The sequence below is a fragment of the Canis lupus genome, chromosome 15 (genome assembly GCF_011100685.1).
Source record: "Canis lupus familiaris isolate Mischka breed German Shepherd chromosome 15, alternate assembly UU_Cfam_GSD_1.0, whole genome shotgun sequence".
Lineage (NCBI taxonomy): Eukaryota > Metazoa > Chordata > Mammalia > Carnivora > Canidae > Canis > Canis lupus.
The window spans coordinates 62,589,840-62,734,018 of NC_049236.1; the positions used below are offsets into that span (position 1 = coordinate 62,589,840).

The 144,179-nt window shown below is 34.7% G+C and overlaps 1 long non-coding RNA gene across 3 annotated transcripts; it reads right to left on the minus strand.

Moving 5' to 3' along the window:
• Positions 1-886: 886 nt before the first annotated feature.
• Positions 887-76,992, minus strand: LOC102152603. 3 transcript variants are annotated; one of them, XR_005370032.1, is made up of 9 exons: positions 76,960-76,992; positions 56,804-56,887; positions 55,862-56,146; positions 52,767-52,896; positions 12,374-12,510; positions 8,720-8,994; positions 4,470-4,592; positions 3,768-3,908; positions 887-1,177 (listed from the first exon to the last, which is right to left on the minus strand). It is a non-coding gene; the product is annotated as an uncharacterized LOC102152603 (long non-coding RNA). The 3 variants fall into 3 exon arrangements; XR_005370034.1 differs by having other exon boundaries at positions 55,862-55,989; positions 76,960-76,985; XR_005370033.1 differs by lacking the exon at positions 3,768-3,908.
• Between the last annotated feature and the right edge of the window lie 67,187 nt (positions 76,993-144,179).

Genomic DNA, 144,179 nt, shown 5'->3' on the forward strand with positions numbered 1-144,179 from the left:
ATATTACATGTAGATTAACTAACTGGAATTTAAATTTAAAAAAAGGAAAATTCTCTCTTTCAAAGTTTGTATTTAATGGACAGATGTAAGAGTTGGGGCTAAACTATAGACTACTATTTTACAATGATTTCAGAATATGGATATTATTAGGTTAACAAGAAGTTTCTGAACTCATTTATTCATATACATTTATTTAAAAATCAGTATTAAATGTCGATTGTGTCACCTTGAGGGTACAGTAATGAACAAGAGACAAAACACGTTAGCCCTAAAAAGTTTACATTATAGTGGGATGAGGGAGACAAAAATCTAGTAACAGATAAATACTGTAAGAAGTATATGATAAAATCTTCAAGCAATGATAGGTAATTAATATTACAGATTCAAAGTTAAATTATAGGGATGCCTGGGTAGCTCAGTGTTTGAGAGTCTGCCTTCAGCTCAGGGCATGATCCCGGGTCTTGGGATTGAGTCCCATATCGGGCTCCCCTCAGGGAGCCTGCTTCTCCCTCTGCCTGTGTCTCTGCCTCTCTCTCTCTCTGTGTCTCTCATGAATAAATAAATTAAATCTTAAAAAATATATTAATTATACTATGACAAGTGTATTAACTTGTTATTTGCTGTATATTTTAATATGTTACCATATCTTAAACAATTTCATATTATATATTATACATCAATCTACAACCAATATGTGGCTTTCAAGTTTCCCATTATGTGGAATTATTTACTCAATCTCTATTTAACATTTTCAAATATAAACAATATTATAATGAGTTTTCTACATAAATAAAAGTGTGCAAAACTGTGATCTTTTTCAATAACATTTTCTTTTTATTGGAAAACAAATTTTTAGATCAAAAGACATATATTAAGTGATGTGGATGTGAATTTCCCTGTTTAAATGATTCCCTAATTTATCCTGCCACCATAGTATGAGTCCATTCTTAAGTCCAACAGAGAAAGACAATACCATATGACATCACACATATGGGGAATTGAGAAACAAACAAAACAAACAAACAAAAAAAGACAAACAACACCCACAAACTCTTAAATACCGAAGACAAACTGGAAGTAGGTGGGGGTGGGGATGTGAAATAGATAAAGGTGCTTGAGTCCATTTGTCTTGAGCACTGAGTGATGTAAAGAAAGGTCGAATGATTTCATTGTACACCTGAAAGTAATATAACACTGCATATTAATTATACTTAAATTAAAAAATAAATAAAGCCACATCAAACAATTAGAAAAGACGGGCACACTTTTCCAGCACTTTCGATAGTAGTATTCAAATGGCAACAACCAAAGATATTTTTCTTCCTCCTCACATAAAGAACGGCTGATTCTCTTTGTGGGTTATAGAGACAGACCAAAGCAAACAAACACTGAAAAAACTAACAATATTTAGAATGCCCCAGTGTTATCATATGCTAAGGACATATGGGCATTGGAAAAGGTCAACAACATCATGATACTCAATATTCTAAATATAACTTTTTCTGTACAGGTTTGGTTACAGGAAGATGATTGATAGGAACATATAGCTTACTGCAAAAAACAAAAAAAAAAAACAAGTCCTGTTTTGTTTTGTGTGTTTTTGTTTTTATTTTCATTTACACATTTAAGATGCAGGACACTAAGGTCACTGGACTTCTAACATGTTTTACAGAAGTTTATTGCATGCTTTATTTATTCCAAGCAGTCCCTCAGAGAATTAGAATATTCAACTCTGGCCACTTCAGATTCTGATCCTTTCACAATTTGAAGGCAAAAAACATTTACATACATATTACAGTCAAGACTCAGTTAAGCTGATTTACTTGTGTTTCATCAAGTCAATTGGAATTATTAAATTTAAAAGTCATAGAAGGAAAGCTAATACTCAGCCCTCTATTTTTATTAATATACTTTAATATTTTCAGAAAATTACATCAATATTTCAAGAACTCATATTTATTGCATGCTACAAGAAAGAATAATAGAGGAAAAAGTAATGACTAGTAAAAACAATTTTTTCAAAACAAACGTGTTTCTGAAATGGTATGTTAAAATAGATGAATTAGTAGGGAATTGAATTTGATTAATTCTCTCTATTGTAAGCTTTCTATCTTTATTTTATCCTCTTTTTTCTTTTTTCTACTTTTCTTTTTAGCATCTGACATTTGCTATAGGATGATGATTTAGTTAAATATTCCTTTGAATAAAGAGTAGCTCCTCTCCATTACACTGTGAGTTCTTAACAAATATGTTTAGTCAAGTCATGAAAAATGAAATAGCTATTTCCTTTATTTTATTTAATTTCATGCCATTTGTGATATTCAGTTGACAGACAGCGCTTGCATCAAATGAGAGTACACAGAATATCAGTTTAATATAAAACAGTAAAGAATTTGTAACCCCAAGTGATAGGGACATGGCTCCCAAATTTTTGCCTTATAAACAGTCTCTCATTCCATAGAGTTACTAGGAATTTGTGTCTAGACACTATGACAGAAATTTTCTCGGAAGTTAATCAAAGTAAAAGGAAGTGTCAGGAAAGCAATTATCACAGCTTAAAAAAAAAAGAAGAAAAAGAATGAAAAATGATTGGAAAGCAGTAAAACTTAGAAACTGCTTATGTAAAATTTGCAAATAAGTAATCTTTAAAGAATATAAGACAACTTCATTTCTCATGTTCAGATAAAAAGGACAGAAATTTTACTAAAGTGTCACTAATGTCTAGATGGAATTTCAGATGAATTTTAAAATTAAACATCTATCATTTAAAAACGTATTAACTAGAGCACATCGTGTCTGGTTTACAGAATAAAGATCTTTTATAGATGCAAGCGTATGTTTGTAAAATAGTTTGAGCGCACAACTACTTACCTTCTATATCCTCTTACTTAGTATTTAATGACATCTCTATATTTTATGATGTTAGATTGAATAGTCTTTTTTATTATATGAAAAAAATCATGGATGAAAAATAGTGGCAGAAGCCACTTTTCCCTATCAGTGTAGCCAAAGTCAAAGGATATAGTAGTAGAGTGTTAGAATGCTTTAGAAATCTCGCCATGTGACATCTGAGTCTGGGTCATAAGAGGCAAAACAGCACCTGCCGGGTTCCTCCGGGCCATGGGCCGCTTGCCTTAGAGCCCAGTAACCATGTTCCATGTTGTGGGGGAGACAAGCAGCCACACGAAAAAGGTGTTTTGGCCACACTCACAAGTGTGTTGGCCACAGTCCCAGTTGTGGTCTCAGCCGGGGCCTATTAGTCACTGCCAGACATCTGAGTGAAAGAGCCTTCATTAAACTGTAGCCTTCACTTGAGGCCAGTGGAGTAGAGAGGAGTTGGGGTAGAGAGAAGCTGACCCTTCGAGCCCCGTCCAGACGGTAACCTTGTAAGCGTAATGTAAGTCACTAAGTTTTGTGACAGATTTTTATAGAACAATAGAGGGCTGAAAACATGAGAAAGAATGAAGTCTACGCATTGCACATTGTTAGTTTTATGCAAAAGTGATACAGAGAGGATGAAAGAGCATCATGATAGGGGGAAGAGCTATCAGGGAAAAAAGGGGCCGTGCAAAACAAGGAAGAATCATTCCAAACCAGGGGAAAGCTAAGAAAGAATGTGGCAGCATCCAGGATGGTGGCTGTTTTATGACTGTGCAGATGACAAGTAATATTCAAAGCAGCGCAGTCAGACTTTTACTAAGTCCAAGAACTAAAACAACAGAGATTTTTTAAAAAAATGTTTCTTTTTGGTATTTTTGAATACTAACGCTTTAGCAGAGATGTCATCCGCAAGTATCTTCTCCCATTTAGTAGATCGTCTTTTAGTTTTGCTGGTTGTTTCCTTTGCTTATAGAAGCTCTTCATTTTGAAGTAGTCCCGACAGTCTGTTTTTCCTTTTGTTTCCCTTGCTTCAGGAGACATATTTAGAAAAATATTGGCACAGCCAATGTCAGAGAATTACTGTCTGTTCTCTTCTAGAATTTTTAGCTTTAGGTCTCACATTTAGGTCTTGAATCCATTTTGAATATGCCTTTCTGTGTTTTTGTCTCCATTTATGGGGTAGCTCATTGAGATGGAAAAATAAAAAAATAAATTTGGCTTAAATAAAAACAAAACTAAATTCCTTGATTGACTAGTAAGTGACAAACCCTCAGACACTGAAGCAAACTAGAAGCAACCAAAGAATTTACATGCAAAATGAAACCATTTTTCAAATTTTGGAAGATAGTTACTGCAATGGGTAAGGGTACTTCTGGGTTATCATACTTTTAAAACAAATTTTAGAATGGTATGTAAACCATCTAATTTTAACCCCAAATCTGAATATATAGGTATAAGTTCACATCTTTTCTAGGTTAGAAGTTTGTACTAAGTATTATTATCAGAACTATTAATAATGAGAAGAAAAAATAGTCTTACTGAGCCTGTCACTCGGACATCTTTAAAAAAAATATTATGCAAGCTCTCACCTGATGTATTTTCTCTTAGTTTCCATCGTCCATATTGCACTTCCTCACTTTTTTTTGACACTCAATCAGCCATATATTGGAATACTTAATAACGAGGATGTGCCTTAGACAAACCAATTATTTCTGTAACAAATTTACGAGATTTGCAGCATAAGCAATGGTAATTGGGTTATTGTTAAGCTCCAAATATGTCAATTGCTTCATTTTTCACTGAATGATTATTCACTGATTGATTTTTTTCATGCAGAAAAAGACACCAGACTACTGTAGCTTTCCTGAAATCGTTTCCCTACTATAGCTCTTCTTTATAAGAAAGGCACCTAAGCACCATAGGTAAATATTATTTAACAATGCAGGACACATTGGCCTTTATTATTATTTTTTTAATTTTTAAATTTTTTAAAAAACATTGGCCTTTAAATAATTTTTTTTTTCATGAGAGACACACAGAGACAGAGAGAGAGGCAGAGACACAGGCAGAGGGAGAAGCAGGCTCCATGCAGGAAGCCTGATGTAAGACTCGATCCCAGGACTCCAGGATCAGGCCCTGGACTGAAGGCGGCCCTAAACCGCTGAGCCACCCAGGCTGCCCCTTTTAAATAAATTTAAAATACATTATCATATAATGAATCATCAACCCTCCATAAAATTAAATCGCAACAAAATTTTGACTAGATGCCTTTAACTTTTTGTGAGGTATATGCATTGAATTAACATTGGAGTTTTTCTGTAACATAGTTTTGTTGTCATAAGTGCTGGCAATTTGCCTTAATTATAAGCATAAGAGTTATTTTTCATTCACATATTTCTAACAGTCATATGACTTTCAGTAATAAAGTAACCCAAACCTTGGTTGAAAATATGAAGGTTCTTGAGGGAAAGTGATATAGTTCTGGGTGTTATGCTGTATGTTGGCAAATCGAACTTCAATAGAAACAAAAAAATAAATAGAAAATAGATAATACTGGGATGCCTGGGTGGCTCAGTGGTTGAGCATCTGCCTTTGGCTCAGGTAGTAATCCCAGGGTCTTGGGATCGAATCCCGCATCAGGTCCTTGAGACGAACCTGCTTCTCCCTCTGCCTGTCTCTGCCCCTCTCTGTGTCTCTCATGAACAAATAAATAAAATCTTTAAAAAAAACCCCAAAATATATAATACTGCTGTTCTTACAGGATTGTACTCTTGCATGTAAGAAATAGTAAATAAACAAGTAAACAAATGAGTTGCTCTAAACACAATATGTACCATGAAGAACATAAAACAGTAATTGCGCAAAGATTGATGGAACAGAATCTTCAGATACATTACATAGAAACTGATGAATGTGAAGGAGGCAGCTTTGCAAAGGTTGGGGAGGAATCATTCCAAGCAAAGAGGAAACACAATCCTGTCATTTAAGAATCAAAAAGAAGGCCGATGTCCTAAAGAGAGTCAATAAACTGTGTGTGTGGTGGGAGGAACGTCTCTACTTATTTCTTCAAATTGATTTTAAGTATAGGTTTTGCTAATGGCTGTTAAAGATAGGAGTTTTATTTTTTCATTATTCTGTAGACTACCAGCTGAGGAGGAAACATTAGTGAATATTATTGAGACAAGACTGAACTCTAGTAAACAATGTTGAGCTAAATAATAGAAAAGGAAAATCTTACTGAAATAATAGGAAATAAACTTTATTGTCAAATTATACTTCAGTTTTATAAGCTCCCAATATCATGAGTGTGTACATTTACAACAGTTTTAACTGTTTTCTCACTGGCAACTATTCCAGCCCAATATTTACTCATTCACACGTGCTTCCTTTTCCTACATCCTCATTCTCTTTCTCTGCTGCATTATCTTTGTTTCTTCCCAAATATCAATACCCTGAAGACAAAGGGAGGTCCTAAAGAGCTCTGATTTTCTTATTGAACAATTATTCCTTATTAATTTTTAGCAGATTACGCCCAATAAACCAAGCTGCTTTTTTCATCTTAATGTTACCAACTTAGTAAAATATTTAACATCTTTCCCAACTGAATAATGAAACCTGATGCTAATATTGAAAAAAAAAAAGAATGGCTCCCTTTTATCTCATTCTACTTAATAAACACAAACTATTACAAAAAAAATAATGGAAAGCAAATGATAGGAATAGCAATAATTGGCCACATTAATACTGTAATTGTTTTTCATAGTGTAGCTCCATGTTTTAATTTGTCATGTATTTTTGTTTCATTATTTTCTATGTAGCCTGCACTATTTAAATACTAAAGGAAATAAAATCAAATATAAAAAAATTATTCTAGGGGCACCCAGGTGGCTCAATTGGTTAAGTGACTGGCTTCAGCTCAGGTCATTATCCCAGGGTCCTGGGTTCCAGAGGGAGCCTGCTTCTCTCTCTCTCTCTCTCTCTGCCCTCCACTGCTTATGTTCTCTTGTGCTCTCTCTCTCAAATAAATAAGCAAAACCTTAAAAAAGAAATGTGGAACAACAGATATTAGCTTTTGACTCTGTGCTAATATTAGTGTTATTTTACGTGCCTGAAGACAGTTGTTTAAATTAATGAATATAAGCAAAGTCTAAGATATGTTTCCCAGGGAAATGTAGTTGGTGTAAGTTCCTTTGGCTGCAAAGTGCTATGGGGATGGGACCAAGACAGAGCCGTCAGGGATAGTTAGGGTATGTTATAATGATCATAGTTGCATGGAGGGACTCTCAGTCAGTCAAGGGAAAAGCTGTGGGTAGTTGAAACTCATCCAGAAGACAGCTGCTTGGACATGTCAGGAAGCTAATTAAAAAGTTCCAGGATGAGTGCAAAGCTGAGAGGCCAAGCTGAACATGTGAGAACCACGCTGCGTTGGGGGTGGCACGATGGCTGGCAGCTGGTCCTCTAGTAGGCAGCGTTGGCCTTCGCACCGGGGCAGTGACAGCACGTGGAAGAGCCCCGGCCACAGGGCATCTCAAGGCTTCCTTAGATGAAAGTGCCCTGGAGAAATATGCTGCGGCGAGATGTTGAGCTAAACATACCATAGATCATCATCACGCCAGATGAACCTTCTGGAACTGTCTGGTGGCAGATTGCTTGTTAATAAATAGCCTGTTAATAAGTAGGACAGCTGAGACGTAGCTGTAGACGCCGAGTCAAAGGTCAAATCTGTCAATCTGCTTACCCTGAACGCTTGTCCTTTGTAGTTACTACAGGTTTTTTAAAATAAAAGGTGAAAGAAATGTATAGTTTACAGTTGAGACAGATATTAACATAGGATTTGTCTTTTCAGTAAATCCTAAGATTAGGAAGTCCCACAGAAGCTCTAAAGTGCCCAAACGCATGTGTTATCGGCCAGTGCATGTGGTACATACATAGGAAAAAAATGTCCTTTAAAATGCTTTATCTAAAAAAAATTAAAAATGAAATAAATATAAAATAAAATAAAATAAAATAAAATGCTTTATCTTCTTTAGCCTATCGACACTATAATCACCACGGACACTTCCACTAAGTGGGCTGAGACTGACAGTGTTCCCAGCCAGGAGGGGGGTAACGGAAGGAGGATTTTGGATGAGCTTCGATTGGTTGTTGAGCTTGAGGAGTTGTATGAACTGAAGTTAAATAAGTGATTTCACATATTTTTTAAGCTCAAAATGACCATCAGCCTCCACAAGGTCATCGAGTGAATTCAAACTCTACACTCTGGGGAAATGTGTGTGGCTGTAAATACACCAGGCTGTCGAAGAGACTGTTCATGACCCTCACAAAGTTGAATGTGTTCAGCTACAGAAACGCACTGACACTTGCTGGTCCCTGTCAGAAAACCAGGCTTTGTTCGACTGTGCATTTGGCTAGATTGAAGAAGATATGTGCAGGAGCAAGCTGCATAAAGGAGTGCAGAAGAAAAAGAAAGAAATCACGTTTAGAGAAGTCTAGAAAGGAGCTACCAACTGATAACATGAGGACCTTGGTGTAAAAGCAGCATTAGACATGACAACACACTGTGGAGCTCCTTTAGCCCAAACTTGCTCCTTCTAGTATATTTACATACACTAATTTTCAGCAACATCACATATATATATACATCTGCTCTAAAAACCTGTACATCTGTCACTATACAAATGTGACCTCTTATGTAATCAACAGATCATGATAATTTACTTTAAATTAATGTGAAACAATAAGGTGATGTACGTTTTATTTTCAAGTATAAAATAAGAGTAAATCTCAAACCCCCAAATTTTATTATATCTACTCATAAAAGTGGACTCTTTGTACCTACCGTGGCTATTGATTAAAGTGTTTTCAGAGATAATGATCTCTTCTTCCTTCTGTAGTATATTTCAGAAATCACTTGTTGGCAACTGTCTTTTGTTGGTCTTCACTGCTGCATGAAGTAGACACAATAGCTGGTAAGCAGAGCTGGATATATGATTATTCTGTGACATAAAGCTAATGCCAATCAGGATGGTTTTGTGCTCATATTCGGAAAATTGTGGGTAGTCTTGAAAATAGCTTGAAAGTACACATCTCAAATTACTGCCACTGACTTCCGACCTGCAAGCAATGAGGATAGAGATGCCGAAAACAACACAAGCAAGGGAAGAGGCGAAATTTTGATTACCTGGAAGGAGGATGCACAATGCATATTTTTGTGGTTGGATATGACTGAAATATCTATTGATTATCTGTGATCAGTGTCTATTGAACCCAAACCTGTGAGAGCATCCAAGACCAGAAATTTGAAGATATGTAAGAAGCACCTTTCTGAAGAATGATGAAAATTGCCAACAGCTCATAGTCATCAGTCAGATGATAATATATTCAGTTAAACAGCAATGTGTAAAGAATCTTAACTTGGGGTTTCCCATTTTTTTCTCCAACAAAATATTAATAAAGACCTATAAACGGATCTCTTCTAACAAATCATGCATACACACTTGCACACGCACCCACACACTACTGAGAACAGCTAAATTACTGATATGTCAGAACTAAGATCGATTCCAATTGTGACAAGGCTCTAAAATCCTTGTCCCTAGCCACCTGGGTGGCTCAGTCAGTTAAGCATCCAACTCTTGATTTTGGCTCAGGACGTGATTTCAGGGACGTGAGACCTAGCCTTGCAATGGGCTCCACACTGCGAGTGGAGCCTGCTTAAGGTTCTTCTGTCTCTCTCTCTCCCTTTGTCCCTCTGCTCCCGCTTGTGCACACACACTCTCTCTCTCAACCTTAAGTCAATCAATCAAATCAAATCAAACCAAATCCTTGTCCCTTATTTCTACTCCACTATTATATTTTTTAAATCATTGTAATCATATCTGCCAGTTATTTAGCGTCTACAGTGGCCACTACCCGTCTATTTATGATCTGTAATCTACCCAGCAGTTCTATAAGATTGTGGTGGTTGATTTTATGTCTTAACTTGACTGGGCTGAGAGATGCCTAGAGAGCTATTAAAACATTTCTAGGTGTATCTGTGAAGGTGTTTCTGGAAGAGATTAACATTTGAAATGGTCGACTAAGTAAAAAAGAGCAACCTCACCAATATAAGTGGGCATCATTCAATCCTTCAGGGCCTGAATAATGATACAAAAAGGTGAGGAAAGGGCAAATTTTATCACTGCTTGAATTGGGACCTTCATCTTTTTCTGTCCTCAGACATCGGATTGAATTGCTTGAATTGCCTGAATTCATTGCTTGAATTGGAACTTCTACTTCTTAGGCATTTGGATTGTGACTGGGATTTTACACCATTAGCTTCTCTGGTTCATAGGCCAGGAACCAGAACTGCACCACTGGCTTTCCCGGGGATCCAGCTTGCATATGGCAGATCATGCAGCTTCTCAGCCTCCATAATTATGCAAATCAATCCCTCATAATAGATCTCTTTCAATATATCTTTCTTTGCATTTCATTGATTTTGTTTTCTAGAGAATCTAACTAATAAAAGGTGGCTAGTATTATTATTATTTTATAAGGAGAGAGTTGATGTTAAAGAGTTTAAGTAACTTGAATGATGTTTTATAACTAGAAACAGCAGCACTAAACCCCAGCTCAGGTGTCCCATTGACTATGTGTTGCTTCTCAGGGAAATTAAAACAGAGAATCTAGTGAGGAGTTCTCTTGAATTTTTCTAAGAAATTAAAAATGATAACATCTGTAAAAAGCAGAGTATAATTTATATTTTTTCTTTAAATTAATTTACAATAAAACTGTAAATGAAATCTTTTTTTTTTTTTTTTTGGTAAATGAAATCTGTGTCAGTGAAATTATTTGTGAAATCTGTTGTTCTTTTGAAAGGAAATTTCAGTTAACATTTTCAAAATGAATTTAAAACAAAGAATAACTAGAATAACTGAGGAAGTGGAAGCTCATTAATACTTGGCTTAGTAAGTGTTGAGTAGTTGCATAAAGACCAGAGTCTGCAACAATGCAAGGATTATTCATGCTCTACGACATCCTGCCAAGGATGAAATAGTTCAAGGGTCATCAGGAGGATATACACATCATTACAGGATCATTTGAATGAGAAAGTTTCACCTTCAAAGTGGTGACACAATCCATAATCAATAGAGACAGGGAGTTAGAGCATAATCTACAATGAGAGCCACTTAACCTGAGTGATTACCTCTTAATTTCTGAGATAATAATAGAATGGAAGAAAGGAAGCTAGATCTGCATCAGCAATTTCACTTAGAGAAGTGTTAACAATTGGGGAAAGGTTTCAGGGTGTAAATTTAGTTGATTTCTTTTTCAAAATAAGATCTGATCTTTTGCATTAGTGTATTTTTGTCGACATAGTTATTTAAACTTAATTAGTATGCAATACTCTGGATGTCAAAACCTCAACATTTATCGGGCTGGCCAGGAACATCTGAAATAGTGTTTGTGTGCAACAGGAATTTGTTCAGTCAGTGGTGACTCTGGAACAAGACCTACAAGAGCACCAGAGGCCAGGTATTAAGGAAGTAGGTAGGTCTTTCCAGTGCTCCTTCTTCCCCTTTTCTGAATCATTCAACGAAGTTATAACAGGAAATGAGTATCAACCCACGATACAGGTAATCCTATAGTTCTCACCATAAGGGTGACAAGACCCTTATTCAAATAAACGCCATTTATGATGCCTCCTTATTTTCATTGCCATTTAATTGTAACCTTTAAGAGAAGAGTAGATTGAACAAATGAAAATCTGTATTATTGTTTTTGGGTAAGAAAGCTGCATCATAGTGTTAATGCTACTAGTGGAAATTCATAAATTTGCTGCAATACCAATAAAAATAACCACAGATTTTTTTTTCCTGGAATAAGCCAAGATTATTATCTTCTATTTAACTGTATATTTTGTTTGTTTTGTTTATTGAAGAATGGGAAGTTCTAAAATGTATGTATTTTTTATGCAAATGTGATTTACTTGGATATTGCATTCTTCACTTTACTTATGAAACTAAGCACTATGTTTCTATGATCCAATGATCCATCCAAGTTGTGATTTAATACATTTAATCTGCTGTTTAATAACTAATATTCCATGTGTGCATACACCACACTTTTCTGCTCCTCTCTGCCACTCATAGACAACAACAGTGACTAAGATGCCAGCCTGCCAGATAAAACACTGTGACAATATCCTGGTACATCTGCACTTACGCAACTGAGCATTTCTATGTGATATATACCCAGGAGCATTAATTATCATTCACTTATAAGTGTGCCAGAATGTTTTCCAGAATGACTCCATCAGTCTATATTCCTATTACTTAAATATTTCTGGAATCCTACCCTTATTTCCATCTCATTATTTTTTTATTCTGTTTGGGTCTTGAGTTATAGATGCAATGACCTCCAATAGGTTTTCCAGCATTCTAGCTTATTTTTTCTAATTAATGTCCTACCATCCATACCAGTGCCAGAGTGATCATTCCAAAAGACATACCTGATTATGATACCTTCTCTTGCCTTCCCTCTTTCTGTGGGTCATCTTTGTCTTCAGAATGGAGTCAAAATCTTTATGTGTATAACTTGTTTCAAACTTCCTGTGTCCCCACTGCCTATGCCTCACCCTTATGGCCTCTGCCAAACACAAAGAGACACAGTAAAGGACTTTTAACAGAGTCACTGGAAATGTATTGTATTCATAGTTCAGTAAATATTTATTTATATTATATTTACTGACAGTGATATCATGTGCAAGGCAATATGTTAATCAGAGTTTATAATAGAGAGCTAGTTCGAGATAGTCTGTTTTCTCATAGAATTTACATTTTAGTTTGGGATATTGACAATAAACAAGCAAACCACCAAATAAAAGAAGATGATAAGGAGTAGCAGAGTGCAAGGCTATATGTATTTTCTGTATTCCTTTCTTGATATTTTGTACATGCAAGACCATCTTCCTGGAAATTCCATTTCTCTTTATTTTTTTATATTCCCACTGTAAATTGTGTGTATTTTCCTCCTACTCTATTGAAATTGTATTTGTTTTCCTATTGCAAAGTGCTTAAGTAGGAGACTATGAAAGGGTCTCCTATTTTTGTCGTATATTCAATGTTAGCAGATATGTCAATGAGAAGTTAATATTTGCTGAAGTAATTAGTATATAAAATTATCTATCAATGAACAATTGCATAATTTATTGATTATGTATTATAAGCTTAGCACTCTGGTAGATGTTATAGTGAATGCATCAAACAATGAGAATGTGTCCTCTTTAGGGAGGTTGTAATACACTTGTATAAACAGCTAAAGCTCACAGTGAAATATTCCAAATGGAAAAATATTGTGAATAAAGAAGATATAGTGGTGTATAACCATATAGGAATGTGTCTAGATCAGCTGGAAATTAGTGGGCTTTAAAGACTGAGTGGAATGTACAGATGTAGGATATAGAAGGAATGTATCCCAAGGGTGAGAATGTGCATGTCTAAGCATGGCATGTGAGAAACACACCAAGCTCCATTAAATAAACTTGTAGTGAATACACATTATGTTCTAAACTGGTATGTACGGTCTCTGTGAATATAGTGATACACCCAAAATGGTGTGACCACTTTGATTTAAGTGAACAATTCAACTTGTAGTGTGAGAAGATATAAACTTAATCTGATTAAGGATAATACTGATGGTGGATGTTTTAAAGGCCAATAAATAAGCACAGAACTAAATATGTAGGCAATAGACTTGAAGTTGAGACATTTTATATGATAAAAACATGCAAGAAAAAGTTAACTTGATCACAGTGTGCATTATTATTATTAAAAATGGACTGTTAAAATGGGAGCTAGCACCTCACATCTGTTAGAGTGGCTATGATCAAGAAAACAAGACATGACCAAGTTTGGTAAGGATGCAGAGAAAAGGAAACCCTTGTGCCTTGTTAGTGAGAATCTAAATGGATAGAGCTACTATAGAAAACAGTATGGGGATTCCTCAAGAAAATAAAAATATAACTACCATATGATACAGCAATTTCACTTCTGGAATATTTGAAAGAAAGGAATTATTATCTTGAATAGATATATGTACTCCCGTGTTCATTGTATCATCATACACAATAGCCAAGATAGGGAAACCACCTGAATATTCATCAACAGATGAATGGATGTATATAAAAATATAAATAAAAAAATATAATCTGACTTTAAAAAGAAGTATATCCTGCTATTTGTGACAACTAAAATGAAATTCAACTTCTTTATACTAAGTGAAACAAGTCGGATAGAGAATGACAAATACTGTATCATCTGGCTTGTATGTGGAATCTATAAAAACAGAACTCATAGAAGCAGAAAAGACACTGGCTGCAGGGGAAACTGGAGAGGGGTCTGGGGAGATGTTAGTCAAAGGGTATAAACCTCCAGTTAGAAGTATATCTTGGGTTTGTAATGTACAACGTGGTGAGTATAGTTAACAATTATGTGTTGTATATTTGAAGTACTTAAGAGAGTAGATTTTGAAAGCTCTTCCCACAGGCACAAAAATTATAACTATGTGAGGTGATGGGTGTGTTAACTAACATTGTGGCAATCAATTTGCAAAATATACATATGCCAAGCCATCACGTTGTACACCTTAAACTGGCAAAATGTTATTTGTCAATTATATGCCAATAAACTGGAAGAATAAAAAGAAGTGCCAGTTAGAAAACTCTGTTCAGTGATAGGAACTTTTAATATAATAGTGGCAGTGGAAAAATAAAGGAAGATACAGATGTTACTAATATATATATATATATATATATATATATATATATATATATATTTTTTTTTTTTTTTAATAACAATTTAGGGCCACCTGTGTGGCTCAGTCAGTTAAGCATCTGACTCTCGATTTCGGCTCAGGTCATGACCTCCGGGTACTAAGATTTAGTCTAGCTTTGGGCTTTGTGTTCGATTCAGAGTCTGCTTGAGATTATCTGTTTCCCTCTCCTTCTACCCCTCCCCACACTGTTTTTTTTTTCCCTCTCTCTCTCTCAATAAATAAATAAAATCTTTAAAAAAAGAAGTAACAATTCATGCTTGATTATTAGGACTCAAGTAAAGAGATGAGCCAAAAAGGTCTCAAGATTTGTAGTTTTAGTCTAGGAATAGGTACCCAAAATGTATATACAGAGAGAACTTTTTCCCCAGGACAAAATGGTGTGTTTATTTTTATACTTACTGAATTGAAATAGAAAAAAAAAACATTATAGTTAATTGAAGATATATGTAAAGTAAGAGAAGCATACAATAAAAGCAAAATGACAATAAAATTAAAAAGATAGAAGGATACCAGTATTTTTTTGCATCACTGGATTAATTATATTTGCTATTGCACCGGGGCCTCTTCATCTAATTTTGTACTATCTATTATGTTTCATCTCAATTTATTTAATTTATGTATACTACATACAAAACTTGTTCAAATAAAAACTATGTGACAACACTGATCACAAATTAACTCATTAAATTCTCTTAAAATTTCAATATATAATAACACATTTATTTTGTCTGATTTTTAAAATTTCCCCAATATTTTAAATAATAATAAAACCTATAAAAATACTTAAATGTAAGTCTATTCTGAACTACAACACCAGTGGTTTAATCCATGTCATCATTTTTCTGTTTTGAATTTTATACCTTCTAGGAACTATAACGATATTTACACAACATTTCCCAGGGTTATAGTAATCTTAAGGCACCACTCCTCCCCATTCCATCTCAGCCACCAAAAAAAAAATACTCTCAGGCCAGATCAGGTTATGAGTCAGTTTATTCTCACTGACCCTAAATATTTCACATTTAATGTTAAACTTCATGTTATCAAGTTTAGCTTCCCTTTCTTTTTTTTTTTTTTTTAGTAAACTTCACTGGTTAGATGAGTAAGACTCTTAAATCTTATCCCTTCATTTAAGCTTTAAGTTATCACATCATTTTGTTCACTCCCCCACTCATTAAATGTTGTATTTTTTAAAGTCTCCTTTGACCATTGTTGTATAACCGATTTATTTATCATAATGATGTAGCTACCTGATTTATTACCATTATTTCAAAAATTACAAGTCTCTTATTAATCTTATGCACAGAAATCATGTCCTGGGGGATGGGGATGTACCTGTGCCTTAAGTTCCACTTGTTAGGGCACTTAGCTAATGCATCACTTTGCAACATACTATTGAATACTTTTCATTACATGCATGAGTGCTAATTTCTGACTCAAGATATGGAAAGAGCTGCCTTGCAAAAGATCTAATTGGCTTAGGTTAAGTAATAGTTTAAGCCATTAACCTTGGTACTGGTTGAGCACTGGTGATGGGTAAAAGTGCTGCTACTTCTGGGCCACTTCTAGAAGTCATAGAGGGGAGAACCTATCCAATTTAAGATGATCAATTCATATTTTTTCCAATTTTATATATATAATGCTGATTCCATCTTTAAGGGTTTCATTTACCAGTAAGGCCTCATTCCTATAATGGCAACCTCAAAATAAATGGGACAAATAAGTAAAATCTGACAACAGAGTCAAAGAAAAAAGACACTGAACAGAAAGAACTGATTACTGCATTTATTAATTAGTCAATGTTAAACAGAAGGACACCAACAATACTATAGGATTATTGTTATGGACAAAATAAAGCGAGGAAGGAAGGATTAGATTGTAAACTAATGGAAAAGGTTGAAACACACCTTATGTTGTCAAAGGCAAAGAAGAGAAATGCTTAGGATATTCTGTGCATATGTAAAGGAAGAAAGGAAATAGCCAGTAGAGAGACCATGTTGTAAGATCTTGGAGGGGGAGTGATCAAGCTTAAGAAATGTGGATATAATGAATTCAGAGAAAAATAAACAATAATTGGCTTTATAGAATAGGGTAGACAAGTGTTATTGTATAGAGTCGTATGTATAGAGATAGAGAAATATGAAACAAAGATGGAGATAATGTACCTTTCCCTTTGAAGAATCTGATGCAATTATGAAAAAAAGGAAGTTGAGGAAAACTGGAAAAAAAATCTTTTGCTTGCTAATTTGTTTAATAGCAAATAAACAAAAATGTTGTTAAGGAACAGGGTCTGGTTTAAGACAAAAAGAAGGCGTTGTTTAAAAGGTGAAGTTTACATGAATTTGCCTCTTTAATCAACAGTTTTTGTGGTCCAAAATAATTACAGAAAAAAGGTTCAAGATGGAGCAGATCTGTAACCGGAGTTAGGCACAGAATGTATCACTGAAGCCCAGAGGATTACAGATCCTAGATGTCTCTCCAGCTGCTTGGTCGTGTGAAGTTGAAATCCAGGAAATGTGGCTTTGTCTTAATGTATTAGGCATATTAATTATTACATGTATTAATGTATTAATAATAATTTCAGTGTGTCAATTCACTTTTAATCAATTCTTCCTCAGCTTAGTATTAAGAGATAAGCCAGGTACATCGTGGCTGGAGCCATTCAGATCCCCGAAGGACCTGTTTAGGAAATACTTGTTAATGTGTTAATTACGTTGGAATTGCATTGGATTTAGATGTAAATTTTAGTGGACAAATCCCAAAGAACATTTGAACTCTCTTTCAACAGTCTGATTCTAAGAAAAGTTGAATAGATCAAAACTGGGAACTTGCTTTCCAAGTTTGTTCCATGGGGTTGGTTAATTACTGGAGGGATTGGATCATCAAATGATTTATAGCTGCCAGTGATACGTCTAAAACAAAAAAATAAAATAAAATAATTCTGTCCACATAGTTTAGTCAGGAGAACTCCTTTGTATCCTTTAATTGAAATTTTTTTTGAAATGTTGCTTGGCACATTGTAAGTACTCATCAATATTTGTTAAAGAAATAAATGCCTCCATGCCAAATTCTTTCTGTGGGCCTTCTGTAACACACAATAGCCTTATAGTTTCCAGTTTCTCATTTCCCTGTCTCTTTTGCAGTGCAGTTTATAAATAATAGAGGAGCAATTAAGGTGTACAGGAGTTTCTGGCAATGACATTTTAAATTAATTTGTACATTCTGTGATAGCTAAATTAATAATAGCATTTTCCTGGACAAGGAAAGAGTAACCTCTTACCAGAACTTTTCTTGGGTGTTGTCATATATTATTGGAAGCTAAGACAATGAAAATAATTAATTTCCCTATCTTTATGTTTCACAAAAACAGTTCTGCTTCAGCCGAATTAGCAAGTTGTAAGTAACTTTCAAGGCCTAAAATTGAAGCTATAGTAATCTTGTCTAATATACTTGCTTTTCAAACTGACTTGTCTTAAGAAAAAGGTCTAGAAATGCATATCACCTTCAAGGGCATGATGGTTATCTTGTTTATCTCTATTTTACAGAATTTCTTACATATAAGACTGAACTTGAATATTTGTAGAAGAAAAATATCAAAGTACTTTGGCAGCTTTATGCAATCTAACTTTTTTATCTTCAGGTTTAGTGACTACTTTCTTTTCATGGTATTAACAAGACAGATGGTTATTTAGATGAAAGAAATATCATGGTTAAATATTCACTTATTTACCCGATGTTTATGAGTACCTAACAGGTAATTCTAATAACTGCTATATCTTTTTTTCCTATTGGCCCTTTATATAACTAAAAATAATAAATTTGATTAAGATTTTTAAATATATGAACTCCTGATCTCTCTAACCAGCTCCTTCCTCAGTGCTTCCATCTCGTTTAGAGGCAACCCTATCCCTCCCAGTGTCGGGCTAAAAACATTGGAGTCATCTTTGATTCCTTCCCTACTTCTCAGGCTGGTCATCCAAAATGTCAACCAATTCTGTTGGCTCTAATGTGAAAATAATCTAATATTATACCATATCTCACCACCTGGAGAAAATACTTTTGAAAGTCACAAATGCGCTAAGAGCTGACTGAAATACTGGCATTCTATCAGAAGCTTATAGGACACTTCACCATCATGCCAACAGCGTTCTAGTACAATAACAGTGGATTTTAGCTCAAAGTGCTACAGGGGCAAACCACAAATCAAAAACCATGGGACAGATGGAAAATGCTTCCGACTGGCTCATCAGTAGACTGCTTACAGATGAGGAAAGAATCAATAAATCTGAGAATATGCCAATAGAAAATTCCTTAACTGAAATGCAGAAAGGAAAAAAAAAACAGAATATCCGGGACTCATAGGTCAGTTTTAACAAATATAACATATGTGTGACAGAAGACAAAAAAAAGAAAGAGAATCAAACGTAAAAGATATTTGGAACAATATGGTTATAAATTTCATAAAAGTAATGACAGAAACCATTTACAGATGCAGGAACCTCAGCAATTACCAAGTAGGGAAACATCAAAGAATCTACTTGTACGAATCTAATATTCAACCTCCAGAAAACTAAAAACAGAGGGATAATATTGAAAGAATTCAGAGGGGGAAAAAACTAAAAAAACAAAACAAAGCAAAACACCAAAAAAACCAACAACAGAAACAAAACATCTTGTCTGTAATTATGAACAAGGATAAAAATTGCATCAGACTTATCAAAAACCATGCCAGTAAGAAAGTCAAGTGAAATATTTAAAGTGTTGAAAGGGAAAAGCCTAGAATTCTACATCCGTCAAAATTTTCCTTCGAGGTGGCAGAGAAATAAAGATGTTGTAGGACGAATATACTGAAGGAAATTATCACTAGGAAACCTGAGTTGAAATAAATGTTAAAAGAAGTACATTATTAGGGAGAAAAGAATGATGAAGTATAACGAGCTGAATATCTGTGTTCTCTCCACATTTATATGTGAAGCCTTATCCCCAACGTTATAGCATGTGGAATTGGGGCCTTTGGTAGGTAATTAGGTTTATTTATTTTTTTAAAAAAGATTTTATTTATTTATTCATGAGAGACACACAGAGAGAGGCAGAGACACAGGCAGAGGGAGAAGCAGGCTCCATGCAGGGAGCCTGACAGGGGACTCGATCCCAGGACCCGAGGATCACACCTTGAGACAAAGGTAGATGCTCAACCACTGAGCCACCCAGGTGTCCTGGTAATTAGGTTTAACTATTGTCACAAGGGGAGTCCCTTTAGGATGGCATCAGTGCCTTTGTAAGAAGAGGACAGACATCGAGATCTTTCTCTCTCTCCATTAGAACAGATCAGAGAAAGGCCATGTGAGCACAACAGGAAGCAGGTGGTCATGCACCAGCCCGAGGAGTGGACCTTCACCAGAACCTGAACTACTAGCACCTTCATCTTGGACTTCCTAGCTTCCAGAGCTGTGAAAAATACATTTCTGTTGCTTAAATTACCCAGCCTCTGGTACCTTGTTACGGCAGCCCAAGCAGATTAGGAAGGTCAGAGACTCCGATCTGAAAGACAAGGAAGGAAGGAATGCTGGAGAAGAAATAAATGAAAGTATATAAAATCTGTTTTTCTTATTGTTAACTGATCCAAAAGCTCACTTATTACTTAATATTGGGGACGATGTACCGGGTGATGGCAGCTATGTGTAGGTGAAAGGAGTTAACAGCGATGTTACAAGGGATGGGAGGGAAGAATGGGGAGCAGTCTGTTTTAAGACAACTGTGCTACCGGTGGAGCAGAACAGGGCTATTTGAGAGTGGGTGAGTTAAAAATATATATTGCAAACTTTTAAAAAGAAGCATAACTGGTATTTTAAGAGAAAAGGGAAATGGAATCATGTAAAACCAAAAAAAAAAAAAAAAAAAAACCAGCAACAACAAGACTTGAGTTTAAACCAAAGAAGGTAGAAAAAAAAGAGATGGAAATAATAACAGTGCGATAGATTCAAAATAGTTTTTTTTTTAATTTTTATTTTTTCAAAATAGTTATAAGAAAAACAGATATCATGATAATAGGGACCATAACCATATCAGTAACCCGTTTAAATGTGTGGCCTTAGCCGCACCAGTAAAAACCACAGAATGTAGGTGAGGGCTGCAAGGCCATGAAACTTTTGGGGACAGTCTTTTGGGCTTTCTTGGGTCCAGCTTTCCAACAAACTCTTCGTTTATAGTCCTTTTCAGATTCTTGTCCTCTGGTCTTTTGTTGATTTTGTGATTCCCTCAGCAAAATGATCCCAATGCATCCCCCATTTGTTCATTCAACCTGAGGTCTGTTTTTAGATCTTCCATGACCATTCCCACCTGAAATAATATTTTTAACCATCCTGGTCTTTGAGAAACGTTAAGTCCACACCTTAGAAAAAGAAAAACAAAATGGAATTTTCCCCAGGAGTAAAATTCTGACTTTAACAATGCGTGTTAAGCACCTGCTTTACTTTGGTTGTGTTGAAATGTAGCCTCGTATTTGGGGATCAAATTAACATCAGCACCAGCAATCGCTTGTTGATCCAACCTGACCTTTCAGTTTACACTGGCATTTTTTTTTCTTTAAGTTTACAGTAAAACTCACTTTCTTGGTAGTAGAAGATGCCGCTTCCGAGAATAAAAATTAGATAGGAAAAAGAAAATAAGCTGCTTCAAGGGGTGAGGTAGCAATTAACCTGTGACAATGGCAGCAACAAACTCACAAAGACCTTTATTGTTGGGATCTAGTCATTAACTACTCCCGGAAGGATGTTGGCCAAGCAACCCAAGAACTCTTTCACAGAAAGCAACAAAACCACACAATAAGTTAAAATACAAATCAAGGCAATCTAAAAAATATATAAAACATTTCACAACAGGGCTTCTGGGAAGACAGATTTAATAAAATGACGTTCATAAGACTTGCTCGTTTTAATCACAGATACGTTGCTGTCTATGGTTTAGACTAAGCCAAGCTTAAATACTGGTAATTGGATATGTTATGGTGAAACCTACTGAAACTTTAAAATAATTATAATCTGATGGGTTTTCAGTTTGTTGAAACTATTAGCCATTTGAAGCAAGTTAACACATTCTTTTTCTCATTAAGATCTTGTTGACCCGTGTTCACAGCTCAGTACAAAACAGGCAGTTTGAATCAGTTTGACTGATTGTTGTTGTTACAAAAGTAAGGACATAATTTTATAGCTGCTCTTATTCGTGACTTACAATCAAAGCAAGAGTTCCCTTTAAGACTATGGGGCAACAGTTTTGTTCTCTAATTAAAATTCCAGACTTACAAGGTCGTAGATTTTAAATGAAGCTATTTACATTCTTAAAGAAGGATATTTTTCCAAACCAAATTAACATTAGTGCAAGCAGGGGAGGGTTAATTCAGCACAGGGATTTGACGGTGTTAAGAGAATTGTTAATATTGCTTTTCTTTAAAGTTACCTTAAAGGGATCAGATTGCAAGAAGCAATATATATTGTTAGGTAGAAGCTAGACGGGAGCCATGGAAGGAGAACCCGGAGGCAGAGTCCCAAGGGCTTGAGGGGGAATGAGGGACACAGGAGCGGAGGCAAGGATGGTGATAGATGAGTCACACACTAAAAGCCCAGGCGCTCGCCATCCGGACCTTCTGGCTTCCAAGACCTTGGGGCTGAGTCATCGAGCACTTGATGGGATGAGCACTGGGTGTTATTCTATATGTTGGCAAATTGAACACCAATAAAAAATAAATTTATAAAAAAAAAAAAGCCACAGGGAGGGACATAACACTCTCCTCTTCCTCGACTCATTCATTACAATTCATTTGCATTGCAGGTGCACTCCCCGCACCTAAGAGAAAGCCTGAGGGATGGTTCAGGTACAAACTTCGTAGGGTTCCAAACAGCCCCCCAAACTGTGGAGGAGTTTCCCAGAGGATTAGAAGCAGCGTCCACTAGAGACCACCTCAGGATACCTTACAGCTCCTCCCAGCCTACATAGAGGCCACAGGGACCCAATCCCCAAACAGCCTAGACACCCTGTTCAGCCCCCAGAATCTGCCCACTTTCTCACCTTGAGGATGTACTTTCTTTCACTTTTAAAACATTTTTAAAATATTTTATTTATTTATTCATGAGAGACGCAGAGACACAGGCAGAGGGAGAAGCAGGATCCCCATGGGGACCCCAAGGTGGAATTTGATCCCAAGACCACAGATGCTCAACGACTGAGCCCCCCCAGGCGTCCCTTCTCTCACTTTAACAAGCTGCTTTGTTCTTACTACTTTCCTTCCGGCTACCTTTATTCAAGGGCGGGTCCCGTGGAAGGGTTTTTTGTGGGGAATCCAAGGATGGAGACGGCCCTTTTCACAATGCAGAGTCTCTCCCCCAGGAACAGTATCACGTTGTCCTGGAGAACCTGAGTTCCTGAGAACTGTTCTTTGATAATTTAATATTGGTGCACTATGTAGGAAGAGTCTCATGACCTATATATATAATTAATATAATTATTAATATTATATATTAATATATATTAATGTAATTTGTACATAATTTAATTAAAATAGTAACTAGGAGAGCTATTTAGTAAAACTTACGAGAAGAGACGTTTTTAAAGATTTATTTCTATCTTTATACAGAAATTGAAATAGGGGTTTCTTTATTTTCAGGGGCTGCATAATGGAAGTGCTTATCATTCAATGACTATAACCTTTGTTTACAGCTATATGGAAAGCACATTACAGGAAGCTCAAGGCTCCCAGGCTTTTGTGCACAAAAAAGAATAGAGAATTTAGAGCATAATTCAATTATTTCCAGCCCTTATTTCATTTCCTAAGGCTTCTGAACAAATTAGAGCGTTGGACAGGTTTATCGCCTATGACTTTCTTTTCCAGGTTAAAAATGGCTTGGACATTTGATAAGTTATTGTGCTCTACAATTCCAATTATTTTCTCTAGTGATTTTTTCTCACTATAATATGATATGTGTATATATAAGATGTGACACTATATATAATATGATTTATAATATATGATAAATAATAAGAATACACAGTATGAATTACATATAATAATATATAATATAAACATAAAATAATATATATAGATATGCACACACACATTGTAGACTACAAAGCTCATTTTCTTTTCACTTTATTGCATTCTTAATTTCATTTTGCTATTTAAATATATTTTCATATCGGGTCACCTGGGTGGCTCAGTGGTTGGGCATCTTCCTTCCACTCAGGGAGGGATTCCTGGATCTGAGGATCGAATCCCGCACTGGGCTCCCCATGGGGAGCCTGCTTCTCCCTCTGCCTGTGTCTCTGCCTCTCTGTGTCTCTCATGAATAAATAAATAAAATCTTAAAAATAAATAAATAAATAGAGATAAATATATTTTCATATCACTTACTATTTATCCTATATTTTGTTTTGACATTTACTAATAACTTCCGTTTCCTCTCTTTTACTATTGGGTTAACATTTCATTAACATTCTGTCATCAAGCTACCTTAGTCCAAATCACTCAATTTATACTATATATGAATCAAGTTTTGTTTTATCTGAGTAAATTTGATACCACTGACAAGTATCACAAAGTCACTCTCCAATTTACTTTTTGGTGGGAGCAACCTCAGAATTCCTTCTGTTTTTTTTCTTTTATGTTTGATCTTTACAGAGGCCATGAAAATTCACACTTCATTAAGTTGGTATAAATTAGGGAAGAGAACATTCCATCTGTATGGATTTTCTAGTTCTTGAATTCTAACAGCATACATCTTTTCTGAATCATGAAATGTTTCCAATCTTCGAACATGACTTAAACGTTTATTACCTACCTAGCTCAACTACAAACTTTATATTTTCGTTTTGAAAGCAAACAGATCTAGTGAACTTCTGTGAAGAATGAAGAGAGGGAAAGTGCCTTGGAAAATAACCACTGGAGACTTCTGTGTTATTTATTTAATATAAAATTGCATGTATTAAAAAAATTATTTAATAATAATATTCTGTCCCTGTTATGAAGAAAACTTTGAAAGAAGCAACAGATCTCTCCAGAAAGCAATTTGTTAACAGGGTTAAAAAAAAAAAAAGAAGACTATTTCTTCTGTTATTCATTAGTTCCACCTGCATTCAGTATTAATAGGAAGATTTTTTTTTTTTTTTAGCCATTCTTTTAGGAGGATCACGTTTTCTTCAAATTTTACAGTGAATTGAAAGAAAGAAAAGGAAGAATGGAAATGAGGGGGAGAGAGAGAGGGATGGAAGAGAAGAGGGGAGACGGGAGGGAGGAAGAAAAGAAGGACAAAAGGAAGAAAAGGAAGGAAGAAGAGGAAGAAAAGGAGGAAGGAAGGAATGGACAATAAGAAAAGGAGCTTCTACTGGTAAATTTTTAGAAAATTCTGGGTCATTTATCCCACTTGAAATTTAACAATGCCTGATTTTATCAGAAAGATCTGAGATGAAAGGAAACTGTCATTTCTTATTTAATTCCATCTATTTTTTGGACTAAAGGAACTATCACTCTTTATTTAATTCTACATAGTTTTTGAGTGATATACCAGTAAAGAGGACTGACAAAAGCAAAGACTTACAAACTAGTGAAGGCAGGAGAAACAAAAGTAAGCAATAAAAGTAGGATCAATTAATTGTATTGCATGGTAGAACCTGAGAAGTACCACGAAGAAAAGAGTAAAGTGAGAAAAGTGAGGAGAGAAGGCAGGGAGGGGACACTTCACTTACTAATTGTGAAGCTGAAATGTAAACAAAGATCTCGGATTGGTGAAGGCGTTGGTCAGACACTGGGGAAGAGTGGCCCAGCCAGAGGAAACAGATTGTAATGACCCTAAAAGAGAATCGTAAATGGTAAGTTTGACAAAGCGCAAGGTGACCTACGTGACCTTGAAGGACAGAGTAAGTGACTTGTGGGAGGAGCTATGGAGGCGTTTTGACCAAAATGTGAAAATAATTCACTTAGATTTCTCTACTGCTGGTTTGAGAAGTATGTTTGTGCGTATGAATAAGTGTGCATAGAATTATCTATTTTAAGGTAAAGTGTGGATATAGATTAAGGCACAGATCTCAAGTGTATAATTTGATAAGTTAAGTGTTTTTGTTTGTTGGTTAGTTTGTTTTTTGTTTTTTGTTTTTGTTTTTGTTTTTGTTTTTTTGCATTTATTTTTCGCAGAATTTACTCCTGGGCCATACATTTTTGTTTCTTCAGTTTCTCCTGGGATATTGTTTCCTTCTATGCAACCTCTTCTTCTGGTTTAGGAACAATCTGCTCTCTCTCAGTAAGGATCATCTTGATGTGACAGGGAGAGCTTATATATGGGCTAATCTGACAGGAGCCCTGTAAGTTCTGTGGGGCATCCTGGGGCTTTGTTCACCTGGATGTGCTCAATGACCCAGGAATCTACATCTAAACCCTCACACTCAGGATCACTCTCTGCATTTTTAAGCATGTGCAGTACAAATTCAGCACTCTTTTTGGGCCCCTTGCCCTGTGTGCCGTCCCACTGTTTGGCCTGGGCACACCTACCTCCTCCACCATTGTAGTGATGGAAGGGCACACAATGCTTCTGCAAAATGACATCCTTCAGATATTTGGTGGCTTTTCAGACATGTACACCCTTGATGGCCCGAGCAGTTTCACGGGTGTTTTTAAAGTGACCATGAAGATTTGAACATCTTGATTTGCATGATTTTGTAGGGTTTTCTGGGTCAACTGAAGAGCAAACCATTTTCAGAGATCATGTCAGACCACTTATGGGTAGAGCCAATTTGATAAAGTTCTACAAATATATAAGCTGATATAAATAAACAAACCAAAATCAAAACCCAGGAAGAACAGTGCTACCATCTCAGGTATTTCCTTAGTGCTTCCTTCTAACAATTCCTGCTCCTCAGGAAGCCAGTGTTCTGACTTCCATCACCATAGTATAATCTTATGCTTCTATGCTTCAAATGAAAAAAAATCATACAGAATGTATTCATATACTCTTTTCTGTTTCTGACTTCTTTCTGTCAACAGAATATTTTCTAGTTTTGACCATATTGTTCTATATGACAGTAGATATATATACATATTTTATTTTTGGTGTAGTATTTCACTACATGGATCTACTATAATTTAAATACATATTTGCAAATGGTAAATATTCAACCGTTAGACAATTGTGTTGTTTATAGTTTTCAGCTATTATGAATATAGTTGCTAAAAATATTCTTATATAAAACTTTTTTATGGACATGCAGACATATCTTGTTTTTTAGTAAGTTTTTAATTTTAATTCCAGTATAGGTAACATGGTGTTGTGAGTTTTAGGTCTATAAATAGGACATGTCTTGTTTTATCACACCTCATTTTATTCACTTCCTGGAAATTTTTTTTAAGACTTTATTTATTCATTCATGAGAGACATAGAGAAAGAGAGGCAGACACAGGCGGAGAGAGAAGCAGGCTCCATGAGGGGAGCCCGATGCGGGACTGGATCCTGGGTCTCCAGGATCCCACCCTGGGCTGAAGGTGACACTAAACCACTGATCCACCCAGGCAGCTGGAAATTTCTTTTGTCAACAGATTATGTGGTAACTCTACGTTGAGCTAATTCATCAGTTTTTTTGTTTTTCCAACAGCATTGGCTTCCTTTATGTCTCTGTGTCACATTTCAGTAATTCATGCAATATTTATTTATTTTCATTATCATTATATTTGTTATGGTTTTTTGTGATCAATGACCTTGGATGTTATTATTATAATTATTGTGGGGAACATTAGATAGTGCCCAGATATGACAGCAAGATTAATCAATAAATGTTGTGTGTGTTGACTACTCCACCGACTGGCTAGTCTCCTGTCCTTTTCCCTCTCTGGGTTTTCCTGTTCCCTTAGACATAATATCGAAATTAGGCCAATTAAAAACCCTATAGTCGCCTCAGTATGTTCACATGAAAGAAAGAGCTACATGTCTCTCTCACTTTCAATCAAAAGCTAAAAATAATTCAGCTTAGGTAGGAAGGCATGTCAAAAGGTAAACCTCTTGTGCCAGTTAACCAAATGGTAACTGCAAACAGACAGTTCTTGAAGGAAATTTAAAAATGCTACTCCAATGAGCACATGAATGATGAGAAAGTGAAACAGCCTTATTGCTGAACTGAATGAAGGTGGCTACACTAAACAAGAGATTTCCAGTGTACACAAAGCAAACTTCTATTGAAAGATGTCATCTGAGACTTCTCCAGCTGGAGAGGAGTCAATGCCTGGATTGAAAGCTTCAAAGGATGGGCTGACTCTCATTAGAAGCTAATGCAGCTGGTGACTGTAGGTTGAAGCCAATGCTCATTTACCAGTACAGAAATCCTAAGGCCCGTAGGAATTACACCAAATCTAAATTTTTATACAATGTGAGCCAGGGATTGGGTTTTTGTGTTTATTTTTGTTCCTGTTGTTTTGTTTTTTCCTATAGAGATATCTAGTTGTTCTTCTTTTCCTCCCAAAACTTCTTACCCTTATCGGTTGATGTCATCAGCTTTATAAAACAAGCTGATCAAACTTTGGCTAGTCAATTTCTTGATTTTCAGTTTTGTTCTTTTGATCTTTATGCTTTGGCTAGAACAAAGCCATACTATATTGTCATGATCAACTTTGGCTATTCTGGGCCTTTTATATTTCCACATCCATTTTAGATTTAGTGTCACCGTTTATTAAGCTTTTGGTGCTAGGATTTTGTTAATGATTTTAATGAATCTACAGATCATTTCTGGGAACTTTTACCTCTTAGTAATATTCAGTCTGTCAGTCCATTTTCAAACTAGGGATTACACAAAACATCCTCTGATTAATAAAGAACATGCACACAAAAAACCTAGAGCTAACAGCTTGCTTAATAGTCAATAAAGCTATAAAACAAAACAAAACATATGTCTTGAAATAGACTTTGGGTTCTTGCCAATATAGAGTACTAAATTTACCTTCCTGGCAAAAGCAATTATAAAGATGGACAAAGAATATGAGATAACCATTTAGGGCCTAAAAATAGGCAGTGCATTATTGTAATCTTTATGACAATAAAAAATTAGGAATTGGATGCTATGATTGCCTTGGTTTCCTACTTGGGGTCCCTTTCTTGTCATAACACAGGGAGACACAGCCTGAGTGGAGTGGATGACTCACTAAGGAAGTGCAGATAATCCATTCTGGGCATGAGGACAACTGAAATTTATGGAGCAATTTATCAGAGAAAAGGATTCTGGGAGGAAGTTGGGAAGAGGTCACAGAAGTCTTCGTGAGATTTACCCAGGGACTTTGGAAAATGTAAAAGGCTGAGATGCCACAAGACACTTACTGCTGGAAATGTTGAACTCTTGGCCACCCAGAAGGGAGACATCTCACTCAGCAGCTTAAGTACTGAGTGGAGACCCATGGAAATAAAATCTATACCCAAAAACAAGGCTAAAGCCCTGGAAAGAGAGCCATGCTCATACAAGTAAAAATGATAAAAACCAAAGTTAAAAAGGAAATTCTTTAAAAATCCAGATAGAAAGAACATTTTCATCTAGAAATTAATATAAATGGTGATTAATTTCCTATCAGAAATAATGGATGTTCAAAACTTATGGATATTATTTCAGTGCTAGAGGAAAAAGGATCTGTTGAGACATAATTCTATATTCAGTGAAAAAAAAAAAAAGCCATGAAGAATGAAAGTAAAACCAAGAAAGTTTCAGATAAATGAAAGCTGAATGAATCATCAGCAAGACATGTACAAGACAAGAACCTAATATAGAAGGTTCTTTAGTCTGCTGGGAAATGGCATTACATGTTAACCTGAGTACAGAGGAAAAAATGAAGACTATTGGAAATGATAAATACGCATAAACCTACTAGGATAAATATAACAACATTGCAACATATGGTCAATATTAAAAAAAATTCTATGCACTAATACATAGGTGCATTGGTTTTTATACTGGAAACTTGTAAACATTGAAAAACCAAATGAAACCTACAGAATTGTATTCAAATCCTGTGTTCATAATTTGGAAGATTCAATATTGTTAAGGCATCACTTCTTCCCAGGCTGATCTATAGGATCAATATGATCCCAGTTAAATCTCAACAAAAAGTTTTGGGGGCAATAATAGACAAAATTATTCTAAAATTTATTTCAAATAGCAAATTAGCCAGAATGCCCAGAACTATTCTGAGAGTAGAAAAAATTGGAGAAGTCATACCATCTGATCTCAAAACTTACTATCAAGTCACAGGAATCAAGATAGCTGAGTATTGGCAAAATGAATACATAAACATTACTAAAATGAATAGAGTTTGGAAACAAGTTATAAAGGGTCATAAGGAAATACGAGTTGAAGGAAACGTTCCAGATCTCAACTGTGGGAGTGGTTCTCGTACTGAAAGCATTTGCCAAATTCATAAAACTACATATCTAAAAAGAGTGAATTTTGCCCTCTGTAAGTTTTATCTCAATCAATATCATTTTAAAAAATATAGAGGTTAGATTTGAGAACTTTTTGTTCCCCCTGACATTTGCCTCTTAATCTACAAAATCTAAAGTTGGTATAAACACTGACTCCAAGTCCTCAAAAAATGGTAAAAATATAAACTACAGAACAAATTACTTTTCAATATTGTGGTTGATGTTGCATCAGTATTAATGTTGAATTTATTGACTTAAATACAGAATTTGAAACTCAAAATACCAATTTTTTATAAATAATCAAAATAAAAGACTTAATTAGAAACAGCAGGTAAATTGTTATAAGAATAATGTAATTTCAATAAGCAGCATTTATCTATTACAATACTAATTTTTTTCAGACACTACATTTTTTATCACATATTGAGTTTGAAAGTATTGCTTGTTTTTATGGAAAATATGGTGGGCTGTATCAATCAAAAGCCTCAGAAGTCTATGTGGTCTCTGCCATTGTTATCAGCATATTGCACAGACTGTTTGAAGAGGTAAATGAAGTTAGTTTTTCAAAAGACTTTATCCTAAAGGAAAAGAATCATAGGTGAACATTGTAGATTCGTGTTCTTTTCATAAGGATAAACTTTTATTCATCTTTCTGTACTTGGGATTGAAAAGTACCTTAGATTTACTCTAAAGTGAATCTCTGTTCAAAATGAATCACTTCCAAAATTCTCATATCTCATTTTCTTAGTGTTTTTCAACTAGACTTGGATTATTTAATGTCTAATCATATGAATAAAAATTTATGACAAAGTTTAGGGATAATTATTCTTTGGAGGTAAAAGTCAGTTTGTTTTTCTTATTCTAAACTATTACCTTTTGGTTAACGAAGCATGCGTCATTTTCCCCATATATTTTGTGTATTCCTTCTTATCTATATAATTTTGAGTTGAACAACTCAGTGAATGTCATGTAATTAAATACGAACTTTGTAGCTAATACTGTATCTCTCAATTAGAACTGAAAAGGGGTATTGGAAGATATTTTTTTTTTCATAACACAAAAGCTCGTCCTAATTTAGCAAGGAGTCTATTAAGTTGTTAAAAGGATTTTCTCCAAAGAAATCCATTTCATGTGCTTCAGTTATTACGGGGGAGGCAGCAGAAGTCACCGAGATGTTTATCATGATGAATAATGTTTATTACTAATTAGCATATTCACCTTATATGTTGCTTTCTGGCAGTGTGCCCGTCCGAAGTGTAAGGGGCACAAACTAGGAAACTGCATCGTGAATGTTGCTAGTTCTTCTTTGATGTGCTCCGCTTCAGTACTATTTGATTAAGAGCTGGAGAAGGGGTAGTAGAGAGGAGGCAAGTGTGCGTGTGTGTGTGTGTGTGTGTGTGTGTGTGTGCAGGGGGGGGGGTGTACTGTGGCACGTTCTTTTCTTCTGGGTGACTATTTGAGATGGGTAGTGCTCTAGGACAAATGTTTTCATGCCTCCACACTGATAAACGGAGGAGCAGGACAAAAATCTAACCCTTTCTGCACGAGGCAGTGTAACTTTGAGTAGAACTGATGTGTAGGAGTATTTATCTGCTAAATGGCCCCAAGTGTGCCACCTCGGTCATTTGATATACTGAGTAGGGAGGTATATAGGGGACAAAGCGGGCAGGACTTCGGCGCTTAAGTCGCTTCTAGCTGGTCAGAGAGACATAGTGTTCAATAGACAAACTCACTTCTACTTAGCAAGTGCTACTTGTTTTCTAATGTGTCCATTTATTTAATTAATAATTAATAATTAAATTGATTAATAATTACATTTTAATTAATAATTAGAAATTATTATTTCTAACGTGTTCATTTATTTAATTGATATGTATTAGCAATACCCGGGATTTAACAGCTTTGATCATTTACTCGTCTGACTTGCTGTGGTTCAGTGGCCAGAGGGGATAGGAAGGATCAAGAACTTTGGTCTGGTGTGTTTGAGTGAGCAAATAAATACACACACATACACACACACACACACACAGGTATGTGTGTATAAATACATGAATGAACATAAAATTAATGGCTCTAAAGACCAGTGTGCAGGATCTGCACACTGTGGCAGCTGTGCCAGGAGCTGCATCGGAGGGCAGGTACTCCAGGTGACAGGCTCAGCTGTGCCAGTGCAGTCAGGAGGATGGGCCAGCGGCAGTTCTGGTTTTGCTTGCCATGGAAGGGGGTAGCAGGCGGCATAAAATCTGAGTATACGGCCTCTGGGGTCAGACTGACCCGGGCCCGAGTTTTAGCACCGTCTACGAGCTGCATCCACCGAGGCCCTATGCATCCTACATCTGAATTTTCTTATTTGTAAAGCAGGGACACAAGTAGTAGCTCTTTAGCCACAAATCTGCAAATTGTGTTCCTTTTTATTTCATGATACTATTTAGTTCTCATTTTTTATTGAATCAAAGATTTTATTTTATTTTTTTTATTTTTATTTATTTATGATAGTCACACAGAGAGAGAGAGAGAGAGGCAGAGACACAGGCAGAGGGAGAAGCAGGCTCCATGCACCGGGAGCCCGATGTGGGATTCGATCCCGGGTCTCCAGGATCACGCCCTGGGCCAAAAGCAGGCGCTAAACCACTGCGCCACCCAGGGATCCCTCATTTTTTTATTGAATCAATCTGGTCATAGCTTTGTTTTATCAGTATTTGGAAAAACTCTCCTGTTTTTTTGATCTTTGTCACCTCTTTCCCATTTTTCCATTGATATCCATGCCTATCATTATTACTCCCTCCGACAAATTTGCCTGAATTGATTCTGCTCATCTTTGCCCAACATCTTAAGTTGAATATTATATTCAATTTTCCATATTTTTAAAATAAACATGAAAGTTTGCATAGTTTTTTTCTGAATATTTTTATTATTTATTTATTTATTTATTCTTTTTTTTTCTTTTTAAAAATTTTTTTCCTTTTTTTTTCTAAATATTTTTAGCTGATCCCTAAATTACCGCATGTAATATTTTGCTTATTCACTCCTAAGGATTTTAATTCATTTTATATCTTTTAAGCATTTTAAATTTCTATTTCAATTTCATTTATGCCTTATCAGTTAATTTGAGCTGATTTAAAATTCACAAACATATAGATCGTTTTAAGTCATATTTGACATTTCCGACTTACCTTTAAGCTGCTCATAGAACACTATTTATTTATTGTCGATTATTTGTTGCGATTTAATTATGGCCTAGAGAAGTGGGTCTTCAGGGTTACCCTTGTTAAGATAAAGATTCTGATGTATGTATAGGTCTGGAGGTGAGCCAGAGAATGTACCTGTAGGCACAGATATGTTAGCCCACAAAATTATCACGAAAATATATATTCAATATTGAGAAGAAGTGTTTTCAATCCTAAGCAGTATAGAATTAAAAACCTGTGTATCAAATTGGCCTAGAAGACCAAGAGGACTCTCCCATGTTGATAAATATATGTTCTCGAAAGAACCGACCCCATGTTTTCAGATAATTTTGTTTGTGAATACAAGACAGTGAGCAGATGCTCTTGAATCAGACGACCTGGCGAAGTATGTCTCTTTTAACATGTCTACGTTGTGGGGTTGGATCTGGGAGGTCAAGACAGCATGAAAAAGAACGTTCTCGGAAACAGAGAGTAATATACTTAAAAGCTGTGAAGAAAGCATCCTTACAGTAATTTTATACAGGAAATAGTTGTATCCCCATAATCACATTCATTAGGGCTAAACCCCACCCCAGCAGCCCCAGAAATGCTACCTGTCTACTGGTCCCTGACGAGGAGGGCTATGACCATCTTAAAATTTCTTCTTCTGATAGACGCCTCCCTACAGTCCCTATTTTCCTAGAGATACTAAGGGCCTGCCTTTGCTTTCAGCAGTAAGAGTTCTGAGAAAAGGGTCAACATAGATTTTCGGTATGTACTTCACTCTAAGCGATCTGGCTTTTCCCCCAAAGTGGAATCATAACCCAAAAGCCATCAGATTACTAAACCAAACATAAAGTGTATACGGCACTTAATTCATTTGACTTTCAGAGTCAATACCTGACTATGGTTAAAGCTTTCTCACTTTGGGGGCGGGGAGGGGGGACACTGTTACTGGACGCTTTTTTCGAACTACTGTTTTTTAGTGTCTGTGAGACATCCTTTAATGATGCTGGGGTTTCTGTTGTTTGTTTGTTGTTTTGTGAGTCTTCATCTTTGGACTGAACAACATACACCACAAACTACCTTTGGGCATCCCTCCCAAGTCTTTGGACTCAGGTATTACCTGAATCCGATGACATGGAAATGCTTGTCTCCAACTCAAATCTCTTTCCTGAGCTTCAGATTGATATTTTTAACTTTTCTCCTGGGCATCTTTCCCAAAGTATTCGATACACATCTCAAATTCAACAAATCCACATCCAAATGCATTGTTTGTTTAATCTCCTGTTCTCTGAAAAATGATGTTTTGCCCTTTTCTCTTTAGAATCCCTCTCCAAAAATGCCATCCCCTTTCATGTAGTCACTCTAACCATTTAGGGGTTTCTTTATCTTTTCCACCCTTCCATATCAAACTGGTGCCAGAACTTTTCATTTATATTTACTTAATATCTTGTAAATACTATTGCTACTCTCTATGTTCATTTTCTTTAGCTAAAAACCCCATATTGCCTATTCAATCCTGTCCTTATATTCTTATTTAAATTTCTAGTCAGTTAATCAGTCTAAAATTAAAAAAAAATGATCATGCCAGTTGCATTCTTAATTTTTTTTTTTTAAGAGGCAAAGAGAGCTCAAGAGCACACACGAGGTCCTGAGAGAAGCAGAGGAAGAGAGTGAGAATCCCAAGCAGACCCTATGTTGGGTGTGGAGACTGACACAGGGCTCAAGCTCATGACCCTGAGATCATAATGTGAGCTGAAATCTAGAGACGGATGCTTAACTGATTAGGCCACCCAGGTATCCCGACTTTCTTAATGTTTTTTAATGGGTTAAAAGAGACTTTTGTAATCAGACAAACTTATGCTGTTCATGCTCAGCCCTCTCCTTCTTCTGCCATTTAGGAAACAGAGTAGTGGAATACTCAGTAGTTTCCCATTTCTCAATTTGGGGACTCATCTCTAATATTTCAGTTTTACGATGGACTATGAAGCAACTTTTAGGGTTCGGTCTACTGGCTGGAGAATTCTGTTGTTTATATTATTTCCTCCTACTTTATTGGAAGCACATCTTCCACTTGGTTGCTCAGACAGTAGGGAGCAATGGAACATATTTGTCATAGTCTCACTTTTCATTTCAAATCTGTGAGTATCTCTTCAGACCAATGGTCTAAGCTGTAATGACTCAATTTTAGAAAGCTTTTATACTAATTCAAAGTAATTGGAATTGAAATGCTTTACATTCTTTTAAATGAAAATAAGTGATTAGACCAGTTCATATAAAATAGTCTCAACTATTGCTTTTAGAGTAAAGCTAGCACATTCTGTTTCATATTCATGACTTTTCTACAGTTATGTATTTTTTTTCATTTGCCTTTTTTTTTTAATTTATTTTTTATTGGTGTTCAATTTACTAACATACAGAATAACCCCCAGTGCCCGTCACCCATTCACTCCCACCCCCCTGCCCTCCTCCCCTTCTACCACCCCTAGTTCGTTTGCCTTTATTAGCTTGAATAAAGGTTGTTTTGATTATACTTATTTTAAAATATAGCAATAATACATTCAATATCAATAATTGTATTATGATTTAAAATAAAAGTCTGGATTTCCTGGTGTATATTTGAAATCTTCATGTTGTGTCTCTCAAACTATAGACCAGGTTTTCCTGCGAGGGCTTTTTACACATGGCATATTGTATAAACATTCTTCTAAAACATCAATTCTACTCAAAAGGTTTTGAGAAACCTATATAACATGTTTAACAATGTTCTTCTATTAGAATAAAACATCCAAATGCATTTTAAAGGCCCACAATGAATCTTCAAAGAAATTTGAATTGGGAATTTCAAGACTTAGGGTACATACTGACTTGTCTCTGATAATTGAGTGTTTTTCAAGTGAAAGTATTTGAGAAAGCCTGTTTACTATAAAGAAGTTCTTTTAGTCTTTGCTCAGGCATATTGTTAAGTTGAATTTCATATTTTTGATGGAAGTATATGTAGCTATAAGAAGAAGAAGGGAATAGTTTTTTAATATTTGATTCCAATTTCAGGTTTGGTTTTGAATTTAGGGAAAAGGATCACATATATTAATTTGTAACTTCCTATAAAAAGATAAGACTAGATATAAAACTACTAAAGCAGGAGAAAGGAAATTGAATTTCTGGCTTCTGAATCTCCATTTATGTTTCTTATACCAGACAAGTTATAACTTTGTAACGTATCTAATATAACATTCTGCTTTGATGCATATATCCTCCTTATTATTTCTGTAAAATTTAACCTGCTAGGCTTTACAAGTGTAAATTTGGTGATGGAGACCTCTAATTTTAACCACATTTGTCTAAATTTAATTAATAAAAAAATGTTTTCAAATTAATTATAAATGCATCCACCCTATGGTCATATTCAGTTTTTGATTCCAGGTTTATCCAGTTTTTCCTCAGAAATTGACAAGCATCCCAATTGCACATTGTAGTTATTTAAGAACTTTTAAAACAGTTGCAATTTCCTGGTCTTCTCTTTTCTTAACTAAATAGCGCCAATCATATCAGTTTCTTTAACATAGAAAGCATTTTGAATCTCTTTAATGATCGATCTTATTCTTCTCTTTATGTGCTTTTGATTGACACTCTCTTAAATTATAACACCTATAAATGAACATGATTTTCAGAGTATGGCTTTACTAAGAATGGATTAGAGTTTACATAAGATTTTTCTCCTTCTGTATCATATGATAAAAAAACGTGACTCTGTCCATGCTCCCAGTCCAGAATAGTTATACTCTAATAGTCTTCTATATCCATTTTTATTTATTTTAATGGCCTTTTCCTCATCTATGATTCTTAAAATGTTCCATTTGTAAATTGGCTTAATGTAATTTAGATTGCCATAGTGGAGAATTACTTGACACAGTTCCAAGTTAAAGTGCTGGAAACAAAATGGAAGCTCTAGTAATTTTAAATTGCTTTGCCCTGAACCTGGCAATTAAAAATAATTGCCACATTTTCAATTTTTTAAAGATTCTCAGTCTGGATCTGGCTGAGCTTCTGGTCTGTTAAAATAAAATAGCAAAAAAAAAAAAAAAAAAAAAGAATACTTCTAATTATTACAGTGATCTAGTAATAAAAGTTGCCTAGCTTGTATAAAACGAGGTTTCTAGTGATTTTAGTTTAGTTTAACATATTCTTTTAAATGCCTTCAAAGGGCCTTCATTTAACTAATTTAGTTTTGACTATAAATCAGTGGTGATTTATTCATTGCTCAAAATGTCCAAAAAGAAAGAGAATGCCTGTCAGCCATGCTGTGGAGGGATTGCAGCATTGAGTTATAGGAAATACAAGAGCTCTCAGAGTCTTGGATAATCAGCTTCTTAAATAATTATTATTTACCTTGGTAGGTCCATATCCTAATACAAAATAGCCACCAAAAAAACCCAGTTAATTTCCTTTAATGAACAAACTGGAGAAGGCTCTCATTTTGAAGTCATCAAGAAAAGTAAACAAAAAATAAATTATTTGGGCATAACGTGGTCCCGCTATTTTCTTCAGTCCTGGAATTTCCCTTAAGGTATAAAATTTACTGGATACTCCTCGTATAGGAGAATTATATTTTCCTTTAAAACACAAGCAGCTTCAGTAGAAAAGGACCACGATAGCTAGTGTATAATCTTTTATATAATCTTTAGTAATAAGTACAAATTATAACTATTCACCTGGCTGGTGAATGCATAATTCCATTTCTTTTAAAATCTTCATTTCATAGGAAAAACCGGTTGTGAATGTTCTGCATACTTTAGTTTCACCCATATGGCTTGCGAGCCTTTTTCATGTGTTGCAATTCTCTCTTTGTATCTGGATTTTCTTAAAAGAGTTTTGATAATACCATTCATGAAGTACCTACTGCCAATTCCTGCATTTTTGAGACTTAATATGTATGCAGAGGGTAGAAATAAGTGCCTGTAGCTGAAACGAAAGAACACAAAGTTCTAGAAATAAATGTTTGAAATGCAAAATAGTCTGGCCTTTTAATCAAACATTTATTAAGTGCCAACATGGGTCTGGTACTCAGTGGGACATTAGATCAGAGTGCTTACAATAAGCTTCCGTGCCAGGAAATGTGTGTGACTCGAGTGTCGTCGGTCCATTCACCTTGGTTTGAAATCCTTTCTTATTGATTGATTGATTGATTGATTGATTGAAGTTCTTTTTTAAAAAAGGTGATCCTGACTTGGCTTTTCATTCCAGTCAAACTCATGATTATTATTCTATTCATACCCATTTTTGGAGCTGAAGACAAGATTGAAGAAGTATTATCTTAACTAATTTTTAAAGGGACAGAAGTCTCTTAGGGAAATGAATAGGAGTATTTTAACAGGTTTATTATAATAATAATGGCAAATAGCTACAACAACACATGTATGACTTCCTTTAATCTCCTCAACAAATCCATAAATTTGCTACTCTTGTTATCCTAGTTTTGTACACGAGGAAGAGGGGCACAGAAAATGTAGAAGCATACTCAGTATCTTACAGCTAGTAAATGGTAGAAAAGGCTTTGAATCAGTCCCTCTCCCCTATAGAATCTGAACATTTAATCACTATGCTCACACCTATATTTTAATAAATGCGTTGAGGTATTTATTATTGTTAGTGACAGTTATCTTTATTTTTATATATGCTTCTTCACTTGTCTTTTATTAAACAGACGCTCAAGAATACCTTGAAAGTGAATGACAAATTTAACAGCTGTGGGAAAATAATAATTTTAAGTTCAGAATATATAATTATTATGTATATTATTTTCGTTTCAGCAAACTATTTCCTGTCTTTGATAGTTTTTGAATTATAGTTACAAAGCAACTCCAATTTGATAGTCCCTCAGGTAGGTCTTTCAGATTTTAGGTGGAGCTTCTCATTTTCTAGTTTTATTCCACAATCATGTCTTGCTCTGAATTTCTTTTATGTTGCATTTTTAAGAATTAACTTAATATACAGAGCATGGAGAATGCCTGCAGGTACTGCAAGTAGCATTCAAGTTGAAGCCTTAAATTTGAATTTTGTTTTTTTACAGGTTGAGGTAACTTGGAGGATATGAACTCAATCCTTTTGCTATAAAACAAGAACTTAGATTAAATATAGACATTTCTAAAATAACCTCTCTGCTGGAAATGTCATTATTATTCTTAATCTAAGTTGTTATTTGTCATTAATTAAAAAGATATTGAATCTTTTTATATATTTTTATATGTTGTTATAAAGTTATAAAAATAAATGAAAAAAATTGTTAGGGAACATGATGGAGGGAGTGTAGATAAATTATGATAGTAAAAGAGAAAGAGTGTATCATGTGTGAGACAGAACCTGGAAATGACAACTGGAGGAGGGTCACATTAAATACAAGTTTTTTTCCAATTGCTGGGTGATAGTGGAGAGAAGTAAGGTGACACAGAATGTAAAATGTTTAGGAACTTCTTTTCTCTTATATTATTGGTATTTACTATATTCAATTGATATCTATTATTGCCTTTTGCATAAAAACAGGGTAGTTTATATGTATTATTATTGTAATTGTCATTATGTGTTTAAAATTTTATTTTTTTATTACAAATCTAGGTCTGTAACACCTAAGATTTTAATCTAATTAATTTTGGGGATTTGAATTTAAACTATTTCTAGGGCCACAGTAAGTTATAAATGTGGAAAAATTTATGCAGCATCAAAATATTCTTCTATAAAAACAACAGTATTGTCAAAGAATAGTAACCCATTAATGTCCATTTCACCTTGATGGACAGCTTTCCACCATATTGTGGAAAGGATATGAAAAAGATGATAAAAATACAATTTTAGGTAGTAGATTGTTTTACAAATAGGTCTTGAGGTAAGGGAAAAGTAGACTGAATAATATAATGTGTTATGTTATATGTGTTAGGTTAGGTCTGCATATGTATCCTTCAAAATGGTTAAGTGGTGGCTCAAAATTACATACGTTTGCTATCTTTATATGTTCATTCATAGTAGTTTTTTCAATTCTTATTTTATATATATTTTTAAATATTTATTTATTATTTGGGCAAGAGGAAGAGAGAGCATGAGCAGGGGAGAGGGGCAGAGGGACAAGCAGACTCTCTGCCTGGGTGAGGAAGCTAATGTGAGGCTTGATTCCAGCACCCTGATATCATGACCTGAGCTGAAGTCAGATGCTTAACCGACTGAGTAACCCAAACACATCTCCATTCTTATTTTATGTTTTATAATATCTTTAACATATTAAGTTTATTTTATAAGCATTTCATGGAAAAAAGTCTTTTCTAACAAAATTTGAATCACTTTTGTCTCATAAAGAAGAATCTAATAACCATGAATTTTAATATAATTAAATATCATATAATTTTAATAAAAATATAGTTTTTAATAAACATATAGTTTTTTAACAATTATAATTATGCATTAGAAAAAAATATTCTTAAATAGAAAAACTTCTGAAGCAGAATTAGTTTAGAATATAAGGATGCCAGAGCCAAATTAAAATACAATATATTGAACCACTTTTTTTTTTTCCAATTACAAATAGAGGTTTACAGAAATGCAGTGTATTTGCCTGTTTTCATTCACAAAGAATATAAAGGTAATGATCAGAAGAGGAAAAAAGAGAGAAGAAAAATAGAATAGTAGAGAAGTTAGGATTTGAAATTATAGACTCCATGAAATTTTGGAAATACAAATCCAAGATGGCCTGATAACTATGAATCTCCCCCAAACACATAATGTTCCAGGAATTTTCCCTTAAGGCAGATATTATTAATAATATGAGTGTGCAGTTCATGAAAGAATAAATAAAACTATGAAGAACACACATACAATTATTCAAACTTATTTGCAATAAGTATAATTCTCAAAACATGGTGGAGGCGGGGCCCCTGGGTGACTCAGTAGTTGAACATCTGCCTTTGGTTCAGGTCTGATCCTGGGATCGAGTCCCGCATCGGGCTCCCTGCATGAGAGCCTGCTTCTCCCTCCTCCTGTGTCTCTGCCTCTATCTCTGTGTCTCTCATGAATAAATAAATGAATAAAATCTTTAAAAAAGAACCCAAAACATAGTGGGGACATGTCAAAACCATGTAGGAAACAGATTGAAGATGCTCCCAATGGCCAAATCTGGGGAGGGAAAAGGACAGAGAGTAATAATAATGGTAATGGTAAAGGATTATAACCCCAAGGGAATATATCCTTGAATTTATACTGATATAAAGAAGAATAATTAAATGAATAAATAAAAGGGAGTGAAAGGACAATTCCTCATTGCAGTAGAATTCCAATTAATAAATGGAGAGGAACAATGGAACTAAAAAAACAACTTTGGTGAACACCACTTGCTGAAGGCCAGAATTATTATTGGATGCTAAAATTAATGAATGAAGCATGATAAGAAATAGGTTAATTATGGTCTCAAACTCTCTTTCAAGAAAATATTTATTAATTACAAAGGAAAAAGTCATCTAGAGAAACCCATCCCGACTCCCCCCTTAAGCAAGTGATCAAGGTTAATCTCACCGATAGTGAGAAATGACAGTATAATCCACAGGTTGATACTGTGTCCTGAGGAGGATAAAATGTCACACCTGTGGTACCTCATAGAAACTTGATTCATAAAAATACACTAGTCAAATCCAAATTCAGGAATATCTACAAAATAAGTGACCAGTACTCTTCAAACATGTCAAGATCAAGAGAGACAAATCTCTTCCTGATTGGAAGGAGACACGAAACTAAACGCAGTGTGAGATCCTGAACCTGAAAAAGAACATTAGGGGAACAATTGGTGTTGGTTCAACGAAGTCTGCAGATTAGTTCATAGCATTGTATCAATGTTAATTTCCTAATTTTGATGATTTCATTATGGTCATATAAGATACGAACATTGGAGGAAACTGTGAAATATATGAGGAGCTCTTTTCTGAGTTTTGAGACTTTTCATTATTCTGTAATTATTTTAAAATGGAAAGTTAAAAAAATAAAAATAATTTAAATACAGTAATTTCTTGGTAACTTTGGCTTTGGGATTCTCATATGTTTAATCTTGTGTTTTGAAAGGTTACCTATACTAGTTTTTCTTTCTATGCTTCCTCAAAAAATTGCTAATTCATCTTTCTAACTATCCAATACTGGATCAATAATTTAAAAACCCAACATTTCGAACAGCTGTTATTAAACATTTAAGCAGGTGCTATGAAAGTAAAGTAATAGAGGCCAGTTCCCTGTCTAGAAGAGGCCACAGTTAAGTGAGGAATATGTCGGGTCTATATACTTGGAAAGCTAAGTTACTATAATGATGCCAAAATTCAGTATATTGACGAGCACTTCCGATGTATGGGAGAGGGCGGTACACTGAGAGGTGAGGAGGATCGAAGTCAACTTGCATGTGGAGGCAGGATCAGCCAGTTCACAGTACAGCATTAGGTACTCAGGCATGTTCAGAACATTTTGAGTAGCTAATTGGAGTAGGAGTGAATATTCTTTTGGTTGGGAAAATTAAGCTCACATATAATTTATTACAAAATTTCTCTGTGCTTATCCATAAAAGGTTAGAAAATAATTTATTCATCACATTAACTTTATGAGGTTTTTAAAAAAATTAAAGATTTTATTTATCTATTCATGAGAGACATAGAGAGAGAGAGAGGCAGAGACACAGGCAGAGGGAGAAGCAGGCCCCATGCAAGGAGCCCGATGTGGGACTCGATCCTGGGTCTCCAGGATCCCACCCTGGGCTGAAGGCAGGTGCTAAAACCACTGAGCCACAGGGGCTGCCCTTTATGAGATATTTTATATGATTTAATTCAGTTTCACAAAGGAGAAGCAGACCTGTAAAGATGATGTAAATTGCCCAAGATCACAATGGTAGATCAAACCGTGTGACTCTAGAGCCACATTTCCCTAACTTACAGAGGCTCTACGCTAGAGAATAAACTTGTTTCTTTATCTGATCCAAGGAGATGTGGCCCGGAGAGGTTGCGTCCCCTCAGAGGCATGGAAGGACTTGAGGTTGCGAACACTTTATAAGTTGTTTTGCCCGACACGGATGGGAATCACTGCTCTCCTGTTTGCGGGTCAAGTGGAAAGAGGTAACAGACCACTCCGTGCAAAAGAATGTCCTTTGCTGCAGTGACCTGGGTGGACTTGGATGGAATCAATGACTTGGAAGCAATCAGTCTAGACAGACAAGTGATTAAGCTGCCCTGTGATTTTTGGGGACCCAGAATGAGGTTGTGCCAAGACCTGGAGAGTGGATGGAGGGTTACAGGTGGTTGGGTCTCTGGGTGTCATTCTCAAAGATCCCTGGGCCTTCTAGACACTCCTTGTAGGCGACATTCCAGATAGTTACAGCCGTGTATAATCAAGGGGGAGTTTTGGGAATCGAGTTTTAGACACACTGAATGTGAGATTCACAAAGGACATCCGAGTGAAGGTGTTCAGTAAACCATCCTATCAAAAGGAAAGGATTTGTGTTCTGCATGTAGATTTGGCAGTCAGCAGAACACTAGCAAGACTTGCAGTCGCGAGCGTAGTGCGACTATTGGCAGATGCAGCCCAACCTGTGCAACCTGCTCCGTAGACTCCGTGAAACCCCAGCATCTGCTCAGTCATGTCCTACATGGACGTTTATGTAGCAATACTACGAGGTCAGAGAACCGCAGGACTCACAAGTCTCTGAAAGACAACTCACAGGACTCCATAGACAATTATTATTATTATTTTTGAAGAGATTATTTATTTACTCATGAGAGACACAGAGAGAGGCAGAGACCCAGGCCGAGGGAGAAGCAGGCTCCCTGTGGGGACCCTGATGCAGGACTCGATCCCAGGCCCCAGTGGTCATGACCTGAGCCCAAGGCAGCCGCCCAACAACCGAGCCCCCGGGCGGCCCTCTGCAGAGGCCACCCTAAAGCTGTAGGAAAGGTGAAGATCCAGCAAGCCGTAGGAAGAGATGTCTCTTCCAGGCAGAGACAGCCACAAACGTTCAGGTGCACATCACGGGGTCTTCACTTGGTCGCATGGGATGACTTCGTCTTCAGCTTGTCACACATCGAGATGTACAGGATATTTGGTCTTGGGGAAACCAAAGCTTAAGTCAACTGAGGACTTATCTCCCAAAGGTCAGCTCTCACCTTCAGTGCTCTATTTTGCAGGCACTTTCTCAGCTCTACTTCCTCCGAAACCATCTCTTCCGACGATCTGATCCTTCTTTCTCCATGTTGTCTCCCTTCCACCCCTGAGCAGCCTCCATTCACCTGCAAGGTGAGCCGTGACAATTGCTGGAGGGATCTGAAGTCCTCCAGAGTGTGTGCCACCCCGGACACCTCCACGTCTTCGAGGCCCCTGGTCACGCCCCATGCCATTCACCTGTGCGTGTGTTGGCATTCCCACTCCATTTTGAGCCCGTGAGGAATGCTCTCACTTCTCCAGCACCCACTTTGACTGCTTGATAATTGTCAATCTCTTTAGCATTTTTAGGATAGGACTCTAATATTTTATAATGACATTTTATGATCTTTATTTCTATTTCTGATATCTGTGCCTGATAGGACCCATCATTCCCTTAGCGCTATATTTGCCCCACTGATTTTAAATCCCTCTGCTCGTGTTGTCTTCTAGGTGATTCGCTGCTCCTGACACATGTTTTCAGAAGGGATTTCCCATCACAATTTTCCGGTTTGGATGTCATCCAAGTCTGCTTATTTGTTTTATTTTATTATCCTAGTTGTTCTTTCTGGTATCTGGTAGAAAAGGGAAAGTTTGAAAACCCAGTTTCTGCCATTCTCCTGCCAGAACTTGAAGCATCAATTGGGTCAAATTTGGTAATACACATTGTCCTAGGAAGTTACAGTTTTCCCTGAAGTGTTCAAATTAATTTGATGAACTTTTACATCATTAGAAGGGATTTTAAGTATACAATTACATTTTATTTCTAAAGGACTTTATTTATCTGTTTATTAAGATTTGTATTTATTTATTCATAAGATACACATAGAGAGAGGCAGAGAGACAGGCAGACGGAAAAGCAGGCTCCAGTCAGGAAGCCCGATGTGGGACTCGAACCCGGGACTCCAGGATCACACCCTGGGCTGAAGGCAGGTGCCAAACCACTGAGCCACCCACGTGTCCCTAAAGGACTTTATTTTAACTTATATAAATCAGACAAACATTATTTAATGAATAATTTTTGAAAAAAAAATAGCCCTTCTCTATAAATACGTAGATGATGGACATTCATTTATTTATGCATGCTTCCATGTGTACTTGTTTCTAGGCATGTGAACATATAAATAATAGCAAACAGGGGCCCCTGGGTGGCCCTGTGGTTGAGCGCCTGCCTTCGGCTCAGGGCATGACCCCGGGGTCCTGGGATCAAGTCCCACGTTGGGCTCCCTGCATGGAGCCTGCTTCTCCCCCTGCTTGTGTTTCTCCCTCTTTCTCTGTGTCTCGTGAATAAGTAAGTAAAATCTTTAAAAAAAAAAAAAAAAGCAGACAAACAGGTAATCACATACCAATTCAGTCTTCTACAAATAAGGTTTTGTTTACCACATTTAAAAATTTACCTTATTAAATAGAGCTCTAAGGTCAAAAGAGAAAAAAAAAATGCTTTCATGGAGTGATGAAGATGTATTGCTCTAGCTTTGCTAACAGGCTGACATTACCTAACTAGATATTAAAAGCATACACATGCTTAGAAAAATCTGTATTTTTATCATAGTAAGTATTCCATTTTTTAAAGGAATATCATAGTTAAGCTTCACAAGTTCTCTAAAAATAAATGCAAGTGGGCAAAAATTACACTTCAGCATGAAAAACACTGCAAAAAAAAAAAAAAAAACAATATCTTTTATCTCCTGTCAGAAAGCATTTCTGAAAACAAATCTTCCGACCCTACGCAACTTCAAAGAAGTAATCATTTCAGTAAGAAAAATCTGAAAGCATATAGTATAACTATTTATCATTACAGAAATGGCTGCATATAAAATGAGCATTTCAAACCCACTTACATATTACATTTTTTTAACCGGGCAATTAAGCTTTGTCAAAAAACACTCTTTTGTACTTGGTTTTGAGAAATGTTACCATATGTTAAAATGTATCGGGGGTCCCATACCGTCATTTGGAAACACTTTGCCTCCATTATGAAAATAAATCTAAAGTATTCACACTTTGTGTGTGTTTCTAAATCTCCCAAGATGCGGAACACATATAATTCTACAAAGTGAAGAACTGTACTACATTATCAGGAGTTGTACGGTGGCCGGTTTCGAGTGAATTGGTATTTATGTTTGCTCTTGTTTTCCTTAAATCACATGTTTGCTAGAGGGTCATAGTGAGATGTATTAGGTTGGAAGAATAAATGCAATTTGAAACTGTACGAGAGCACATTAGTCAGGGAACACATTTTCTTCTGCCTATTGCAAGGAACAGATATTGTGGCAAAGTCGGAGGCAATCAATCAAGAAATGGGTAATTGCCATGCTTCAAGGATTAGGGCTGTGTCATTGCGGATAGATGTCAGTATTGATGCCTGTGGATGCAACACCTGAAAATAACAAGCGCCACCATGAATTGGCCCAGCGAGCATATTCTTCTTCTAGACCTCCTTCAGGTCACAAGGAAAGTTCTGGATTATCGGGGAGGTATTACAGAAATGAGATTAAACTCGAGGAAAGCTGAAGAAATCCGATTTAAATATTAGACCAAGACATTTCTCCAGGTCCTAACCAACATTTTATTTGTATAGCACAGCTGTAATATCATGTATATCATTTATAAATAATGTTATTCGACACAGTGTCTAAGTTATTCCTTTTCCAGGGTCCACGGAAAGGGTTGGAACATGCTTCCGTCACATAAATACCCTTCTCTGAATGCCAGCCTCACCCTCCTCTGGTTGAGCAGGGTCCCGAGAGGAGCGAATGCACAATGGCTGGCACACAGCAGACCCTTAAAGTAAGTTTTTTTATTTTTTATTTTTTTAATATCTGTTGTAAAGGGATAGATTTTCATTATGATGTTTTGTGGGTTTTTTTTTTTTTTGATAGATTGCCAATAATCCTGTAAAATGCAATAATTGCACATTGCTATCACATCCATTGGTGGTTCTTTCCTGGGGGGGGTAATGTCCTTTTGTTCGCACACGTAGTAAGGCTCAAAGACTCCAAGATCTCTGCAGATTCTCAGAGCATTCTCCAACTCCTCTCTGCTTCTCTTCAGTGCAAATTCTAGCCACTTTGGTCTCCCTAAACCCTGATCTCTTCCTTTCCAAACCAGCACAATAATTAGGCTTTGTTTTTTTTGTTTTTTGTTTTCCCTCCTGTACCATGTCCTAGAAAGTGCCTTCCTGCAGCAAGCTGGGATGAGCAAGGGCTTTCCTGGTTTCTTTCCCTTCTCCGAGATCATAGCTCGGCTCCACCTGTTTTGCAATGTCTGGAAATACTGTTTCATACATAATATCTGGTTTTCTAATTCTTTAATGAGAGACGTAAATTTGGTTTCTGATAATCCATATCAGGGAACAGTAGCAGATGTTATGAATAACTTATGCCAACGGATCTGACAGTTTGGATGAAACAAATTCTTTGAAAATGCAAATGACTGAGAAAGAAATAGAAAATTTGAATAGTTTTATATCCATTAAAGAAAAAAAGAACACATTAGTAAAATTTGCCTAAAAAGGAAAACCCAGGACAATTAGTGATTTTTCTTATTTAAGGAAGAGATACCTCCATTCTTCTTCTTCTTTTTTTTTTTTTTTTAGGAAATTTTTATTTATTTATTTGAGAGAGGGAGAGAGAGTGGTGGGGGGAGCAATCGGGGAGGGGCAGAGGGAGAGGGGGCAGCAGAGAGAGGGGCAGAGGGGGATGTGGGTCTCATCCCGGGATCCTCAGATCATGGCCTGAGCCAAAGAGAGAGCCTTTTTTTTTTTTTTTTTTCCAAAGAGAGATCCTTAACCAACCAAGCCACCCAGGTGCCCTGAGATTCTTCGCCCTCCATTCTTAAATAAAATCTGCTAAAGAATAAAAACAGAGAAGACACTTCCCGAGTCTTTGTTTTAGGAGTCCAGTATAATATTGCTACCAACACTGAAAAAGACAGGATTAACATATTAAATTACAGAAAAACTGCTTTTATAAAAATGCATAGAACCCCCCAAAAAATATTAGCACCTCTACTACAGTGATATATAAAAAGAATAATACCTGGCAACCAAATGAGATTTACTTCAGGAATGCACAGGTGATTTAACTTCAAAAATCTGTTAATGCACTTCACTTTTTAACAGAAAAAAAAAAGGTGCAGGAAAGGAATTGGACAAAAGGAAAGCTATTAGCATACAAAATGTGCTTTCTTTTTCTGGTACTATTTTGAATTTTTTAATCAGGAGTTGGTCTTGAAGTATGATAAAAAGTTTCATTGTTATTTATTTCTTGACCAATCAAAATGGATTTCATCATTGTCTGTAGCTGCAGAAAAATGCATGAATGATATGCATGATATCCCTGATAAATCAAATATTGAAGATTTTTTAAAATTTTGCATGCAGAGAAATATTTTTATTTACTTTACACTTTAAAAAATTCATTGTCTTTAGTAAATTGTTGCACTTCCTTCAGGTGAGACCTCACTGAATTATTTGATAATATCAAATCCTCATCTATAACTCTACAAAATCATGGATCTTTTTCTTCATGTATAGTAGATATAACTTACATTTATTTATGTGATAACTCGATCAATGTCTTTATTCTCTACTAAAAGTAGAGTCTATGAAAACGTTATTTCTTATTTTTGATCAGCAACGTATCTCTTCTTAGCAGAATGTCTGGTAAACAATAGGTGTTTGGAATGAGCATATAAGGGAGTGGAACAAAATTATTTTCCCTGTCTGTGATAAAATTAACATTATGATATTTATGAAATAATATTAAGATATAGTTCATGTATAAAGCAGTGATTTACTCAGAAAGAGGTTGATATGTGCACTATGCTCATGGAAGTACGAAGATAAAGCATTCAATAAGCACCTATTTTTTTGTTCTGTTTTATTTATTTATTTAATTTTTAATTTTTATTTATTTTTTGTTCTGTTTTTAATGTTATGTTTTGAACTAAGTTTACACTTTCAGAAAAATATAAAAATAGCATTGAGAGTTCCTGTTTACCTTTTACTCAGCTTCCCCTAGTGTTGAAAATGCCATATATCCATAGTACAATTACCAAGACGGGGGGAATTACAGTGATAAGTATTAATATTATTGATAAGTAAATATTAACAATAGTAAAATCATATTAACTAAGCCATAAATCTTACTCAAAATTTGCCAATATTTTCACCATTTTCCTTTTTCTAGTCCAGAATCCTATCTGGGATCCCATGTTGCTTTTTCTGGTTACTTCCCTGAGCATCCCCTGATCTGTGAGAATTCCTCAATTTTTCCTTTTTGTTTTTGTAACACTGACACTTTTAGAGTGTTGACTAGTTATTTTTCAGAATGCATTCCATTTAGGTTTGTCTGATGTATTCTCAGTGTTGTGAAATTACACATTTTTGTCAAAGATACCATAAAAATTATATGGGTGCCCCTCTCAGTACATTGTATGAAAGGTACATTTCAAGATGATGGTATTTCAGTACATTTCAGGATGTGGGATATCTATGACCCTCCATCATTTGTCAAAGATTGATGTCTGTTGGGCTTCTCTGCTGTTCAATTCTATATTTTCCTTTATACTTATTGCATATCTTGGGGCAAAATGCTTCAAGCCAGGTGAATACTATTTTTCCTCATATATTTACCAACTAATTTTTTTTTTTTAAGTAGACTCCATGCTGGACTTGAACTCACAACTTTGAGATCAACACCCGAGCTGAGATCCAGTCCGGTGCATAACTGACTGAGCCACCCAAATGCCCCTTCATCAACACACTTTAACATCCATCTTGCCTGCAACACTGATAGTCATGGTGTTTGCCTAATGGAGATTTTATATTATTCTCTTGTCTCTACACTTATTAATTGGGATTCACAATTAATTGGGATTCTCAATTATAATTCTATAATTCTATTCTATTCTATAATAAAGGAGAGATGCTCTAGTTAATTCATTAATTCATTATATTTATTTCAACATGAATCCACAGGTATACATTCTATTGTAGGAATTTTTATAAATTTTACTGTTATTATTATTATTTTTTTAATGTGTGTGCAATTCATCCCGGAATTGGCCACTGGAAACATCAAGTTTGGCTTCTGTATCATGTGCGTAATGACTTGGGCATTTTCTGGCAAATAGAAAATTTCATGGTCATCTTGCATTTTCCCTGCCTCAGCTCTCTTCAAAGAATCCGGTTCTTTTTATTAGAGAATTATATTTAAAAATGGAGATCAGAGAGCTAATGTGCTCCTTGCTACTGAAGCGTCATTGCTTCTGGCCATCTCCGTCCACAAAAGTAGGACACATAAGACGTACACGAGCTCTGCCTTTATACACGTGTATGTGCATCTCTCCGTGTGCACGTGTGCATTTGCACGTACGTGTGTATCCCATCATGAATTTATGCGGATATCTCCGATTCCAATTTAATACCACAGCATTCATTTTACCTTTTCCTCTTTCCTTACTTGTATTTTTTTGCCTCCAACAGAGAAAAGCTCAACTCTTATTATCAACAATATTTATTTGTTCAATTGTATGGTATACATAATGTAGATTTACCGCTGCTAGCAATTCACACTTAACAATTACCTATTCCCTTTTCAATGATACATTTATTAATTTGATTGCAGCATTTATGTGCAATTATTTTGTTTCTAGCCTTATGGTATTATGGAGGTCAATTTTTTTTTTACTTTCCTATCACCTTCAGTATGATTAGGTTATTCTTTCTTTTTTTTTTTAAGATTTTATTTATTTATTCATGAGAGACATAGAGAGGGACAGGGAGAGACACAGGCAGAGGGAGAGACAGGCTCCATGCAAGGAGCCTGACCTAGGACTCGATCCTAGAAACCCAGGGTCATGCCCTGGGCCAAAGGCAGATATATTTTCTTTACATTCTGATTGGTTTTAATGTTAGCATATGGGGCAGGGGGGAGTATGTGAAATGCTGCTATGGTTTTGAAAATTAAAACAATACAAATTATGTTCTCAAAGAAGTGATGTTTTCACTGCTACCCTGATACCATTTCACCCTTTCCTCCACCCTCTGCCCACATCATCCCCATAGGCAACCAGTTTCTTTAGTTTCTAATTTCTTCTGTAACTTTAATGTACTAATGAGCAGAAACGTGTGGTTTTATTTTTTTACATCCCATTTTTCTTAGATGGAGACAAGTATATACTGTAGATATTGTGTTGTTCTTTGTTCTCTTCACTGAATAGTATGGCCTAGAAATCATTCCATATCAAATTGTAGAGATCTTCTCCTTTGGTTTTATAGTTGCATAGTATTCTAGTATATAGACCCCCACTAGGTATATATTTCTTTAAGATTTTGTTTATTTATTCATGAGAGACACACAGAGAGAGGCAGAGACACAGATCGAGGGAGAAGCAAGCTCTATGCAGGGAGACTGATGCAGGACTCGACCCCAGGACCCCGGGATCAGGGCCTGAACCAAAGGCAGATGCTCAACCACTGAGCCCTCCAGACATCCCTCCAGTAGGTATTTAACCATTCTTCTATGTATGGGCATTAAACATATTTCCAATGGTTTACAATGGCAAACAGTGCTGCAGTAGAGTAACTTGTCCATGTACATTTTCGTATTGTGTAGGTCTATCTCTAAGATACGTTCCTAGAAGTGAAATACAAGTACTAAGCTGTGTACTTCTGTTATTGTCAAATTTCCCTCCAGAGGAATGCATCACCTTGAATTCCCACCAGTAACATATGAGAGGGCTACTTCCCCATGATCTTGATGAAAGAACATATTATCTAATTTTTAAATTTTTGCCAGTCTGATTAGAAAAGGTATCTCAAGTGTCCATTTGCATTTCTCTGATTATGAGTGAGTACGAACATATTTTTTATATTTGGCAGCCATTTTTAGACTTCTCTTGTGGTTTGCCTTTTAATGTATTTTGCCATTTTTCTCCTGGAGTTTTAGTGCTCTGACACTCAATTCTACTGATATCCTTAGGTATAGTCCCGTCTTATCCACAGGGGACACTTTAGATAACCCCCATTGATTCCTGAAACTGCAGATAGTAATGAGCTCTACATACACCATATTTTTCCTATATGTACGTATATGATAAAGTTGAATTTATAAATTAGGGAGAGTAAGAGATTAATCGTAACTCATAATAAAATAGAAAAAGTACAATAGCATACCATAACCAAAGTTATGTGAATGTAGTCTCTCTCCGAGTTTCCTACAGTACTTACAGTGAAGTTCTTACAGTACTTTCCACTCACCCTTTCTGTGATGCTGTGAGATGACAGGAGGCCTAGGTGGTGAGATGAAGTGAGGTGGACGGTGCTGGCAGGTGGCTGTTGGTGGCTGCAGGAGCCCTTGTGCTCCAGGACTGGGGTTGACCGCAGGTAACTGCAACGGCAGAAAATTTAAGCACGACTGAGAGGGGCTACTGTGGATTATATTATTAGCGCCTGTGTTCGATGTTGCAAATACTTGCTACCAGTTTTGTCGGTTGTCTTTTGACTTTTTGACGATGGTCTTCATCAAATTTAGAAAAAATATTATGCAGTCAAATTTATAAACTTTTTTTTCCTGCCTTCCGATTTGAGTCAGAGTTTGAAAGCCTTTCCCTAACTCTTGCTTAAAGAGACATTGATTCTTAACCTCTGCTAGCGTGAATAAGTTTTCATTTTTGACGTTTAGATCCTGAATTTCTTTGAAATGTTTTCTCATGCAAGATACAAGATGGTTTTGATTTGATATTTTTCCAACCAATCATCCAGTTGTCCCATAACAGTTTCTTAAAATGTCCGTCTTTACCTTAATGATTTAAGATGACTTCTTGGTCATATGTTAAATTTTGGTGTGTATTTAGGTCTAATTTTGGATTTCCTCTTTTGTTCCACGGTGTATCGATGCATGCATCACCAGCTGCATACGGGTTCAACAACAGTTTCTACACTATGTTTTAGTAACTCGTAGGGCTTGTCTTACCTTGTAGGTCTTTCTTTGTCCAGTTTTCTTTATTCTAGCCTTTTTTTTTTTTTTTTTTTTTGCCTATTTTTCCCCACATGAACTTCTGTATCAAACATATTTTAAAAATAGCTTTTTGGAAATTATCAGAATTGGATTGCATTTATGAACTGAGCAAGAAAGAATTCACTTCTTTATAATGTTGAGTTTTTCTATCCAGGAGTAAAGGATATATCTCTACCTGTTTAAGTTGACTTTGCTGTCTTTCAGGGATGTTTTAAAATGTTCCCTTGTATTGGAAAACAAAATACAAAAATATATTTGCATATTTCTTGTTAAATCTCTCCCCAAGTAGTAAATCTTTTCAGGTGCTATTATATAGATGGTTTTCTTGATCACTATGTCCTCTAGGTGTTTATTTTTTCTGTGTATGAATGCAATTGACCTATGTACAACAAACTTTCATTCTACTACTTCACTGAATTATTGTTTGACTTTATTTTACCACCAATTGTCTGCAATTTTCCAGATATGTGATCATACTATCTGCAAGTAGAGATTGTTTTATGCTCTTTTTACACATTGATTTCTAATTAATTTTACCTTCTAATTGTATTGGTTAATACTTCTAGTAAAATATTTAATAATAATAACAATATTAATGTTGAATAATAATAGTGGGCATCCGTGCCTTGTTTCTGATCTTGGTGGAAATGCCTATAGGGGTTTCCTCTCTGGTTTAACCTTCATTTAATTACTTTCAGTTAAATTCTGATAAATTTGTTTTTGTGTTATTCATTTGATATTGCTTTATTTCTCCTCCTTGTTCTAAAAATGTGTTCAGGGTAGTGATGAGTCTTTGTTTTTCATAATTTGGCTGCACTCAAAAGATAAAGAGTCCTTTGTCATATAATCATACATACTAGAAAAGCACTGTAGTGAAGGCTTATATGCTTTCCTAAAATTATTATTATCTGTAAATGATGTCTTTCCACAGTGTTCCCTCTATCAGCATTTTTCCCCATCACAAAAGAAAATCAGTTCTTCCAGGAATGTCAGACCTTAATGCAATTTATTTGAAAGGACAGTATTTTAGTATTAAATTGAATATCGTGCAACATGTCTTATTATATTCTTGTTCTTGTTTTATTTTTATTGGACTTAATTAAGATAGAAGATGGACTTTTCTGATGACCAGAAGGAGGCATTTGTTATTTAAATAAAATGATTTTCAAGTAAAGGCAAAGTAAGGAGATGTGAAAACCAAAGTGGCTTGTTTCATACACACTCAACTAAATTTAATCTCTGCCGACATCAGCCAAATTTAGTCATTAGTCACTTGATTTGTTTCGATGTACGTGAAAGACAGTTTTAAGTTCTTCATGTGTGTTGTTTCAGCAATATTTTGGCTAGAATTACTACATTCTACAAATAATTATACTTAAAAAAGATGATTTGTGTTGGCTTGGATTTATCTTGGTTTGTAAGTGCTTTCTTGGATTCTTCGAAAAAAGGTACTTACTCTTTTGAGGTCCTTTTGGTTATCTTTCTAGTATTTTCTCGATCACATGTCTTCTGGCCTTGGTATCACACAGTTTACTTAATTGACAATAATATCTAGGTATACAGGCTAACTCTATCAAGATATTTATTAGAATGAATAGTGTGTTTTATGATGGAAGCAATGCCTTTTTATAAGCATTTCATTTCTATGAAACCAAAGGTGTAAAGAAAGAAATACATAAAAATAACTACTGTTGGAAATTATTTTTATAATTATTCTCTGTGAATTTATGAAAATCATACAATTTTACAATCTTTTGATACCTGACTTTTCTTATGTAGAAGCTAACTTTTTTGTTTTTAGGAGAATATGTACCCCCATCACACTCGATCATTTTTAAAAAGTGGCCCAGTTAGTGGCAGACACTACCGATTAAAAATACGAACTGCAGACAGGTAGAAAACATAGTTATTTTCCTGTCTGAGCAGAATTGTTTTTTATTTTATTTTTTTAGTCATCAGCTAAAGTTATTTACATAAAATGAATATTTAACATTTGCAACCAGCCGTTTGTTATTTTTTCTAAGATTTGGAAAAGTACATTTTTGAAAATATCCATTTTAGATGGTGCTTTGTTGTTCTTTTTTTAGAGATGTTGTGTAGGTTTTCTTTCCGGAAGGTATCCTGGTGATATATTTCATCTTGTGAACATATTCAAGAGGCTGGGATATAGTCTGTGGTCTGTGTTGCTGCTAAAAATACTGTAGCTTCTCCATGAAAGAGGTCACAATTTGTATGCATGCGTAAAGAGGCAAACTGTAACTCTGGGAACCTTTTTGCTGTGCTCCAAATACCCAACTTTCTAGAAGACCCTGACACCTGTGTGTCCCTGACATACCTCAAGCTCAGCGTGCGGAAGCTGAGCCTTCCCTTCTTTCATCATCACTCCTCTCCAACCTTGAGGCCACCCTTCCTCCTCTTCTACGTCCAATCAGACTTCACTGTACTACGCCGCAGGCCTGAAACCTGGGGATTAATTTTGATGTTGATCAAGCTCAAATTTTGGATCATTCCGACTCTTCAATCTCTCTCTGATGGACTCTCTTGCTGATTTCTTTCTTTCTGACTCCAGTTTTACCAACTCCTTTATATTTCTATCTTTCTTTGCCTGTATGTTTAATCTCTAAAACAAAAAAACAAAAACAAGATAGAATAAGCCACTCATCTTGCCACATCAGTCCTGGGCTTAAAGTAGTACATTGTCTTCCCAAAGCCCGCAGGATGTGAGCCATACTTTGTAGTATTGACAAAAGGCTGCTCGTGTTTGTTTATCATCAGCCTGGCTAATATCCTGCTGCTGCTTTTATGCACACTGGCTGAGTTCGGTTTCTTTCAAGTATCAGGAAACAGAAACACAATCGGATTACGTTTGATAATAGAAGTTTATTCTCGGTGAAAGTCAGGACGACAGAAAATGGTCTGAGCTACCAAATAACCAGGGCTCAGAGCTAATGCAACCTGTTTCAGGATTGTGTGCACCTCTGGCCTCCCCCAAGCAGCCCACCCCCGCTGGGCTACCTGGGTCCTCCGCCCTTACACTGATGCTGCTAACGGTTTCTGCTGTTTCCATCTCGGGAACTGACTTCTTTTTAAATGCCTTCTCTTTAATATATCATCTTTCTCCCTCTTTCTCTTTTTTTAAAGATGCATTTATTTTAGACAGAGTGCAAGTGTGGGGGAGTGACAGAGGGAGAGGCTCCTAGAGGAGCCCCGGGCCCTTTGCAGAGGCTCCACCTACAGCCCTGAGGTCAGGACCTGAGCCCAAGAGCCAGTCGCTTACCCCAATGAGCCACGCAGGTGCCCCTCTTTTTCTCATAGCTTCTACTTTTTAATTTCTCTCCATGCTTCTTGTCAAAGGAACATTCTAGATAAAAGAATTTAAAAAGAAAAAAATTTACTTGCAAAACGTTACAATAAACACTGACTTGAAAAAATGTACCATGCATTTAAAAAAAGAAAACAACAAAATCACAGAATTTAGCAACACCCCCAATAGCTGTAAAAACTGTTCTGCCTTTGGAGCTCGTAATATCAAATGCAAGGATTTGTTACTTGGATGTAATAACAGATAAGAAAAAATCCATATGCTGATAATAACACTATTAACTACAAAATAACATTTGTTGAGCGTTTACTACGTACCAAACACTGCGATAACATCATCCTATGTGTTCTCATTTGAACAGCACACAAACTGTATAATACTGTAATTTTCCATATTTTGCAAATGTCAGAACTGAGACGAAAAAAATATAATTAGCAAATCATCATTTTGTGTGTGTAAACGGTGATAACTATTTCAAAGAAGTAAACTTAAAAATCTGCATACTTCACACTAAATAAGAAATAGAGCAACAGTATGTATTGTACTTACAATTTTGAAAAAAATCTCAGTGTCTAAAAAAATGTAATAATTGAATAAAACATAAATAATTAAATATTTACATAGGTAAATATGCAGAGAGCCAGCTTGCTTGATAAATATACCTCATTCCATTATATATGTTCTCTCTGAACATGTACAGTATTACCGATGTCTGTGCAGTATGATTTCCCGAAAGCATAATACCAAAATATGTCTATGCCACTATGTCTACGTGACAGACTGAGTTACAGACCGAATTGTTAACTGTGGTTATTTTTGAGTCATAGCATCATACATACTTTTGGTTTTCTACGTGCAGAAAATTCTTTATACATGAAAACACCTGTACATGTATTATGTCTACAACACGGTGTTTCACTAAGATTTAAATATCCTGTTGTGGATGTGCGGATGTGTGTATGGTGTGTGTTTATGTGCGTCTTCAAGGGACACATTCTATAGAAATCACATTTAGCATCCGCATCGAAACGGACGTGATGAACTGCAAAAGCTCTTACTAGATTAGTTTGTAAGTTGTCAGGAGAAAGTCTTAATATAAACATCCTTTTGGGTTGTTTTTTGGGTAGAATATTTAAAAATAGCGAGCCTAGTGGAGCTGTTGCATAGAATATAAACACTTCCATTCATATAGTAAACAGCAGCAGGTGCTATATGTACTGGTGACAACATTTCCTACGCAACGTATGTCCCATCATCACAGGTGAGAACAAGGTGCCGACTAATGATGCTGGTTTCATGTTCCCAAACAGTGGAACATCGACATGTGAGGGCATCCAGAAGATATTTGGCAACTCTAAGGTGATTTTCTGAGGCCTCCATAAGGGAATATCTTCAAGAATTTTGCTTTATGGCTTTGAACAGTGTCTACAGTATTGCTATGAAGTCCTATTCTTTTCAGGTTGCCATCGTAATGCAGACTACAAGGCCAGGCTGGCGAGCACCCTGTATCACGAAGGAAGGGAAGCCATGAAGGACTACTGAACATTTAGGAGCCGGAACACGCCCTTCATAAGTTCCAACCCTGAGACTTCTTAATTTAAACCTCAGGAGAGATAAGTGTAAATGAACAATTATTATTACAGCTACACCTGAAAAAAAAAAAAAAAAAAGAGGATGTCAAATCAGCTTCCCTGGGATGGAAATTCTCAGTGTGATTAGGTACAAATCCCTAGCTCCTGAACTATTGAAGAAAATAGTTCTAAAAAAAAAAAAAAAAAAAAGAAAATAGTTCTACTGTCAAGTATAAACCTTTCCAAGACAGAGATTATTTATAGCTTCAATCTTTTTAGTTGTTTCTTTTCATTGAACTTTTTCAAATTTTTCATGTAGGCCGTATTTGTGTATAGAACTTAGGTGGTCTATTTCACCAAAACTCTGATGGGGCTAAGATAATAATCGGCTTGTTGATTCTTTCACCTCCTACAACAGCCTGTAATTTACTAAAGCTGTAAGTTTTCAATACTGAACTCCCATAGGGGCCCCTGGGTGACCCAGTCGGGTGGGTGGTTGATGTCTGATTTTGGCTTGGGTCGTGATCTCAGGGCTGTGAGATGGAGCCCCGGGTAGCCGGAGTCTCAGTTCAGCAGGTGCTCTGCTTGAGGATTCTCTCCCCCTCCCTCCCTGCCCTCCCTGCTCATGCTCTCTCTCTTTCTCAAGTACATAAATACATCTTTAATGTTGAAATCACACAGCTCCTGCGTTTCTCAGCATCTCCCATGTGTAAGGACAGCAGGTCTCTTGTGTCTTTCCCTGCATCAGCTTCTGCCCCAGAGATTCATATGAAGACATGGGAGTTCAGGAATGACGTGCATTTTCTTATTGTTGTCACTGCAGCTGCTTTGGATGTTCTATTTGTGGCTCAAAGGTGATTTTGATATATCACCTTGGTTCAGAAGTATTTGGAGATATAAACAAGTTTGCTTTTTTTTTTTTGAATACTAGATACATACTAGGAGTGACATTATTTCTCACTTACCTTTTTGTTCTTTCTCCAGCCGCACCGGCCTGTTTGCTTGTTACAGCAGGTTCCTCCTCATGTCAGTGCCTTTGCACACATTGCTTTTTCTAGAGATGCTATTCCCTACACTGGCGTTGCAGCCAGCTCTCCCTTATCCCTAAGGCTTTCAACTTAAAAGCTGAAACCTCAAATGGATCTTTCTTAACTTTCCTACCTAATGCAGTATTCTATTTCATTCTGGAGCTCATCTCCTTTATGGCATTCATAGGACTTTTATAATTTCTAATTAGATATCTGTTACTTTTTATAAAAATGTCTTTTCAACTGCACTTGAAGACTTAGGTAAGCAGGGATTGTGTTTGTCTGGTTTTTGTATGTGCCGTAGCCAGAATAGTGACTGACAAAGGAAGTACAGGATCTTTGATTTATTGAAACAGCATATGAAAAACACATAATTGATTTAAAAGAATTTTAAAATATAGAGTGGTGTGGTGAGATCAATAAATATACTAATATACGATTACATACTATGCATTTTATTTTTATTTTCTTTGTCCTATTTTCTCTTTCTTCTTCTTCTTCTTCTTCTTCTTCTTCTTCTTCTTCTTCTTCTTCTTCTTCTTCTTCTTCTTCTTCTTCTTCTTCTTCTTCTTCTTCTTCTTCTTCTTCTTCTTCTTCTTCTTCTTCTTCTTCTTCTTCTTCTTCTTCTTCTTCTTCTTCTTCTTTCTTCTTTTTTTTTTGCCAAAGCCTTTGTCATAGTTATATCTGAATTTATCAACTTATTCACAACTGTAAGGTATTAAATTGAAGTGTTTAAGGACACTTGGGTGGCTCAGCTGTTGAGTGTGTGCTCAGGTCGTCAACCTGGGGTCCTGGGATCAGGTCCCACATCAGGTTCCCTGAAGGGAGCCTGCTTCTCCCTCTGCCTGTGTCTCTGCTCTTTGTGTCTCTTCTCATGAATAAATAAAAATTTAAAAATCTTTAAAAAATTTAAGTATTTAATGTTGCTCTAATACATTTTATCCAACTTAATAGTAACACTATTGTGCATGCCTGTCAAAACTCTAAGCTTCTGAAAGTCTTAAGTACACTAGTACAGAGCTTTTACAGATTCTAAAAAGAATGTTAAAAGGGAGCACAGTAAGGAAAAGTTTAGAAGTTATATACTCCAAAATTGGTGGGGGTCATGCATACTTGAGTATTTTCTACTGGAACAATGGAGAAAGAATGGAGGTTAACCAATTCTTGCTAGAAACTCTGCCCAATGACTTGATTTATCCAGATTCTGACTTTTTAAAGTGAATGACAAAACAAACTCAGATAAAGTAACTATCTTATATGGAAATAATTGATTATGGTCAAGATTTTAACTCAAAGTTCTATTTAATTATGTAACAACCTTTCTATAAGTGAAATAATATCACATTCTATTTATTATCCAATTTCTTTTATTATGGAGTTGTCTGAGAATATCACAACGATGATAAGCTTCAGAGATTTGCTGTATGACATTGTAATACAGTAAAAAATAATGTATTGTATACTTAAAAATTTGTCAAGTAGGTAGATCTCAGGTTAAATGATCTTACCACAATAAAATACAATTTTTAAATTCTTAAAAATATTAAAACAGTATTAAACATAAGGTACATATCTGATAGGGCAAGGCTACCCAGGCTAATATTCTTTTTGATTAGTTTAAACTTTTGATTAGTGGCCTTCATTATATCTGCAAATCTCTTTGTTTTTTTCCATATAACCTAAACTATCATGGGAAAGAAACTCCATCAATTCTGTCAACACTCAAGGAGACAGTATTATATAGGATGTGAATACCAGGGACATGACCCTTGGTGCCATCTTAAGAATTCTGTGTGGCACAAATGAGTTGTTAAGAAATGTATTTATTGCATGTAAATAGTATTTTATATTCTTATAGGATGTGGTTTCTATTCTTAAGAAAAAGCAATCACTTTGATGTAGACTTGTCTTTAGACCATTATGGTCTATCATCCAAAAAACTGTTCTGTGCTATCCTAATATTTCAACCTGGAAAGAAAATCCAACATCTTTGGCTGTAAACTAATAGAATGAAAGTACTCCAAAGTTTTCTTATTTTGTCAGATGAGAGTCCGCGATTTAGGATTGATAGAGGCAAGTAATAAAAAGGATATGTATGTATATTACCTTAACATGCATTGTTACACATACCAAAAAGACCGCAACATTTTAAAGAGAAGAAAATTGTGCCTAAATCATTCTTATTAAAAAGAAAAAATTATATATAAACTATTTTTTCATTTTCCATCCATTCTTACAAATGTTTAGTCTCTTCAGAAAAAAGAATAGTTTTCCTCTCTCTTATCTTCATTGAATAATTAAATGCTTATAATATAAAATAAGATAAAAGATTTCTGGGTGAATATATGAATGCAAGATTATATTGGTTGATATCAAATTTTATTGATGTATCAGTGAGCTAAACTCTGCCATGTGGGTGTTATTGAGCCATTGACAGGGTAGTTCTTCATTTGTGTAGATTTATACTTCATTTTGCTTGCTATTGAGTATATTTAGTACACGTTCAATGAGGGCCAAGGTGTAGTCTTCCCTCCTGCCACACATACACTTATTATTGTGACAACCAGAAATATACTCACACATTTCCAAATATATCTGAGGCTTCTTTAACCAAGAACTGTGAATGTAGTGATTCATATTAGGTGACTCTGTCTAACTGATGTAGACACATTTACAAAATGTGACTATGTATGAATGAATATCCAGAGTATAGGAAGATTAAAGTTATGTGATTTTTCCAAGTATACAAGTGGGATTATGTCCCAAACATATGTGAATATAAATTTGTGTTAAGAAATTCTGAGGAAATAGTTATATCTTTTACTCTACAAAAAGCTAAAAAAGAAAAAGGCAACTATCCTCAATTATTTCCCCCTACAGAATAAGCTATTTTCCCCTCTCTTTAGTTTAATTATTAAAAGATTCCCCTTCAGATACTAGAGCTTAATGCAGAAATATTTAGTATAATTTCACCCAACTCCCTTTGTTGGCATATGGTCTATTAAAATTCAAGCTGTAGGCCATGAGATATCAGTAATACCACAGGGCAAATACTATCTACAAGTGTTTTTTTTTTTTTTTTTTTCCCTATGAATGAGCATTTTCTTAACAGTTCTGGCCTCTGTAGGCCAGAAAATTGTATTTTTTAGTTATCTAGGTATATCAGAAAGTTTTGTCCAAGAATTTAATTTGATGCCTTGGCAGAAATTAAATCTGATAACATTTATATTTTAAGACTTTTGATTGTGTAATGCATTCCTTTGTTTTAGAAGGATATTTATTAAATCTATGATGCTATACATGAGAATTTAATTCAAAATATATTGCAATGATAAAAACTAGCATTACATTAGAGATTATTTATTATGAAATACTTAATAATCCTGATTTTGTCTCTAAACAACATATTGTTAATAGGAATGAATCATAAAACCAGGTTTTAAATTTTATTTTTGTTTAAATTATTTGCTTTCTATATTTTGCCTGCTTTCCACAGCTACACACATAAACACACACATAATATTATTAAAGTAAAATAAAAAGCAACAACAAAAAACTTCTACCACCGGAATATTTAAAACTTTTCTTTAAGCAAGGTAGGTGACACATTTAAAATAAACTGAAATTGCAGGATTTCTAAAATATGTTGATAGTAAAAAAATCATACATCTGAAATCCCATGGGATGCACTTACTCAAGAAAAACTTACAGCATTTAGCAACTTTACCAATAAGATGAGAAAAATTACAATGAGTGAATTCAATGCCTAATTTAAAAACTAGAAAAAGAAGAACCAAATAAAAATTTAAAAAGTATGGTAAAAGACAAACACAAAAACTAATTAGGCAGAAAATAGAAAAAGAGTAGAGCTGCATAACAGCTTGCCATATGGCTTTCTTAAAAAGAATTAACGAAAGAGATGATCACAAATTTAGATTAAGAAAAACATAGAAGGAAAAGAAGAAAAACATTAAGACAAAGCACAAAAAAAGAAAATAACAAATGACAAGGGGAATGACATTGGAAATGCAAAATATTTTTAAAATGATATTATCTAAGGTCAATTTGCATAGTTCTGTGCAAAAAAATAAACCCCCCAAAATAGATATTTTCATAAAGAAATACAAATTGCTAATGCCTACTCTACCAGAGGTATAAAGCTTAAATTATCTTATTTCCATACAATAAATTTAGAAAATTGTCAAGGCTATACCTCCACTTAAACCAGAAACAGGTTTCATAAGGGAACTCTACCAAACTTTCAAAGATGAGGTTTTTCAAATATTCTATAAGTTACTCCACATAATTGTGTATGAAAGCACTTGCTTAATTACTATTATGAAACAAGTACGTCATTAATACATAAACCTCAAAGAAGGTTGAACCAAAAAAAAATCAGTTCCAACAGGAGCTATAAGGTATATTTACCATGATTTTTCAACATTGGCTCTGAATTTTTAATAAATATAGAAAGTTTATGATGAGATAATAAATATATAAACTATCAAAAGCCCAAAAGAATTTATTAAAAATAAATTAGAATGAGAGTATTTTGAAGGTACTGAATATAAAATCAGTTACATGTTCTAGCATGATACAAAAAAGCAGAAGAAATGAAAGAGGAAATTGCCTTCCACCTAGTAAGTCAGTTAAAATGATTAAGCATTAAGTTATACACTTAGTGATAAAGGCTCAAGACTTTCATAACAAGGTGTAAAATGCTATTGAATATTTAAAACATGACATAGACAAATGAAAAGACATTCCACATTTTTGTATAGAAAGATCCTACATCACAGAAATGTCTATTATTCTAAAATTAGTATTTAAGCTTCATTCACTTCAATTAAAATTCTAATAGAGTTTATCTTCCAATTATAATATTATTCAGAAGTTTATCTGGAAGAATAAATGTTTAGAAATAGACAAAAATGAAAGCAAACTTCATAGTGAAATAAAAATATATTTTTTTTAATGAAAAGTACTAATCAATCAATAGTGCAGGAAAAAAAAATCTTCAGAAACTGATCCCTATGGAAAAGAGAGTTCATTTATGAGGAAAAAAGGACTTCAAATCAGAGAGAATGGATGGATTATCTAATGAATTGTGATAGCTTTTGTGGTTCTCTATCTGGTCCAAGGTGAAAGTAGAGCACTTACACCAAATTCTATATAAAGTCCTTATCAATGACATAACTAAGCATGAAAGTGAAATTTTAAAATTTAAGTAAAAGCTAGGAGACTGTTATATAAGGTGATAAAAATACAAGTCTAGTCATTAAAAATTTATTTATCTTACTATATATATTTTTATAGATATGTGTCTGAAAAATATATATTATTTATGTAAATGAATATATGTTTATACCTGACTATATTATATGTACAATTTAAATCTTTCAGAAAAAGATAAAGTAAATAGGAAATGATATACTATGAAAAACATATTTGTAATGGAGAAGACAAAGCACAACTTTTACCAAAGCTTTTCCAACCATCCATAAAAACAAAGACAAAAGCAAAAAAAAAAAAAAAAATTATGAAAATTGTGCCAAGTACGTGAATAGATAGTAAAGGATCAAATTGGATTGCCTATATGTTATTTTATATGAAATACTATCAAACTCACTATTAGTAAAATAAATTTAAACTAAGGTAAAAAAAAGGAATACTGTTTGCCTTTGATATTGAAAAAGTTTAAGAAATTCCAAATGATAGTGGATTTTGGAGAAAAAATGTATTTATATAGCACAGGATGGTAATATGAATGTGTTTTGTAGTTTTGGCAAATAATCTGGCAAGTTTAATTAAAAAGAAGTAGAAAAGGCATATGTCCTTCAACCCAGCAATTTAATTCCTGGATTCCATCTCATAGAAATAAAAACTCAAACACATAAGCACATAGGTTAAAGCATATTTATTGTTCATCGTAGCAGCCTAAAAGCTGGCAACGTGTGAATGTACAGCAGTAGGAACTGGATGTATAAATCTTGGCACTTCCACACCATGAAATATAATGAAACGCTAAGAAAATGAATTACACTAAATTAGTTGAGCGGAATGAATTTCCTCAATGTATTGCTCAAAGAGAGAAACAAGATGCTTAAAGTTATACAGAAATATTTTAAAGACAAAACATTTAAATGACTGCATTAAAACCTGGGGTTCGTTTGCCGGTCAGATCCGGGAAGAGTGTCCACAGGCTTCTAAGTAGGAGTTTATGTAATAAAATGGACCACACTGAGGGATTTACTCAGGCTAATGCACCAGAGTTGTCTCACACAGAGGCTACCAGGCCCTTCAGTCATCAAAGTTAAATCTGTTTATTTTAAACTAGTTTTTAAAAAAATATTCTGTATTCTCCAGTAATATATTTAGCAATAGGGAATGTATAAACATTACAATAATCTTAAAATAAACATATACCATTTTAAAGTTAATAATGGTCTTTATCTTATCCTATTGTCTCCTTCATTTCACCTTAAATTTCCCCAAGGTCTTCATTAATGTGTATTTAGTTCTCGCTCAATGTACAAAAAGGCTCCTATATGCCTACTGGTTTATTTTCTGTGTTTAACTGATGGATATTTACTGTTTGAATTAATGCCTGTGAGTAGGACAGTAGCAGCCAAAAGAGAGAATAAGCAAACCAGTATCACAAGTTTGTTTGAACTTACTATAACACTATTTCTTTTTAAAGATTAGAATAAAAGTACAAGTTAAATACAATATTTGGTCTATAGATAGAGTGATGGTGTAACCTGAAAAATATGGAGATTTCTAAAAGTATGAGAGGTCATAAAATAAGTATGTATAATTAAAACATATTTTATATGGTCCAAAATTAATTTTATTATGATGTGGGGCTATAAAGTAAGTCTATTCAAATCCCATTTCAGAATTAAAATTATTTCCAAAAATAAGTAATTAACTATATTTGTCTATATTCCACCTGGAAAAAAAATCCACCTTCATTCAGTTGATTACTTCTTTCTTAAAAGCAATAACAAAAGAATAATTGACTTGGCATTTACATACTTTAATCATTTTCTTAGACTTATTTGTCTTTAGTAGTATGTTATTTGCTTTTTTTCTGAAGATAGAATATTAAATATAGCTCTATTATTTTCAAATTTTTTAATAAAATATATTCTTAAACTTGCGTTTTATATTTCACGAATTTTAAATTCATTGAACCTTCTTTTCAGAGTACCTTTCTTCAAAAAGTATTTTTAAAAGAGAAAAAACAATCACACACGGTTTCTATATGACTATACTATATATGTTGCATCAGATTGAAGTCTGTGCTGTGTACCATCCATATATAAATAAAAATTTTAAAAATCAATGAGAAATCAAATGTTTGGTAAATGAATACTCATTAAAAAGTCTATTGAGGGGATCCCTGGGTGGCGCAGCGGTTTAGTGCCTGCCTTTGGCCCAGGGCGCGATCCTGGAGACCCGGGATCGAATCCCATGTCAGGCTCCCGGTGCATGGAGCCTGCTTCTCCCTCTGCCTGTGTCTCTGCCTCTCTCTCTCTCTCTCTCTCTCTCTCTCTGTGACTATCATAAATAAATAAAAATTAAAAAAAAAAGTCTATTGAGTGATAGGTTTCATAGAAATTACATTTTCACTAAAAATGGAAATTTAGTGATTTGACACATTTTTATATCATGAATTAGAATATACAGTGTTTGACTCATTCTTTTTTAAATATTTTTTAATATTTATTTATTTATTTGAGAGAGAGCAAGAGCATGAATGGGGGAGGGACAGAAGGAGCGGGAGAGAATCCTCAAGTAGATGCCCCACTGAGCATGGAACCAGGTGCAGGGCTGGATCCCAGGACCCTGAGATCATGGCCTGAGCTAGAATCAGGAGTCAGATGCTCAACCAACTGAGCCACCCAGGCAGCCCATTTTTGACTCATTATTAAGAACTGTATCTTACAAAACATGAAAATCTTTTCAGAATATGCTTTTATATAAAGGGGCGCCCGAGTGGCTCTGTTGATTTAGCCTCCGACTCTTGGTTCTGACTCAGGTCACCATCTCATGGGTCATGAGATCCAGCCCCAAGTCTGGCTCTGCACTCAGCGAAGAGTCTGCCTGAGAATTCTCTTCCTCTACCCCTCTCACGCTCTCTTTCCCTCTCAAATAAATAAATAAGATCTTTTTTTTTTTTTTAAGAATAAGTTCTTATATGTCCTCACATAAAATAATTCAATTTTTTCTAGGTGTGAGATTAATAAAAATAAAGTTATGCCTAGAAAAATATTGTGCAAAGCAATAGGTCTTCTCAATGCCATTCTATTCTACAAAACATTATTTACAGTTTAAAATAGGAGTCCATCAAAAGATCATTCCTAGAAATAAAACTATTCCAAAGCACTATTAGGAAATATTAAAAGAAATCTCTTAATATAATTTCAGGTTTCACTCATTACTTTCACTCATCAGCACACCAGATTTCACCTCTCTACATAATGGTTCTTCAGTGGACTTCCACCTCACTCTGTATTTTACATTTGGGATTATTATGAGTTAGTCTTTCCGCAGTAAGAGTAAATGAAATTATCACAGTCGTTTCTTTTTTCTTAACTGAGGTGTAATTGGCATATGACATTATATTGGCTTCAAGTCAATAGCATAGTGATTTGATATCTGTATCCATTATGAAGCAATCACCACAATAAGTCTAGTTAACATTTGTCACCATATATAATTACACATTTTTTTCTTGTGACGAGAACATTTAAGATCTTTCTTAGCAACTTTGAAATATACAGCACAGAGTTCTTAACTGTAGTCACCATGCTGCACATTACGTTCCTAGAACTTATTTACTTTATTACTGGAAGTTTATAACTTTTCACCCCTTCACCCATTTTACCCACCTCACCAATCTCCACCTCTGACAGTCACTAATATATTCTCTGTATCTATGAGCTTATCTTTCCTTTTTAATTTTAGATTCCTCAGGTAAGTGAGATAATATGACATTTTTTTCTGTCTGACCTACTTCATGACCTACATCATGAAGCATAACATGCCCAACGTCCATCTATGTTGTTACAAATGACAATATTTCATTCTTTTTTAATGGTTGCTTAATATTCTAGTATGTGTGTGAGTGTGTGTATCACATTTTCTTTATTCATTCATCCATTGATGGACATTTAGGTTGTTTCATTATTGAAACAACCTACATTATTGACATTATTGTAAATAATGCTGAAATGAACAAGAGGGTGCATATATTTTTTGAAGTTAGTGTTTTAGTCTTTTTTTGATAAATACACAGAAGTGGAATTGTTGGATGATATAGTACTTCTGGTTTTAATTCTTTGAGAACTTCCATACTGTTTTCCATAGTAGTTGCAGCAATTTACATTCCAACCAGCAGTACACTAGGGTTCCCTTTTCTCATCATCCTTGCCAACATTTATCATTTCTTGTCATTTTAATAATAGCTGAACTTACAGGTATGAGGTGATATCTCATTATGGTTTTGATTTACATTTCTCTGATGATTGGTGATGTTATCCATTAGTCATGTTATCTTTGGAAAAACGTCTATTTAGAGCTTTTGACCATTTTTTTATTAGATTGTTTGAAATTATTTAATTTGATTGTTTTTGTTTGCATTTTTTGAGTCCCCTATATATTTTGGATATTAACCTTTTATCAGATATATGATTTACACATATTTTTCCCCATTCAGTAGGTTGTCTTTTCAATTTGTTGCTAGTTTTTTTTACTGTGCAATTTCTTAGATTGATATAATTTGTATTTTGTTGCCACAGAGTAAATGGAATTATCACCATCAATCTTTTAGTAGAAAATGAAGTATGAAGAAAAAAGGAAATCTTACTCTGGTCTATTGTGTGGCTATTCCTAAAATATTCAATTCTTTTTAAGATTTTATTTATTTATTCATGAGACAGAGAGGCAGAGACACAGGCAGAGGGAGAAGCAGGCTCCACGCAGGGAGCCGGACATGGGACTTGATCCCAGGACCCCTGGATCACGCCCTGGGCCGAAGGCAGGCCCTCAACCACTGAGCCACCTAAGTACCCCTATTCAATTTGTTGTTGGAAACTTCATTCTAAGACTTCATTAATAAATTGCAGCTTATCTGGAAGTGAGTAATCATGGCATTCGAAAGGGCACTGAAAATAGATTAAGAATAACAAAAATATTGAAGAAGAGATGAAGTAGGGCATATATAACAATAACTACTTTCAAATCGTTAAAACATTGTCACAAGGGTTATAATTCTGTGTAACTTCAGAGAGTAGCACCGAGTAGTTAGAAATTACATGAACATATATTTGTGCTCAAAATAATGAAAGAATTCTGTCAAAAATGCTCATAAAACTTAAACGACTCTGTAAGGGAATTCAATAAGTTTTCTCTGAGAAAATCTCTAAGGCCCTTGCAGATGCTGAGAGGCTGTGAATCTGCTACTTTGGAAAAACAGAATATTTTCATTCTGAAGTTCAAGTAAGACTTTTAGCTCAAAGCTCAACATGGGCTCATCCTATATACAAGTCAAAGTTTCTCAGAGTAATTATTATAAATCATAATCTCTTTGAAATATTGATCTACTTTTAAAGACAAGAAATACCTCAGGTGGCTTATTCATGATTTTACCCATCACTTACACTTTTGAAAGGGTATTTTAGAACTACGTATGTTCAAAAGGGCTTTTATATACATTCTCTACAAAAGTATAAAAGGAAAACCTTAAGTAACCTAACATGACTTCTATAACACTGGATTCATTAAATTGTACTGGATAAACTTTTTGGAAGAAATCTCTCAAAGAAAATAAAATGCCTAACATATATTGTAAGGTTAAATTTGCTCCTTGAAAATGAAAATTGCCGAACTCCCCATATGTCATAGAATAGTGACAAATGTAGAAACCAGGTATTAGGATCACTCGACTTTAGTTAATTGTTTTAATTAGATACAGAATGATAAAAAGATACAATATTACATATATGTTCAATAATGTTATAAACTAAGATAATATTTGCTACAGAAGCAATATTTCTGAATAAAACAAAAACTGATATATCATAAGCATATGAGCTGTTTTTACTCTTAAATGAGTAATTTTATCTGAAATTTGAAAAAATAAGTCTGAAATCTTCTTTGGTAAAAATAAAGATATTATGACTTTTATATATTTTAACCCTAATCTGTTGTGGTTCTCTGTTAATCTGTGCTTATACTTCAGCATCAAATCATAAATATTACTTTTTCCTCACCTTAATAAATGGTCTTTTTGATCTATTTTTTTTTGCTTCAGTTTTTTTTTTTTTACACTGGATAACTTCATTCAAAAGTTAAGAAAATAATTTTAAGACATTTTGTTGTGTACATTAATTCTGAAACATCTTTTATTTGCATGCAGTAAAACTTGCTACCCTCTCCTTAAAATCTAAGAAATAAGGTCAAGAATGAACATCAAGAGCTCCTGGGGGCGGAAAAAAAAGGGTTCAGCAAAATTTTAGAACAAGAATGGTGGGGGGTGGTCCTCAGGGCCTCAACCTAATTTCATGTGACCAGAGGCAATTAGTCTACAAGATGATATTGCTCTGACCTCAAGACTGCAACCAGCAAAAACGTAGCTAGAGATCTTTTGTGCTCACCTCATATTCAGAGTGCGAACTGACTTGGGAATAACTAATCTGAAGAGGCAGGAGGAATTCATGTCATTTTTATCCTAAAGATGCTTAAATTGATGACTTCATTTTGTTAAGCTTTATTCTATAGTATTCTCATTTGGCGCAATTAGGTGAACAGTTTTCTGATTCTAAAAATAATGCAAAATAAAGCATTTTTATTATAAAAATTGTGAATAGAGATTTAATATATATGATAAACAATTATTCTAAGTTACTGTCAGGCTTGTGCATGCATGTGAGGGAGACTAAGGGAAAAGGAGAGACAGAGAAAGGGAAAGAAGTAATTTAATGTTGATATCAGAATTACTCACAAGGCTTAAAAATCCTCTTTGTTTAGTAACATATAATGGTTAACATGTCATGGCAGCAAGACATACCACCACCAAATGCTAGTATGTATTCAGCACTAGTGTGTATCATGCTTTTCTTAGCATATTAAAGTCTTAAGAGACATAAAGATGAAAGGAGTTCATTGAGATAGAATGTCCCCATTAACATGGTTGAAGGCATGATCCCCAAAAGAAGATTCCCTGGAGGAAGTAATGGCTAATGGATTTTAAAAAATGGATGGCTTAACTTTCACCATTTAGCTTTTGGATGTGATGCATAGAGGTATAACCCACTGCCCCCCCCCCAAAAAAAAATCCCCAAAATTAAGTGAAACTATGTCACCTTTAATAGCCCACTTTAGCTTGAAGAATAAGGACTTTAGAATAGTGTCCAAAGGGAGAAATGTATAAAATCAAAAATAACAAGAGAATTAAGCCTGCCTTCCCCAGGAGAGCTGTAGGTATTGGGTAAAATGCTAAATTTCTCACCATACATGTAATCCTTAAATTATCTGAATATAGGCCATGTAGAGAATTGAAAGACATAATTTGAGACAATCTAGGGACAGATATTCATGTTATAATTTATTATCTTTAATTGTATAGATTCTTTCCATGGGAACAAAAAAAAAATATCAAATACACTCTCTAAAATGGAACATAATCTTCAGAAACACACTCTATAACAACAGGAACAACATATTGTATAGGTTTATGTGGAGCTGTTTAGCTCTTCAGAGCAGTTTTGCTTTGCTTTTGCAAATCCCCAATTTTCCCATCTCCCAATCAAACTGATGAGTTAGTCATCACAGGTGAACAGATTATGCTAAATTAAAGAATGCAGACACATAAATCTACATATTGTGTGATTCTAATTATATGAAATTATATATGAAGTTATATATATATGAAGTTTCATATATTGTATGAAATTATATATTATATGAAGTTATCCCATTAGACAAATTTAATTTTTGTTGTGCTTTTTCTCTGCAGTTTTTAAATTCCAAATTTAGTGGAATAATATAGTCAGGTAGAAGAATCTCTTTAGGATGTTGATTATAATTGCTCTTCTAGGTCAGTCAGACATGTGAAGAATGAAAAAACATTGTGTTATTTTTTTCCACCAGGAACATGCTCTTTAAACCTTCATTCTAGTCAGCTTTTCTCTTTCATCTAAAAATGAAGTTTGTGGTTTTATTCCTATAGATTTTCTTAGGGTTTCTCTTTTGGTTTAAAGATAGATATTTTTTGGTCATGTTTTAAGTTGTGGTTTAATTAATGTTTTTAGGAAACATTAAAAATTAACTATATTTTAAATTAATTGATACATGTCTTTAATATGGAACTATCTCACTAAAGTTTGTTTATTTATCAGTTAAATCAAAATGTTTTTTGAGTGCCTGTTTTCCTGAGCAAGTAACATTATCTAAAATTAACAACAAAAAATGTTTTTTAAATAAAATTCCTGATAATTGTGTGGGCATGAAGTTGTTTGTAATAGTCTCACAATTTTTAAGCTTCTCTCCATGTGTTTTCATAGGCAACTTATTTCCTATTCAGAGCTACTATGTATAGTTAATAAACATTCTATAATCCAGGAGTCAACCTTATTCAAATCTCTTTATCTGGTTCTGATTTTGCCTCTTAGACTTTTCTAAGGAGATAAGAAGATAGCTAAGAAGATAGCTTCTCTCTTCACTCTTACAAATTATGCTCCTCCTCCTTTTATCAAGTTCAAGCCTCCTATTAAGGAAGTATAATTGGTTTCTTTTTCTCTTCCACTTACTGCTACCATTGCCTACTTCATCCATTTAACCTTAGTTTCTGTCCCTACTAGGATTGAGGCTTGGAAGGAAGATAGATGAGGTAAGTGGAAATTTGCTTTTTTGGCCAGCAAGCTTACAGTTTTAACCTTGGGATTCCCTGAAACTGATAGGCTTATAGCCAGACTCTTTTCTCCTGAGCATCTTCAGAGTGTTTTGAGGAAATCTCTCCCCAGCTGTTGGGATCTCTCAACTGTAGCCTCCTTGACATGAATAAATTTATTTTTTTCTTCTAGTAACTCATTTTCTTCTCAGACCACAGGGATGTTCATGAATTCCATCTTCTCTATGATCATGTATATTTGTCCCCAAAAGGCAGCCTTTTCCAACAGGTTGTAAGATATCGGCTCTTTTTGATGCATGGCTCCATATCTGGTCCATAGGCTCCACCCATTCTTTCTCCTGGCAAACTCAGGAAATATATGCTCCTCTCAATCTGGCAGTCTCATTGACTCTGCCAGCAGAGCAGCCAGCCAGTCTCTCACTCTTTCCTTTGGAACTTCCAGGCAGCAGTCAGCCAAACCTCGGCTCAAGCTGCCAGAGTAAAGCAAACAGTGGTCTTTGTCTCCATGAAACACTTCTCTCTTGATGAAGAGGCAACATGCAACAAGAGAATGCACATAAGTCTCTAAAAATGCTTTCTAGGTCATTTTACTCAAGTTAGGTTTAAAGTTAGGAAACGTCCCAATACACTATACCCAGGTGTAAGGGGTTAAGGGCTGTTGGCTACTAATTATGAACAAATTTTACTTCTATTCTTTTTTTTCTTAACTTCTACTTCTAATATAGGTTTTGTATTATGTCCCAGCAGAAATGTCCTTTATATATTCAGTGGTCAATTATTTCATAGTTTCATTCATAAATTGGAGTATTCATTCTCAATATTTTTAATTAGATTTGTCACACCTTGCAGATTTATCTACACTTAAAAACTTCTGGCGGTTAATTTCAGATTAAATTTTCATTGATTATTTTACTTTAGTGATGTGTTCATCCTTCTGGAGTTGAACCAGTCTGGTGTTTCCTCTTAATGTAATAATTCACTTAATATTTAATTCTATAAATTTATCTTTAACTAAGCTTTGGTTGTACTCTACTAAAAATATTTGTAGATCATATTTGTAAAACATTTATTTACCTATGCCAGACACCATACTAAGTGCTTTATCTTTATTATCTCAATGAATCCAGATAGAACTCTTATCAGTAAAGGGTTATTATTATTACTATAGTTTATAATTATACAAAGTAAGACTTAGGGAACTAAATTAACTAACCAACTTTTACAGATCAAATAAGTTTCAAAACCAGAATTTAATCCTAGGAAATCCTACTTTACTGTCATATGTCATTTTACCACTTCCCATTATTTATATTCCTTTCTTATTTCTTTGTAAAATGCCTATATTTGTGGTTGTGATATCTCCCGAAATTCTTTTAGAATGAAATCTTAGTATTTATTACCTAGAATAGTTTTGTTTAAACTTCTGTTGTTAATTTTGAGTGAACTTCCAGCAAGACAATGTGAGCAATTCTAATGAGCCATTCTCCAGTGAAACTGATAAAAATGAAAACAAAGCAAAATAAAAACAAAAAGCACTTAAAGCCTAAGGTCAAATGGCAAAAAAAAAAAAAAAAAACTATCGAAAATATCTACAAAAATTCAGTAAGAAAAGCAAGAATCTATGATATTTGAATGAGGTCTGATGCCTCCCTCAATGAGGTGGTGACTGCACTCCAGAGTACTACAACCATGAGGGAGAGATTCACCCTTTACCAGCTCCCAGCCAGAGGGCTTTCTTCACAGGAGGAGCTGGATTCCAACATTTCTCATCCTGCCCCCAGGTACCTATTGCTGAGGCTAATTATTAGATGAGTGTGGCCAATAGGTGAAGGCTCTATTTTCTGTCCCTCTTCCATTCAAATAGACTGGAGGCCCTACACTTGGTATGACATGCTGAGAATAGTGAGGACCCAAGAGCACTTCTATAAGCTTAGAAGTAGGTACACTTGTGTCAAGAAGAACATAGGCCCCTTCTCCCCCTTCCCCCCCCCCACCAAGTACTCAGTTTTTTAAGTGAAGATATTCAGATAGAAGCTTGCTCCTGTCCCCAGCTCTAGATTCGGAGCCCTGGATCAGAGATTTGTTTGGGGGAAAATTCAGGTCATAAAACAGATAACTCCTAATCTCTTCTCAAAGGAATTGACCTCATTAGCAACAAAGTATGGAATTGGAGTGTTTCCCTAAAGCCAAAGGGAAATAAACTACAAATAAATAGCTTTTATTAATATGACCACAAAAATATACTGATAAATATACATAGATAGGCAAATAGAGCTATACAGTATGACCACATGGGGCTTATCCCAGGGATGTGATGTTGGTTCAAAATCTTGAAATCACCACCAATGTAATACATCATATCAGTACAGTAAAAAAAATAAAAATAAATATCACAGGATAATCTGAATAGATATAGATGATCTGACAAAATCAATAGCTTTTTGTGATAAATATACTGAACAAACTCAACCAAACAAAAAACACTGAATAGAAAGGAACTAGGAATAGAAAGGAAATTCTTCAACGTGATGAAGGGCACTTATGCAAACCCACAGACTGCATCATACTTAGTGGAGAAAGACTGGATGCTTTTCCCTAAGATCAGGAACAAAAAGTGGATGTTCATTTTCATCACTTCAAGATTGTACCGGAGCAAAGTTCTAGCTAAGGCCATCAGGTAATCATTAGCTAGGTAATGTGGTTCCACTTCTAACAGAGGTAGAAATCTCATTAAAAATGAGTCTAAAAGGGGAGTGTTCACTCACAGGTCAAGGGGTGAGGGGGTTGGTGGGTCAGGGAAGGACTCCTGGATGAGGTGATGGATGATCTCGTAAAGCAGAACAGAAAATCCCCCAAGTATATGAGTCCAAGGACACCATCCTAGGGAGAAGGATCAGCATTTGAAAACCTCAGGGAGCTCATACTGAGAAAATGTATAGGCATCAGGGCAGAGGTATGAGATCAGACGGAAATAAAGGCACCACGGAGGGCCCTGTGCACTGGTGACATCAGTACATGAGACCATACAAAGCATGTCTGAGGATCAGACTGGGTTAGACCTCAAGTGCATTGGAGTGTGGGTCACTGCTGCTGTTACTGTTGAAAAAAAGTGATTTTGTACAGGTGACACTCCTTCATGGACACCTCCAGAAATAACAGTGAGACTCTGAGGGGCCTGGAAGTCCTATGTTATGCAAGGTGAGGACAAAAAAAAAACAAAACAAAAACTGATGGAGTCGGATCCTTGACTCTATCCATATGAATTTCAGGGAAAGAGATCTATGCCCACACACAAACACACACTCACAAAAGCTAAACATAAAATACTGAGGTGTTTGCTCAGTCTACATTGCTTGCTGTTTTCCACTCTTCTATTTTAGCAAACGATGATATTGTAGTGATGAGTCATCTGCATACTGAAAAGCACCGAGTATGGAGGGTATATAAAAAGTCGAGGGAAAATAGAATGACGTTTTCTTATGCTATTATATGGGTATTGCAGATGTCAGCATCCTGTTGATTTTAAATTCTGAATCGGCTATGAATATAGCAATAGATAAAAGAGAACCATTTATTAAAGTGCGGGGAACTTACTGGTGTGCTGCTGTTCTGTTGTCCACCGTTGCCATGGTAACAGTATCTACTGTGCAGAAAGGAGTTGTAACTACCCACTGTTTGTATGTCATTGGAAGGGACACAATGCTGCTAAATTGGAAGCATCAGAGATGGGCTTAAATTTAAAAATTTTAGAAGAGGATCATAATACAAGTGTAGAGTTGAGGTTGTTTTTTTTTTATATATATATATATGACCATAATAGGAAGAAAAAGGAATTTAGCAATAACTGAATAATTAGTAAGACAAAGTACGGAGAGAAAAGAAGAAGAAAGTTACAGGTTTATGTTAGCTATTTCTGTAACTTTTTGATGCAATTTCTCACCACTTGAATAAACAATAATGAATTATACGACCGTAGGAAGAAAATTGATAAAGCGGTGCAGTGTGTTTTGACTTTGTAGAGCATATTCTATAGCTGTTTTTTACTGCTGACCATCTGCCTAATAAAACGACACTGCAGCACAATGAACTCTTGAGGGGAAATTTCTATTTGTTTTAAACACTTTGTCAGAAAAATATATATATAACTAAGAGCTGTATACTGCTCTTGGAATACTATATTATTTTCTCAATTTTCAATAGTAATCCAATTTCTTTTACTTTCAGCTCAGTGGATTTAGAATAAATGACAGAAAGTATGAGGCTTAGCTCACGATGAAATACTTTTCTATGGCTTCCAAGATATTTCTATCTTCCCATACCGAAGGCACTTGCTAGTCCCAAATATATTTTCATTTACTCTAGGCTCGAATAAGTGAGCTAGAAAATTGAGTCAGAAAGAGAAATGACACTGAGTAGTCTTTGTTCTATAGATTATGGATGTGACCATGAAGTACCTGCAATCCTGATTAAATTTAACTGTTCATCCACTGTCACTCCGCATCTGCCCAGCTCAATGTGGTTTGATACAAACACAAGATGACACTGATTAGCCCGCTTTAAATTATGACTGTGGATGTAAACTGAGCGTTAAGGTTGTCTGGCAGTCATGCCATATTTCCTCCTTTAAACAATTATTTAACATCATCTGTCCTGTCCTTAAATTTCCAACATTTCTCCCCATCTTCACTGTCAGCTAATGCATTTGTTTTCCACTTTACTGGAAGATATAAGCGGCAGGAAGAGAAACACCACAGATTCCTACCGCCACGTTTATGCACGTGCCAGCATCTGTACTCTAATTTCAGCCATTTTTCCTTTTTTTTTTTTTTTTTTTTTTGAGAACAGTGTGGAGGGGCCTCTAAAAGTTAGAGCTGCCCTATCGTCCAGCAATGGTACTACCATGTGTTTACCCAAAGGATGCAAAAATACTGATTCCAAAGGGCACATGCACCTGATGTTTATAGCAGCATTATCAACAATAACCAAATTATGGAAAGACCCCAAGTGTCCATCAACTGATGGATGGATAAAGAAGTGGCGCGCGCGTGCACACACACACACACACTCACATACACATGCACACAATGGTATATCACTCATCCATCAAAAAGAATGAAATCTTGCCATTTGCAACGATGTGGATGGAGCTAGAATGTATTATGCTAAGCAAAACCTGTCAGTCAAAGAAAGATAAATACCATACGATTTCACTCATGTGGAATTTAAGAAACAAAACAAATGAACATAGGAGAAAGAAAGAGAGAAAAGCAAACCGTAAGAGACTCTTAACTATGGAGAACAAACTGAAGGTTGCTGGAGGGGAGGTGGGTGAGGGGGTGGGCTAAATCGGTGATGGGGATTATGGGGTGGGGGGAGCACGTGTGATGAGCACCGGGTGTTCTATGTACATGATGAATCATTAAATTCTACTCCTGAAAACAATATTGCATTGTATGTTAACTAACTGTAATTTAAACAAAAACTTGAAACAAGCAAACAAAAAAGATGAAATGTATGGACTAGCCAAAGAAAATCATTTTATTTGTTATCTCCTCTCCCCTACATGATTCTGTCCCAGCAACCACCCCCATTTAATTCCTTCATTAATTTTCCTCTCAACTGCATTCTTCCCATTATGTATAATCATACTATAAATACTACCTTGAATAAATTATTTTCATCTTCAAACTTCTTGAAAGAGATGCTTACAATTTCTGTCCCTAAATTCTCTCCTTCTGTTCTTTTATACCCATTTCAGTCCGACTCTCCTACCATTCCACCATGACTCCGTCAATGTCACAAATAAAATGTGATTGTTAAATTCAACAGTTAGTTCTCAGACCTCACCGTACTTGTCCTGTCACCAGCATAGGGTAGTTGATCATTATCTTCTAGAAAAAACTCTCTTCAATTGGCTTTCAAGGTGTCACATTCTGCTTTTTCTATTTATTTGGCCTCTCAATCCAAATCTCATTTATTACGCTCACCTCTTTTATCTGATTTCTTCTCATGTAAGTGCCCCAAATCATGTCTTTGGTTTTTTCACTCTCTATCTCTCTCTTTTTAATAATTATTTGTGAGAGAAAGAGAGAGAGAGAGGTGGGGGGGGGGCAAGGAAGGGCAGAAAGAGAGAGGGAGAGAGTCTTAAACAGACTTCACATTGAGTGCAGGGCTCTGTGCAGGGCTCCAGCATATGACCCCCGAAATCACAACCTGAGCTGAAACCAAGAGTCTAAGGCTCAAACAGCTGCACCACTGAGGCACCTCAGCCTGTCACTGTTTTGTTGATCTCATCTGGTCTCAAGCCAGTGCCTACCATCTGGGTGACTCCTGCTGATAAGTACATGTCTCCTACAATGTTTTCTTAAACATCAGACTCATAAATCCAACTGCCTACATAATACCTCCACTTGCATGTCTAAATATATCTCAGTTAACATAGTCATAAATTTACTTCCTATCAAAGTCTCTAAACCCGTACATCCTGTAGTTTTTCCCAATACAAAGATGACAATGCCATCCTTCCACTTGCTCAGGAAAAAGCTAAGTTTTATTATAAAAGTTTGTCGTTGTTTATTTTTATTTTTTAAAAAAAATATTTAATCATCATATACCCACTCTCCTTAATCATGTTAGTGCCTTGAAGTCTACTTTGTCAAATATGGTTTCCTGGCACTGAAATTTTGCCAATAAAAAAGTCATTTTTTATTGTTCTGAATTAGGCTGAATTTTTTTCTGAGTATATAATTCTAAGTTGGCTTTTTTTTTTTTTTTTTTTTTTGGTTCTTTTCCACTTACAATTGTTCTGTTATTTTCTGGCTTTCATATTTTCTGATAAGAATTTTACTGTTATTTATTTGTCTTTTCTATACACTTTTTATGGCTATATTTAAGATTTCTTTTTTTTTTTTTAAATCAATGATTTTTAGCGACTTGATTATATAGTGCCTTTGTGTAATTTTACGTTTCTTCACTTAGGGTTCATGCACTTCATGTGTCTGTGAATTTATAATACTAAATTCAGAAAATTTTCAGCCATTGGCTGTTCAAATATTTGTCAACACACACTCTCTCTCTCCCCTTTCTTCTCTCCTTTTGGGACTCCAGTTACACCTAAATAGATTGCTTGATTTTGTCTCACACATCACTTTTTAATTTTTTCTTCAGATTTTATTTTCTCCTTGTATATTATTTTGGATGGTTTATTTTATATCTTCAAATTTACCAGCCCTTATAAAACCTTGATATTCTCCCATGAAATCCATGTCAGAAGTCCAATTATGGATCTTTAAGATAATAAATTTTTTTTTTAAATTTTATTTACTTATGATAGGCACACAGCGAGAGAGAGAGAGGCAGAGACACAGGCAGAGGGAGAAGCAGGCTCCATGCACCGGGAGCCCGACGTGGGATTCGATCCCAGGTCTCCAGGATCGCGCCCTGGGCCAAAGGCAGGCGCTAAACCGCTGCGCCACCCAGGGATCCCAAGATAATAAATTTATGTTGGTTTAAGTCACTGAGTTTGTAGTAATTTTGTTACAGCAACACAGGAAATTCATACAGAGAAGAAGGAGTTAAAGCATATAACCTGGGACACTTTAAATTTTTTTTTTTTGCTGTTGATGCTGAGTAGGTAAGCAGGGACATGATGTTCAAAGTAAAAGAAGTTTAGCAACTCAGCATAATTTATTTGTTAACAAATTAACTAGAACTCCACATAGGTAGACCAATGATAGCTTATAGGAAGATTGTCCTTACCTTTTAAAAGCCCAAAGCAAGATGTCTATGGAGGGATCCCTGGGTGGCTCAGTGGTTGAGCGTTGACCTTTGGCTTAGGTCATGATCCTGGGGTCCTGGGATCAAGTCCCGCATTGTGCTCCCTGCAAGAAGCCTGTTTCTCCCTCTGCCTGTGTCTCTGCCTCTCTCTCTCTCTCTGTGTGTCTCTCATGAATATATAAATAAAATCTTAAACAAGATGTCTCTGGATAAAGATTGATCATAGTAAATAGTGTCTATGTATTTATGAAGCGCCTTTCCTAGGATAAACTCACGTAAGTCATGGAATCATCTTAAGATATTTCATAGCTTAAATACCACCCCACCCGCCACTTTATTAGGTAATAACACGTACACTTCATTTATATATTTATATATCTCTCTACTCTGAGACAGAAAGCATAGGGAGGAATGTCCTGTAGTGTTGGTTATATTACTTGTAGCTGAATGAAAAAGATGCTATGTTTTTTTTATTCTTTTTTTTCTTTAGATTTTATTTATTTATTCATGAGACACACACACAGACACACAGAGAGAGAGAGAGAGAGAGAGAGAGAAGCAGGCTCCATGCAGGAAGCCTGACATGGGACTCAATCCCGGATCTCAGGATCACACCTGGGCTGAAGGCCACACTAAACCCCTGAGCCACCCAGGCTTCCCTGTTTTGTTTTGTTTTGTTTTGTTTTGTTTTGTTTTTAATATAAAATTTACTCCATGATTTTTTAAAAGAAAAATTTAGTTTTATAGATAAAGGTAACATAAAATTAGAACATTTTGATTTTCTTCCCCTACTCTCACATACCTAGCATAACATTCAATCTTCGATATGTGTACATGATGACTTTCAGGTAGGTAAGAGACGATCCAGCTGCCTTTAGGACTTTTTATTGCATGGTAACCAAAAGAGAGACATTAAATTCAGTGGTATCAGTTGTAATGTGATGTAGCTCTAGTTGTTTTTATTTATTTATTTTTTTTTATTTTTTTTATTTTCAGAAATTTGAGATCCCTGAATCCTTGCCAGGGGCGGAGAGGTAAGATTTCAAAATAAGTCATTTAAGCATGAACCTGAAAAGTGGTTAAAGAGAGCATGAAACTGAATGAAGGGTCACCTGAGGAGTAATATCATTGCATTAAAGGAGTTTTTAAAAAAATTATATAGAAGAACAAGTGATTATTAGTGTTAGATGATGAATTATTGAATGTGAGGCACAATGATCTTCATGAGCTCATTGGAGACTGATGGATAAAGATACATATGCATATTGGGCAAGATGAATTTTACCAGGAACTTACATGTAGAAAGAACTGTGTTAAAATTTAGACCTAGAAGTTAATAAATTTGCTTTGGATACTCTGAAATCTCTCCAAGATTGTGATGCTCAGCATTCAGGACTGATTTGTAGACATAAGAACTGTTCAGATTTTTGACACATTAAGATTTATTTCATTATTTAATTGAGAGAGAGAGAGAGAAAAAAAAAAAACAGAAGCGGGGGAGGGGCAGAAAAAGAGGGAGAGAGAATCCTCAGGCCGACTTCCTGCTGACTGATGCAACCAAATTGGAGAACTGCAAATTTAAAGCAATAAGAATTCCTGGAAGCTTCAGGGAGTAGAGAAGAGAGTGGCTTAATTATGGGCATACCAAGATTACTTGGGAGGTCTTAAAATTTCATCTAATACCTTACCCATACCTAATAAGCTTGAGATGTAGTGATGACATTTCAGATTTGGGAAATATTTAAAGATTTTTGTAATTAAGTCAATATCCATAAATGAATTTTATTGTTCCCCCCTTCATTTTTCTACCATTGAACTAAAGGTTTGGTAGAGGTAAAGAGGGAATCACTCAGAAAATTAAATATGTACAAGGTTAAAAACAACAACAAAAAAATCACTCCAAGCAACCAAAGCAACACACACACACACACACACACACACCCCCCACAAAAAGTCAAGTAGGACTATACCAGACTTAAAATGCTTCTGCACACGAAAAAAAAAAAAAAAAAAAGGTCAGCAAATTGAAAAGGAAACTTACTGAATTGGAGAAAATAACTGAAAATCAGATATTTAATAAGGGGTTAATATCCAAAATATATACAGAATTCATACAATTCAATAGTAAAGAATAATAAATAAATAATCCAGTTATAACGGGCAAATGACTTAAATAGATTTTTTCCCAAGGAAGATATGCAAACAGACAACAGGTACATGAAAAAATGCTTAGCATCACTAATCATCAGGGAAAAGCAAACCAAAATCACATGAAGTATCAACTCACTATTAGAATGTCTATCACCAAAAAGACAAGAGATAACAAGTCTTCACAAGAATGTGCAGAAAAGATAACCCCTGTGCACTGCTTGTGGGAATGTAAACTGTCACAGCCACTGTGAAAACAGTATGGGAATTCCTCAGAAAACTAAAAATACGACTATTATAAAATCCAGCAATTCTACTTCTGAGTATATATTCAAAGAAAAATAAATCACTGACTTGAAAGGAACCTTACAGCATTCTTCATTATAGCCTAAACATGGGAACCCCCTACGTGTCCATTAATGGATGGATGAATAAAGAAAATATGGCATTTTTGAGCATTGGGATATTATTCAGCCCTAGAGAGGAAAATTCAGCCATTTGCAATATTCTGGATGCTCGATAAGTCAGAGAAAGACAAATACTGTAAGATCTCACTCATATATGGAACCTAAAGCACCAGACTCATAGAAACAGGGAATAGATTGGTGGTTTCAGGGCAGAGGGAAGATGTGTACAAGTGGTCAAGGGGTATCAATTTCTAGTTGTAAGATGAATTAAGTCCCGGGAATATAATGTGCAACATGATGACTATAATGAATATACCGCGTTGTCTATTTGACGGTAGCCGGACAGGAAATCATCTTATATTATAGGCATATGTCAGATCATCATGTTGTGTACCTTACCCTTCCACAATGCCCCCATGCTAGTGACATCTCAATAAAGTTGGAGGAAAGGAGAAGCAAATTGAAAGAAAGTTTAAAAAATAACTAAAAATTGTTACCCTGAAGAGGAAAAATTACTTAATAGGAATCAGCCAAACTAAAATGTATAGACACATGGGCGACTTGTAGACTTTGGAGACAGAGTTTAAATAAAGGAAGCTGGAAGAAGAGTCTAGTTCAATGAGCCTGGACGTACACTGTCGTATTTCTGGTAGAGTTTTGAGGGGTTTCGCGATTCCTTCTTAAATGTAGCAAGCCGTACAATACCCTCCCGACCTGCCATCCTTATGGAGCCACGAAGGCCTAGGTTCATGGTAGGAATGGCAGCCAGGGGAAGACCAATCCTAGGTTTTCATAAGAGAAAGTAGCCAGGGAGTGCTGACAGCAGAGTAATTCTTTTAAGCTTGTCTTGATGAGAGATCAGCAGTGCATTTAAGTCTATTTTATGCATTAGGCTTCTTGTTGTAAGAGGGATTATGGCAACTTAAGTAAAGATCTTCTTTCATACCTCGTTCAGAGATGCTTTAAAGAGGAAATCAAGTTATCTGATTTGTTAATAAAATTTTACTTGAGCTGGGATTGTGTTGTAAAGCCCTTTATGAGAATAACTTCTTATCTACCTAAAAAGATACTGTAAGCTGTTACCGTTATTTCTAATTCTCAGTTATTTAACAAGGAGAAAGGTACAGTTCAAAATATGAGGGGCCACACTGCAAGACACTTTACAAACCAATTTTAGAAAGATTATTTTTCTTCCAGTAGGAAATTTTGAACCTAATCTCTGTCATTGTCAGCCTGCTGTTCTCACCCAGGACAGTTTATCAGGTCACAGTGACCATCTGGCGTGGTCTGAACTGCTTCGAGGGCCGTCATTTAGGGCAAAGGCTAAGCTCAAGCTCTTCTTCGGACTTCTGACTTTGAAGGCAGGCGAGGAAACTACACTGTGTGTGTAATTTTCTATATTATATATATATTCCTCCTTGTGTTTTTTTTCTATAATTGATCTATAATTATCCTGAACAAATGCTTCAACAGAAGTCTGATAATAAATTCGTATCATTCCTGGAGGTTAGTTATGGTGTCACAAAATACAGCTCCCGAGTACTAGTTTGCAACAACAAAGGCTTATCTTTGCTCATAACACAGTCCACGGTGGCTCGGCTGCAATCCTACTCCATGCCCCCTTCACTTAGGGACTAAGGTGTTTTCAGCAGCCTCTTTATGGGAAAGAATGAGAAAAAATATATATTATACATACATAAACACGTATATATACAGACATGCGTGGGCACACGGTACATATTCATACAAACATACACGGACACAGGAATGTCCACTGTGTACAATGAAGTGTCATGTAAGGATCTAACGAAACAGTAGTCTCAGAGTCTATTAAGAGGCAGAGACCAAATGCATCTTAAATTTGTGATATGCCGGAGCCAGCTTGAAATGCTTATATAAGCCGATGTTTCACATCTATTTCCAACTCTGTGTTCATTCAGTGACTTCACACTAGTAGCCATTGTGGGAAATGTCACAGAAATCAGCTAACATCACAAAGCAGGGATCCTTGAGACCCTCACCCCCCTCCCCAGCACACGAGGCTTAAAATATAGCAGAATCACAGCTAACTAGTGTTCCTCAAGAAAGAGGAAGGGGCAAAAACTTTTCTTAAGGCCCTGAGGAAGAAAAAACGTGGATTGTCAGGAATGATCCCCAAGCAGAAACCATGAGGCTGTCATCTAGCTTTCCCATGTCACAGATGAGGTGGGAGCAGAACCCGTAGTCTTCAGGGCAGAAGGTTTAGCTGCACCACCTGGCTTGCTGCAAACTCAAAGCAAATAACTATATTTACTTTTCTAGCTTCTCGATCACAGTGTTTACATGAGAATCCTCAATGGACTCATATTTTAGAATGTTTATCCTTGATGCATACCACCTGCTTAAAATTTGCAATGAAGTTAATGATCCTTTTAAATCCAGGGTAGAGCAGAGACCTGATGTAAACTTATTCATGGTACAATTGCTTTTGTAATCTTTTACTTTAAAAAAATGCCACACTAGCTGCCTCAGAATATATTTCTTAGGTAAAGGTTATTCGTAGATTGCACCAGTATTGAAGAGTAAATATTTTTAACAGTTGTCTTGAAATCCATTTTGAGTACATTTATATTCATACCTGTAGATGGGTATAAGATTTAGGTACTGTCTTCATATATGGCATTAGCAGCAGCAGAAGGAAAATATATTAAAAAGCTACATTTAAGTTATTAAAATTTTACATAATTTCAATTACAAAATTGCTCTGAATATTTCCACACCAAAACTTTTCCTGAGACGTAATCACATTAAAACATATTATGTATCTAAGATTTTTGTTTCTTAATATAATGTGTTGGATATTAACATAAATGTAGGTAATATATTTTTTAAAGATTTTATTTATTTATTCATGACAGACACACAGAGAGAGAGGTAGAGACATAGGCAGAAGCAGGTTCCATGCAGGGAATCCGATGTGGGACTTGATCCTGGATCCCAGGTTCACGCTCTGGGCCAAAGGCAGACACTCAGGTGTCCCTGTGGGTAATATTTAGATGAACAAAACACATACATTTTTTAGAAAATGCATATTTTCTCAACCGTTTTAAAATTGACAAGATTGCACACATTTTTGGAATACATACATAATATTTTATTTTAAAGATATATGCTAATTGATTGGTTGATGACCATTTAATATTTGTTTATAGAGCAGTTTCAAAATATCAATATCATAAACAATATCTGCAGAGAAATCCTTTATCCATAAATATATATATATACCTTTGCATGCTTTATGCTATTGCAGCTGTAGGAAAAATTATTGAAAGTCAAATTAATGGAAAAAAAATTAAATACACTCAGACTGAATTAATTTATGTAGTTAATTAGATCTATTCTACATATCATCTTCCACACACATTAAAATGGCTTCATGGGAAAAAGTTTTGCATGTCCAAATTTATCATCAGCTTAGCATCTACTTCTCATGCCTCAAAGGCTTAAATGTCATATACAAGTGTGTATGATTTAGTAAAATAGGCACAAAAGTATATAATGAAAATTATATATAATTTTAAGGATAACAGAAATCCACTATTTTATCCCCTGATAAAGCATGTGTAGATGATGTAGGTTCATTTTTGTGTTTCCACTTGGCAAATACCCTACCTAAGGTTCTAAATGTTTATCAATTTTAGGTAGGGAAGATCTGGCCCTGAAGTGGAATGGAACAAGAATATCCAATTCCAAAGCACTGTACTCAATCCTTTTGGATTTCTTTATAAATGTGAAGTAATGCAGTGTAGGTCAGCTGTCCCTTCTAGAATATAACCTGAATCATGATAATTGAGGGCTACTTCAATTTAGATGTTTGTGTCTGGAGCAGAAGGGCAGCTGTGATCATTTTATGTAAACTGATAACATGTAGAGATTTTTTGTTTAAATGACCAATTAAAAACTCATTTCAGGAAGTAGGTTCATGAGATGAATCTGATTGCAAAAATAATTTGACATTATAACTCATTTTCTCAAAGTGTATGTTAAATCTGGATAAAAATATTATCTTTTTCTAGGTGCCCTGTGATAGTCACAGACTGCATATAACTTTTAATGATCAATTAAATGACAAATTATGCTAAATAATGATATTTTAAAATAAATAATAACACTGAAAGTCATTCAGGTAGGAAAGAAAGAAGGAAGATGATCTTTCACAGATGACATAGTTTTATAAATAACCTATAAAATAATTACCAAAAATAAACCTGATAGAACTGATAAGTGGGTTCTGCGAAGTTACAGCATACAGATTTAACACATACAAATCAGTTGCATTTCTGAATACTAACAGTGAAAAATCTGAAAAGGAATATAAGAAAAAAATGCATTTACAATCACAACAAAAACAACAGAATACTTAGGAACAGACCTAACCAAGAAGGCAAAAAGACTTTTACACTGAAATTTAAAAAATAAATAAAGAAAAACAAACAAATAAAAAACTAATGAAGGGAATTACAGAAGATTCCAATAACTGAAAAGACATCTTATGTTCTTAGACTGGGAAATTTAATATTCTTAAAGCATCAATACTACCTAAAGTGGTCCGCAGATTCAATGAAATCCCTATTAATATCCAAATGTTTTTGGCAGAATCAGAAAAAAAGTTTCCTAAAATTCATATGAAATCTCAAGGGTTTGTCTGATGAGACAAAATAGTTTTGAAAAAGAAGAACTAAGTTGGGGATGTCACACTTACTGACTTAAAGGGCACTACAAAGCTACATAATCAAAACAGAATTGTACTGTTATAAGACAGTCATATGGACCAAGAGAATGGGATAGAGACCCCAAAAATATACCTTCACATGTATGATCAAATGATTTTTAAGAAGAGTGACATGAGCATTCAATACAGAAAAGGTAATCTTTTCAATGAGTGGTACTGGGCAAACTGGATATCCGTATGCAAAACAATGAAGGTGGGCCCTTACTAATTCCATACACAAAAAGTAACTCAAAATGGATGAAAGATCAGGAGGTCTGGGGGGCTCAGCGGCTGAGCGTCTGCCTTGGGCTCAGAGCTTGATCCCAGGGTCCTGGGATTGAGTCCTGCATCGGGCTCCCTGCATGGAGCCTGCTTCTCCCTCTGCCTGTGTCTCTGCCTCCCTCTCTCTGTCTCTCATGAATAAATAGATGAAATTTAAAAGATAATAAAGTAAAATTATCTAAGAACTGCTCATTGCCTCTTCTTTATCCTCCCAATGAAAGTGTTACTACATACAGATGCTTTCACAGGAAAGTCTACCAAACATTAAGACCCCAGATAATTTTAACATTACTTTAATTGTTCCAGATTATAGATAAAGAAAATTTCCAAATCACTTTTTAGTATAAGATTGATTCCCACATAGGAAACTTCGATGGAAGTAAAACCACATTATAAATCACTAGCTAGCATATCTCATCCTTATGTAGACCACAGGTTGTTACCAGTCTTCCAGGTTTCCCCTGAGAAAGTGATAGTTTTCCCATTCTACCTGTAAAGTGGACTCTATATTTATAAGGATATTTTAAAACAACAAGAAAAAAGTAGGGTATGAAAATCATGTGAGCCATAGTATGTGTGCGTGTGTGTGTGTGTATGTATGTGTGTGTGTGTGTGTGTGTTCAGGATGAGAGAAGAGAAAATTGGAACAGTAGAAATACTCAAAAAGATATTGGCCAAAAAAAAAAAAAAAAAAAAAGATATTGGCCAAAATAACGACATAATGAAAAGCATCACATTAAAGGGCTACAGATATAAAAAATTTAGAAAACTTCAATAGAACAAATACATACATACATATACATAAATAAACAATAAAGAAAAGGCTATAACAAAAAATAAAACACACCACAAAATGTTATAGTAAAACTGTGGAAAATGAGAAACTTCAAAGAAGGTGATACTGTAGAGAAGGAAATGGAATGAAAGACTGTCAGCATCCAGAAAAGATAACTGTCATCAAGTAAAAATATTCTTCAAAAGTGAAGGTGAAAATAAAAAGTTTTCAGACAAGCTAACACTGTCCATTTTATTTTTCAGCAGATCTGTGCTAGAAGAAATACTAAATGGAGTAATTTGGGAAGATGATAAATGCTACTGTAGAAAATATATAAATGTCACTAGAATAAAGCACACCAGAAAAGAGAAAATGTGAATACTTAAAATAATTGTTGACTGATAATGTAAAAATCATATGCTTTATGGATTTAAAGTATAGAGAGAATTAAAAACCACAGCAAGAATGCCAAAATGGAACAGAATAAGTAAAGATTTTAATATCAAGCAATGTCTGGAAACTAGCAAGAGCAATAGTTTTCATTAGATTCAAACAAGGGAAGAGAGTAATCCCAAGGTAATCAGCAAAAGAATGTGTAACTAACACAATAATGAATGTAAATTCATTTTAAAATATTTTTTCACTCCAAAAAAAATTAAAAATGAGGAAAGAAAGACATAAAACATTAAGTAGGATGAAAAGTATAGGTCCAATATATTGTAATTATTTAGGCAAGAGTGCTTTATTATTAAGAATAAGGTTTATTCCAAAAAAAAAAAAAGAAAAGAAAAGAATAACCATTATGGTGGGAAAGTGATTCAAAGATACAAGGATAGAAAAAACAACTAATGGAACAGAATGGAGAATTTGGAAAGAAACACACAAGCAGAGATCTGATTTATGAGAAAATGGACAGTGCAATGAAAAAAAAATACTTTTCAATGAGAGGTTCTGGATTATTTGGACCAGTATATGGAAAAAACATGTTTTGAAACCTAACAAAAATTGTGTAATGTATTCCAGATGTAAGGCTGAAAGGTAAAATTATGCCGTTGCTTGAGAGTCTTAAACATGCCATATACACTGTCATACCTCTGCTTCTCATTTCTTCATGGCCTGCACCAATTTCTGTAGATGGTATGTACTTTTTTTTAAAGATTGTATCTATCATCTATCTATCATCTATCTATCTATCTATCTATCTATCTATCTATCTATCTATCTATCTATTTATTTATGAGAGACCCAGAGAGAGAGGCAGAGACACAGGCAGAGGGGGAAGCAGGCTCCATGCAGGGAGCCTGACGTGGGACTTGATCCCAGGACCCTGGGGTCACAACCTGGGCTGAGGGCAGATGCTCAGCCGCTGGGCCACCCTGGTGTCCTGATCCCATGTCCTTAGTAAGTATTTGTTACATGAGTGAATGCAATTGTTTAACCCCGAGTATGAATTATCATATTCTGACTTTGTAGAAAATATCTATCTCCAAAAACATTAGCACTTTTTTTTTCTGTAGATATCTGAACCGTGTGTTACTTGATGAGAAAAACCATCCATTTTAGCTATTTCATTAATGATATTAATACATGTAAAAGATAGCAATTTTTAAAAAATAACATACTAATTGCACTAAAATGGTTCAGGAGAAAAATATCAATGCTGTTACAAATGCTGTCATTTTTATGTATCTCTATTCATCTAAAAGGCATTGAGGAAAGTTGTATTTTCTCCATCTAGAAAAGTCTGTGTTCTGTCATCTATCTGGAGCATCCAAACAGTATCATAATTATCTTTCTTGAATACATCCAAGGATGATTTTTCCTTCCTTTTTTTTTTTAATTTGGTTAGTATGGAAATACTTCTTCATCACTTATCAACATTGTCTTCTATTGTTAATTGTAGTATATAAATGCGTGAGTACAAATAGATTTTAAACCTCTTTGGTGGAGGTAGAAATCATGCCTGTCTCCACCAAATAGTCTAGCATTATATTTTGAACACAGCAGGTGTTCAATTAAAATAATCTGATTGGTTGGCTACAAAGATTGATTGATTTCTCTAAGAACTAACACATGGAAAACTTAAAATTTTAGAAATAATATCCTTGACAACTGAGTAAAAAGTTATACTTAACTTCCAAGTAATGAAAGTTTAAAAAAGATTGAAGAACAAAAATAAAATGTACTGGAAAATAAAATAAAACTAGTTACTAATCCTTCAGAGACTGTAAAATGCTAAAATATTTTGAAAAATCTAATCTACTCCATCTAGTTTCTGACATTTTCTGAACAGACACAGACATCAGATCTGATAGGTTTTATCATCCACATAGTTGCTAAGCAACTGATCACTAAGTTGGAAGTAAAGAGCCTTGTTCATAGGCACTATAGAATATGGCTATCCTTAAATTATTCCAGTAATACAATTATACAGAAATCAAAAATACAGAAAGATAAAATACAGATAATCCTCTAACGCTAAGCTAAAATTACTGACCTTTGAAAAGCTCATTTCTTCAGCATAGTTACAAGTGCCTACCCACTTTCCCCATATCACAGGAGACTTTTCACTTCAGAAGCAGTTCACAAGTAACAAGAGCATTAAAAAAAATAATCTGAGTGATAAATTGTTTAAGGGAAAATGAAAAATCGTATTCCTGCTCTGTCTCTGTACTTTCAATTTATGTACTGAAGTTAAAATGGTTAAAATTAAAAGTCTTCAAGCTGTTATCACTGTCATTTCCTACTGAAGGGATGTAAAATTTCATTTATGATAAAACAAGTTCCTCAAAGTACTGAGAACTAAAAAGCATATTAGTCACATCAAATGGTTTGTTAAAACCTACCGAGTACTTTTTACAAACTAGTTGGAATTACATCTTTCCTATAAGCATATGGTCTTAGGGAAAAATAAGAGTGCATGCATACTAAAGAGAATAATGAAATAGCAGGGAGGTAAGATGATTTCTAAACTGTCAAATAGAGACTAAGTACACATGGACTCTGTACTGTAAAACATCTGTATTGGGTTTTAGTAGAAGTTGACAGGCAAGTAGGGAAAATCACAAGCATACAGTCTCTGGGTTTGGGGCAAAAGACAGATGATTCAAACCCATGTAGAGAAGTAAAGTTTGTAAGATATTTTTTTAAGTTTATTTGTTACTTTTTAGTAATCTTTACACCCATCCTGGGTCTCAAACTCATGACCTCGAGATCAAGGGTTGCCTGTTCTTCCAACCGAGACCGCCGGGCATCCTGAGAAGTAAGCCCTGAAGTCTTGAGGCATTAGTCTCCTTTCTCCACTGTTATAAATTTTAAGGAGGCACAGATGGTGACTCTCTACAAATTCACAACAGCCTGAAATAATCTAGCTAAGTGTTAGTAAATGGTTATAAATGTCATGATTTGTTTCTGCTTTGATTTTCCCCAGAGCATTCTACATACAAATGTTTGATATATAACACATAGCAAACCTCGAAGGAAAATGAGCATGAATTGTATCCTTCCTTTTTTTTCCCCTTTATAAAGAGAATGATTTTTAATGTTTACTCTCATTATGATTTACTGATGGCTTTAAAAGTTAAGTTAGACTATCTTACTACTGATAGAGTCACCTATTACTACCCAGAATACAAGGAAAGGTAAGAATAAGTAAAAGTATAATATTTTTTGTATCAAATATATCAATTATCTTTAGGGGAGGGAAGATTTTCTACACTTAAATTTTTAATTTAATTTCTAAAGTTATTTTTTAATTTAGCAAAAAAAGCTATATTAAATGCAAAATGTCTTTCTATTTGGGCATTTTAATTATCTAAAAATTACAAATTAGCATCCCAATTTGTGGATTTAATTCACATTTTGACTGTCATATAAAACTGTGTGTCTCTGAATATATTTTTAATGTTTAATTGTTTTTTTCTTTTTTTTAATGTTTCCCTTAGAAAAAGTTCCCCTTCGTGTTTCCCTAAAGATCCCATGCATGCAATCTTAAGTCATTTCTCCAATAATACATTTATTATTTGTATGAGAGTGTCATGAAAATTTTTCTACTTATTCATTTTTTTTTTAATATTTGGAGTTTATCCAAGCATATCCTCATTGCACTTCCAAGAAATGTTTTCCACTTTGGATTTTGTATAAGTATTTAAATTCTTTTAAATTTTATAGTGAAAATCAGTAAAAAATTAATATGCTAGTAAACTTGAAATGATTTAATAAGAATACATTTTTCTCCTTTTTTATCCCTAAAATTAAAGTACCAAAGTGAGCCAATTCTGCAGTTATTATACGACTTTGAACTTCTCTTTTTATTCACAAATCTAAGAATAAACTTTTAATAGGAGTATTTATCCATTAGGTAAGCATATTTCACCCAGTCAAAAGGATTACCTTCAACTGTTTTTAATTCCAGGTTTGGATTCAAATACTTTGGATTACATTTTCATAAATCTAAATCTTATTTCAAAGTGATGATTTTACAAAAGGAAGGAAAAACACACTATTCTTAGTTTTTTTTAAATTATTTCTGGGGGGAAATGTATGTTTTTAAGGAGTGAGAAGTTAGTACATTAAATAGAAGACTTAATTTATGGTTTTGAAGAAATTCTTGTTCTTGAAAAATGTCTAATGAGTCTTTCCTCTATTGTCATTGAGGATTTAAATTTAGAATTTTAGTTCCTTTTTGTTCCTTACCCAAAATAAGACAATATTATTCAAGAGAGATAGTATTCCCTAAATTCAGAACAAATTGACAAGTTGAAGGAAAAGAGAATAAACACTCTAAAACCTGAATTGTGGTATCAGGAATCTATATATTATTTATTTTGAGTGAGATAAAGTGAATAACACCAACTATTTGTAAAGAGCTGCATATTACAGTACCCCTGAGTATTGTTCATCTGACTTTATTTATATCATCTTAGCACAGACATTATCACTACTATTTTTTAGACAATAATATGGCCTAAATCAAATGATTTGTACAAGATTCCTCAGTAAGTCATAGAATTGAATTAACCATAGTATTACTTTTCCAACTGAAGAGCTTTGAGATCTTCCATGAAAGCCAAATGCAATTGTGATTTGAGCAATGTGAAAACTGCTTTCATCCTGCCAATCACATAGCATTTATTTTCCAGTGACCAAGAGGACTACTTGAAAGTTATTTGTCTTCTTATTTCAATTATTCTATTGGTGAGCAGTTTTACCCCAGAAAAATGCTCACAGATTTGAAACTCCCACAGATAAGTTTAATTTCAGTTATCATTCAGAGTTTTTGAGCATATTTCATAACACGAGTATTTCCATTCATTTTTACAAAGACTTAAGACTCTTAAAGAATGAAATAATCCTAAATTTTATTCTAGAAATATGGTAGAGTGTTACCTTTGTCATTTGGCTTATAAGAGCTTGGAATGCAGTAAGGTCTTCTAGCATAATTTGGAGGTAATAAAATGTTTAAGGGAATAAATTCTTCAAGACACTTTTTCCAGTAGGCGATTTAATATTACACCAGGACAGTAGCATGGTATTTTACAGTTGGACCCCTGCTTTCATCATACACTTCAGGCAACACTTATCCTTGTCTGTGAATATTTCAGATGCCCTTTCTATTTCTATAAACCCATCAAATCTTTGATCTTTGACACAAAAGCATCTGTCAGAGGACAAATAGCAAATCCTCAATAGAGATTATGATAAAACAGCAAAAGAAACTCCATTAGCAAGTAGGGCAGATGACTCCAATTCTGCAGAACAAATAGAATGAAACAAGCTTTCATATAGGACTATTATAGAATGAATGGTTGTGTTCCCTCAGAATTCCTATACTGAAGTCTTCATTCCCGAAGTGACTGTATTTGGAAAAGGGGCCTCTCTGGAAATAATTAAGGGTAAATGAGAGCCTAAGGGTGGGTCCCTCATCCAATAGATTTGGTGTCCTTCTAAGGGGAGACACCAGAGTACTCATTCTCTTTCTTGCACTAAGGAAAGGCCATGTTAAGGACACAGAGGGAGAAGGTAACCACTTATATACAAGCCAGGAAGAGAGTTGTCACCTGTCATTGAAACAGCTGGAACTTTGATCTTGGGCTTCCAGTCTCCAGAACTGTGAGAAAATGAATTTTTGTTGTTTAAGTCACCCAATCTATGGTATTTTATTATGACAGCCTGAACTGACTAATATAGGGACTGTATTAATTTAAAAAATATGATAAATAGATACTACTTTGAAAGAGTGCATAATACAAAAATTTTGAACTCTGCTATTAGTGTTAAGGTCATGTGATTAAGGAAATGGTATATTAATTAATATATCCTGGCACACACCAAAAAGCTTGCAAGGTAGACTCAGTTTAGGGTAATTTTCTTGATCATACAAGTTAAGGATTATTACTAACTCTTAAGGAAGAAGGCATCATAATACACCATGTAATGAATACTGATCTCATATCAAAATGTCAGTGTAGTCATTCTTACCTAAACTTTTCTTATTAAAAATTAACTATGAATTAAATTATCCATAAGTTATTCTTAAACAGAGGGAACTGAATTGGATGGAAATCAACTGAATATTACAATAAAAATTCTGTATTTCAAAGTTGACAAAATCATGTGCATAGCTTCCTTTTGCATATGTGCACACACACATGCTTACCGAATCAATCTAAATTATACTTATTTTAACTTTGGATTCTAAAAATATCCCTGGTGTGACTAAACCCGTATCACATGAGTATTTGTGTTCTCTGTGAACCCATGAAGCTGAAAGAGAAATTTCTTGGCAAAATGGTTAGTCAGTAACTAACTATAAGAAACAAAACAGTTGGTCAGACTTTTCTAAAACATGACTTTATTTACTTTTTAAAATTTTTAAATTATTTTTTAATGTTTTAAATTTTTTTTTTTTATTTATGATAGTCACACAGAGAGAGAGAGAGAGGCAGAGACACAGGCAGAGGGAGAAGCAGGCTCCATCCACCGGGAGCCTGATGTGGGATTTGATCCCGGGTCTCCAGGATCATCTGGGCTGAAGGCAGGCACTAAACTGCTGAGCCACCCAGGGATCCCCTTTTTCAATGTTTTAAACATGACTTTAATGAGTCATTTTATGTGAGCTTGTCTGACAGCTGTCAACTGTTAACAGTCCATGTGCAACCAAATAAAATTATAGACTATCAATTGCTTAAAGAAATGAGAAGGCATTTCTTTGTAGAAAGCTATTAGTGGGGGCAGCCCCGGTGGCTCAGCGGTTTAGCACTGCCTTCAGTCCAGGGTGTGATCCTGAAGACCCGGGATCGAGTCTCATGTCAGGCTCCCTGCATGAAGCCTACTTCTCCCTCTGCCTCTCTCTTTCTCTCTCTCTCTCTACGTATCTCATGAATAAATAAATAAAATCTTAAAAAAAAAAAGAAAGCTATTAGTGATATAGTCTGGGTTTTTCTTACAAGTTTGCATTACTTTTACAATACAGTCTGGTGTCACATAATGAAAATATTATAAATGGAAAATCCTCAATAATCCCATACTAATCATGGGTGCATTAGTCGTGCATGGGTGCATTAGTATCAATTGCATGTGTTCAGTTCTTATCTTAATTTTATTCTCTCTGAAGTGACCAGATGAAAGAACATCAAGGAAAATAAAGAAGCTACATTCAAGAGAGATGTTTTATAATTCAACTTGATATAAAGGATTTAGCTTGAGACTTTTCTGTAAAGAATGATAGTAAATATGTTAGGAATTTTGCATCGGGATCCCTGGGTGGCTCAGCGGTTTGGTGCCTGCCTTTGGCCCAGGGCCTGATTCTGGAGACCTGGGATCGAGTCCCACATTGGGCTTCCTGCATGGAGCCTGCTTCTCCCTCTGTCTCTGTCTCTCTCTCTGTGTGTCTCTCATGAATAAATAAGTAAAATATATATATAAAAAAAAAGAATTTTGCATCATATAGTCTCTATTTCAACTACTCAACTCTGTCTTTGGTAAAAGGTCACAAAGAATGCATAAAGGAATAAGTCTTATCATATTGCAATGAAACTATTTATGAGACATGTAGAGATTGAGATCTGGACCATGACCTTGGTTTCATGATTCTTCCTCTGAAGGAACAGAAGGATTGCATTTATCAAAATCTATTTTCTTTAGTGCCAAGGGAGTAGAGAATGTGGATGATACAAATTTGGTAAAAGATAACTGGTCATTATTGAAAAGGAAGACTAATGTTTAATCCAGCATGATATCAGTCATTCAAAAGCATCCAAAGGCAAGAGGAGGAAGGTGTGGAATCTTCACGTCTCTTCTATAAACGGGTTTTCTTCTTGGAAAACTTACATATATGGAATTCCTAAGGAATTCAACACTGTGTGAAATTCCAGGTACAGGAGACATTTATAAGTGAAACAAGAAACAAGGGGATCACTTGCCAAAGCTACCATTTTAGACCTCTTCCTTGGCTTTATTTCTTTGGGACTCTAGCATTAGATTGTCTACCATACTCAAGCTTGATCCTCTCACAGTTTTGTTCTTTTGTTCATAAGCCTGGTGCCTATTCTGTATACATATACGCCAACTGGATTTAGCTTTGCAAAAACACATCCTCTTCAGCACCTAAAACCTAGGTTATAGTTTATACCTATAGAAATAAGTGGTCATCCCCAAACTGGCCCCAAACAGCCAGAAACAGAAAAAGCAAAATAACACAGAAGTCTTCTTTTTTAAGAGAGAGAGAGAGAGAGAGAGTACACATTTGTGAGCAGGTGTGTGTGCAGGAGGTTAGAGGGAGAGAGTTCTCTCTCCTGAGAATCTTGAGCACCCAATGCAGAGCTGACTTGGGGCTCAATCTCATGACCCTGAGATCATGACCTGAGCCAAAATCAAAAGTCAGTTGCTCAACAGACTGAGCCATCCAGGAGTCCCAGAACACAGAAGTTTCTTAAAAGTACCATACTACCTGATTCACTGAAAGTTCAGAAATACTCAAGGGAATCTGAGAAATTACATCAGAGTTTGTATGTATCCGTAGGTTATTTTTTCAAAGCAAATATGTGATCTGTGCTCATTTAATATTGCAAGTTAAATAATTTTCAAAAAAAATATTTTAGTTGTCTTCATAAAGTATTAAAAAAAGTGCTGAGATTAAAAAAAAAAAAAAGTCCTGGATCTAATTGCATCCTTTCCAAACACTGGCTGTTTTCTCCCCCAAAAGAACAGTGTCTCTTTCTGAATGCTTCCTTAGCCAGAAATATTGTCTTGTGAGTTTCTATACCTTATATGTGCTTGCACATAAGCAATATGGAGTAAAGAAAATAAGTATGATTCTCTAAATTTTTATTTATTTATTTATAGCTACCCAGCAAAAGTCACTCATTTGTTTATTCCTTGGTGTATACATTCTCTAACTGTTAGAGTAGATTAAAAGCATCAGTCACGTGCTTGGTCTGGGAACATCACCTTCTGTGAGTAAGGCAGACGATGAAATAAGCTAGTGTAATAGAGGACAGATGGCATAAAACAGTCCAGATAATTCAATTATTCCATCTCTCGAATGAGCACAAATCATTATAAATCCCCTCAAGTGAATATTATTTCAGTGGGTGTTGATTCCTATGACACCAGGCAGAGTGCTTGACGTTGAATATCTAGCAGTAAACTTGGCTTTATAGTTTGGTGGAAGAAAGCTCTAGACAGACACAGACACGCGTAAGCAAGTATGGTAATTACAAGGTACTGTGGAAGCATAAGTGGGACATGGAACCCAGCTTCAGAGTCCCTGGAAAACTGCAGGAGAAAGAAGAACTATCTAAACTGAGACCTGAAGCCCACGTATATGTGCCCAGGTGGCAGGGGGAGGGCTGGGGAGAAAGAGCACGTACTAGTCAAGAAACTGAATAAACAGGACTATGTATTCCAATAAGCGCAGAAGTAGGCCTGTTTCCCTGGTTCCTAACTCATTCCGTGCCAATGTGCTTAAGGAACCAGTAGGAAATCATCAGGTCTCAGGGGCTGTAATGCTTAGAACAGATTGGATTGGATTTCTTGGGGCCTGGGAGTTACTTGGGTCATTGAAGGTCTGTTGTTACTTGATTCTGTTCTAAGACAAAACAAATCTTGCACGAGCGCTCTTATGGACAGAACCCTCTTATTGGCAGGAATAATCATAAGTGAAAGGAATCCGTGCACTTGTTAGAGAGGTGTCCATGATTGCATTGTGCCATTTTATTTTTGAGAAGAAACAGCAGAGCAGCACCGTTGTGTCCTCTCCTTTCACCCCCGGCCCCAGTGGGAAGCGTCAAGAAAAATAATATCCTCTAAAATTGAAATCTCTGTGCATACAATGAGTGTCCTTAAGGTAAAGTCGTCAATAGAATATATTTTTCATAGTTTACTCTAAAACATTCTTTGGCATTTACGCATCAGCGCTGTTTCAGGTAACTGCAAAGAGCCATTCCCATGACACATCCTTAAACTTCCTGGAGTTAATATGCTGCAAATACCTTCATGGAGATCAAACTAACTGTGGTCCAAAGACCTTTCCAGAGTATATTGAGCATTATTTAAATCAGAGTTTAATTCTCTTTAGTCCAAATTTCAGTTCTCCTTATTATTTAACAGGGCATAGTTAATACTCGTTTACCATCAAAACACTAGAATGAACTGTATCTGAAACTCTTCCTTGTAAGGGAGTTGGCCTCTTAGAGCTTTTGAATCAAAGTACTTTGTCCTTTATAATTATTTAGAAATATCTTTCTTATTTTCTAAAATGTTTTATTTATTTATTTATTTATTTATTTATTTATTTATTTATTTATTTAAGTGTGTGTGTGTGTGTGTGTGTGTGTGAGCCAGGGGAGGGGCAGAGAGGGAGGGAGAGAGAATCGCAAGCCAACTCTGCACTGAGCACAGAGCCCGATGCAGGTCTCAGTCCCAAGACCCTGAGATCATGACCTGAGCTGGAATCAAGAGTCGGATGCTTAACACACAGAGCCACGCAGGTCCCCAGAAATACCTTTCTCGTTTTGAATTTTTGCATTAATGTTATCTGACTTCAACTCTTTATTGTATTTGTAAACGCTATTGCAATTTAAATAGAAAAGTTATGTTCTTAAAATTATTTTTTTTCAAGTTTTATATGTTAGGATATAAAATCCATAAACTGATTTATATTTACAAAGAGTATATCAAATAGATCGGCTATTACTCTAAACAATTGATTTGCTAGTAGACAAATCCATTTATATTTTAACAGTTTAATATCTAATGTTAACTTCTTCTATCTTAGACATTTAGAGAATTAATAGAAATTTTATAGTCTACTTGAAAATTATCACCAGAGTGGCCATATGCTATTTATAATGTTATTTTTAGTGTGTGACATGAAACTGATTCAGAAGAAAAAAATGATTTTATGTATAAGAGTTCTTTTAGAACCCATTTAGGGAACTATTTATTCAACATAAGTGCTTTTGTTAATTTTAAACATACATTAAAATAAATATGAATTCATAACATTTTTATAAAATATGCTTTGTGGAAAGAGTGTCTAAAGATAAGCTCTACATAAAGGGTAATATAATGACCTAATTGAAAAATTAGGAGTACAGCAGGAGAGTCAATAAATTAATAGTATTTTTAAGGATGTTTTGAGAATTGCATGTCTTCTAATATAATAGTCAAATTCTTCAAGAGAAGGAAATATTTTTCTCGAATTATCTCTTAACATATATGAACCATTTTTGTTACGTGGGCTGTATGTTTTATGTTTAAACTAGTATGTTTAACTAATTTGTTGCATTTCAATCTAGCTTTGCAAATAAGCTTCAGTTTTCTTTAAAAAAAATCTACAATCATTAAGCTACCTTACACGAACAGAACTTAAGGAAGCCCACTAAGTTTTAGGTTAAGACGTAACTTCATCAAATAAACCCGTGTTTTCCTTTTTTTCTTTAAACACAGCAGTACAATAGGGTGTTTTAATTCCAAGAACACTTTCTATACTTTACATTATCTATTTGTGTAGAGCCTTCTGAGGACAGTGCTTGATCTGGCCTGTGCTAGCCCTACAGCAGAATTTAGTTCTTTATTCTTATTCCCAGAAGCAAATTAATACCGAAACAGATTGAAAGGCAAGGGTGCTGAAGTTTCTTTAGGATTGACTGGAGAATGGTTATGTGCAAAATTTATGAAATTAAAATATTTATTTTACTTATTTATATGTATACACACCATATATACTTATAATGTGTGTGTGTATATATATATAATTTTTCCCACGCCCAGCATGAAGCCCAATGCAGGGCTTGAACTCATGACCCTGAGATGGAGTCGGATGCTTACCTTACTGAGCCACCCAGGCACCCTTAAATTTAAAATTTTAAATATGTAACTGTAAACTTCTCTTTTCAATCATCTCTTAACTGAGAGATTTGTCTTTCTTTCCTATTCAAACTTCTCCCTCAGAAGATATTCTCTCCAAAAAAATCTCTTTACAGCTCAGATTGATTCATTTCTTTCTGCACAAGTATATATACTTAAGAGACCAAACTCTTGAATTTTACTGGCTCTATTGTTAGCCCTAGAAAGTAGTTTAGCAATTACATACTTTTTACTTGAAAGCATTTCTTACAGAATCTTACCTCCCATTCCATGAAAATTTTCAAAATACTTGCCCAAAAAGTGGGAAAAGAGTTTGTATTACTACTATTTAGCATATAAATTGAGAGGACAAGGGAGAAAAAATTGTTATAATTTCCCTATATTTAAAAAAGATATTTACATAATATTCTTTATGTATTCTGTTTGCAAATGCCACACCCTTAACATTGCATGTGGTAATGTTTCAGTGTCTACATGAGACTTGACTTATTGTGACTACTTGATTCCTCCATTTGACTATAAGCAAGGAATTAATTCTTCTGTTATATTCCAAGATCATTATTAGAACAGTGTTGAGAGAATGAAACATTCAATTAGTCAAAGATGTAATGCTGTTGAGGATCTGCTAGCCTGCACAGCTAAAAATGATAATGAGAAGATAACCTGACTATTCAGTCCAATCTACTGAGAAGGACATGTTCCGTCTTCCTTGTCAAGTATTCCAGATAATAAAGACCATAATTGAAGCAGGGAAGCAGAGTTATGTTATGCTAAAAAATTAAACATAAACAAAATATAAAATAAAAAGCAACAGAGAAAACATTGACCTTGTAGATATTTTCTGCCTTAATTATACAAAAATAGTTTTCTGAAATACATACAAACTTTTACCAGTTACTTTCCATAGAATAGTGTAAGACTTAGTTGAATCCCACCTCTGTCCAGCAAAATTTCCAGTGAGGTCTATCATGATTGTCCCTTGTCTATGCCATATATTAATTTTACCTCCCCTCTACCATTAAACAGTTATTAGAATACCAGATTTATTTCTTTTTTATGCAATTTATCAAACTAATGGATGAATTTCTTGCAGGCTGGAGCCGTATTTTTGTGTCTTATTCCAATCATAATTCAGTTGGTTCAAATGTATGGGGTACAAATTGACAAAATCATTTCAAAAATCAATCACTGCCCCCCGAAAATTAAAAAAAAATAAGAAAAAATAAATCACTCCCATTATAACTTAGTATCACCTGGCAATTTTGGATAAGGATAGAAAGTTACTATCAACAACAAAAACAGCAAAATTTAACCCACTATTCAGAACCTATAATATTTCACTAATGTGTTACACAGAAAGCAAAGAGTTAGTGTCACTCTATAAACTGGGTACAAGGTACACAGTGCCCAAGGCAATATGGTAGAACTGTCCCAATTCACACATTATGGGCTCCTGACATCCCAATGGAATTATAAGCGTCACGAGGGTTACAGAACAGTTGAATTACAGTGACAGGCCTTTGAAGAGGAAGAGAGAAGACTACAAGAAAAGATGGTAAGGGAATCTATCCCTATCAATTGAGACGGGATGACTGCTATTTTTCATGGTATGTAGTTTATACCTGGAGTAATTTATCTTCCCAGCTACATCTAACATAGTTTTTCTGATCATAAAAGTGTTAAAGAAGTAAAATGGTTCTCCACTAAATTGTGCACAGATACACTGAGATAGACTCTCGGTGCATACATGATTCCCTCTGAAATATTTTAGTGTCTCTTTCTTTACTCTGACGAGCTGCTTAAATTGTCAAATAATTTTAGATGGAGCAAAACAGATACATTAACAAATGTCCAAATGAACAGGAAATTTTGTGTAAGTAGTGGACCTCTGCACATGGTTGTCCGGGTACTTTCCAGCTTGTAAGGTAGGCCACTAACTTTTCTGGGATTGAAAAGGGGTGAGGGGATCCCTGGGTGGCTCAGTGGTTTAGCACCCGCCTTCCGCCCAGGGCCTGATCCTGGAGACCCAGGATTGAGTCCCACATCGGGCTCCCTGCATGGAGCCTGCTTCTCCCCCTGCCTGTGTCTCTGCCTCTCTCTCTGTGTCTATCATGAATAAATATATAAAATATTTAAAGAAAAAGGGTAAGAAGTAGCATATGGCTCTACCCTCTTATTCAAGTGCAGACATGATGTCAGCTAGGTTGGGTCTCAAATCCCAGCTTTGGCAATTACTACCTGCAAATCCCTAGAAATATTTGAAAAAGGTAGGTCATCACTATAACTCTCTCATTAGATTATTGTGAAAATCAAATTTTAAAATGTACATAAAACTCCTTGCACAGAACTAAACACTCAGTAAATGTTAATATTGGTTACAGTGGCATGGCACAGAAAGCCTTATCTCCTACTCTATAACTAATGTGTTCCTCTTAACAGGTTGGCCCCTGTGAATTTTGTAAGTCTATTCTTTTAAATGTGTTTGCTAAGAATGAAAAAAAAAAACATGGAAATACTTGATATTTTATCCAGATTATCAGGTCAACAATACTATGAGCAGGTAAATTGGGCTATATGATAAAGCCTGGTTAAAATTTAAACTCTTCAACCGCTCAAATGTCATAAGTTCCATAATTACTAAATGTACGTTTTCCTTCTTTCTGCCATAAACTTTCTGTCTTTGCTATACAAAGACTATTAAAGAGAAGATAACCAATCATTTATTCTTAAAGTTTAGGCACAAAATCTAGTCCATCACATGGAAAGCAGACAAGACTGTCAAACTGAATGCACTAAAACATGCCACATACAAATTTTTGACAACATGTATAATTTTTCAAAATAGTTTGTGTAGATGGCTGAAAGTTTTTATGGCTTTTCACTTTTATAAAGTGCAAAAAACGTTAAAGGGCTTTTCTAATATACCTTTATCAATACTCAGAACTGTAAATGGATAAGTCCAATATCCTCCCATAGCAGTTAATTGAGGCAAGGTACATTGTTTAGACAAAATGGAAGAGAAAGCACATAATCTAATAGGATTATTTTGAAAAGTGCTTTACAAATGCCAGAGAAAAATGGTAATTACAATAGTTTGCAACTCACCTGGTGTTCAGATTGTTCAAAGATTCTTTAGTAAAATTATTCTCTCTCTTAATCCTCATATAAACTCTATAATTCGTTTGCTATTATGGTATTGTCTTGAAGCAACTGAGACTCTAAGAGTTAAGTAGTTTTCCAAAACCATACAGCAAGTGAAAGGCAAAATTTATATTTAAATACATGTTTGTGTAATTTCAAATTCCGTGTTTCTTTTACTCTGTAGGGAATTAATTACTCAGGTTGAAAAGAAAGGTTTTTTTTTTTTTTCTTCATCATTAATAGAGGATAATGCTACTGCCTCTGACTCATCAGATTCCACAGCACTATAGATGGGAATGTGAATATTTTTGGCGAGTATATCATTAACTAAAATGGATCTTTGGTTATCTGGATTCATCTGATCTCTTCCAACATACAGTGGGAGGCTTAGCGGTGAATGTGAATTATAGGGCTCCCCCCTCACCAAAGGGACAGGAGTCCTTCGGTAGCTTTAATTTAAACATAAATTAAATATGGAAGGAGAATTAAAGAAGCTAACGTGATAAGTATCAAAGAACAGAAGGAGTCAGGAATTCTTGAGGCCAAGTACAGATACCTGCCATGTTTTGTCTTGGTCAATATGCTTCACACAATGGTTACATTTAAATGGTCGAAAGAAAGGAGATATAGAGTCTACATTAGCAAAATTCCCAGGAATCTGTGTCTCCCATCTGAAAGCCAGAGTCACTTCCAGGCAAAATCCTAGGGTGCTCACTCATTACCTTTTGTAGGTAATAAGAAGGCAAAAACTCTACTCCACCATTTCGTGTCTTAACTCTAGTACCTTTATCTTCCCTGCACGGTGGACTGCAGATTAAACTTATCTGGATTTTTCACTTGTTTATGTTTTATTTATATTACTTCTCGTTGTCGAATATCCCTTCACTTACACTTATTATTGCTGTCAATGTTGCTAAAACTGATGGGGAAAATAGTATCGTAAAAAGTGAAGAAGTCTCCATGAAAAATGGTGACAATAAACTTAATGGCTTTCCTCTACTCATTTTTAAAATTTATTTTTATTTTTAATGATGCATCATTGAAATAAAATATTCTATTAGTTTCATGTGTACAACACAGTGAATGCAATTTTCCTTTTTATTCCTAGTGATTCCCTTTGCTCTGAAATCTGCTTTGTCTGACATCATTATAGCTACTCCAGCTTACTTTTGATTACAATTTGCATAATGTGATGGTTAGTTTTATTTATCAGCTTAATTATTAGGCCAAAATATCCGGACCCAGATACTTGGTTAAGCATTATTTGGCTGTGTCTGTGAGGGTGTTTCTGGATGAGACTGACCTCTGGATTCATAGACAGTACAGCATTGCCATCCTTAATGTGAATGGGCCTCATCTAAACTTGAAAGTCTGATTAAAAAAAAAATGTCTGAATTAGGAAGCAGTCTCTCTCTTGCTTTTGATCTAGGACACGGGCCTTCTCCTGCCTTCAGACTCAGGCTTGGATAGGAAGGTACATGCACTGGTTGGTTGACCAGTTACCAAGTCTTTGAACTCAGACAGGAATATACCGTAGGCTTTTCTGGGTCTCCAGCTTGTGGACTGGAGATCATGGGACTTCTTAGCCTCCATAAATGCATGAGCCAATTCCCTATATCTATTTATCTACATCTATATGATATCTATCAATCATCTATCTATCATCTATCTATCTATCTATCATCTATCTATCTATCTATCTATCTATCTATCTATCTATCTATCATCTATCTATCTATCTATCTATCTATCTATCTATCTATCATCATCTATCATCTATCTATCTATGACTGTATCTATCTATCATCATCATCTATCTAGAGAGATTTTCTGTTAGTTCTATATCTATATCACTAGAAAACCCAGACTAATTCACATGATATACCTCTTCCCCATTCTTTTACTTTTAACTTGCTTAGGTATGTATTAGCATTGCATTTCTTGTAGACAAAATAGAGTTGGTTCATAGTTTAATTCCCTTATAACAATCTCTGTCTTTAAATTGGCACATTTAAACCAGTTACATTTTAGGGAATTACTGATACATTTGAATTTAGGGCTAACATTTTATTACTGTTTTCTCTTTGTTTCCTTTGTTTCTTGACTGACAATTTCCACTTCCCTGCCTTATTCTGAGTCAGTTCAATGATTTTTAGTACTCCATTTTAATGTATCCATTGTATGATTTACTTCACCGTTTTGCATAGTGATTTTTTTTGTCTCATTGGTTGTTGCTTCAGTTCATTATTTAGTAACTACAATATGGACTCTATGGAGGACTACAAAATATGTACATAATTTTCACCTTCTATTTAGAAGAAATGTTGTACCACTTTAAATAGTATATAAAAAAACTTTCCACACTACAGATTCTTTTACTTTCTCCCTCTTGTTTCAGTGGTCCTATTTATATACTCCGACTCATATTAAAAACTCCCTCAGATCATGTTAACTTTTTGGTTTCAACTATCAATCATAGATTACAAAATTCTCAAGGAGAGGAAAAATCTATTATATTTAATGCATTCTTTCTCACTCTCGAAGTAAAAGAAAATATAGAAAGTTTCAGCAAAGAAACAAAAGAGATAAACCAAATAAATTTTAATCAGAATTTCTGTATGATAAAAAAAAATCAGTGTATTTTGGTTACACTGAATGTACTTACTTTAGATACACTAAAAAGGTAAGATTTACAGCAAAAATTAGTCAGCTGGATATACTATTTTAGGAAAAAGAACTCAATGATTAACTAAGAGTATCTCAAAATATTGGGAGGATATGGTACATGAGATAAAAAATGAAAATTTATTTTGTGTAGGAGAATGTGAGTACACTTTAGATGTTGAATTTGAGCTCTTTTGAGGAAATGACAACTTAAATATACGAAAGACATCTGATTCTCAAGGGGTCTTCTCCAAGATGTGCTCTTTTATTTATATATTAAATTTGACCAAGTATTTTCTGTCTTATTTTTAAATATTTTAGGTACCAAACAGAAGTTTACAATTACTTAATCCATATGCACAACCCTTTCAAAATAAAAATTATTTCTAAGAAAATAAGCAATTCTACTGTAGTTTTAATGCCTATCTTAACCATTTTTATTTTAATTTTTTTTATATCTTAACTACTCAGTGCATTCAACTTTGACAAGGGAAATGTTATTTCTGTGATACAGACAGGGAATCCATGTAGGTCTTTGGTCCACCTAGAGCCTCACATTGTCTAGTAATGAAAGGCCTGATGGATCCATGGGCAGTGTTTCTACATGCAATATCTCTGATTATGAATTCTGAAGGTGTGAGAAGCATGTCTTCTCAGGAAAACTGATGGGTGGCCTCTCCAGAGAAGACTTATTGGCTTAATTTTACCATGATATTTCAGTTCGTCATTTGTATACATGGGAAGGACAGACGATTTTCAGTTAAATCAGGCATCCAGATACCTTAAGGTAATGAGTAAATAAGATGCCCTGAAGCTATTCAGACACTTAAAGAAATCCTGTATTAAAATTTTCAGTCTCAGAATGTCACCACTGCTTATTCACCTGAGGATAATTGCTTTGGTGGATGTTTACGAATTGGTAGAAGAACAATTTAATAATTGAGCAGAGTGGTAATGATGTGTTTTTAGTGCACTTTTACCTAAGAAGAAATTGTGATATCGATAAAATGAGGGGGAGAGATGATGAGAGATGTGCAAAGAGAAAATTTGACAAAGAATAAAGGAAACAGATTATGCGGCAAGGCCTCTCTTTGGCTGAAATGCAAGGCAGAGAATAAATAATCATTGCTTTCTCATCTGTTTTTATAGTCACTCTTTCCTATGGTTCAGATGTCTTTTCATCAGCTTGACTCCCAGTCTGGCCTTTTCCAGGCACTGCATCGCATGTTCCAGACCTACTCTCTATCATCAGAATCCCACTTTGCCCGTCCTTTATTTTAGGACTTGATATATCAGTTTACACCAGATGTGAATGAGGGATCATTTGATTTACTCTCCCTCTTAGGACTATTTATGTGTCAAATGAGAACACAATCATGCACACATTTTCATCCATAAGATCTACAAAGTTTATTTTATCTTATTTATTTATTCATGAGAGACAGAGAGAGGCAGGACACAGGGAGAGGGAGAAGCAGGCTCCCCGCGGGGGCCTGATGTGGGACGGAATCCTGGAACTCCAGGACCATGACCTGAGCCTCAGGCAGATGCTTGACCACTGAGCCACCCAGGCGTCCCAAGATCTACAAAGTTAAATAACTGAGAATAATTATAACTGTCCCTATACAGTGAAACTTGCATTCATATATTTGTGACAGATATTACATAAACCTTTCACTTCGATGGCTGCCCCCATGAACGTTTATCATCAGCTCAAAGTTTCAAATAAACCTTCCTTAGAGAGGCCCATGCCCCCATTTCCTAAAGAGTCTCCCAGTCTGTATTGTAGTATCTTGGTATACTGTTTTGGGGGCACTTTTGCTAGTGTGAAATGATCTTGACAATCTATTTTCTTATTATTAGTTTTACTCCACTGGAATGTAAATTTCTTAACATCAGAGATCATTCTATTGTTTGTTTGCATATGTATGTATGTATGTGTGTGTGTGTGTGTAGCCAACTGGGAAAGTGGCACATGGCATTGTCTTCCATAAATATTTTTGAATAAATAAGTAATTTAACAGCTAAGTAATTTGACAAAGAGCTTTGAACATACTAATATTTGCCTCGGTAATTTCATTTCTATTTATTTATCTTATGTGAAGAACCTAATATTTCAGAAAAAAACACTTTGCACTTACATATCCATTTTAATGTCTATGACCTTGAAAATATGAAACATAAAAGCATCAAAATAGGAGAGAGCTAATAAATTGTGATGCATATATTAAATGAGATAGTATACAGTTATTAGGTCTTTTATTAACAAACAAAGAAAGGAGATATGCAGGTTATATTTATTTTTTTATTACACTTATTTATACTTTAGTCAATATTTTTTTCTTTTCTACCAAAAGCTTTGTTTTCATAAAGTCCTAAAGTTCTTTGTCATATATTAATCAAACAGGCATAATTTACTTCAGATAAATTTAAGGAAACATCTCATGGTCCTTCCAGGTAATGATTATCTGGATCGTATTTGACCAGTTATCTGCTACACAGTGTCCATGAAAAAAGGACTAACATAAGTAAGGCATATCGGAAAACTCAGTCTAGTATATTCATGAAGCAAATATAAAGGCAAAATATAAAGGCAAAACAGCTTGTGCATATATGCTGTGAGACAGTGCTAATCACCAAAGAATTGCACTTCATGACCCACTTGTGGGTGGGTAGAGAGTCACATGGACATTTCTAGTAGAAGAGTTGTAAATGGATATTATGAGGATGTGAGCAGAGCATTTGATTACTAGTGTGAGACTCTCCAGAAGTCTCTTATTTCTGACAGGGCAACAGGCAATATTTAATAACTTTGCTCTTACACTAGCCAACTGCTTCAAATGACCATGATATCGATGACAGTTCAGCAACTGCACAGGGCCAGTCATGTGAAAAAAAAAATAGAGAGAGAAGAAATAAAAGAAAAGAATATTTTGTAGTAGAAGGCACTGCGATTTAGGGATTGCCTGTTACCACAGCATAACCTGGTTTGCTCTGGTGAATATATTCACATTTTCTTCTCTCTCTGCCTCAAGAGCTTGTAGCATTCCTTCCATAGTTCTGGAATGGCAACACAGTTTTATAATGTATTTTTTTAAAGATTTTATTTATTTATTCATGAGAGACACACTGAGAGAGGCAGAGACACAGGCAGAGGGAGAAGCAGGCTCCATGCAGGGAGCCCGAGGGGGACACAGTCCCAGAACTCTGGGATCATGACCTGAGCTAAATGCAGATGCCCAACCACTGAGCCACCCAGGTGTCCCTATAATGTATTTTTTTTTAACGTGAGCTTTCAAAGAACCTGGATTAATGCAGTAGGACTAGCACAATTGCCACACACCATTGCACAGCTTTGCCTGTCACATGTGACCCATGTGACCCATGTTGGTCTATTTAATGCATCTACAGGCACAAGCTATAAATTATTGGACTTCCTGTACCACCTTACTCTTGAGAAAAATCAAAGACCTTGGAATGATAAGATAATTAATATGTATAATGTGCTAGAAGCCATCAAAGCCTCCAAAAAATCATTAGTAACTATTTATAACTGTGTTTTAGTGAAATGCAAAATTAGCTCATCCATCAGGAGAACCTTTATTTCTACTGCTATTCTAACCTAAAAATATATAGGGCAGATCCTTTGGAACCTTTGAAAGTGATGCATCTCGAAATGAGGACTTTAAAAATAGGTCAGCACATAATTTTGTTAATATTCTGTTATGTCAACTTTAGATTTAAGAGAATAGCATGTATTTTAACCAGTTATAGGCTCTAACACATTGTTTTACCTATAAGAATGGATTAAGGCAATGACAGCTAACACATAAGGGGTAGAACAGTTATTATAAATCTGCCGTGTAGGTGCCTCCCTGTATCGCAAATACAGATGGTAACCATTTTGTCAGGATGATACCTCAAGAGCCAAAATTAATCTTTCATCTTTTCCCATGATAGGGCGGGGGAGGTATCTGGAAAAGTATATCATGGTTGGGAAGGAATTGTCAACATTTAACTTTAAATGCTATAAATGACATCCATCTAAGAAGAAGCATGCCTAGGTTCTCTAATACATAAATTTCCCCCTAAATTTCCAGTTATAAAGTATTCTACACTGATTTTATCTTGTAAATAAGTATGATATGGAAAATTAAGTTTAAAAGGAGAGAAGTTCTCATAAACTAACTTAAGGAAAATATAGTACAGAAAACCTTGGTCGTATCAAAATGATTTTTAAAAATGAAGGAAGCAATATAAGCTGTAAAATGTAAAAACAAAATATACTTGTCATGTATTAAATGTGAATAGACTAGAAACTCACATTAAAGTGGAGAGCCTGATAAAATTGCTAAACACAAAAAAATTCTTAAAGTGAAAAGGAAAGTAGAAAATAAAGAATTTAGGATACTATAGATACATGTAAGCTAGTCAATAAACAGAATATAAGTAAACATTAATTTAACGAGATGTAAATCTAAAGAAGAGTTAACCATTGCAAATTATATGTATGAAACACATAACCCAAAAACTATTGGATCACAAAAATAACTTGATTAAAAAAATATTATATATAGGGGTACCTGGGTGGCTCATTCCACTGAGTGGCCAACTCTTGGTTTAGGCTCAGGTCATGATGTCATGGGTCATGAGATCCAAGCCTGTGTTAGGCTTCGTGCTCAGCGGGGAGTGTGAAGATCCTCTCCCTCTGCCCTCCCCATTACTCTCTCTGTTTCTCAAATAAATCTTTAAAAAAATCCCATGTATGGTGGAAGACATCAATATATCGCTTTAGAATTAGACAGACTCTAATACACAAAAGATAATAAAGACAGAAGAGTTAAGTATCATATTTAACCAAGCTGAATTATATATTTATAGAACCAGCCTCACATATCTAAGTAGAACCTATACACATCCATAGGTACATAGATTATTAACTAACTAACTAAATAACTAGTCAAAAAGTTTTATATAATTAATCAAAAGTAGACCCTTAGTTGGATAAATTATGTGATGAAAATATAATCAAATGAGAAATACATAATAATAATTTCACAGGAAAAAATTGCTTGGAAATTAAGAAGTTCATAACTTGAAAAAACTGAGATCAAAGAGGAATTTTGAAAGATACTAGATACTGCTACCATCTAGACCCTAGAGAGAAAGCAACGACATGGAGTTTAGTACATACCAAAATAGTTGTCACCACAAAACTTCAGAACAAAACAAAACAACTACAACAAAAACACATATAAATGAAAGTTTCTTTAATCCTAAGAAGGATCAAAAATTAAAGGAACAAAGTACTCAAATTGAGAAGGAAAGAGAACACTGTTATAAATAACAGAGATGTTGCTAATACAAAGTGATATCACTGAATAGAAAACAAATAAATAATAAAAAGCACAAATTTATCTAGAAGATATTTCTTTGTAAACATGAATAAATAACTGCCTTGAAAACTTGAGTACTTTTTTTTAATGCAGAAAAATTGGACAATATAGATTAGAGAAAATAATTTTAGCCACAGTTTTGGGAATTTTTAAAAACATTCTAAAATCACATAGCATAAAAATGGGAACCCTGATGGTACACATTTGAACTCAGAAGAAATGCATCATTCTTTAACAAAGTAGTAATTCTCAATATTGACTGTTTGCCCACTAAGACAAGATGAATCTCTGATCCACAGGGATGCCAATTCACCTCCTCTACCTCCATGCCTATATTTGCCTCTCCCCCCACATAACACAAGATAAACAATAAGAAAGGATTTTTACAGTAACCCCTCCATTTCCTCCCCTCATATTAATATTCCTCTTCCTTAGATGAATCTCTTGAACTGCTTTTGCCTTTCTTATTGTGAAAACTTAAATTTTTGCTTAGATAGTGCAGTCTTAAATTTTAGACTATTATTCCAATTATTATTATTACATTATTTCTTGTCTGTTTAGTGTTTTTTTAATTTTTATTATTAGTTTTTATTTAAATTCCAGTTAGTTACCATATGGTGTGTACAATACAGTGATTCAACACGTCCTCACAACATCCAGGGCTCACCACAAGCTCACTCCTTAATCCCCATCACCTATTTCACCCATCCCCCAAACCCACTCCCTTCTGGTAACTATCAGTTTGTTTTCTAGTTAAGAGTCTGTTTCTTGGTTTCTCTTTCCCTTTGCTCATTGCTTTTTTCTTAAATTCTATATGTAAGTGAAATCATGTGGTATTTGTCTTTTTCTGACTTATTTTGCTTAGCTTAATAGTCTCTATTTTTTTTTTTATTTTGCACTTTTATTATGGTCATGTATTTTCTGTTTCTCTCCTCTTTCATTTCACATTGTTAAAACTCTTCTGGATCATTAAACTTTTCAAGGACCATCCTCCCTCTCTAAGTATTTTCCTGTGTGCTAGGCTAATATACTTTCTACATTTTTGCATATTTACCAAGATATATTTTTAGCATAACATCTAAATACCATATTGCAAGTATATAAGTTTTCTGAATAATCTTTTTGTCCCAATAGTTTGTGTTATTCTTTTGACTTTTAGTTTCCATTAGTATAGACATAAAGTCTACTGACAATCTGACTTAAATGACAACTTGTTTTCTGTTTAGAAGTTTATGATGATTTCTTTTTATTTTTAGAGTTTAGAAATCTTTTTTTTTTTAGTTTAAAAATCTTACCTGAAGATGTATTAAGGTGTGTTTCTTATAAATCTAGCCTGTAATTTGTTGAATTTATTGTTTATAGGACTGTTATTTGAGTTTTAATTATGGCAGTCCTTTTATTCCAGTTTGAAACTCCTAGTATTCATGTGTTAGGTATTCTGAATTTAGTAATAAAGTCTCTTCTTAGGCTTAAAATTTCCTTCTCTGTGTATTTTTATTCTGATACTTAAGTCTCTTATTTTATCTTCATGATTTACTGAATGAATTTACTGAATTTATTAACATATAAATCCTATTTTTGCATTTATATGATTTTCTCGAATATCTTAACTTCCAGTGTTATCTTTTCTGTCCAAGTTCTTCAGATATGTACATCTAATTCTGACATTTCTGAGCAGTTTCTATCAGTGTAATCTTCTACTAAAAACAAGTATAAAAGTTGGAGAAAACACATACAGCAATCATTTGAAGGCATTGGAAAGTAACCAATACTGACAGTACTTTAAGAACTACAAGCCCTGAGAAATAAAAGTGCTCCAAAAGAACTCCACATTCATACCGGCATTTGCCTTTAGAGTATTTGCGACTGATGGTTGTAGAATAGATTGAGAGCAGAAAGCTAAAGTCTCACTGGACTGAGAAAACGTGCTGGATTTTGTATAGAGCAGCTGAGATTTGAAGGAAAAAAAATATGTGAAGTAAAAAATGTACTAGATGAGATTAAACAGAAACTAGATACAAGAGAAAAAACTCTAGTGAACTTGAAGATATAACAATAGAAATTAACCAAAATAAACACATAGAGAAAAAAAACACTGGAAAAAAGGAATCAAGCCATGAGTGAGACATGGAACTTCAGGTGGCCTTCTACACAAATAAAAGGAGTCTTTAAAGGTGGGGAGAAGGAAACAAATATTTGAAAAAAATATGTCTTATGAAAATTATAAATCCACAAATCCAAGAAACTCAGTAACCACAACCACAAAAATCATGAAGAAAACTCCACACACACACACACACACACAAGATAATAAAATTGTTTACAACCTTTAAAAGCAGTCAAAGAAAAAAGACATAGTGCATGTAGAGTAACAGAGAAACAAACATGACAACAGACTTCTTATCAGAATCAAGACAAACTCTTTAGAATATTAAAAGAAAAATAAAATATACAAAAGAATTCTTATTTAGGGAAAATATTTTTCAAGCAAAATTAAATACTTTTTAACATGTACAAACACTTTATTAATAGAAGACCTATACTACAAGAAACATTCAAGGAAGATCTTAAAGCATAAGGAAAGCGGTAACTAATGGAAATCTGAATCTGCCAATGGAATGAGGGGGTACCAGAAAGAACAAAAACATGAAAAATATGTTATTTCCTTCACAGCTAAATCTCTTTTAAAAGTAATGAACTCATTAAAGCTAACACAATTACAAAGAATTCTGTGGTTTATTATGTATATACATATTATATAATTAATATTATATTAATATATAGCAATCATATATTTATATAAATTATAATATATAATTATAATTATACAATTATATATAATTGTTATATATTAATATAATATACCAATATATTAATTATATATAAACATATAATTGTTATATATTAATATATTATATCATATATATAATATAATGAGGATAACAGCATCAAACAACATTGGGAATAAACAGAAGTATTTCAAGTCCATATGCATAAAGTGGAAAATATCACTGAAGGTGGAGTGTAACAAATTAAAGATCTTTACTTTAAATCTTAAAACATACACTAAAATAACAAAACAAAAAGTATCATTAAAAACTCCACAGATGAAAACATGAAATTATAAAAATATATTCATTTAATTTAAAAAGTCATCAAGAAAGAGGAAGAAAAGCATAGACAAAACAAGCCGAAAAAAGAAAAAAGATAGTAAATATTGAATTGAATCTCACCTACATAAACAAACACATTGGATATAGATTGAGTAAGGAAGAGATTATCAGATTAGATAAACAAAGCAAGATTCTGGTACATACTGGCTACAAGCAAGACACTTACTTGGGGGGAGGCACCTCAGTAGCTCAGTCAGTTAAGCATCTGCCTTTGCTCAGGTCATGGTCTTGGGTCCTGAGATTGAGCCCCAGATCCTGTTCCCTGCTCAGCAGGGGAGTTTGTTTCTCCCTCTGCCCCTCCCCTTGCTCCGGCTTTCTTTCTCTCTCTCAAGTAAATAAATAAAATCTTTAAAAAGAGAGATGCTTTACTTGGAAAGACATAAATATGTTAAAAATAAAGTAATGAACAAAAATACACTATGCTAATACTAATCTAAAGATAATGGGGGTACTTATATTAATATCAGAAAAAAAGTAAATTGCACAGCAAAGAATATATATTAGCAGAGATAACATGGGCCAATTCGCAATGATAAATAAAATGGGTCAATCCTAAAAGCTTAATTAAACAATAACAACAGAGTTTCAAAATACATGAAGCGAAACCAGATCAAACTGCAAAAGGACATAGATAAATCAACAAGAGCGTTTAAAGATTTTAGTACCACTGCTCAATAGCTGACAAATAGACACAATGGATATAGAAGACTGTACATTTTATATACATAAATTGTATTATAACAATTATGTTTTATTGTTCTAATTTAGCCATTTACCTGTAAAGTTGATAGCTCCATTGTTTTCATGTTATATTTGATAACGATTATATCCTTAGAAAACTTATAAAATCTTGCTTGCTAAATTCCATTTCCCATAAGAAAAAATAAGAAACTTACTTGCCTACAGAATTTGTGTTATCAGTCAACTAAGAATTAATCTAAATTATATATATATATATATATATATATATATATATATATTTTTTTTTTTTTTTAACTGTGGGAAACAGACTGAGGGTTGCTAGAGGGATGGGGGGGTAGGTGAATGGGGTAATTGGGTGATGGACTTTAAGGAGGGCACGTGATGTAGTGAGCACTGGGTGTTACATAAGACTGATGAATCATTATTGATCTCTACCTCTGAAACCAATAATACATTGTAGGTTAATTAACTGAATTAAATAGGAAAAAAGATAGTCTAAACAATCTTAAGCATAGACTCCTAGGAAGAGAAACGTTGCTGGACAAATAAGATATACGAATACTGTCAGCCATAATCTTACTCTTGTTCACTTTTTCATGATCATACTGACTTGTTCCTCATTCCCTTGCTCAAATTCATGCACAAAGAGAGATTATTACAAATTTTTTAATGAATCCATGTTGTGAGGATCTGGGTGCCTTTACACACTTGTACTGCTGTTTGACCTTATAAGACCTAATTTAGATATCTCCTTACTCAAAGGCCTACTCACTACTGAAATTGGTCATTTTGTCCTATTTTTCCATACTACAAGGCTCGTATTTTTCGTTATGCATTCCACAAAAAAATGTTTTACATTTAATGTTTTAAATGTTTATAATGTTTCTGAATCTGTTATAAGACTTAGTTCTCTGTTAGAGCCTAGTACCGGGGTTGGTGTACACTGGGTCACCCACAGAAATATGACGAATGAATGAAATGAGAGCAGAAAGCCCATACAGCTGAATAATTAACTACTAGAACAGAACACATTGAAGTCATACGTATAACTTTAATAGGATATGAGAAAACATTATTCAAATGTGGCCAAACGGTTGGTTTTCATCAAATTAATTTTGCCAAACAAGGGAATGTGTTTCCAATACGGTATGAAGAAGGTATTCTTGTGTAGACAGAATCAGGTGACCGACAAAGGCTGCTTTTTAGCTTCCATATCTAACCCAAACGGAGTAAATATAATTTGCTAGGAAGACAAAACAGGTACAATTTGGGGACACCCTAATATGCTACAGGGAAGCTTTCATCACAAATGCTGTATTGACTCAGCAATGCACCACGTAGGAGAATGTTTTTAATTTAACTCATTTGAAAATGATGAAATAACCTCCAGTTGATTCTAAGTGTTACTTACACTCTGAGTAAACTTTCTAAAACCTTAAATAGTAACAAGAAAACCTCTGGAAAACGTATTTTTCATATCATGTGCAGCTTCAACACTTAAACTTGATTTCCATTCTGTGAATGAACAGAGAAACCCTTTACCTAAAATCAATGTGAATTAGAAGTTGCCTTTGTGGTGCTTTAAGAAAAAACAAAACAAAACAAAACAAAAAAACAGTTGAGATGAAAATAAACCCTCTGGGTATCTCTGTAATGAAAAATAACCTGAGTGAAAAGATGAGTACAAACAAAAGAAGAATTCAGGCAACTATTCATTTTATTCACACAGGTGGCATAGGCTTGAAATGGAAAGACTCCTTTTCCCTAAATAATGCATTAATCCTCTCCTCTTTGTGGTCTCCATTGAACATCCTTGATTGATTTTGTTGGTTGCTGAAATAAAACTTATCAGGCGATCATTTCAGCACCAGATTTCCCTGCTGTCCTTAGGAAGGAAAGGGCATTTAGGGGCAACCCTCTGTTCACATCAGAACTGCAGAAGAATTAGATGATATAACAGAGAGTTTTCTAATAATACATATGTTGACCTGCAAAAATTGACCTCCTGTTCCAGGTCAAAGCGGCTATTACTACCATGCTTTATAATTTATTTCTCTCACAACTAAAACTGCATTAACACATATAAGTTGCCCTCTTTGTAGCCTTTAGATAGAGGATGAGAGAAGTAAATTATGAAATCTGTTGTTTTGGATAATTGGCTATCCGAAGGGATGTGTGGGAGAAGATACTCAATATATAATAATAGCCAGACTTTTGATGTTTTCATGACATGAACCAGAATTAGCATAACAATTTTATTCCAAGTACCTTGGTAGACCTTTCACGTTACTAAAGTTTTGCTGCATTTGATGTATAGGGGGGCCCTGATTCTTGGCTATTTAAGGAAGTTTTCATATGTACCAGAAAATAAAGATTCCCACATGTAGTGAGTGAGATATACAGCAGAATTAAAACGGAACTTGTTGATGCAAAAGTAGCATGATTTAAAACTTACGCTGGTTACTGCTAATGACACAGTTTTTAGGAGATTGAATAAATGCAAATATAGATCACATTCACACTAACGTGTTCTCGTTCCAGAATGGCAAAAGCTGAAATCTTAGGTAACAAATGTCCAACTTGAGTTTGGGTGCTTATGGAAAAGTGCAAGCAAGACATGATACTAATATTATTCTTATTCATGATGAATCTGCCTTTCCATCCCATTACGTACAGCTTAGTCACGCGTCAGTTCCGGGTCACAACTTAGATGCATGTAAGTCTTTCTCACCTCTAAAGTTGAGTGTACTTCCAAACTAGCTCCAGTTCACCCTGATTTAGTTAAAGGATGTTGGAATTAGTATATTGGAATTCAGAGGCCATGATCAGAAATGCCCAAAATAAATCCCCCATCATTTTTGTGCTGGTCAAGTCCACCTTTGAAAAGCCAGTACATGTGGGGCCTCCACTCACACACAACCCCAGGGGCTTCCTATTTTTTTCTCTCTTTTGCTCAATCCGTTTATCAGTCACCTGTCTTGGATCATCAATTATTTGCCTCCAACATTATGGCTTCGGTCACAGCTTTAAGATGAGGAGCAAAGTTTGCTCTGTACCTGATTGTCATTACATTCTGAGAAAGAGTTTTTAGAAACAGAATATGTAGCAGTATGCTTAAAATGTGCTCTCTCCACCTCTGCATTTGCTTTCATTTTTTTTTCCTCAGGATATGAAATTATAAGGACAACAGAGAAAATGAAATTGTCAGGTCCGTTTCCATATAATGTTGAGGTTAGCGAAGACAACGTTGGGATAATTGCGATGGGAAATTTTATTTATTTATTTATTTATTTATTTATTTATTTATTTATTTATTGAAAATTTTATTTTTTTAAGATTTATGCATTTGTTTGAGACAGAGAGAAACAGAGCGCCAGTGGGGAGAGGGGCAGAGGGAGAGAATCTTTAAGCAGACCCCTGGCTGAGTGTGGAGCCTGGCACGGGGCTCCATCCCACCGAAGAGACATGACCTGAGCCTAAACCAAGAATTGGACACTTAACCGACTGAGCCACCCAGATGCCCCTGGAAGAGTATCTCAGAAAATATAAACTGATGCTTCTCTCTCCCATTTTTAAAAATCAGCTTTTTTTGAGATATGGTAGACAAAATCGTAATTTATTTAGAGTGTGCAAAATCATGATTTGATATGCAAGCCCACTGTGAAAGGATTCTCACCATTGGGTTAATTAACACAACGGACTCCTCGCCTATTTCCTTTTATTTATTTATTTTCTTGCCAATGTGTTATGTGAATTCCTTGTGCATTTTGCATACTAATCCTCTATCTGCTCTGCAGTCTAGGAGGATCTTCTCCCGTTCCGTAGATTGCCTTTTCATTTTGTTGATGTCTTCCTTTGCTGTGCAAAAGCTTTTTAGGTTCACCTAGTCCTACTTATTTTTGCTTTTGTTGCCCTGGGTTTCGGTGTCAAATCAAAAAATTCATTCTAAAGACCAATGTTAAGGAGATTACCATTCATTACGATTTTGTGTCTTATGTTAAAGAATTTAATCCATTTGACTTGCTTTTTATGTATGGTATGGGTAAGGTTAGTTTTATTCTTTTGCAAGTGGATGTTCCGTTTTCCCAATATAATTTATCGAAGACATTATCCTCTCTCCAATGTATATTCTTGGTTACTTTATTGTAACTCAAATGACCATAAAAGTTGAGTGTATTACTGGGCTCTCTATTCTGTTTTATTGACCCATGTGTTTGTTTTTATGCCCACCTATAATGTTTCAATTACTATCATTTTGCAATATAGTTCAAAAGTAAGGAGTGTGATATCTCTGGATTTGTTTGTCTCCTTTTTCAGGATTACTTTGGTTATTCAGTCTTTTGTGGTTCCATATAAATATTAGGATGGTATTTCCTCTTCCTGTAAAAAATGCCATTGGAATTTTGATACGGATTGCATTGAATGTATAGATTTTCAGCAGTACAGACTTTTTAAATAATATTAATTCTTCCAATCCACGATCACCGGATATCTTTTCATTTGTGACTTCAGTATGTTTCCTCAATGTTTTCTAGTTTTTAACATACGTCTCTTTCATCTCCTTGGATAATTTATTGCTGAAGATTTTTTCTTTTGATGACGTTATATATTTTTAAAGGTTTTATTTATTTATTTGAGAAAAAGAAACATACAGGGAGAGGAGAGGAGACAGAGAGAGAGAGACGAAGAGAAAAAAAAAAGATGAGTGGGGGAGGGTTAGAGGAAGAAGCAAACTCCTCCATGAGCATTGAGCCTTAGACAGGGCCCCATCCCAGGACCCTGAGATCAAGATCTGAGCCAAAGGCAGACATTTAACCAGCTGAGACACCCAGGTGCCCTTTGATCATATTTTAAATGGGATTGTTTTCTTAATTTCTCTGATAATTTGTTCTTAGTATAGTAATGCTACTGATTTTTTTTAACTGAGATATAACTGACGTAGTGTGTACCACAGTGATTTGACACTTGTATACATTGAGAAATGGTCATCACGATGAGTCTAGTTATCATCCGTCAGCATAAAAGTTAATACTTTATTATTGACTGTATTCCTCAGGCTGTGCATTACACACCCATGACTTACTTATTTTATGGCTAGAACTTTGTACTTCTTAATCCCCTCCACCCATTTTCCCCCAACCCCCTATGTCCCTCCCTCTGACAACCACCATTCTGTTCTCTGTATCTATGAGTCTGGGATTTGATTTTCATATATTGGTTTTGTATTCTGCATATTTATTTTTTATTTATTTATTTATTTATTTATTTATTTATTTATTTATTTATTTATTAGTTTTAACAGTTTTTACATATTTTGATATGTCATTTCACCTGCAAATAGAGACTATTTTACTTCTTATTGTTTGCCTTTTATTTTTATTTATCTCTTTTATCTATTTATTTATTGCTAAATACTCTGGCTAGGATTTCTAGTACTGTGCTGAATAAAAGTGGTGAGATGAGCATTCTTGTTCTAGTCTCGATCTTAAAGGAAAAACTTTTGGTTTTCTACTAAGTGTGATATTAGCTATGGGTTTGTCAGATATGACCTTTGTTATATTGAGGTTCTTGATTTTTATACCCAACTTGTTGGGATTTTTTTATCATAAAAGTATTGAATTTGTCAGATTTTTGTCTGCATGTTTGAGATGATCATGTAGATTATATCCCTCATGTTATTAATGTGGTATATCATATTTATTAATTTGCATATGTGAATCATCCTTATATCCCAAGAATAAATCTTACTTGCTTGTGGTGTTTGATTCTTTTCTATGTACTATTGAATTTGGATTGTTTATATTTTTTTGAGGATTTTTGCATCTAGGTCCATTAGGGATATTGGCCTGTAATTTTCTCTTCTTGTAGAATCCTTGTCTGGCTTTGATATCAGGGTAATGTTGGCCTCATAAATAAAGGACTGGTGTTATTTAAGAAAAAAAAATTTTTTAATGTTTGATAAAATTCACCAGTGAAACCATCTGGTCTTAGATTTTTATTCGTTGGGATTTTTGTTTTGTTTTAAATGCATTTATCTGAGAGAGAGAGAGAGCGCATGAGCAGAAGGGTCAGAGGGAGAGTGAGACAGAAGCTCAATCAGACCCCACACTGAGTATGGGGCCTGATCTGGGGCTCAATCTCAGGACCCTGAAATCACAACCTGAGCCAAAAGCAAGAGTCAGAAACTTAACCAACTGCACCACCCAGGTGCCCTAGGAGGCTGTGACATTGAAGGAGTTCATTGGATTTAGATTTCCAGTCATTACATTACATTACACATTGATGATGGAAACAGGGCCTTGGAAGTCTCCTTGGTGTCCAATAAACACTCTCAGAATATAGTTCCCTCTACTTCCTTCTCCCTGTGCCATTCTTTCCCCTTCTTTTACCCCGAAACAGATCACAACCTGAGCCAAAACCAAGAGTTGGACATTCAGCCGACTGTGCCACCCAGGCGCCTCTGTTGGGAGGTGTTGATTACTGATTTAATCTCCTTACTCATTGTCTATTCAGATTTTCTGTTTCTTTATGATTTAGCCTTGGTAGGTGGTAAATTACTAGGAATCTATCCATTTCTCCTAATTTATACCATTTAATGTTCATAGTAGTTTTCTATGATCCTTTATATTTCTGTATTATCAGTTATACTGTCTTTTTTATTTCTGATTTTATTTTTGAGCCTTTTTTTTTCACCGTTTAGCTAAAGGTTTGTCAATTTTGTTTATCTTTTTTTTAAAAGCTCCTAGTTTATCTTTTCTATAATCTTCCCAGTTTCTATTTGTTTTTATTTCCACTATGACTTTGTTATTTCCTTTCTCTACCTAGCTTTGAATTTAGTTTGTACTTCCTTTTCTAATTCTTTGAAAGTTAAGTTGTTTGACATCTTTCCTTTGTCTTAATATAATCATATATTGCCTTAAATATCCCTGTTAGAACTGCTTTAGCTATATTTCTTAAGTTTGGTGTGCCACATTTCCATTTTTACTTATTTGAAGATTTAAAATAATTTCTCCCTTGATTTCTTCTTTGCCTTATTAGTTGTTCAGGAGCTTGTTGTCCATTTTGCACATATTTGTGAATTCCCCAGTTTTCCTGCTATACTTGATTTCTAGTTTTATAGCATTGTGGTCAGAAAGAGTACTCGATAGGACATCAATCATCTTAAATTTGTTACGACTTGTTTTATGGCCTAACATATGATCTGTCCTAGGGAAGGTTTCATGTGTACTTGAGAAGATAAGCATCCTGCTGCTGCCGAGTGGATGCTCTGTATATGTCTCTTAAGATTCATCTGGGCTATTATGGAGTGAAAGTCCAGTGTTCCTGTATTGATTTTATGTCTGGAAGTTCCACCATTGTTGAAAGTGAGGTATTAAAATCTCCTGTTATTATAATGTTGCTCATTTCTCTCTTCAGATGTGTTCATATTTGCCTTATATATTTTGATGTACCCTTGTTGGTTATACAAATATTTATAAGTGGTATAGCCTCCTGATGAACTGAACCCTTCATCATTATATATTGACCCTCTGTATTTCTTGTTAGTTTTTGGCTTACTTTCTATTTTGTCTAATAGAGGTATAGGTAAATGAATGAATGAATGAATGAATGAATAAATAAATAAATAAATAAATAAATAAATAAATAAATAAATAAATAATATAGGTATAGCTCTTTCTGATCTTGCTCGGTTTTCATTTGTACGGAACATCTTTATCTATCCCTTGACTTTCAGGCTAAGTGTGTCCTTAAAGCTAAGTAGATCTCCTATAGACAGTGAAGAGTTGGGTCTTGTTCTTCTTTTTTGTTTTTTGTTTTCTGTTTTTTTTTTTTAATCCATTCAGCCACTCTATGTCTTTTGATTGGATAATTTGGTCCATTTACATAAAAAAATAATGATAGGTATGGACTTAGTACAGTCATTTTGTTAATTGTTTTAAGGCTGTTTTGTGATGCTTTTGTTCCTTTTTTCCTTTGTTACTCTCTTTCTTTGTGATTTTGTTATTTTTTCTACTCATATGCTTTGATTCCTTTTTCTTTCCCCTTTGTGCATCTACTATAGGTTTTTGCCTTATGGCTACCACAAGGCTTACATAAAATATCTTAGAGTTATAACAATGTATTTTTAGTTAATAACAAGTTAACTTTGTTTTTTTTTTTTTTTTTTTTTTTTTTTTTATTTATTTATGATAGTCACACAGAGAGAGAGAGAGAGAGAGAGGCAGAGACATAGGCAGAAGGAGAAGCAGGCTCCATGCACCGGGAGCCCGACGTGGGATTCGATCCCGGGTCTCCAGGATCGCGCCCTGGGCCAAAGGCAGGCGCCAAACCGCTGCGCCACCCAGGGATCCCACAAGTTAACTTTGAATATACACTAATGCACTACATCTTTACACTCCCTGCCACATATTTTATGTTTTTGATGACACTATTTATATTTTTTCATATTGTGTATCCATTAACAAATTATTATTATAGCTTTAATGATTTTGTCTTTTAATGTTCTACTAGAGTTATAAGTTATTTACCCATTATTACAAGATTAGAAAATGTAGAGTTTATATATTTATCCGCACCAGTGAGCTTCATACATTCATACATTTTCATGTTCCTAATTAACGTCTTTTCATTTCAGCTTAAAGAAACCCCTTTAACATTTTTGTAAGGCTGATCTAATGGAGATTAACTCTTTAGCTTTTGTTTATTGGGGAAGCTCCTTACCTTCCCTGTAATTTTGAAGGGCAACTTTACTGATTAAGTGGTCTTGGTTAGCAGGGATTATTGTTTTTTGTTTTCTTCAGCACTTTGAATGCATCACCTTACTCCTTTCTGATCTGCAAGGTTTCTGCAGAAAATCCCAGTGCTAGTCTTATGGGGTTTTCTTGTTCATTTCAAGTTACTGTTCTCCTGTTGCTTTTAATCTTTGTCTTTAACTTCTGACAATTTAATTATACTTTGTCTTGTTGTGGGTCTCTGGTTTCACTTTTTTGGGAGACAGTTTCGGCTTCCTGTTTCTGGATGTCTGCTTCTTTCCTCAGATTAGGAAAATTTTTAGCAATTGTTACTTTGAATAAGATTGCCTTCTACTCTTTTTCTCTTTCTGGACCCTCCATAATGTGTATATGGATCCTATGATTGGATGAATTCCATCGTCCTGTCTTTGAATTCATTGATCCTGTCTTCCCATGACCTAGTCTGTTATTAAAACTATTAAATTTTTCAGTATAAATATTGTATTCTTCAGCTTTGATTCTTGTTTGGTACTCATTTATATGTTTTACTTATTTATATTTTCTATTTGTTTGTTTCTTCTATTTCTACTTGTTCTATTTGAAATTCTCACTTATCATTAATTGTTCTCTTGACCTTGGTGAAATACTTATCACCTCCTTTTTGAACTCTATCAGATAAATCACTATCTCCATTTCATTAAGACTCATTTCTGAAGACATATCTTGTTCTTCTGTTTGGAACATAATTATCTGTCTCTTCTTTTTTTCTTGCCTCTTGGTATTGGTTTTTGTGCATTAGATAAAACAGTCACCTTGTCCACTCTTGACTGGTTGGTCTCATGGAGATTAAAGTTGTGAATTAGCCCACCCTAAGCTCCTAGCTGTCTCTGAAACATTTGTGAATGCCCAAACCACTTTTTTTTTTTTTTTTCCCTTAGTGGCTCCTAGTAGTTGAAGGTGTACCAAGACTCAGCAGTGTCCCAAAAGGAGGCTCACTATTAATGCCTAGATGTAGACTAATTAGCTGCTGGACCCTCAGTCAGCAGCTGGGAAAGTATGAAGTCAAACTCTTCTCAGAGAGAAATTGGAGAATGGCCGTTTTTGTCTTCTTTTAGTCTGAATTGGGTTTATGGCTATAAACATGACCCTGCACTTGTTTAAAAATTGCTTCTTGTCTTATGGCACTTGTGAATGCAAGTCTGATTGGTTATCAGAGCAGCTAGATGATTTGGGGGCCATCCCTTTAGATGGCAGCCCTAAAAATTAAAAGATACTAGATGCATGATCCAAATTCTTTACTCCTCAGGGAAAAGATAAGAGTTAGAGTTTTCCTCTTGGTTGTATGGCACTGTACTGGGAGTGGAGTTCATGGTTAGAGCATGCGTCAGCCTTTCTTACCCATTTTGATATGATCATTTCTCAGTCATCTGATATGTAGGAGTCACTTATCTAGTTACTGCATTTCTCTCAGAAGGAATTGCTCGTGCAAAAGTATATATTCAGTGTTCCCATAGAAAGAGGGAAATCAGAGCCACTGTCTTGTACTCCATACAGTCTTCCAGTTTTTTGTTTGTTTGTGGTATTAATTTCTGATCCTTCCTTTCTGTACCTTTCCCTGCTGTTTAGGACCTTGGTGTAAATAGCAGATTATGTCCATTACTTCTGTATAACAAACAAAATCATTTGAGATTCAGAAGGCTAACTCTTCAGTGAAATTAAGGGCATGGAAAGCCTTGATATGTCAGAGTAAAGTTCTTCCAAGCCATGACTAGGTAGATAGGACTGGAGGTATGATAGGGGAAACATTGCAGAGGTTTGAGTTAAATGACTGAATTTGGCAGAATGAGGCAGAGTAAAGTAGAAGTCACCCACTCCCCATTAGATTGAATGTTCTCTCCTGGCAATTGTTCCAGGAATAGGTTGGTACCTAACCTCTTCAACCTCTTTTCCATTATATATCCCCTAACCATTAAGCCATGCCAGCTGTCCTTGATATAATTTGGTGACATTCTCCTTTCTAAAGTAGTCAGCACATTATTTATTAACCATCCAACAGAAATGGCACTCATCTAAGTTCCAAGAATTTACTTGCTTTCAAAGTGTTTTATACTGTGTGAATCCCTTTGTTGTAAACATCACAGGACACTTGAAAATCTCAGAGACAGAGTCACAGTTTCTTGTAATATGGAAATGATGTGAAAGAGACCGGACTCTTGTGTCTAAGTGTATCAGACCAGAACCAACTCAATATCTATCCGAAATCAGGACTGTCAAAACACAGTCTTATAATTTAGTTCATTTTATTTATTTATGTCTTTAATCTCCAGTTTAAAATTGAATAGATACCATTAATTCACCCTATTATATATTCTTCTATAGGGAAAGAGACTGAAAAAAGAAAACAGGAAAACAAATTGCTCTCAGGTAGTTTATTATCCTTCTCAAGTTCTAGGTATGAGAGTCACATTTACATAATGATCCATATGTTGAAAGTATATTCTGTCCTTGTCAATAATTAGCCATCTTTCAAGGGACAGTTTCAATATCATCTTCTTCTGAAAGTTTTCTTTATACTCAGAAACCTGACATTTCTCTTTTTTTCTGAAATTCCATATTATCTGTGTACCCTTGAGAGTACATAGCACCACTTCATTTAAATTAATATTAGGTGTATACATATTTGTCTCTTTGAGTCCACTCTAAGTTCTTAATGGCAAGAATCATGTGTAATCATCCATCCTAATGTGCCCTACAGTGCCTACGATGAAATCTTGAATTAAATAGGAAGTCAATGAGAGTAGTAGTAGGCAGGGAATTTTGACCAATCCAAATTGACTACGTAATTCTATCATTCAATTTACTTCCAGATTGCAAGCAGTTCAATGTTTTATATATTCTCACCATTATTTTTACCTATAGTTTATATTATTGAAGGTACTAAGTCCTAAGAAAAATATGCATATAATTATGAGTTATATCTTTTGTATAGCACCTGTCTGAGGTTGGAATATTTAGCAGAAATTTCCTGTTCCATAGCCTTAAAAACAAAACAAAAATCCTGAAGCCCTTATTTGGCATTCTTACTGTGTAATTGCCAGGATTTGAAGCCATGAAATTCATAATCCAAGTAATTCTTCAAAGTGAGTAAAAACAAAGACATTTACATTACAGCTCTGAAGCACACTGAATGCTCACTGATGTGATCTATATTAGTTAAATCTCACAAACAGCTTCATAAAAGAGTAGAAATCCAGCTCAGAGCTCAGACATACATACACATATATTTAAACACTCCAGCAGATTCTGATGTATTCTCATATCTCTTCCTCCTTTCTTCACATTCAAACTGCATGGCTGCACTCATATCAGCAATGTGAAATGGGAGTACAGAACATTGCATTCTTGGTAAGTGTGATCAATATGGGCAGTGAGTTTGGATCATTTAGACTAAAATACAGGTTGTTTTTGTTTCTTCTGACATCAAAATATCTTGTTTTTCTTCTTCAGCTTTCCATTTAATTATAATAATAGCATATTTGGGTGATGTTCTAGGCTTTTTATTTTTTTTTATTTTTATTTTTTTGAAATTTTTTAAGGTATTTATATATTTATTTATGACAGTCACACACAGAGAGAGAGAGAGAGAGAGAGAGAGAGGCAGAGACACAGGCAGAGGGAGAAGCAGGCTCTATGCACCGGGAGCCCGACGTGGGATTCGATCCCGGGTCTCCAGGATCGCGCCCTGGGCCAAAGGCAGGCGCCAAACCGCTGCGCCATCCAGGGATCCCTGTTCTAGGCTTTTTAAAAGCAAATATAATTGGTATGAAGTCTATTCAACAGAAGTCAAGGAATGAAGAGTGTCTAGTGATTGCCCAGGAACATAGACAGTAAATAACCAAACAGACTACAGGGCAGACATCCTGAATTCTAGTTCACTGCGTTTTCTTTTCTTCAAGCATGGTGCCTCTCCTATAGTGCTAAAGGAAGAAAGAGAAGTGACAGTTATGGTGTATGTTTATTAAGGATTATGTTCTTGTTAGAAGGTTATTTAAATAACCTCTTCTTTTAAATAACCTATATGAGATATAATATAATCCTGATTTTAGAGGAGACACTTTATGCTGAGAGGGGTTAGATGAGTTGTCTGACACCAAGTTACTCATATGAATGACAGTTCAGACCTCCTCTATGTACACTTGCTTCTTTTGATAGAGAATTGTTAAAAACTTTGCTGTCTTCTATTTTTTTAAGTAATACTTTTTGAAATAATATTTGCTAGTTGATCCTCAGAAGATTACATCATTAGTCATGAACCATTTCTTCAATATCTTCTGTGTTGCCTAAGATTCCAAATGTCACATTTTTCCCACATATTATAAAGGCCTACTTGACTCTTAAATTTCTGAGTATAAGGCTATCTCTCAATAAACACAATTATCTAATCATTTTCATTTTTATTTACTTTACTTGAATTAAATCACAATACAATCTGTAGCCTTAACCATAAAATCAATTCAACTCTCAGTTCCTTGTTAGTTGGGAGATTGATTGATTAATCTCAGTGTTCTGCATTTGCTTTGTTCTCTTTGTGAATCATTCCTAGAAATATAATTTTATATCATTATTTTTTGCTTTATATGAGAATAGACTTGAAATCGTTAACTACATAATTTGGAGTTCAATGAAACCTATACGGTCTTATTCAACCTCATTGATTTCAGCATTTTAACAGGGATAAATAAAGTTAAATACCACTGGCTTCCTTCTTAACTTTGAAAAGTAACAAAAGGGCCATCCACCAGCTCACAAAGAAAGGAGAAACTGCCCACTTGATTTGTTGTTGAAAAGAATACAGATAAAGATTTGTTTATCTGTTTTTTGTTTGTTTGTTTTTTAGCAGAAGCCTGCAAAACATATGTCTTCCTAAATTACTTCTATGTATAGGCAACTCTAAGTGCACGCGTGCCCCAGTACAATCTCTTACTTCTTTCATCCTAGGGATGACCTTGGATCATTTGTCTCATATTTAAACAAATGGTATAAGAACTGTGAAAGCTGCATTAGGCTTTTTTTTTTTTCCTACCATAAAGGTAGATTCTATAATACACCCAGCATAACTTGCTCAGCTATCTAATTGTTTTTGCCCATATTTAGATTATTACAATTTCAGAAATTTAGCATCCTCTTCTTGAATTGGACTCATCTAATTATAAAAATGCAACCAATTCTTCAAAGTCAGGACTGTATGCTTTATTTATTATAAGAACAAAACAAAAATGTCCTCTTTTTTCATAACAGCCTCTACTTTGAGATCCTTTATTCTAATTGTTTATAAAATTCGATGTTCATCAAAAAATCACTTGGCGAGATTTTTAAAAATGCAAATAAGCAGAACCTATTGTAGACCTACTAAGTCAGCTCATCTGGTCTCAACAGTCCATAATCTATATACTTTAGATTTCTCCAAGTCATTTTTTATTGTAGGTAATCCATGTATCCACATTTAAGAAACACTTTTATTTCATGTAAAGCAATTTATAATATTTGGGCTTTCAATTGGCAGAAAACATTTTATGTGAGTGAATTGACAAGACATCTTAAGTAAATGATAATTTGAAACACATGGCAAGCATCTTTATTTGCAAAAGACGTTCCTTCATCACTCATAGACAATGTATAAAACTTGTCCTAGATCAAGATGCAAGAAGAGGGAAAAAAAATGCAAGAAGAGAGCTAAGTGAATCAGAACACTCTATGTTTTAGGTTCAGACTTGCTTCTGGAATAAAAGACATATACTTTGCTTGTGGCTTCTTATCTATTTTTCCATTGGATGGCTTCCATACTGAATTGCTGCAGCAAAGTGTGCTGGAAAGATCATTGGTCTTAGAGCCAGATGGTTGTGAAGTCAGACATGTTATCATACTTCACTGTACTCTAACTGAAATCTGTATTATAAATACTTGCTCTATAGATTAGCTATTATCTTTAAATTATATAATGTTGTTAGGATTAAAGCAGATAATGTTTTATAACATTATTTTAGGAAAATGTTAATTTCCCTCACATTGTTGTGAGTTTCATACACTTGCATAATAACTCACTTAATGACAAGTGCTATTTGCAAAGTATGATTAGGGAGAACCATGGTGTTGGGATCATAAAAGTCAGTAATATAAGGAGATCTTTAAATTCATTCAAATTTCTGCTAATGATAGTTCAAGATTCTACTACACAGGTCTTCGACACTACCACCAGAAAGCAGCTATAAAACCTGGACGCAGTGTAAATTAAAGGAAGATACAGGAAGGCAGTGAAGAATGACTAGAAAAAGGTAAATGTCGATAGAGAGTATAAGTTTGGAGAAGGAGATACTTAGAACTGAAGAGAATAGGAATTATAAATATCTAGGTGGAAACAAAATAATCATTTTGCTATTTTGCTCTTAATTTCTACATAATTCATGAATATGTTTAAAGCTAAATATATAGTATTATTTTATATGGTTACAGTGTGTAAATGTAATACATATGAACACTCATGTATAAAAGACAGGGAAGAAGGAGCGGTGGACTTGTGGTCACAAGATTTTCATATTTTGTATGTAGTAGTACAATGTTACCAGTAACCTAATTGTGGACAGTTAGGGATTTCTATTATAACTTCCTGGACAATTACAAAAAAAGTCAAATTATAAAACTAGTCAAATAATCCAAAGAAAGAAAGAAAAGTGAAAAGAAACAACAGCAGGCCAAATAACAAATAACAAAATGATAGAGTCAAATCCAATTGTATGAATAATTACATTAAATATACAATTAATAGAAAGAGTTTTTCAGAATGGATAAGGTAAAAAAACAAAAAACAAAAAACAAGACTTGGGGATCCCTGGGTGGCTCAGCAGTTCAGCGCCTGCCTTCAGCCCAGGGCATGATCCTGGAGACCCAAGATCGAGTCCCATGTTAGGCTCCCCGCATGGAGCCTGCTTCTCCCTCTGCCTCTCTCTCTCTCTCTCTCTCTCTCTCTCTCTGTGTCTCATGAATAAATAAATACAATCTTTAAAAAAAAAAACAAGACTTGATTATGTGCTGTCTAGAAGAGATGCATTTTGAGCATGAAGGAAAGTAAGAGTTGAAATAAAATTCATAGAGCTAGTTCAATATCAGATAACATATATTATAAGTTAAAGAATGTATCATTAAGATAAAGGAAATTGTTTAATAATGATAAGAGGGTCAATTAATCAGAAAGGCAAAGTAATCATAAAAGTATTTTTGTCTAATAATTGAATTTCACAATACATTAAACAAAAACTGAGAGAATTAAAAAAAAAATAAAGAGAAAATGTGAATAGACCAATAACAAGTAGTGTGAATACGTTCGTAATTTAAAAACTTCCCAAAGAAGAGACCCCAGGCTCAGATTACCTTGCTGGTGAAGTCTATCAAATGTTTAAGAAACAACACAATCCTTCAAAAACCTCTTATCCAAAATAGAAGAGAGAAGAACACTTCCCAACTATTCTGTGGTTCCAGTATGAGCATAGGTGCAGGAGCTTTCTGCAAAACATTAGCAAACAAAATCTAGCAATAGACAAAGGGGATGATTCACCATGACCAAGCGAGATACATCCCAAGAATGTAAACTGGGTTTAACAAAATCTGCAAAATTCAATCCATGTCATATGTCATATTAATAAGATCAAGGACAAAGACTGTCTGATCTTCCCAAAAAGATGCAGAAAAATCATTTGACAAAATTCGACATGCATTCATGTAGAAACGTTTAACATAGTAGCAATATAATTGAATCATCTTCAATATGATAAAGTTCATGTATGAAGGATCAATAGCTAATATAATATTGTCATCGTCTTCTCTTCAGCATTGTCTTGGAGGTAGTTCAACGAAGCAAGAAAAGGAAATAAAAAGAATTGGGGTGCCTGTCAGTTAAGCATCTGACTCTTGATTCTGGCCCAGGTCATGGTCTTGGGTTGTGGGATGGAGCCCCAGGTCAGGCTCCACTTCAGGCTCCATGTTGGGCTCCATGTGGAGTCTGCTCATGAGTCTACTTCTCTCCTTCTCTCCTCTGCCCCTCCCCACTTAAAGAAGAAATAAAGAAAAAAAAGAAACCCAGAATTAAAACTATCTCTATTTGGGAAAGACATGGGGTGGTACACACAATAACCTCCTAAGGGATTCACTGAACAGATATTAGAACCAACAAACAAGTTGAGCAAGTTTGTAGGATACAAACTCAATATTCAAAACGAATTGCATAATATAAAAGTATGTTTTGTTCTTAAATAAGACAACGGAATATTATATACATCTCAATTCTCCCTAAATCTGTAAATTTAGTGTAAAGCAAATAAAAACATAAAACTTTTTTTTTTTTTCCTGGAAGTGGACAAGCTGATGCATTCCCTCTTATAAAAAAGAGATTTTTTTTTTTAATCTCTGGAAATTGTAGCTTTACCTTGTTTTATAGATAGAAATCATTCAAAGAATTTAAAAGATCCATGAAGCCATGGCATTCTATGGAGTTATTTGGTGCTGAGCAGACAGCAGAATGTAAAAGCCAATTTCTTCATATTCAATACAATATTTCCCATTCCTTATTTCTGAGGCAGAATTATATAAAAATCTATATTTAATGCATAAAACATTTAAATTTTAAATATGCTTCTAGATTAACTTTTAATAAGATCATTTTACCCCGAGTGAAAAATTTGAAACTCAAATCAAAGACATTTAAACAAGCCAATCTTATCATGGGTAATATAGTATTTGAAGCTCAAATTTTCATAGATAACAGAATTTGAAAATATTACATTAACATTAAATATTTTAAAATAGAAATGTGACTAAATTGATCATAATTCCACTGATATGAGAGAGTTTTACAAATAATCCAAAATGGATTAATTTATTTTTGCCTCTCATAAGCAAATCATTAAAAAAAGATCTGCATTTCTAGGATTTCATCTTTGTTCATGTTTTAATAATCTTTGATTCACAGATAGCTTGAACTTGGTTAATGGTAATGCCACATAATCACTTATATGTTTTAAGAATCTCTAGGCAGAGTGAAATCGCTAGTGGTTTCCACAAAACTCAAATATATTTGGTATATTGGATATGGATCAATCTGGAGTCATCTAAAGATAGTAGATGTATTCTTTGACCTTATTAAAAAGCTGAGAACAAAAATAATAGGTAATAATATAACAGATAGTATATAATGTAAAATGTAAGAACAGTGTAAACATTTGATGTAATTTTTTCCTTATGTGAATAAAACTTTTAAAATTCTAAAACTGTTGAATTCATGTAATTTAATACATTTTGGTATAATACAGACTTCCTGTTATCCTTTAGCAGCCTCATTCAAATTAACATATCCTACTTTTTTCTGCCATCACTCTCTTAGTTCTATAATTTTAAAATAAATCTTGTGACCAGAGCTCTTTTGTCAGTACTTACCATATTTTTCCTATATCTTCCCAGTTTTTTCCCAGCTTTTTTGATATACAGTGTAATTGATAGAGAGCATTGGATAAGCTTACTGTAGGCGATGATTTGATAAACATGTACTTCAAAGTGATTACCGCAACGAGGTTAGTAAATGTTACCATCATCTCATATAATTTTCTTTTTCCTTTTTGTGGTGAGAACATTTAAGATCTTAGGTTCAAGTACATAGTAAATTATCATTAACTGTAGTCACCTTGCTGCCCTTTGTGTCGCCAGAACTTATTTATCTTGTAACTGGAAATTTGTGGCCTTTACCTTACATCTCCCCATTTCCTCTACTCTTTAGCACTAGTAACTTCATGGGACTCATCTGATGCTTTTTATGTTAGTCCCAAGAATTCTAATACTAAACTTATATACTTTGGAAGGTAACTTGAAGACCTTGAGGATTTTTATATCTTAAATGTGTAATGCATTTTTTTTTTTTTAACTGGGATTCTGGTAAGAGTCTCAAATTATATTTTCTATGGACACCATCAGTTCTTTTATTTTATAGATCACAGTTGTGTGGGGTTTTTTTCTGAAATTTTTTTGGATTATTGCTTAGATATTTATTTGTTCCTATTTTTTTAACTTAGTAATTCAAAATACACGTATATTGAATATCTTTTATATGTTTTTTCTAATTCTTTTTTTGTTACATTTTCATTCTCGATTCAGGCTTTTATTCAACCTCTCTCAGAAACTATAGTTACATGTATTACCCCTTGATTCTTTATCTATTTGTACTTCCTCAGATTAAAAACAACAACATCAACGAAACTTATCAATTTCTTTTCTGTATTGGTTAAATCTCATTGCATATTTTCCTATTTTGTTTACACATGTCTATTGTGAGAAGCCACACTAATATAAACACAGGAGTTCAACTTTTTTTTTTATACCTAAAAATTCTTATTTTTTCTGACTGCTTCATCGTGTTTTAGAGGAATTTTCACTAGCTGTTTCCTTCATATATTTGCTTTGTCTGAATGTAGAATGATAATTGTTTCCATGATATGGCTTCTCAATAATGGTTATATGAAGATGAGAGGATTTTGAATAACTTATGAAATTCCCAATTCAAGAGCATTTACTCATGTCTGTATAGTGCTTCTATACAGACATAAGTAAATTCTTAAAATAGAATAATAATAATGAATTATTATTAATAATAACTGATAGTTCTTAGAATTGTTTTCAGGGTTTTGGGGAATCTTAGTATATCTTTTTTTTTTTTTGGTTTTGGTTAATTTCTCAGGACATTTAATTTCCCTTTTACTTTTTTATTTCCCTGTACCACTGTGATGGGTAGTTTTATATATCAACTGGCTAGGCTCCAGTACCCAGTCATTCAAGCAAGTACTAACATAGGTGTTGCTATGAAATCATTTTGTAGATGTGGTTAATAGGCAGAATCAGACTTTAAGAAAAAATCATTTTGACAAGATGAGTTGGCCTCATCCAATCAGTTGTAAGGCCTTAAGAGCAAAGTTGTGGTTACCCTGAGGAAGAAGAAATTCCTCACCAAGATTGCAGTATCAGCTCCAGCCTGAGTTTTCAATCTGCAGGCCTACCTTACAGACTCCAGACTTGCAGCCTCCATAACCACATAGCTCAGTTTCTTGAAACAGATCTTCAGCCACCAAATCCCAAATATTCCTGGCCTTCCTAGTTAATATCCTTTCCACTAGAAGCAATACCTTCACAAGACTAAATCTTGTCAGTCACAGTGTTATTTTCAAAACATTAAAACCATAATTATAATATTAATGCACAGTGATTCCCATGTCTATTTTTTTTAGTACATTCATGAAGAAACTAGTAGGATAACAGGATAAGAACAATGTAACGACCTTTCAAAGAAGTATATGAGAAACTAAGATATCTATCTATCTATCTATCTATCTATCTATCTATCTATCATCTATCTATCTATTTATATCACTAGCTTATTCTTAGGAATAGTTGTAATATCAAAAGCTATCTTTTTGCCTTATTATGAAATTTTGAATAATTTTTTAATGCATCCCATACACCCATAATTCCCTTCCCTGTAGTAGTGCTTCGATCTATCAGATCTCAAGATAGAGATTTTGCAGTTGGTGCAGGACTTTTACTGGTGTTGACTTTTTTTCTGTGCTTCAATGCTGTTAAGCTCTCCTTTCCCCTCCACGAATACAAAGGAGATGGGAGCTGTTTAGTTCTCTATTTGCAAGAAATTTGGGGCTCCTGGTACTAAATGTGTCCTGATTATGCTGAAGGTACAAGTTACATGTATTTTTACTTGCTTTCTTTGTTAATCTTTATGTTTTAGTTGTTGCTATTTTAAAGATATGGCAAAAGACTCAATTCTGCAGCTGCCATTATTCTAGGCAACCCAGAAATCCAAACTGTGCTGCTATATACCTTTCTCAATGTATTTACCACTGTTAAATGAATGTACCTGATGTGAGATGCTTGGGTTTTTGCCTTCATCCCCCTGAGCATTATCTTTTCATACTCTCACCTGAATTTCACTTATATAATCTTAAATTCTCTCTCTCTCTCTCTCTTTCTCTTTTTCCCTCCACTGGAAAGGACCAGTCAGTTTTCAAGAAAGATATGAAGTATTTAAGAGGGTTCAATGTGCTTTTTCCTCCTATGGCTAGGCCATTATCTTTTAATCCTTTACATTTTAATTATAGAAGTAAAGCCAATGACCTGTGTTAAAATAATTTCATGGGTCAACAAGTAAATGAAGAAAGTATAATTTAAGGCATGTGAGGTTTCCTGAATCACATTAAGCAGCAACCTACTCATAAGCCTGAACTAGAAAATAAGATTGAAACAATCCATTAGGATGTCTGAAGAGAAGATTATCATCTCCCCGTCTCTCTCTTCCCCACCTCCGACTTCCCCTTCAAAAAACTCACTCCCTCAGGGCTATAAAAGTCCTTGCAACCAATTTGTCTATGCTAGGCCACCTGAAGGGCATCTCAAGACTCTTGGGATGAGGGACATTTCCAGATACAAAAGAATCATGTAAATTTTTAAAAAAATTATGTATTTATTTGAGAGAGAGAGAGAGAGAGAGGGGGAGAGAGAGAGAGAGAAGCATGAACAGGGAGAGGGGCAGAGCAACAGGGAGAAGCAGACTCCCAGCTGATCAGGGAGCCTGTGTGGGGGGAGGTTGATCCCAGAACCCTGAGGTCATGACCTGAGCTAAAGGCAGAAGCTTAACCGATTGAGCCACCCAGGTGCCCCAAGAATCTTGAAATTCTACCAGAAATAGATTTAGTAGCCTTCCCTATTTGCACCCCCCCTTTTTTTTAGTTCTTTCTCTCATGCCTCCTTGAGTTTTGGTGTCCACCTATATGCCTTAAATGCAGATTTTTTGCCTCTCTCTGTGAGATCAGCTCAAGTCCACCTGAGATCTGTCTTGTTTCCACTGTGTCCTGTCATCTACAAAAGGAAGAATGAATGTCCTGAGCAAACAGCACCCTTTCCCCCAGTTGTGTGCAGATTTATGAGCCAGTATCGCCACTGCCTAATGGTTTGAAGCAAGTGTTCAGAAACTCCTGAGATGGGTTACCCATAACTGGGTAGCGGTGTAAGGTGGAGATGGGCAAGAGTGTCAGAGCACGTGTTGATCAGAAAATTCACATGAAAGGTAGGAAAGAAGATATAGGAGGCATACACCGGGTGCCTAGGAATTTTCACTGCTGGGACTCCATTTGTGTGTGAACAGGGTTTCCAGTGTGTTGTAACTGCACAAATAATAACTTACAAAATAAAGAGCTACTGCAGGATTCCTCTTTTATGAGGTATATAAAGTAGTCAAACCCATAGAAACAGTCAAACCCATAGAAACAGTTGAATGGTGATTGCCAAGGGGAAGGTATAACATTTCAGTTACACGAGATAAATAAGTTCTAGAGATCTTATGTGTATAACTCTGTGCCCGTAGTTGACACGATTGTATTACACACAAAATGGCTTTTTTTTTTAAAAAAGGTTTTATTTATTTATTCATGAAAGAAGGAGAGGCAGAGACCCAGGCAGAGGAGAAGCAGGCTCTCCACGGGGAGCCCAAGGTGGGACTGGATCCCTGGACCCCGGGGTCATGCCCTGAGTCGAAGGTAGACACTCAGCTGCTGAGTCCCCCAGGTGCCCCGTATACATAAAATATTTTTAAGAGAGTAGTTCTAATGTTGCGTCCTTACTACACACATACACAACTACTGAAAACATGCCATTTATACATGGCAAAATAAATCAGGAAGATTAAAAAATAAATATTTATTTAAATAAAATGTTAAACATAATTATAATAATTATGTCCATATATGTGAAATCAACATTTGAAAATTTTGTTCTCTGCCTAATTAACATTCTACACAATAATTATTTATGAGTCCTGGATACATATATCAGCTTGACTCTTTTGCAAATTTTAATTACTGTAATAAACATAATTGCTATATGCTTAACCTTTTCAATTTATAGCTCTTATATTATTCCTATTTAAGAAATAAATGAAGCGAATCTTTTTTAACTGATTATGCTGCACTTTACATGCTTTTACGATGTTTCTAGTGATAAATATTTCAAACCTATCTAATCATGGCATTATTACTTAATTTGTTGAGACACGAAACTACATGTTTTTCTCACCAAGAATTTTAGAAAATATACAGTAAGAGAAGTATTGAAATTGTTTCCTACACCAAACAAGCACAATTTTGAAGAAAGTTATTATGTATTCAATTGCTCTTAAATGCCTATCTCCTTTTAATTCCTTAGTCTCTTCCTGCTTCTGGTTATTTTAGTGGGTTTCTTTTTTTTTCTTCTTTGAAGGGAAAGGGCTTAATCTTAAATACAGATGGAAGCCTGTTCACGATAAAGAGGTCATGCAGGGAGCCTGAACCATGGTTCATTAAGTTTTACAGTTGTATAGAATAAATAAAAAACTGCCATTTAAAACAACTTACCTAAAATGAGTGGTCACAAACAGGTCAAATGATTGTAGGAGTCCCAGAAAATCACTTTAAGGAAATCACGGTGATCAAGCTATTTTCCTAATAATATGAAGATGATATATGTCTTTTCCAAGTGTGTACAATGGAGTTTTCCAGAAACTATATGACAAATAAATACCCCAATAGATTGAATGTAGAAGCAGATATGAGAATCCAGGTCTCTTCCATTAAGCTAGACATTACAGAGATTTGATCAATGAAACACAATGTTGATTTTCTCATATTTTTGCAAAATATAATTACATTAATTAAAATGTGCTATTTTTATAGTGAATAGATTTATTATTATTAATAAATAAACATATAAATGTTTTAAAGATGTCTTACCTTTAATTTCTAATGCAGTTAATTACTATAGGCCACCTACACATAAACAAAAGTCCTTTCAGTTCCTCAAAAATTTTAAGAGTTCAAGTATGTCCTGAGACCAAACATTTTGAGAACCGCCATATGGATCTACACCGCTAGTCATCCCTCACGGTTGTTTTGAAACAGTAGAATCAAACCCTCCATAAGAATTTTAATAATAGTACTTGTAAGACTCATCCTTTTATTAATTTTGATTTATTATATCTTATTTTAAAGGTTCTACTCTCCACTTTCACCTGTGGTCATTGTGATCCGTGAGAGTTTAGTGTTTTGTGTTAGTCGAACTTCAGGACTGGTGGTAAAACCAGTTGTTACCCCAAATGTATTTTCTTTGCCCTCATGTCATCTAATTCTTTATGTGAAGTCACATGGGCACTCGATATTCTAGATTCGCTCCACAATTGTGAACTTTACAGTATGAAGCTATAGTAGAGGACGCATCAATCAAATGGGTGAGGCATGAATTTAATTGAGAAGGGAATTCTCGGTAACTGTGGAAAAAGGGAAATACAATATTCAGCTATCTTTTTTAACTTGGCACTCCCCCCTCCCCTCTCCCCCCTTAACAGGCTCCTAACTAATGATCCCTGTTATCAGAAAACAAAGTCAGGTGGCAAACTGTGTGCAAAAGGCAAACCAGGAGTTTTTAAGTCGGTCTATGAGGAGACTATAAAACCAAAGAGAATGAGAGATGAGACAAGATAAAACTTTTGACGATTATTTGTATAAAGTCAGGGTAGATCCTTGGGAAAATCCATCAGATCAAGTTCACTGACCGTATAAGAGACTTTAATGGCTATCACTTAAACTGATTTAAGTCATGCCAGATGACAGTTCAATCTAGAAGTGAAGGATTTATGAAGTTCATTTGTGAGTAAGAATAAATGTCAATGTTTTTCTCAAAGGACAATTTCAAAGTGTTAAAATCATTCCCCACAGGATTGATAAGAGAGATCTACTTATGTTTGACCTCCGCTGGATTACACCATATGTTTACTGAAGCCATTAATGAGGAAAAGATTAAGCGTTGAACACAGTATTAGGTGAATACATAGCAGACTCAGCACTGACATTAGCCAAACTCATTTTCTTGTTTTAAGAAGATTACAAAAAGATGCAAACACTAAACTATTCTTCACTAAGACAGATAACGGTTCACTGAGCTGCAATGGTTTATAATAAAGATAAGAGGAAAATAAGTTTATTTTTCAATCATTTAATTGTGATAAACCATATCTAACAAAACTAAAACTGATTAACAGCAGGAATAGTGCATTATGGTTTGTACTGGAGAGGTAGAAAGAAACCTTACAAAAAAATAGGCAATACCTAGATGCAAAATCTTATTTACGAGAAGCAGGTGTTTATAACTTCATTTTAGCTGTTCACCAAAGGAAAAAAAGACAAAGATTTCAAAGAACACCTAAAACTTTTCATTTATTTCCTTTGAACTTGAATTTTGTTTAAATTTTATAAATAGAATAAATAATTTCTACATAGAAAGAAATGATCTGCTGTTGAAGGCATAAGTGTATTTAATTCAACCCTGTAAGTCCACCTCAGTGTAATGAGAGCTGAAGGACTGACCGCTCCCATCACCTCCAAGGTCCTTATCTGTAGTGAACTAGCCTGTCTGTAAGGCTCCCTCCCTCCCTCGCTCTTTCTTCTCTCTTTCTTTCCTTCCTGTCTTCCTTTTTTTATTTATCTTTTTCTTTACTAAATTCTTCAGCCTGAAGTATACTGGAGTTAGACCTTCAGGAGTAATGTTAAGTATAAATATGGAGAATATTTGGAATGTGAATTATAATATGTTCATATTTAATCTTCTTTCAGAAATAAGTAGTAGTACCTAAAAGGTGAATTAAGAGGAGTCCTTATCTTCCTTCATCAATCCATAGATGACAATATAAGCATATGTGATTAACTAGATACTATAGAAGAGAGAAAAATACCAAATTAATATAACATAGAAGAGGAGAGAAGAATGTGTCTTTGCATATTATTGTGATAGGTGGTATGATGTATGTTATTTCATACACTGAGGAACATCTTTCCTTACACAGCTACATGACTGGCTTCCATGCAGGAATGTGAAGGCAGCTCTGAAAAGGGTTTGGCTCAGGAAGAGCTAAACTCCAGTCCACTTTAGGGCATAACACATTTAATGCAGGGATTCTGGATGTAGAAGAATGCCTGAGATGTCCTGGAATAACATCCTTTCTCATAAGAAGACAATCAAAGAGTGCTACTTTCAGTCAATTGTCCAGTTGAAAATCAAATCTGAAAGAGAATCCACAACCCTAGAATTAATCTGACAATGTTTTGAATTGCAGAGATAAAAGTTTTCTGGAAACATGCTTGAGAAAATGTAAGATATTCTACAAAACAATAAAAGTAATGCTTTATTCAGCGACAGTAAGTACTAAAAATACAGCATAAGAGCAAAGGCCTTTAGCAAGAATGTTGAGACTGAAGAACAATATAATATTATATAATGAAATATATTATTTATTATATACATAAAATATACCCTGTTATACTGTATTTTATAAGTTCTTAAAACAGAAGGACATGCTTTGGTATATGAAAATTCAGCATATCATCTTACTGTTTTTCTTAAAACTGAATACACACACACATTTATAGACATATATACATAGAATTCAGGCAATGGAATTTGAATGAGAAAGCAAATAGCTCAGGATTAAGTAATGTTTCCCATGAAAGTAGTCACAGTGAACGTTGGAATTAGATAACGAAAACTTTGTTCTTAAATAAATAATATATAAATAAATATCAATACAAAAGTGCAAAGTGTAAAGATATATAAAATAAATTTCAAAAAAAATAAAATAAATTTCAGTAATCTCTGAGATACTGAAAATTGTCATCGCTAATAAGTATACTGTCCTATATGGGCTGATGTTTCCCTTCACACGGCATTCACATGTTTCCCTTCACAAGCACTACCTACCACAGGACACTATCTAAACACCTACTTACTTGGAATTTGGGGGACCACTCAGGTGGGTCCCAAATTTATGTGATGCTGAAATTTACATAAAGCTTTTATCAGTTCTTAGGTGAGATTTAATATTTCCCATCACTCAATGCTGAGCTGGTCCTTCTGCTGAGTTTTTAAGGTGGTGAGTCCAAGCAAACACTGGGCTTTTCCCCATCTTCACACACTTTATAGATTTTAAAACAGAAGCTTAGAGTCACTAAGGAGTAGAAAGAGTCCGAGAGCTACAGAGTTCCCTTACCTCTATGGATGGCTGCATTCATTCAGCTTTTGCCATATAATGATTTCCTTTGCTTTCTTCTTACCTAAGAGATATATTTAAAAATAATTTTTTTTAATTTATTTTTTATTGGTGTTCAATTTACTAACATACAGAATAACCCCCAGTGCCCGTCACCCATTCACTCCCACCCCCCGCCCTCCTCCCCTTCTACCACCCCTAGTTCGTTTCCCAGAGTTAGCAGTCTTTACGTTCTGTCTCCCTTTCGGATATTTCCCACACATAAAAATAATTTTCAATATTATGTACAGAATTAAAATTACAAGTAATTCTTTTGAGGAACTTAGTCTA